The following is a 112,495-nucleotide window of genomic DNA, read 5'->3' as shown; positions in this document are numbered from 1 at the left end:
TCTGTCATTTTTTTTTTTTTAGACTAAACAACTTGTAATTTTGGCTCTGAAGTATCTGTTAGGGGAACATTTCTCAAATCTAGTAGTGTTTACATAAGACGGATGGACATTTCTCACTTTTATGTGGTCGGCAAGGTTAAAATATTTATACGTGAACCTGTCTGGGGGCCTGTGGCGTGATAAAACAGAGGAAAGAAAAATAAACCCCATGTCTTTGTGGTGTGAATCTGCAGCACTGGCCTGTTTATCACCTCTCTGTTGGCTCGTCTCACGGCCCAGCATGGCTAATTATATCGCTGCTGCCTAATCCTCTTATCCCAAGAAAATCTCAGCCATCACTGCCAGCACCCCATTATTTTATTAATATGCACTTTCTTATCAATACATCATTATCACTATTTGCACTTTGTACATTGAAGTCAAGGCTTTTGGCTAAAAAAAAAAAAAAAAACATACAGTTGGGGGAAAAATAGGGAAGAATGTATTCTTTCTTCTTAAAAAGCTGTGGTCATTTAAATAACATCCTGTACATTAGATAAAGAGGGAAAGTAACCACAACAGTGACATCCAACCAGACACTTCCAGGGAATCTGGCTGACTGAGTCACTTCATCAGTGGGCCTTCAAACCAGTGTAACCCCTTCATAAGCACTGATGTCAAACCTAGATCCTGTTCACAGACTCATAAGCTCAAGTCTCTCTGTAGCATTAAATGTGTGAGGTTTACACTTTCTCCACAATTCAGCCTGCCCGCCAACCACACTGTTTCATTCAAAACATCTTGTTACATTACTTATCAACATTGGTACAGCTTGTGCATGAATTATCTAGCGAAGCTCCCTTCTCGTGCCTTCAGGAGACAGAAATGCTGGACCACAGCCGAGTGTCTCTGTATTATGTCACAGTTCAATAAGAGTACCCATTTGGCAAATAGACTTTGAAAGAAAAAAAGAAATAAAGGGTGTATATGGATTAAAAAAAATGTCACAACATAACTGAACAATGGTAAGTGAATAGTTGCTGATAAATGAGACAAGTCTTTCTCTTCAAGAAAAAAAGAAAAAAGCAGGTAAGCTAAGAAGCAAAAATAATCCGAGCATCAACTCCAGTTCTGTTGTTTGGCTTTGAAATAATTACAATGTGGCAAAGGGGGTAAACATGAAGAAAAAAATCTAAATTAAAAAGACAGTTTGCAGAATCAAACCATTAAATTAGCCATTTTCGATTAAATGTTTATGAATAGTTGGTCAAAGTACAATAAAGAGCAGCTTTCTGCTCTCTCTCTCTCTCTCTCTATACAAAGTAGGGATTTTAGATAATTTATATTTTTCATTTGGATAGAGTTCTGCATCTTCGTTCTTCACTGAATTGTCAAATTATGACGTACAGTCCGTGGTTTAAATTGGGATTAACCGACAAGTCTTTAATTTTCTGAGTGGATCCCAAGTCTCCATCAAACCGTTGTGTTAAGTTTGTCCTTCAAATACGACGTCTGGACATGTGGTCTCAGTTAAGCTTCAGCTTGAGCTCCAGCGTCTCCTCGTCGAGCGCGCGTTCTCTCTCCCCTCAGCCGCTCCTCCTTTCTTTAGGCGAAGAAGACGACAAAGATGATGAAGAAGACGATGAGGACGAGAAAGATCTTGATCATCAGCCAGCGGTTGGAGGAGACCGACTGGAAGTATTTGAGGATCTCTGTGTGGGCCGCCTCCACGTTCAGCTGCGTGTCCTCCACGTTTGCATCGATCCTGTTAGAAAGAAAGGATCAGATCAGTGACGCTGGGTTTTTAAAACATGAAAATTACACCACAGAACGAATCGCCTTGTTGTTTACAACTACGTCCGGGTAAAAAAACCAGCACGTAATTTAAATAAGAACAGTAGTAACGAACGAGAGTTTAGCTGTATACACTTCTCACAAAAAGTTAGGGACATTTGACAAGAATATCCCTATAAAAAGTTCATGCTACAGTGATATTCTATTATGAAAGCCTTTTAAGGAGAAGGATGCAATGGTAATAAAAAAAAAAACAAAAAAAACAACAGTGGTGGCTATAGCACAAAAAAAATCTCAATGTCTCAATAACTTGATCAATTTGATCAAAGTGTTGTCTTGGTCTCATGACGTCAACATTCGAACATGGTGGAGAAGAGAGGGAGAGAGAAGAGGACTGTATACAAATTGTCACTGAACCAGAACATTTCGTGGTTCAATGACAACTGAAGCATTAAATCAGACGGTGCTTGTGATTTTTGTGGTTAATCACCTTGTTGGAGAACAGCATGTTATTCAGTACTGAAACATTGAACAATTGGACATGTGGATTCAAAAGTTTAGAGAAGGTTAAATTAAGTTCACCTGTAAAGATTATAGTGCATTTTAGGTGCATTATGAAATTTAATCCAAAAGCCAAACACCCCTAACTTTTTGTGAGTAGTGTATATATCATGTTTTTCACGCCACTATCACCGTTTAGACAAATCTGAAATGACTGAAGAAACATTACTATTTCTGTGTGCACCAGCAAAGCAGTTGTGTTATTATGTGTGGTATTTATTCAGTTTTGGGGAATCACGTTGCCTAGAGCATCAGTGGCTGCAGCTGACAGGGACAGCTAACAGTAGCTAAGCTAACGGCAGTAGCAGAGCTAATATCAGGACGACAACTGTTAAAACCCTCCTGTTGTCAGACACAACATGGAACTACTCCAGTTAGCTCAGTCATGTTGAAACTAACTAAGATATCCGCTGGAAAAAATATTTTTTCATCGACCGTTTATTGAGTCACTGGGTTATTAAAGTTAAACAGGTAGCTAACGGTTAGCCCTGCCAATTTACGATAACCATGACTAATTACAAAAACCTGCACACAGAAATAGTAATGTTTGTCCAATTGTTGATTTTATAGACGTTACAAAGTCAGATTAGTCTAAACGTTGATATAGTGACGTGAAAAATTAGATATATATAGCAAAACTCTTGTCCGTCACTATTGTTCTCATGCTGGTTTTCTACCCGAAAGTAGGCGATTTGTTCTATACCTCGACAATTTTCTTTCAAATCATGTTCAAGACTGTCACCTCTCTCCAGTTTTCTCTACATGTGCCTCTCATTTACAGTTTCTTTCTTATAAAACTGTCTTTAATTTATTTCCTTGCATTCTCAAAGTCCTCCGTCCTTGATCCCCCACCTGTCTCCATCTTACCTCTGGATCGTCTCCTCTTGCTCTTTGACCATGTGCGCCAGCTGCTGGAATATAGAGCCCAGTTCCACGATGGTGCTCTCGATGTTCTGCATGGTGTCTGCGCGGCTCTGGATGTATGAGTCCTGTGGACGACACAAGCGGTCGGGTTTGAAAAGAGGGCCACGTTAGGACACGTAAATGGGCCGATCAGACATTTGGCCACAGTTTCCACCAAGGATCTCGGTCTACCTGCTCATCAATAAGTTGGAGCTGCAAGGGATTGGTCTGAGAGTCCATATCGATGGCAACATCCCCGAGACTCCGGGACTCATCCTGCATCAGGACTGAGCTCTCTGAAGGAAGACAAGAAGCAAAACAAAAATGCATGTTCAACAGGATTAGAGAGAAATCCTGAATGGTAGAAGAGGGAAAGCAGTGAGAACAGCGGGCACATACTGAAGCTAGTTATACCCGCTGAGAGAGTCAAACGTTCCAGGGAAATACCTTTTAAATTTGAGGTGGTATAGCCCTGGTAGTCATTGCGTGGCTCGCGAGCTGCATGCGGCTCCTGGGCCCCTTTTTTGCGGCTCCCTAAAATATTTTTTAATTTTTGCATTATAGACGACCAAATACAGTAATATTCATTCACAAGGACTTAGAGCAGTTCCCTATCACAACAGCTGTTGTTTTAAGACGTACACTGGCAGTTTAAGCCTCTGTTCAACCCATGCCATTTCTGAATACATTTCAAGCAATGTGCCCATTGTAAATACCATAAAATTATAAAATACAAATAAAGGTGTCTCCTCAAAATACGTAAAACTTGTTTTGGTTTCAAATATCTCAATATCTTCATTCAAGTACCTTATTTTTAGTCATAATGGGACAATAATACAAAAAAGTCACTGGATGTACGTACTGGATGTTAGTGTGACTCTACAGTTAAGTAGGCCTCGATATTGAAATAGAATCAAATTTTATTTCCATTTAATATATGTTTATGTGTTTGGAAGTGAATATAATCTTAAGGTATTTAAAAATATGGCGCTTTGCTTGAAATTGTCACAAATACTGAAATACCACAGGCTGTTTACGTACACTTTACTGGCAGTGTGAATATGAGCCCTGGAAGCGTCAGAGCTCCACGTGTTAATTAGACGGTCTGACGCCTGTTTAGCGATTTGTTTAGCAAAATTGTGAACTGAGCAGGAGCCACACATGTCGAATACAGCCACAAGCCGAGACACAATAAAGGTGTGTTCACTCTATCACCCTTAATGAACAGATGAAGAGCAGGAAACGCTTTAGATAAAAGAACGATTTCTAAAATTAGAAACGATTTAATTTTTTAAAGAAGAATGCACACGAGCAGTGACGTGATTTATGAGGTTGGACTTGCTACAAATACGTTTACATCAGTCCATATGAAACCTGATTGAGACCTTTGTCTGTGCAGGAGATGATTTTTAGTTTGTAAGTTGAATGCAGGAGAGCTGTTTGTTAGTCCAGACAAAGTGGAAACCTTGTGAACGTTTTTAATCAGCACAACTTCCCCCACCAAAAATATCAGTGTAGAGTGAACACTCCCTTAAGAAGCTACAACAGCGTGCTTTATTTACCTGTTGCTGCCATTACTTTAATGCAAGAGCACTTCATTTAAGAGCATTGTGGAAAAAAAATAATAAAAAAATCACTGAGCGACTAAAAGCGCGAAACTACGGTGTGGATGGACTTACTGAAGTTGTTGGCCATCAGAGGAGAAGATGCGACAGGAGGCTGGGAGAACTGCTCTCTCCTGCTGCGCTGCTGCTTCAGGTTCTGGAGGACGACAGACAAACGACGGAGAGGAAAACTTTAGTTCACTTAGCTCTTAATGTTTTCTGACACTGAATGATGAAGTAAACCAGCTGTTATGTAAACCTCACCTCTGTTCTGACTTCTAGGACTGATTTGAAGTCGTTCGACATTGAAGCCAGTTTGGACTGTGAACAACAAAAGACAAGAGCGCCGTTACACATTGTGTATAGTGAAGCTTTAATTCAGCATTTTCTGATGGCTTTGTATTTCTTACGAGATATAAAACTGCAAAAAAGTATCTTTAAAATGTCACAGTTAATTTTATTTGTAAGTTACCAAAGGCATAATATGATTTCCATGATTTTTTTAAAAATTAAACACAGGAGCCATGGAAAGTTCACATTATATATACAATAGAAATGTACCTGTAATGACACCACTATAGTGTTGGAGTGGGTTTGGATGTGTCGGCCGCCTGGAGCTCCACGGGACCTCACCAAGTCCTGCAGCTGTGCTATCTGTTTGTTTAGACTGTTGATGTCCTAAAATCACAAACACAGGACGGGAAGAAACAGTTAAATATATAGTTACAGGGTCGTAGAGAGCTGCTTGATTCTTTAATAACAAGTTTAAAAAGCCACATCTACTGGGATGTTACTCCTCCAACTCACTTGTTTAATGATGTACGTTAGCTCCTCAATCTCCACTGCTTTGTCGTCAAACAGGGATTTTCTTTTTGCCACTGAGGGGACAAAACAAAAGCACAACAAATCAGAGCTCTGGACGTTCCGACATACAAACTTTTAACATTTTAATTGAGTTGAATGTCACGATTAGGGAACACTTACAAATAGTGAGCTTTTCCAGTTTGGCAAATGTATTGCTCAAGTCTTTTCCAATTCTCCTACAGGGAAGAAAACAAAATATTTAGCTTTCTTTATCACTATAGAAAATATGTTTGTTTAGATTCTGACAAGGAGTTACATAAAAGTATCAGCCATCAATTTTATCTGTGTCCTATTGCTCGCAATCTTCAAGATAAAGATAAGCATGTCCTAGACAAAATGTCTCCACTACAAACACTACTGCAGTCCTCTCGTTTCAACTGCAGTCATACAATTACAGTGGTATTTCATATACAATAAAGGTGGAGAGGACGATCATGTGTAAATACAAATAATGCAACACCCAAAAATCAACATAAAAGACAAACTTCACTCAGCAAACATTAGACAACAGACTATTAGTGACTTACTTGGCCATAACTGTGAAGTCGCTGCGCTGCCTGAGAGCGCTGAGAGCCGGTTTACTGGGCTGGACTCCATTCTGCCAGAGGCCAAAAAAGCACAAAGCATGAGATGGGACTGAGGAGCAGCTGTGGAAATGTGACGGGTCTGCTCAACACTGTGGAAATGTGACAGGTCTGCTCAACACTGACTTTGGACTAGTGAACACGCAGTAAAGGGTGATGCATTGCTTCTTGTTCTATTGACTTTCTACATGTAATCAATTCTTTAAAATTCCAGTAATTTCCTCCGACATACTTCCTTTGATTACTTCATTATTAGAACAAAGTTTTTGCGGGGCGGTGCGTGGCGCAGTGGTTAAAGCGGCCGCCCCATGTAGAGGCTATAGTCCTCAACGCAGGCGTCCCCGGTTCGAGTCCCGCGTCGGGCAGACCTTTCCTGCATGTCATTCCCCCTCTCTCTGCCTCCCCCTTTCCTGTCTATCTCACTTTGCTATCAAATAAAGGCAAGAAAAGCCAAAAAATATACTTAAAAAAAGAATAAAGTTTTTGTTCCAGGGTTTTAGACTGCTGGTCAAATTAAAGTAATAATTTGTTATGATGTCACTATGGACACCAGCAAACTGCAAATATTATCTATCTGATGCATGATTGAGACCAATTCACCAAAGTTAAAGGTTCAGTGTGTAAAATTGAGGGGAAAACTGTGACATCCAGTGTTCAGATTCTAAATTACAGAGCTCGCTCGCACTCACCCCTCCTGTCAGCAAAGTGACGGTGGCCTCCGAGGACAAAAACACTTGTTTATCACAACTGGGAGTATTTCAGGAGCATGGAGCGATGAGGTGAAGATCTAAACCATTTTACGATATGTCTGCTGTTTCCTCCTCCTTCTTTCCTTCCGCCTACTTGAGAAACGTGCTCTCTGGCTGGCTGGATCTACCGTTGTGGCTGCCGTACAAACATGGCGGCGCAAGATGGTGACTCTCTCTAAAGCAAGACCCTTGCTATAGTTATACGGCTACGAAAACCAAACAAATTTTATTTTATAGCGATTACACACTTATACAAATATATTCTTGGGTAGTATATGGATATTTTGCCAATAAACCTTGCCAATTATTACACACTGGACCTTTAATGGGTCTCAAAAATAACTTATTTACATTGGTGATGCCATGAATTCACTGTGTACTACATGGGTTGATTTAGTAGCTTTGTTGTCCTCCAGTATCTCTGATTCTTCTGTGTTTACGGTTCCCATCACTACCAAAGAAGATTTACATTTAAATCGTGTACATCACTAAAGCTCCAAACAGTTAAATCGGTGTGGTTAGTAAATTTATGTAGATTTTATTACTTTCTGTCCTCCCCGACATCAGTGAGACAATAAATGTTGGATTTAAAATGGTAGAAAAATGTTTAAATTCCCATTGGTGAACACTGGAGAAACCAAAGACAGTTTTTAATTTAACAAATGAACCTAATAAGTCTGATATCAAATATATTAGTTCAGATTGGCCACTCAAAGTCAAACCAAACAACCTACGCAGATTGGGGAATAAACACGGAACCAAAACCAAAACCAAAATTCATCAACGTCACAGAAAGCCGAAGTGAAATCAGATCAGTTTACTGTCGAGCATAATTTACTAAGAAATCAGACATAATTAATTTTATAAAAAGGTGGTCTGTTGTTGTTATTATTGTGCTGTGATATGCTGTGTCCCAAACACACCTGTCTGCCCTGGAGAGACTTGCAGGCTGACTGAAACTCGAGGGTCCTGTCACGGCACGTCATCCTGCCGGCGGGAGAGGGTCACCAACCCGCTGTAGACCAGAGAGACCACCCGGGGGGAGCGCCTGGTTCCGCCTGGTGCTGCTCCTCGGGTCCTGTGTGTGTGGTGGTGGGTCAACACGACGGAGAGCTCCCGGTGTGCGGACGGACTCACACCCGAGGCGCGGTATCCTTCATGCACATATGTACACACATGTCTGGATAATAAAAGGGGGACATAAGGTTTAGACTACCACAGGCTGACAGCTTTAACACCACCTAATAATACATAAGTAATAAAAAAAAACACACACACACAATTGAATCCAACAGTTTGAGTGGTGGGTGAAGCGAAGCAGCCAGCTGGTACCGTTAGCTTACCGCTAGTAAACAGGACAGCGACGAAGCTAAACCACAACAACCACACGACAAGTAACAAACAAAACAACCGCCACAAAAACAGGCTCAGTCGCGCTAAATATACACATTATTAGGTAATAATGATTACCTAAATGGTGAACCCGGCGGTGTGGAAGCGGAGGCCGCCCATCAGGACCCAGCTGACTGTGGCCTGACCGGCGGCTCGTCGCCAGGCTAACGTTGTTAGCTCCTCGAAGCTAACCGGGCTTTTCGCTACGTACCCACCGTTTGTCCTGTTTTTACCTCGGTGAAACTCGACCTAAAACACCACCGTGAGGATTCAGAGCGTTTTAAGAAGACGGGGGGAAAAAATCAATTAGCTGCCAACTTACTTGGATCGATAATATTAGATCATACTGCGAGAGCTCTCGATGTTTCTGGTGAAAAACTAATCAACCCAGGAGTTAAAGTTCCGATCCGGGTCATTTCCGGCATTGACGTCACTGCCACGTCTACTTTACCGAGGTGGAAAATGACGCAGCGTCACGTTCTGACCGCCAGGGGTCCTCTGCCTGCTGTCCGCACCACACAGCAAGTAGCCACTACTTCACTCACTCACTCCTGAGCATGACGTTATTTCAGTGTGGTAAAAGTAAAAACGTAAAGTGGGGATGTGTCCAAAAACATTGGCCTGCAGTGAAATAATAATGATGATAATGATAATAAACTTTATAGCACATTTCATAGAGTTATTGTAGCTCAAAGTGCTTCACAATAAAATAAGGAGCATTAAAAGAACATAAGAACATTTAAAAAGAAGAAACATGACAAGAAAAGAAAAGAGATAAAGCAACAATAAATAAAAGAAAGAAACATTATCTTGCCCTAGCATTAGTAGGCTACATGATGATAATAATAATAATAATAGCCTTTATTCTGAAAGTGGTCCATATAAAAAAAAGTGAGAGTACAGACATGATAGGAATCCATAATTTGTCCACAATAGATAAAATAATCACCAATAATATAACAAAATGTTATTGAGTCTGTGTTGATTCCAAAGACTCCCAGTCCAGACGACGACGCCTACAGACTCTGATGATCCCCTGACCTTTACAGCAGCCATGGCATCACCATGGATATAGTGTTTAATGAGACGAGATGTGTGTAACAAACAATGTCCAGTCCAGTTCAGTCCAGTCCAGACCAGACATTCATGTGGAATAACTTTAACATTTACACCACCACTAATCACATTTTTAATTTGTTCAATACTTTATGACCATGAATTAATAAATTCTGCAGCCACCCACACTCATCTTCATAGCAGCTTCACTACCATTGAGTCAGACAGCCTACACATAGACAGCATGACAGGTGGATACTCCAACCCGGACAAACATTCAGTAGCACTGCTCCAACGTGGCACTTTCAGCAACAGACTTGCACCATCATTATGTGCCACATTAAGTTTCTGCATACTACGTTTTATGTAGCGCCACCACATACATACATTTAAAGTAACTGCACTAAAGTAAAGTGCAGCAAACATTAAAACACTGAAATTTTATGCACTTTAACCATATACACAGCATTAATCTTCCCCTCGCAAAGTTTTTCAAGTCAGGCAGGTTTACTTCACTCATCTCGTCATCGTGGTGAATTTACCACAGTTCCCCTGTGTCTTCTTACTTCATGTGATCTCTGACTGACTCCATTATGTTGGATCAAGTCTCTGTTGGGGCCAGACCATCTGCTGCTGGACTGCCTCTTCCTCTTGTCTCTTGAAGATCGGTCTTTTATGTCTCCGGCTGTCTGCTTGGACTAATTGTCACGCTGCAGAATGAACTTTGGGCTGACCAGATGCCTCCCTAATGGTCCTGCATGATGATGATGATGATGATGATGATGATGATGGATAAGACTCTAAACATCTAAATACCTAAGACATTACTGTATTTCCACTGTGATCTTTGATTAAAAGAAAGTTCAGCTGCAGGAGTCCATGTGAATTAAGGAGTGGTATTTAATTATTTTAATGTGAAAAGGTACATTCTGTCCTCTATATGGTTGGATTAACCTACTACGTGACCCTGGGGCCCAACTAGGCTGGTGGGCCCCTTTAACCCCCTATTCATTTTACCCTGTGTGCACATGTGCATGTTATCTGGAGCCAGTTTTGCTGCATGGATATTTGATTAAGTATCTTAATCCAAGGAGAAGCAACACATGCAACAAAGTTGATAAAAAAAATCCCTCATCCTCTTTAACATAGGACCCTTAACCCTTAAGACTCTTATCCTTTTAGCTATTTTGTGTTTTAATGGTACAAAAAGTGGGTTAAAATGTCCTCCATGGGAACATTTGGAAAATATAATTAAAGCAGAAGTAAGCGATGCAGACGTTTTGGCTAACTTCTTGTCAGCCGATGGAGTTAGCAGTCCCCGCCCTCGTCCCTACGTCACCACATGCACGCGCATCCCTTGGCTGCACACACAGAGAGGAGCGCCCCTTTATGCCGTTCTCTCTCATTGGATAAAGGTTGTAGGATACAAGGAAAGTTTTCTCCTCGGCTTACAGCAGAGCAGAGTGACTGACAGACCCGTGTTTCAGACCAAACACTCTATATAAGTGTTTGCCGTCAGAAGATATAACTATTTAAGACTTATATTAACACAAATATTCCGCTTACTTTAAGCACACAAGGTGTCTGACACACAGAGAAAAACATCCAAACATTCATATTTATGGGAAATTATGAACGTATAATCTGCATGTTTTTGGATTATGTGAGGAAACTAGAGTGTCATGGTCTCGTAGCTATGGATCGAACCCAGAACTCTCTTGTCCTGAGAAAACAGCATCACCCTGATACACTAAATGATAGATGCAGATGAGTCTGCATGAAAATTTTATCAAAGAATGTAATAGTGGTTATGTGTTTTGAAATGATACTTTAAAAAAAAAAAATGTATTAATTAAATTATTCCATATTGGCTGTTCATATAATTCATTTTCAGGAGCCTGTTGAAAACTTATGGTGGCACAAATATCAGCATTTGGGTTGCAAAAATGGAGGAAGAATGAATACTGACTTAAATTATCATTATCGTCAAAGGAACATAGTGTAGTTATCATCATAAAAAGACAGTTATAAAATCCTTGGGTCACTTCAGACCGATGCAGCTGCAACAAAAACGTGATGTGTCAGTGCCGATGACATGCATGAACCTCAACGTTGGTGGAAGCAGAGGAATGAGCTGCAGGGGAGAGAGAGAGTGTGATTGGCTGTCGCCTCAGGTGAGTCGACCTGCAGGTACAGTATGGTATGGGAAGAGAGATAACATTCAGCTCGCTCTCTGATCTCCTCTCTCTCCTACTGGTACCCGCATCCTCTGAGCCGACAGGACTGAGCACGCCAGACCACAACTATGCCCTCACCTATTTACCTGTTGGACCCCGAGCCCCATGTCCTCCACCACCCCTCACCCTTCATTTATCCTCTCCTTCACCTTCTATATCCCACTTTAATCCACCAAACATATCTCCTCATCTAAAACACTCCTCTTTATGCTTTCACACATTTTTCAATGTTTCAATCTGATTAACTAAATGACCCACATCAGGACAGAAAAGAACAGTCTCACTAAATCTCCCCACTGCTTTTGGTTTTCTTTTGTAGGTCTTTTCATTCAGCTCGGCCTGTATCTCATTTTATATAGCCTACTTATTGTTAAATTAGTTTTTTATTACTATAGCAGCAAAGCTCTGTAAATGCAAAGGCCTGATTGGTTGTTTGGTTGGTTCATCACTTTGGTCCACACTAAATATTTCAACAACATGAAAGTTTTTACTTTCGTTCTTAGTCCGCAGAGGATGAATCCTGTCGACTTTGATGATGCTTTGACTTTTCCTCTTTTGCCACTATGAGTTAGTTTTGTTTAATGAAACAAAAACTGTCTCAAAAACAGAGACTGTCATCCAGAAAACAACAACAACAACAACAAAACACCATCGTCGTTTGTTCAGCAGCTTATTATGACTTCCTACTTATTTTTATGACTAGTGGTTGTAGTAATTAAGACAAAAGCAGAGGCGTAGCTAAGTAAGGTGATGTAGTTGACATGAGTGGAACCAAACTATCACATGAAATGTATTAGTGTAGGACTGTAAAATGAAATATTGTCCGTCTTCTTTAACCCTAAACAAGTCATTTTTATTGTGTAGACCTAAGCGAGGACCACCGTCCATTACTCATAGCGCTGTAACGACCTATGTGGTGACCTCTTTGGTTGTTCAGGCTGGAGGACTAGTTGAAGAAACATTTGGGTGGAAATTGAAAGTTTGGTTGGAAATTGGCGCTTCCCAATCAATTAGAATTGAAAAAAATTGAAGATTGAAATTTTGGTACACTCGTCTCGTCTGTATATTTTTGTCTATTGACTAAACTAAGCATGAGGGTAACACTTTATAATAAGTACACACTATTAAGCATTAGTTTAGCATTAATAAATACTGAATTCTTCACGTATAACATATGAACACTCATTAGTATGTAGTTTATAAATACAGTTAGTGCTTATCAATGATGAGTAAAACATTTTTAACTGTGTTTATAAACTTCATACTAATGAGTATTCATGTGTTATAAATGATGAATTCACAATTTAATGCTTTACTAACGCTTAATAGTGTGCACTTATAATATAGTGTTACCAGCATGAGTTTCGGTCTTAGTGGTGACACGTTTTAAACCATGTGGTGGTGTATGTTTGTGTATGTGGGCTGTCTGGTTCACGTAATTCTCAACCTGCTGACTTTACAGATACTGTTTTCCTGCGTAGTAAAAAACAGCCGTAGCATCTTTCATCAAGGTTGACGTCCTTCAGTGAACTGAGACAGACGAGGCCTGTGGATCCACGTTTCTGTCGGAGATAACGCTGTTTGTTTGTTCTGTGAAATGAAATGAAAAAGTTCTGTGTGTTCACAAGAGACGTTCAAAAACACTCACTTTCCTGTCCGCCAGACACACATGGCTCTTCTTTACACTGCACATAATGGACCCAATCTTTCTGTCCTGGGCTTTTACCCCATCTCTCTCTCTCTCTCTCTCACACACACACACACACACACACACACACACACACACACACACACACTGGTGCTGATAGCATCTAACAACACACACTCACAGGCCAGATAGCGCACCGTATACCTGCTTCAACACAGCTGCTGCTACAAAAGCTGGGAGGAAACCATGGCTGACATTATTAGGAAAACACAACTGTGAATGCAGAGAAAGCAAGGTGGAAAAATACAGGAAGTCCTGATACAAGTGCAAAGACTGAGTGAGACGGAGGGAGATGGACGATGGAGCGAGGAGAGCAGTGGGATGGAGGGAGGGAGGCAGGCGAAGAGTCCAAGTCAAATAAATGCACAAAAGCCAGAGAGAAACAGTCAAAATAGCCCCATGAATGAAGTCTTTTTGTCTCTCCGTCAGTTTTCATCAGTGTGAGGACACTGTTACTAGCTGGTTTCTGTTGGGCACAGAGCTTTAAAAAAAGAAGAAGATTTTGGAGTAAAGACATCTTTTCTGTAACGAGATAGATGAGTCACTATGTCCTTTTCTCTCTCTTTCTCTCTCTCTCTCCCTCCGTCTCCCTAATCTTGCAGCTATATTTAGTACTGGCATAATGCCCTTCCAGACAGATAGCTTGGCAGCAGCGTTAGCTCCTGATCTCTCTTTTCCTCATCCTCTCTTCCCTTTCTTTTCATGTCCTTTTCTTTTCTTCACTTTCTTTTTTCTTTGTCTCCTCTCCCTTTGCCTTCCTCCAAATAGACACTGTAAAGTCTTCATACAGTTTCAGCAGTAGAGTTTTTATGGTCACGATGTCCAAATAAAACCACTGTCAATATACAAATAAATCAAATCAATAATCAGTGATAATACTGTTACGTATGCCATTTATAAACAGTGACTGTGGTTGAAATTGGTTCCTATTACACAATATCCTTGACTGTGGTCTAAAGTCGACTCTGTCATGTGACGACACTAATGTGGGAACAGAACAGTGCACTGTTATTGAGCAGTGGACAATGAACCAAGTCAGCTAACTATCCTCATTCAGCAAACTAGCCTAAAGTTTGATTGGAAATGGTTTAGTGATGTTGGTTGTAGAACCTTTAAATCACATTTTGATTACTGTTTCATTCATCAAAGAAGTTCCTAGTGGATAACAAAAATGTTTATGGATATTGTGTTTTCATAGCTGCAGTATCTCTGGGCCTAAATGATTTTTTAAGTGGCTGTAAAGAGTAGTCTGCACTAAAAGCATCAATTCTCATCTTGATTATTTCTGTAATTTGGGTGCCATATCTATTCTACCTTTGTGAGGTACTAAAATAAAAACAAATGTAGCAGTCGAGTGATATAAAATTAAAATCACTCGAGTAAAGTGCCAGTACCTTATTACTGTACTTGGGCAAATGAGTAATTTTCCACACACGCATATGCAGCGTGGGGCTGCACACCTTTGTACTTGACGAGCTTCTGACTCAGCAACACAGATGAGAGGAGGAGAGGGAACAATATTATGTCTCATAACAACACGTCACAACAGGGTGGCACTGTAATCAAAAATGCCTGTTTGCCTTTCATTACCGTCAAATGAGAGATTAAAACAAAAAGAAACAGGGGGGTGGAGGAGCTGAGGTCAAACCACAGGGACATTACAGACGCAGGGACAGCAGCAGTGTGGATAAACAGCGACAGGGAGAAAATTAGAGATTTATATGAAAAATAAGACATTTCCTTTAATAACATCTGTAACATCAAGGTTGTATCCTGGTATCATTTTCAATATATTGGACGATGCAGTATACATTTTCATGTGGACATTGACTCGATTAATTGGCATTTATATACTAATACAACATAAAACTGCATTGATCTCTACAAAGACATCATAATAGGGCACAAATGGTGTAGCAGCAAAAAAAGAGTGTAGGTTTTTCTTTATACATAGGCTACAGTAGTACATTGTATTTGCAGAGAAGAGATTCATTGCAAAGTACAGCTAAAATGAAGTTACAAATACATTTCTAATGTATGTTGTACATCATACACAAGGTCATGGCTGGATATTAGAGATTATAAAATGTTATATAGTTAGTAAGGGGTCTCTATAGGCTACTAAGACACTGGAGGCTAGAACAGGGCTACCTTTACAGTACAACATAGACTGTGTGGATACAAAGCACACTGATGTTCGATACTGACACAAGTTTAGGACATTTAGGATATTAATATGTCCAAGTATAGCTGTATAGCTTTAAGAGTTGGGATGCAAAATGAGTATTTTAAAATAAGAAAAACTGGTCACAAGAAGTAACAGCTGAAGTCCCAGAGGCCATCAAGAAGTCATCTTAGCGCCACAACTCTTAAGGTGGAATGTCTTTGATGTCACGCATGTCTGCATGAGAGGAGCTTTTCAGTTCATGTCCATTTGCTCCTGCAGTTCTGCCATCAACTGAGTTTGTTTTTTTGTTTTTTGTTTTTGTTTTTACCCAGTGAACAATTGTTCAGTATGTGCTTTGCAATCTCAAACACGAGTGCAATCTGTACTGAGGTTCACGGTTTCCCAAAACATTTGCTTCCTTGTGCACAAAATGCAATATTACTAAGAGGGGGAGGAATTTGGAAAGTCTAGTTGATCAAAAAATTATAAAACGCATAGAAATAGCTGCAAAAGAGTAAGTCAAATCTAAACGAACGGCTTAAAACCTTTGGAAATACACTTACTGTACTCACACTGTTGCATGTAGAAAACAGTTGATAAAGCCTGACTCTCACCATTTATCTTAGCCTAGACTGGAAACAAGACAAAACAGCTCATCTAAATGGAACAAGATTTGCCTCTAAGACTCATTAATTAATTTAATAAATCCATTTAAAGGCTAAAGTGTAAATACGTCAGTGTGCCGTTGTACAGATGGCAACGGGCTGGAATATTTCCTGGCTGGGTGCAGTTATTTCCTGAAGTCTGTGCTGACAGATCATTTGGCACATAATCACTGCAAAACCCACAACTTGTCATTTTCTCACTATGGCTTTTAATGTGAATTAAAGAAAAGAGATTCAGTTTAACACACTAACCAGGGATTTTTAGCCATGCTGCTATACATAGTATATTTTGTTACCACTGGACCCACTGGACCCAAGCTTCACATTTTACCACGCAGTCATGACAGTTGCATCAATCGTCTCATCTAACTCTCAGCAAGAGAACGAGTAAGTATATTCCCTGAACCGCCGCCGTTAATTTGGGGACTACAAACATTTTGGGAAACCGTCTCCTGTTCCACAGTATCACACAGTGTCTGGTCTGTAGTCAGAAGACCAGGTCAGCTCTCCTCCTGTGAACAACCCTGCTCTTCAGATTGCTAAGACGCGCTCAGGAATCTCCTATAGGTTCCTCCGAGACCGGTGCTTATTACTACATATCTGCTGCAGCTCAGAGTCTCTACACTGGAGACTGTGCTTATTGCTAAATGTAAATAAAAAATATCATTATCTTAAAAGAGGTCTGCAATAACACAGGGAAGTAACAACGACGCACTAATACTTGGTCATTAATATGTTATGACATAGAGGTAGTGATTGAAGCATTGATTGACAGTAATAATAAACACTGAACAATGAACTTGAGCGCGGAAAAAAAAAACTCATCTAAAGAGAGTATAAATACAGAGCTTATCACACCAGCCAGTGAAACAAAGTTCTTTTGCCTCAAGGCTGACACACAATTAATTCAGACTGTGGACTGCACGCTGCTCCTGGGTGACTATTCTTCTCTCAGCAGGATGGCATGAATCCGGGGAAGAGAGAGGGGCAGAGAGAGAGAGTACGAACATGAATCATGGAGTTTCAAAGCTTCTGGTTCTCACGGAGCAAAGACGTCACTGGTGAAATTTAACACGGGACACAGGCTCTGAATGGTTGTCAAAAGTGGGTTTCAACTCCCTGACCTGCCATTATGGTTCCTCCTCATGACAGTGGAGCTGCGGCTTCAGCTCGTCACGCTGACTGACAAGTTGCTCAAGACCTCGTCTCCTTTCTCAACCAGTCACAGTTCAAATCCCAGTTCCCACCCGGCAGCTGGGCGGCCGTGAACTAACATGGAGTTAAAGCGTGAGATCAGTCAGAATATAAACAAGTTATGTTCCAAATGAATAATACTCTTTCCATCCCAGCTCGCACATGCAGCAACAACAACAGCCGTGTTTTCCTTTCACTGCACTGGGAACGGCTATTTGCTTGGTTTCTGAGTGCTGCAGACAACACTGACCCACTGATTGTTTGAGTTACACATTATGATGTATATAGTCTCCCGTTTGTGGCCCGTGTGAGCCGTCTCTGTTTAAATTCAATACATTTGCGTATCGGTTTAGTTGCTGACTGTGTACGCAGCCGGCCACCCAGTGTGACTCTTTATGCGGATGGATTAAGGATGAACAAAAACAAAACAAAGACACATTCTGCAATATAGAATATCTTTTCAATCAACTTGACAGAATTATAATAAAATATAAAACACAGGAATATAACACATTACTTTGCATTAAATTGCAAATATAAACAACTGACATTTATTTGCACACTTAGTGTGGCACCAACAAAAGCTTATGGCTACCTGCATTCATTTCACATTGCATGTGTGTGTGTGATTTCGGTATGCATATGCGTGTGTGTGTGTGTGTGTGTGTGTGTGTGTGTGTGTGTCTGCTATAGCACAGAGTGAGCGAGGTTGTATGTGTCTGCATTTGCAGTGTTGTCTGTGTTCCTGGTGTTATAAGTGTGAATGTCTGTGTGTGAAGTGGTGGACAGCCGCCAGGCCTCATTATTGTCATTCTCCTCACTACCCAAAAGAGAGGCAAAGAGAGGCAAAGAGAGGCAAAGCGGCTGCTTTCAATCGAGGTGCCGAGAAAAGATGGAGACAAAAGGCTCAAATTAAACAAATGCCGGAAAGCGGCTTGGAGAGCCAGCCTGTGGTCATATGCTTTGAATGTGAGAAAACGGCTGCAGGGATAACCCATCTGGGTCTTTCAGTGGGGAGACCACACAGATACACCCCGTCCCAGCATTCAGCTCAACTATAGGTCCACGCACACTGGGGTGCCCGTTCATGTGCACGTCCTGTGTCCCTGTGGTATGTCTGAGTGTGCATACATCCACCAATAATCTCTTTCACCAATGTTTTTCAAGCCCTCTGCACAAACACTGGCCTTGACTTAACATCTCCATGTGCAGTTTCCTTGTGAGCAGCGAGTCACAAATTCCACCGAAGCATCGACACGTAGGACACCTGTGTAAGACCGGTCCACTTCATCCCAGTTGTCTTTGTATAGTATGATCGCCCCTGTCTCCACTGTTTCCTTGTATTTATAGGATTTCTTGGGTCCAACGTCCAAACCACAGCAGAAAGACGAGCATGTCCAACCGTGGGCGTGTGTCCGTCCACCAGGGAAGAGTTTCTCTGGGTCTTTCTTTGTCTCTTTGTCAAAGTCACGCCCTTTTTCCTGCTTCTTTCATCCCTTCGCTCACTGGATGAGTTTTGTGATTCTACACATCTGTATACAGTGATGCACGTGTGGACTGACTGAAGCTTTTACACAGAAACGAGGAGGTGGTAAGATGTTTGGTTGCACACGACGTAGATCTACAGTATACTGAGGCTGTGATGCTGCATGTGTTGCTTTACTAGAGCGCTACTACAGGTTCTTGTGTGTGTGTGTGTGTGTGTGTGTGTGCTTCTGCTAATATTTCCTTCGGTCTGAGGAACTGGATGCCCAAGCGTCTGTATGCTCCATGGCAGTGATGCTGAGAGTGGACGATGAATTAGCAGGGGTCGTTGGAGAGAAGGAGGCGAAAGTAAAGCGGGTGGACACATTAAGTCCTTACGGCATCACACCTGGAACAGGAAACAGTGACCAACCGAACAATTAGATCTTTTCACATCTGCACATACAATTAATTTTGCCTACAACAGAGAAAACATGGGAAGATGCTCTGGAGTAAGAACAAACAGATCCAGTTATAACAAAACTGCATGTTCAGAAACCAATAAAGACAAGTTCAAATGGCAGATTATGTTGTTTTTGTCGTGTGCGGACTGACCTGCACCTCTGGGGGTTGAGCCTCCGACCTTTCTGGCTGCAGCTCTCGGCTCCGATGGTGCAGCGACACTCGCACGTCGCTGGATCCAACGCCCACTTCCTCCCTCTGCAGGGGCGGCAGCAAGGCCTCGGGGAAGGAGACGGAGAGAGAGAGGCGATGGTGGGAGGAGGTGATGGAGGAGTAGGAGGAGAGGACGGGGGAGGGAGAGTTGGGGGAGCAGGGGTCCTGGATGGGAGAGAGATGGAAGATGAGTGTGGGTGGCTGCAGAATTTATCAATTCATGGCCATGAAGTATTGAACAATTAAAAATGTGATGGTCTAAATGTCTGGACTGAACTTCATTCTCCACCCACTGATTGTTAATACATCTCATCTCATTTATAAAACAGTAATAGCCATGGCTGCTGCTGTCAAGGTCAGGGGATCATCAGAATCCGTAGGCGTCATCGTCTGGGAGCGTCTGGAATCAACACAGACCCTTTAATATTTTGTTATTTTGCCGTTGGTCTCGTAGCGCGTCTCTAGCGTGGCTACGAATGAAATGCAGGGCTTGTTTAAACACGCACGCTGCCAGACTGAATCAAACCCACACAAAGCGAGTGAGTGGGAGAAGTGTGACTAATGTGGGATACTGGTCCTTTAGCTGCTGATAAACTCTCCGCTCTCTCTGTCCTTCTACTCTCTCTGTCCGTTACCATGGCTTCATTGCCCGCGAGGCCTTTCGGTTACTTCTTCCAGACTCTCTGTACTTTTTTTTTTCTCCGGGTCTGAGAAAGTTGCCTGCATCAGTTGGTCCATTAACTTGAGCTGGTTCTGCCTGCGTCCTCTCAGGGAGGCTGGCGGTACTTAATGAAGTTACTTAATGAGGCAGAGAGGGGCCATCTTTGTTCAGGTCCTGATGACCACGCCTGCCACTGGCACGGACAGAGGAGGTGGCATTTGGGAGCAAATTACACAGATTTCACCCCTGCCAGAGCCTGAATAAAGCCTGTTCTGAGTGATGGATGGCTGCCGAGGTTCATCACACCCAAACCGAGGCCACCGCTGGCCCCCGGGGGACGGAGATGATTGACAAGCAAAGTGAAGGGGAAGCTGACAAGAAAAAAAAAGTTGTAGGGAAAAGAGCGGCAGCGCCACTTCATTACTCTGAGGTGAAACCCGAGAATCATGGTACAAGTTCATAGTTTTGATACTGATTATACGATAAATATGTATGAATAGTTGATATGTGTGTCAATGACATGATGTAACCCAGTGTCGAGTGTAACCAGTATTTTTCCATAAAAATCTGATTATATAAAGGGAAAATAAATCTGGACTTGGATGTGAAATACATTCACTTTTACAATGCAATGCTATGTTTCTTAACAAATTTTACATCATTTGTCACATTATTTAGAAAAAAAGTGGTGTTCTTTGGATAAGTCCTGCCCAATATTACCAAATTAATTCAAATTTGAATATAGAAATACAGCAAAAAATGGAAAAAAAAATGTTCAAATTTGGTTCAAAAACAGTTCAATTTTCATTTCAAATGACATAAAACCAACAAGAATACAAAATGTACATTTTAACACATCTGATGCATATTTTTAAGACAATTTTTTAGATATTTCTGAATTGCGCCTCTTGCCAACCCGTATTTGTCACTGACCCATGTACTGTTTTGCTGTTATTAAAAAGCTTGGCAATCTAATGGGCTTGTAACACACAGAGGTGACCCCTACAAGTGTGTGTGTGTGTGTGTGTGTGTGTGTGTGTGTGTGTGTGTGTGTGTGTGTGTGTGTGTGTGTGTGTGTGTGTGTGTGTGTGTGTGTGTGTGTGTGTTAGACCTTGACTGGTGTGGCTGTAAAACAAATTGTCCTTCAGTAATAATATAGACCAGATAACCTAGTTTGTTTTTCTAATCCAAACATTCACACCGAGGCTGGAAAACACTGACTGACGTAAGTGAAAACTTTTCACAGTTCATGACAAAGTAAAAAAAAAAAAAAAAAAAGGAGAGGAAGAATAAATAAATCAATCAAAAGTATGTTTTTTTTTACATACGTAGCAGCTCTGATGTCTCCACTCTTCTGCTTGGACTTTCCCCGCTCTTTTTTCTTGTCTTTTCTCCGTGGCTTCAGATGAGGCCTGGAGAAAATCAGACACAGACAATGTCAGGAGTTAAATTTTAATTTGTATGCAACCAGTAAGCACCAAATTAAAACGAGTCCCCCGTGTATCTACTGAGTGAATATTCTGACAGTATCCTTACATGAACCCACTGCACAACCTCTTTGACAGTTTGTTCAGATTTGTATCTTATACTTATTACGTCTACTCAGACTGATCAGACAGACAGCATCTAATAATAAAACATAATTTTGCCAGTTTAGTCAGTACTGTATCATCATAACATTCAATATTTGATATGGTGAACAAAGAGAACCATTCTGCTCCATAATTTAAGTTCATTTTTCACTTTTCATGACAATCCTCATTCTTTTATTCAGGTATAAGTCCCTTGTCCCTGTTGCTCTCTGTACTCCAGTCTGCTGATTCACATCCTCCTTATCACAGCCGTGTCCAGCACAATCAGTTTTACTTTAATGTCAGAGCAAAGTGCATCTGCCTTCAGCTCTGGTTTTCCAGCTTTAACGACCGGACCACTTACTTCTGCTTTAACTTTCTCTGCTTCTCGCTGCTCTGTTTCCTTCTGCTATAAACTCTGTTAAACGATATATAAAATTATTATGGGAGCAGTTTTTGCCAGCTGAGCCCTGACATCACTAACTGTTGCTGCTGCTGCTGCTGCTGCTGTTGTCTTTGGAGCTTTAATTTACTATCGTGGATCCGTGACTCTGCTCCGTCAGTCTGTGAGAGCGCACATGGTAGCGGAGATAAAAATCATCACTATGGTGACAACAGGATGAGGGCCGTCCCAGGGGACGCTGGGAGAGAGTCACACAGATGCTAACTCACTGAGGGACAAACACACATCCACATGTACCACACAGAAACAAATATTAAAAGTTTAACATACATTTAATACAATACTAATACACAGAGCCCATACATGTCTATATGTGGATAAATTCAGCAAAACCACACACACACACACACATCCTTACTGAGTTTTAAAACGTACACACACATACGTTGGAATCCTTTATTTATGTCTGCATCCTAACAGGAAGCACGGGGACATAAACATTAAAGATGCAATCGTGTGATTCCCTGGTTGGACCTGCCAGTATGAGGCACACAAACAAACATCAGCAGAGCGTGTTTCACAGTGTACGGCTGCTGATCAACAGCACAGCATCCACCTCCCGCACAGTTCCCTGACTTTCACTGTGGATTTATTAAACTTTAAGACAGAGATTGACAATTTCGTCTTTGTTTCAGTTCACTGACTGCAACTCTGAAACCCCTAAAATTCAGCCATTACAGTGGAATATTTATATCATTTATCATCTATCTCTATTTCCAATATTAGCCTATTATTAAGACTTGTGCTTTGTAGCCACATTGTGTCTGGTTTGACTCCACCTTCACCACATCAATATAGTTCCCGCTGTTGTCACCCATCTAATAAAGACAAAAAAAAACTATAGCAAACAAAATGTTCAGCACCAGAAAAGTTTTTTTTATCATCAGCCTAAACCGTCAGCAGTGTCCTTTTTATTACACATTACTGCATTTCTGTTCAAACAAGCACAAACACACTGATTCTTTACTGTGTGTAACTGTTGAATATTAACCTCTTTTCACTACAAATACAATACTTATGTTAATTTGCTTTGAGATGAAACACTCTTCTGTAAACCTCCTCCTCATTAGCAGCATCATTATAACAGCAGCATTAGTGCAGAGCTTGGACAGTTTCCAGACAAGGACTGATAACACAATCTGAACAGGTCACTAAATTACCATTAAAGACAACTGAAAACAAAACCAGAAAGATAAAAATGTGCATGTAAAATATGTTACCTTGTCGTAGGTGTTGGCTGGAACTGTTCCTTTAATCTGCACAGAGATAAAAAAAAAAAAAGACAGTGTCAGTTTGAAGGTGCAGTGAGGTCAGTGTTAGCAGGTGCACCGTGAACAGCAGGTGGACGACCACACGCCTCCACCTTCGTGCACAGACACTGAGTGTGTTTTTATTACCTGCACTCACACTGGCTGTGCTCGACGAAGGGCAACTCGATGAGCTCATGTTTCATGAAGGAGGTTCTCATCAGCTGCAACCAGAGAGGAGGAGATCACTGTTAAACCACAGACATCCTCTCACTGTTTCACTTCTAGGGATTCAGTGCGTGTGTAAATGAATTTTGAATTTATAGTAGGCTATTTATTTGTCATACACCAATTAAGGCGCCCAGCCTATAAGGGCTTGCAAGACACATTTCATATTTACTGTAGACAACAACCAAAATCATCACAGTATTGACAAAACAAAAACCACATGGAATTCACATAAATAATTCACTTTTTCTTAGTGTCCAGGTACTTTTTATGAAAGTAGCTATATAATAAAGACTTCTTTTCTGAAGAACCATTCCAACTTTAAAGCAGAAGTAAGCGATCCAGTCGTTTTGGCTAACTTCTTGTCAGCCGATGGAGTTAGCAGTCCCCGCCCTCGTCCCTACGTCACCACATTCACACGCATCCCTCGGCTGCACACACAGAGAGGACCGCCCCTTTATGCCGTTCTCTCTCCTCATTGGATAAAGGTTGTAGGATACAAGGAAAGTTTTCTCCTCGGCTTACAGCAGAGCAGAGTGACTGACAGACCCGTGTTTCAGACCAAACACTCTTGATTGCCATCGGAAGATATAACTATTTAAGACTTATATTAACACAAATATTCCGCTTACTTTAACTCATCATCAGCCCAAAACAACTCAGGTTTCACATTTTGCATTTTCTGAGACAAAAACTGCCTGGCTTCGTCATATAACGGACAATGAAACACAAAATGCAGTTCATCCTGGATTACATTTAGATTGCATAATGTGCATAGTCTACCCTCCTCGGGTACTGAATTAAACCTATTGCCAGAGGGAGAATCCCAGCCCTCAACTGGGCACATAAAGATCTCTTGGATCTGTCCAGTGGCAAAGTCACATCAGGTTCTGAACAATACACATGTTTCAGCTGGCAGTAAGTTCTGAGCTGTGAGCTGTGTGTGTGTTGGCGTGGGTACCTCCATGGTGAGTGTGTGTGTGAGCGAAGGCACACACTCTAGGGCCTCGTCCGCACAGCAGCCGCCACATCGCCTCACCGACACGCAGGACGGGACAAAGAGGTGGTGGGTCTCCCCCGGCAGCTCCTGCCAGACCTCCACCAAGGTGTCGCGAGGCTCGCACCCGCTCCTGGAGTAAACCTCCAGCCACCGCCGCACTGGAGCAGCCACAGAGACAAACAACGTGTTTCAACTCAACTCTCTCAGCTCCATGAAGGAGGAACCGGTGAAGGAACAGGGGACGTACCTTCTCGACCCTCTCTGGACTTGGGGGAGTCTGCTGGGCGCCAGTGGGCGAGCTGGAGGGAGGAACAGAAAGGACGAAAAAGTTATTAGTCACTATTAACTTGACCTGTTTGATAGCATTCAGCTTTGCAGAGGTTTCATATCAGTCGAGCAAAAACCTGATTCAGAAGTGTGACATAAATAAATATGCATCATGGTCAGTTAACTGAGGGCAGACTGACGCAGCAGCAGCTCGTGAACACCGTTGGTAGAAGAAAATAAGTGATAGAAACAAAACATGAGTTTCAAGTGGTGTTGTGCTTCATTACTGAAACAGCGTCCAACAAATAACAAAATTAACATTGAACTTCCAACGTGTCATCTGGACCGGAAACGAAACGGCTGTTAATGCTAACATGAAGCTGTAGCTAAAACGTACATGGAGGCCCTTTAACTTCCACCGAATGATTTAGAGTTTAAGAAAAATATAACAGACTTTTCCCAAATAAGAGCACGAAAAACATTTTTATAACATGAAATTAAAGTATTTAATTAAAGTAAAATGAGCTAATATCATAACAAACCCATGTCAATCTGTTTTTCTCAGATCACGTTCAGATTAGTATGAGTTTCAATGTTTACGCTTTGTTTTAAGTTCCTGCAAATGTGTTTTGTGAGTATATCTTCTTTTATTGATCAATATTCAATGTTTTTTTTTTTAATGAATTAAACCTATAGTATCAGTAAATCTAACTTCTGCCTGCCACCGCCACTGTGACAGTGGTGGTTATCAACAAGCCAGTTGTACCTGTGAATATTTCACACCTGACATCCGAACATGTAGCCTAAAGCTTAATACTGCGTGGTGACAGGAAGAAAATGACGACTCTGAACGTTGATACACAGGTAAGAGGGCAAGAGCAGGCACAGCTAAATGAAAGCAGACTGAATTTCAGGCTCCAATATGAAATATTTCCTGCACAGACGGGGCAAATTGGACCTTTTGAATATGTTTTTTTTTATGTTCTGACCTTGCCATCAGGTCTATCACCTTATTATAACATCTGAAACACTTTCAGTAGCCCCACAGAGGTAGATAAAGAGAGAAACTGCCACTGGATTTATCTGCAGTAAACTGTCACAGTCTGTAGCTGGGAGTTGACAAAGGGGACAAATATTACTATTTCATAAAATGAGCTAATGGAAGACGATATAGACTGCAGCTTGTTATGCAAGTTTTGTTCTGACAATCAATACAACATATTTAATCTCATGTAATGTTGCCCAGATGACTTTTATCTCATTTACTCTAATGTATTGTACTCAAAATATGACTTTAGTGCTCAATTAACGAAGCACAACTTTGACATATTTGTACTTAACTTGAATATTTCAATGTTCTGCAACTTTTAACTGTACTTTACTTATGTTACATCTAGTAACTTGTTACTTTTCAGATTCAGATTTTACATCATACAGCCTTATTAAACAGCATGCATCTGGCCTGTTTGGCTTGTGACAGCTACAGGGAACATAAACATAGTACATTTCAGTGTTTGATAATGTAAGAAGGCCTACATTTACGTACGTAGCTGCAGCTATGACACTTGTGTATTTTTTAGTTAAGTAGGATTATGTGGGGCTTTTACATGAAGTGGAGTTCTTCTCCCACCACTGAAAACACAAAAAAGAAAGACTGAATTTTACAGCCCTCACACACACACACTGCTGTTATTTGACTTATGTGTGTGTGTGAAGACCAAGGCCACTTGTTGTAAGGGAATGTAGACTTTGTCCAGTTGCCCCCCCTGTAACTACTCCACCCCCGTCTACACACACGCTAACACACACACAGGTTTGGCCCACATTGATTGTGTGTTAAGCTGGGACTGAGGCCATTTTGTGTCTGGTGGGATGTCAGCTGATGTGAGTGTGTCTTTTCTGTATGCTTATCAGTCTTTGAGACAAGACAGCCGCAACTGTGAGGAGCTGGCACATGCGCGCGCGCGCACACACACACACACACACACACACACACCCTCCTGTTGTGTGCCCGCCCCCCGTGTGCCATCTGCACTGGCATTGCCGACTGTCTACTGTCTAACTAACACGTTGAGCTCCCTTGCAGCCACTCCCAGAGCCACTCTGTACAGATGTGCCAAGTGTGTGTGTCTGTGTGTGTGTGATTGTATGTGTGAGTGAAAGGGATCCTAGACCTACTACACTCTTAGAAATAAGGGTCCTAAAAGGGTTCTTCTAGAAGGGCCGGGGTTCTACCTGAAACCTAGCCTGACAACCCAGACTATATCACTAAAATGTATAGTCTGGCAACGACCGGTAGACCTCGGCTCAATCCAGGGGGCGGGATGAAGGCTGTCTTTCAAACTGCCTCTGCACGCAATAGGGTAGCACTACGACTAATCAGAGCAAAGAGCAGGATGACGTAGATCAAACTTTTCCTATATCCCGTCAGCAAAACACCAAATACATCCTTCTTCGAAATGAATGACTTCAGTGCAGTTTCTTGCTCAACTTTTAAAGAAAATGACGAGTTTAATTCTTTCAAAGTTGATGCCAACGCCGATTCAAACGATTCCTTTGCCAAAGCCATCTATCTTGTCATGTTTTTCACCGTTGCAAGTATGTCGTCATGGCGTTAAGCCCGCCCAACGACTCTCTAAACAGATAGAGCGCTGTGATTGGTGAACACAAACGGTCTTCGAGACTCAAAAAGTTCCTATGGCTCGTTTCTAGACCCACCTGCTGAGCAAATATATTTGCTGCCGCTAGGGTGCAGCTAGATTTCTAGGCTACCTGAAACCATTTGCTTCTGAAAAACCCTTTCCCGAAGAAAGGGTTTTTCAAGGGTTCTTGGTAACACTAAGGGTTCCAGTAAGAACCATTTTGATCCAGAGAACCTTTATAAAAGGTTCTACCAGGAGCCAAAAAGGGTTCTCCTATGAGGGCAAGCTGAAGAACCTTATATGGTTCTACTTAGGACTTTTATTTCTAAGAGTGTACAGCCGTACAGTACGTCACCTCTGCCACACCCACACGGAGCTTCAACACTACAAGAGGACAAGGATGATGACCCCCTTTCTTCAAATAAGCAGTCAGACAGAACCAGGCGGCAAGAGAGCAGAGAGAGTCTCGAACAGGCAACAAGGCTTTTCTGTGCACGTAGCAGCAGCGTGGCCTGTAGCGTCTAGGATGACAGATCACTGAAACATACAGTGGCACAAAGTCAGGTCTGGATCCCACAGCCCCTCTGAGCACTGCCTGTTCCTGATAGAAGTCTCCAGACGTAAATAAAAAAGCAGCAGCATGCAGGTCTGTGTGTGCGTGTGTGTGTTTGTCTGCTACTGTGTGTGTGTGTGTGTGTGTGTGTGTGTGTGTGTGTGTGTGTGTGTGTGTGTGTGTGTGTGTGTGTAGAAAAATGAGCCCATATATCACACCAAGGACCATGACAGCAGAATCGATGAACACTTCTTGTGAATTATAACTCTGAGAACCATGAGTTTAAATTACACAAAGCCAAAACCTCAACCACATAAAGAATTACGGGCACCACTTTCCAATAAGACACCCTTTATAAATCATTTTAAATAGTAAATGATTCGACCTCAAATGATTTGACTGTTAATCTGTTAACCAGCTGATGGATAATTAATCACCCACAAGTTTGATACTTGAATGGTTGTCCTTCATCTTCTTCTCCACTGTGAGAATTAACTGTTTTACCGAAACTGAGGGTATAACAGCGTTGGTCTGACATAATTAAAAATGATCCCCAGAGAAATGAGTTCGTTTAAATTACTTTACTTTCAGCCATTTCAGACTAATGTAGCTACTTAAAAATATAATAATCCACACATTAATTCATAATGAAAATAATGTAAAGCCACTGCTCTCTAGATAATTTACTAAAGCTTCATAAATGAGCTACAACTTTTGGGTTGCCAGGTTGCAGAAAAACCTACTTCAGAAACACTTTGCTCTGCCTTGTTCACTTTCTTGCCAAGAATGTGAAAAATGTGATAGCTACTACTATTGATCTGTATTAGTAAATGTGAAGCTACTGCTCGCAGCTGTTTAGTCTAGCTCAGCCCGAAGAGTCAAAACTCAAAGGGGAAATTTGGTTTGGCCTATTGGCTCAAAATGTTCCTATTAGCACCTATAGCAAACATATTAACATACTGTGTTAATGTGTAAACACAATATTTCATTGTTTCATGGAGAGTTATGTGCTGGATTACTTTAATTTGAAAACAGCTACACTACCAGTCAAGCTATTGGTCCCAGACAGAAGACATCGTTTAACCAGAGTCGGCACAAGGCAGCACCTGCTCAGGGCCCTGTGACCACTGGGGGTCCCAAAGAGCAATTCACTTTTTAAAGCTGTAGTGCATAACTTCTGACGACCCCTAAAGAAATTCAGCGTAATTGCAAAAATCTCTAATTGTTGTTGTTGGACTTTACATTGTTGTTGCAGTTTATTTAAAACCAAAAATAAAAAAGCAGATGATTATTACTTTGAATAGGCCTCGATGGGATTCAGTATCTCACTCTGAACTATAGGCTATCACTTTGAATATTAGGTGTAAATCAACCCCAGGCTGCACCTTTAGCTGAATTTGGTATCATTTCAGATTAAAAACCATTGATGGGTAAAAAACATGCCAGGCTAAGATGGTGATTCGTAATAACGGAATAGTACAATGAAATTAGTTTGTAGTAGGTGTGTAAATGACCAGTAATTAGTATTATTGGCAGTAATAGAGGCCCCCAAAATAATAATTTGCTTATAGGGCCCTGTGGAGGCTTCGGTCAGTCCTGCGTTGAACACTACTTTTTGTATAAATTTAACAAATGATACACAATAAGCTTTAGAGGCGCAGATGGGCAGATACTTTGTCACATGTGGATCCAGGCTGTTCCATGTTTACAGTCTTTAGCCTATGCTAAGCTAAGCTAAACTAACTGGGATGTTAGCTATCTCTACATCAATTCCTGCAAAAGTTATGTCAGAGTGATTTCCGGTCCAAGAGCCCCACAGCTTCAGTTTCTGAAACAGAAAGGGATCGAACAGACCCTTCGAGGCATCTCAATGAGTTAGCTAAAAGAGAAAAAAATCAAATCCATGCAGCAGGAGGAGGGTTCCCCCCCCCCCCCACAACCTGGCAACTTAAAAGCTGGGCTTGTAACTGATCTACAAAAGCTTGAGTAAATTATTTATTGCAGCTTATAAACTCTTTATAAAAGGTGTCTGGGTGGAATTGAATTAGTCTGTGATGGGGGACAATAAACAGCAACATGTGACTATAAAGTAATTATCAATGGACACAGACAAACATTAACATCCACTAAGACTATTACAGTGGTTTCTTTTTCCTTCCTGTGACAGGGCCTGAAGTGACAGGTGTCATTGACCTCGGGGATAACTCCCACAAAGCCCCACATGAGCTCCAACACCACCGAATTCATGTTGTTCAGTCTAATGCAAATCAACATGAACTACAAAATAAATCCCACATAGGCTCATGTCTGGTGGCAGGCTGATCACTGCAGACTGGCAGCCTGAGGTCAAATGGTCTATACATTCATACCTTGGCATGAGACGTCGGTATTCTGGTCAGCAGCAGGAACTGAAACATTCCTAGAATAACTTGAAGCATAATCCCCATTGTGCAGGAGTCCAAGGGGCACGCCAAAAAAAAAGAGAGAAAAAAAAATCTAAAATTTGGACCAATATATATATAAAAAATGAAAATAAAGCAGAAAAAGAAATGAGGAAAAGAAAAAAAAAGAGGAAAAAGGTGGCTGATCCGGCTCCTTCCTCTGCCTCAGTGTCCGGTCAAAGACGCAGAAATTCCGCTTTCAATCTCCTGTCTCCTTTTCCTGAAAGGACTCGCGTGTGGCATCATCAGTGCTGGAATAATAACTTTATTTGATTGATGATTGATTGATTTCAACCACACAAGGAGGGCGAACTCTGAAGACACTTTATTACATGCCCTTAATTAGCGGCACACAGGAGGATGTCGTCAGAAAGAACCAAGATCCATCCAGTAATTTAACAATCAGGCTTCGCCGACAACACGCGCCTCTCTGAAGTCATGATCCAGTGTCTGGCCGTGGCGCCATAAGCTCCAATTCCTGGTATTTTGGTGACACTTGTTTAAACTTTGTGATGCCTCCCTGTATTTATTTTAGGGCTCCGTCAGTCTATTGGTCCTGATCCCATGAAACTGGTCTGGAGGGACCGGGGTGGCGTGACTGCAGGATCATCCAGGTTCCCACTGAAACGTGGTGCGGTCATAAATCCTCTGTGCAAGGCTGAAGAGAGAGAGAATAAAAAAAAGAAAAAGAAAAATCACATTATCCAGCTATCGGACGTTCATCCGGTAATGATCCGACGCTCTGGGCCGACGTGCGGAGTGACAGTGCCGCATATTCCTCTGCCCGGCTCGGTCACAGTCTCTCCACACTGTCGCTCCCTCTGAAAATGTGACGTTTCCTCTCCAGGCGCATCTTCTCTCGTCCTTTTTTTTTTTATTCTCTTATAAATAAACCTAGAATAACATCCTCCACTGACATGGCAGCGCCGCTACAGCAGAGCAGGGCAGCCCGCAGACAGACAGACAGAGAGAGAGGGAGAGAGAGGGAGACAGAGAGAGAGAGGTCTGAAAAGGTGGGAGTCTTCATTTGTTGTTGTGATCGGTTTGCTCATTTCCTTTGCCCTTGAGACGCGGGCGGCGTAACCATTGCGCTGCCAACTTTTTCCAAACGGGACAGGCGCACTGCATACAGGTGCAACGTCTCCTCTGGCCCCGGAGTGAGGGTCGCTGGGGCCCCAGGGACCCGGGGCAAGTGGGGCACCGGGCTGTAGCTGCCCCCGAGGACACTGAGGTCATGCTGCCGGCGTTTCTCTGTAGATTTACTCTGCATTTTTCGACCTAAAACATGTGTGCTTGGTTATTTTAGAAGATTACCTTCTATTCAAATAGGAATTGATAAGTGAAATTATATTTTGCTTCCTTTGGCCCTAATATATTAACTCTTTAAGACACTGACTTTATGACATTGATTGATTTTAATTAATTAATCTCTAATATTAAACAGAATATATTGGTTTTCAGACTGTAAATCCAACATAAAAATAAATGTGAAAGTGTGACCTTGTAGACTGGGATGAGAACTTGTCCATATGTCTTATATTTTACATATCAGTTGCTTATTTGAGTCCAAAGTTAATAAATAATAACATTTTGTGGGACAAAATAATAAAGGGCTGTGTCCGGGCAGTGCCAGGAAGGCTGTTTCAAAGTAATGAAATCTGGTGAGATATTTTATTATGTAATTATGTAGCCTACTAATTTAATCATAGTAGTAATTTCATTTTCCTGACATTACAGTATTTCCTCAGAAGTTTTCTGGCGAGCATCAAGCCACTGGAAACAACTTATCAACTGAACACAAGTATAAAGCAGCGTGTCCCTGAAGCTGCTGCTGCTGCTCTGTTTCCATTCACAGCAGTGAAAACACAGGTGGAACTAATTACATTAACGATGGCTCTGTTCTTTTCTAGATGAGGTGAGTCAGCTCACACAGCGCTGAGGCTCTGGACCTGATTCAGCCGTCATTCATTTTATTATTTGCACCTGTGTTTCTCCTGCTGTTAAAAAACCTGTTTGGCTCTACAACTGACCCACTAACCCATGAAACTAAGTTTTATCTAGAATGAACAAGTCAAAATATAAGTGAAACCCAATGAATCAACAACTGGTAACCTTTTGATGTCAGAAAGTGGGCCGTCATAATAGTGGGACCTTCAGTACAGACACACACAGTAACTATGGCCCTGGTGGATGACTAATATTAAATGTGCATTATAGATTATTTAACTAGGTATAATACAATATTTAGACGTAATTCAGTTGAAAACCATCTCGTAGGTTTGTCTGAGACAGTGTCACATTCAGTACTGTGGTGCGGTGTTACAGTCTGAGGGTCAATTTGTTGTCGACCCAGTCAATCATTTATTTTTCCGCTCCGTATCACTGTCTGTTGTTTCTCAAATAATAAATCAGAGGGCAGTAGAGAGTATTATGTCAGTGCGTCTGACACAGTTTTCCTTTTGCAGCTCATTAAACTAGATACAAATCTACTGAAATCGTTTTCATAGCTGGTTTTCCTGTGTAGTAGCTTCCTCTCCCATGAGCCTCGTGTGTGTGTCTCTCTCTCTGTGTGTCTCTGTGTGTGTGTGTGTTGGCAAGGCTGACACCAGAATCTCAGTCATTATGGTGTGTTTGGGTTATGACAGGGCACTCACACGCCACATGAGGGTGAGGGTGTCTGTGTGCTATGCGGGGATAAGTTATCTCCTGCTGACGTCTCAGACACAAGACTCACTGTGAGAAGGGAAAAGGCAATATCACAACCTCCAAAACAGTTCACACACACACACATGTAGGATTGTGTAAGTTCAGTGCAAATATTCTCAAAAATACGCAAGATAAATCTATGAACCAAATCTTAATTTTTCCATGATGTCATTTGCTAACAAAGTACACAGGGGAAAATTTGTGAATTGTTTCATGACCGACATGAAACACATACGTAAATAAACAGGTTATGCACTGCATCCGCAGAGGCAGTTTACAGAGAATCACATCTGCAGCTCCAGATGTGGGTTTAGAGGTTTAAAAGAAACTCTCACCACTGAAATAATGGAAAATAAAACGTCTGAAATCTAAAGCAAAGCAGATAAATAATTACCCACTCTGTATGGTTGCTCATTAAAAGATCTGTCTACAGCTGGACGTTGAAGCCTCATGCCAACCAGTTCATAAATTTCACCATACAAAAATGTTACTTTCATGTTTTTTTCCCCAGAATAACTTAAGTTTCTTGGATGAAAATAAGCAGAAATGTGTGTAAGGAATACCACGTAAAGGACCTAAGATTGCTTCGTGTCGTAAAACCAAAGTATGTGAGAATGAGGGATGGAAAAAACAGTAACAGGAAGTAATGAATGATGAGAAGAAGTTGATCTTTTAATCATTTCTCAATGACATCCCCCCAAGGAACAGATAAGGCAGTCGAAAACAGAAAAATAACAAACTCTAGTCTCTCAAAACTAAAAAGGCAAAATGGTCAGTGTTGGCTTTCACGCTTAGTTATTAACCGTCTTTCCACTCAATTTGTATATTTTCATAATCTCAGTATCATTGTCATCAATGTTATTTGGATACAATTAAATGACACAGTGTCACTCTTCAAGTCGTAACATTGATCACTTTACGTTTCCCATTTATAACGTCCAAAAATGCGAAAAGAGTTTCCATCAGACCCAGTAGCAAATCCTGTTTCCATCACATGACCTGGAATTGGATAAATGCTGGAAATACTTTGCAACTGTCCCCCAACAGAGCGAGGCTCATAAAACCCCAGGAGGACGTTAACCAGTGTCCTCTTGTGTCCAACCCCAAGACATGATTTAGATCAGTATCAGTCTCTTTTAGCACCAAGAGGCCGCCTGGTGTTACAACCAATAAACCTCGTTCGCTGTCATGTGCCGTTAGTTCAGTGTTGTCTGTGAGCCCAGCGCCGCCACACACACACACACGCGCACACACACACACACACACAAGGAGGCAGAGGACAATAAATAACGTGCTCCTGTGAGTTCATTAGAGGTAATGTGATCCTGTTCATTGTGGATCATTTGGACAAACAGAGGACAAGGTCTGAGAACGTTCTTCCGTGAGTCCGATCGATGCTACTAACTGCAAATGGCTCAGTCCGAGCTTGTCCGTGCGCTTGTGCGTCCTCAGCGTCATCTGAAGACAAACCCAAGTTCTTGTTGTGTTTAAAAAAACCTTTAAAATCCTAAAAAAACTCATACCACATTCAGTCTGCCACCTTCCACCTGCAGACTCTTCAATCTCCCCCTCGTCACAGAGCGATGACAGTCGGACTGAGACTCTCCTACTTGTCCTCTCCGCCGCTCTGGCTCCTGTACTTCTCCATGAACTCGGCGTGTTTGTGCCGAAGGATTTCTGTCTGTTTCTTAAAACCGTTGATCCTGGGAAAAACAGCACAGACGACGACACTTTCAAACTCACCTGCATATTCAAGCGTCACATCGCTAAAACAAATTCATTGATAAGTCAAATGTGCCATGAAAGAGAAGATGAAGGACTCACCTGGCCCTCTCTTTGGAGTCGTTATAAATCTCTGTGATGACTCTGTCTTTCTCATCCATAAAGTTAGTGTGAATGTCTTCTAATTTACTAAAAGAGTCCAGAGAGAGAGAGAGAGACGTTTGAGTCACAATCTGAACAGAATCAATTTGCTTAACCTACAAACTCTGAGCTCAGCAGGCGCTCTGTATGCTCAGTTGTATTTATGAGTTTGTGCAGCTGTTATAACAACACTTCGCACCATAAAGATGTGATTCTCCGCAAACAGAACTGGCACAGAGTCAGTGTGTGAAAACAAATACGACGACACAAGCCCTGAGGTTACGTCAAAGACACATGGCACGGGGGGACGACGTGTCCACAAACAGTCTCATTCATCTGGGTGTGAATATGCAGCAAAGAAAACTCAGGAGAGCAGTGAAGGGAGAACAGACATGAAGGAAGCTAGATGAAAAGGAGAGGCAGTGGAAACAGTAGAGCAGTGTTTCCTTAACATGCATCCACAGTGAAAAGTCACTTAAAAGTCACAATGAAATGAAACCACTGCATCAAACACACATGTACAAACATATAGACACAGACTTCACAGGAGAGTTGGCATAAGGCAAAGAGACAGACTGAACTACATCTTTGTTACATCCTGCTTCTGACCGTCCAGTATCTTATTCTGTAATGCTGCTTTGCATATCAACATCTATTCTGTATTTTCATACATGCACATTTTACATAAAACAGGAAGGTTGGGCATGTCTGATTAAATAGATTTTATAATGATGTGTCGCCTGCAGGAGAGACATCCAAACCTTGTGCAAACATTGAACTTCCTCAACACTGGCAGCTCATCTCTATGTGGCTCATCTCAAATTGTGCTCACGCCAAAAAGAAAATTAAATAATCAGATTTTAAGCATAGGCCTATTTTGTCAGTCCACATCCTGATTGTGCAACTTAATTTCATTGTTTTTTTTTGTTTTTTCTTTGCACCAAGGAGCCAAAATGTTAAACACCTTAGAAGCAACACGACCCACAGGCCAGCGGGTGTTCAGGGGTTAACAGATATTAATACTAACATCATATGGGTTACCAACTTCAAAGAGGTACAAATTTAGACAAACCCACTTCAACTTTGCCCACTTATGATTGAATTTTCAGATGAGTCTGAACAACTGGCTCACTAAGTTTTCTTTAAAAAAAAAAAAGTATTTCTATTTTTGTCGTTGCAGTAAGTTCCCATCTATCCATCCATGAGCTGCACCACCACTCATCCATACAGGGTCACAGGGAGGCTCGAGCCTGTCCTGTCCCAGCTGACACTGGGCGAGGGGGGCGGGTTACACCGTGGACAGGTCGACAACATATAGAGCCTCAGAACAACCTCACGCTATATCCAGGTAAGCTTCTGTTTTCAAAACATTTCCTGTTTCAACACGTACTACTGCAGCAGTCTGGGCCCCCACAGGCTTTCAAGTGTCAAAAGCTCCTCGTATATTAACACACATGTCAAGGTGAACATGAATAACATGACCTGCTGTGATTCTCAGGTCATTTTCCTCCATTCTTCCACCAGGACATTAAAAGCTTGGTCTAGAATGACTATTGCGTGCTTTAATTTTGTATTATTTCATGCTAATCTAGTACTTTCTGACCTGAATAGTTTTGTTTATAAAACGATGGGATATGTGGTGAGTGGTCCTGTAGCTTTTACCTGAAGAAAACTAAGTGAGCTCCTATGCTGAGCCCCATGATCAACACGCAGTAGCCCACCAGTCTGAAGTTCCTCCTCCTCTTGCTCTGCCTCTGCTCCGACGCCGTCTGACCAGAACGAGACTGATGAAACTGCTCCCAGTAATAACTGTTGTTGTGGGCGTCCGCACTGAGGAAGAAACAGTCGCAGGGGGATAAAGAAAGGAGACATCGTACACAGAGGAGGGATGTTACCGTCATGATAGAAACAGCAGCATCAGTCTATGTGTGTACTGGATTTTACACATGATCTTACACGGTGTGCAGCCGTGCAGTTTACATACATATCTGTACCAATCTGTGTGTTTTTTTCTCGGTTCTTTATGTGTTTACCATAACAGTTTTTTCCTCAATATGAGACATATCAAGCAGTTTATCCTGAAATACAGTTATTGTAAAGGGATAGTTCAACATTTTGGCAAATTGACCCATTGCCATAATCCCTATAGTTTTAGGAGTAGGTTTGTTACCTTGAAATGTCAGTGCAAGCTATTTTAAGAACCGCGGAGCAGAGCCGCGAGCTGCTTAGAGCTACACTACGGAGGCTCAAGGAATTTCTTGGTTTTCCTCATCAAACTCATCAAATACACAACCCAACAACTCCAAAACGCTCTGGTGGACAAGTTGTGACCTGCACATTCACCACGCTATGAGATAATAACGGAACGTTACGAGACAGAGTTGTTTTAGAGGTAAATTCATGCAAAAGCGCTGGTGCGCGTTCCCTTCAGGGGTAGTTTTCCGGCAAGCAGTCTCTGCATTTGCCTTGAATGTGTATTTGATGAGTTTGCTGAGGGAAACCAAGAAATCCCATGAGCCTCCGTTGCGTAGCTCTGAGCAGCTCATGGCTCTGCTCCGCCGCTCTAAAAATAGCTTGCACTGACAATTAAAGGTAACAAACTATAGGGATTATGGCAATGGGCCAATTTGCCAAAATGTTGAACTATCCCTTTAAAAAAAACCTACAAAAAACCCAGACAGTCTGCTATAGCATAATACATGGTCTAGGTTTCTGATGTGCGGTCCTCACAAGAATATCATGAGTGTGTTACATCGTAGAAACAACCCACACACCGTACCGTACTTATAACTCTTCTGTTGGATTTATTGCTGCAGAACAACGAGAGCCCACTCTAACAGTGATGAAGTGTGGAGGAAGGTGAGGAAAATGAGCAAACACAGAGTGACAGACTGTGTGTGTGTGTGTGTGTGTGTGTGTGTTCACCTGGCGGCTCTGTAGGCGGTGTTATTGGAGGCAGATCTGAACGTCTGTCCTCCGCTGTATCTGTGACTGATTTTGAAGTCGTACTCCTTCCTGCTGGGCTCTTTGCTCAGCACTCTGTAGGCCTCGTTCAGCTCCACAAACTGGCTGTGCAGCGCCGGGTTGGACGGATCTCTGTCCGGGTGCAGCTACAGTAACAGGGGAGGAGTGGGTCAGTGATGATCAGGTATAAAAAACAAACCATCCCACCCACCCAGAGATGCCCCGAGGCTGTGAAGCTTATCTGGACAGGAACACTTGCAGTAACACACAGAGATCCTCTAACTTCCTCTGTTAAACAAATGCATGCTCTTATATGGGGCTGTGCTCACAACCAAGCTTTTTTTTTCTCTGAATAAGTTTCCTCAAGGCAAATACACATGTCCATCCATATTTACCCTGGAAGCCACAACATGAAAACAAACAGTGAGGAAGCCCACTGTGGGAACAGCTCACCAGCAGAAACCAGGCTGATAAAGGCTGCCCTCAAGTGGTCACACAGGTTTTTTAAATTACATGCACAGCTTGAAAATAAACAAGAATCACCATTACCTTTTTAGATTTGTCAAAAAATGCTTTTTTAATTTCATCCAAGGTGGCATTAGATTTGACTCCCAAGAGATCGTAGTGGTTCACAGCTTTTCTGCAATGAGAAGACAAACGACTCAAAATCACACTTGTATTCAGACCTGTTCAAAGCAGAGGTCGTCGCCACCGTCACTCAGGTGTTCTGATTAAAATCAACACAAACACACACAGACACACACAGACACACACACACACGTGCCTGTGTGCAGAGCTCTGAGAGAGCAGACGCAGTCCGCACTTGCTGTACCACAAACAGCTCTGACACAGTCGCAGCTGAGCCTCCAACTGCATGATGGGTAATTTCTGAGTTTCCACACAGACCTGTGAACAGATTTTAAAAGATAGAAAAAGCAGAAACACACTGAAACCAAAATATCAGTTACTCCAGACCAAGGCATCAAAATGTTTCATTAATATTTAATATACTTAAATAGTTATTTCATACTATTTAAGTACATTAATCTTTCATATGTACTGTGATAGACGAGTATAATCTGCTGTTTCATTGGAGGCAGAGATCTTAAAATGATAGTCACATTTTTGTTGCTGTTTATTTGATCATATTAGAAAGAAGTCACCATTGAGATTTCTTTTGTCATATTACAGTTGGGCAAATCTCAGGTTTATGGACCAATGTGAAAATATGTTGTAAATAATTTTGTTTGCCTAAACAAAGACATGGATACAAACAGTGTAGAGACTATTGGACCTTCATTTTAGTCTTACCTATGTACAATATATATCAACACTTGATAAATTAGACTTCTTAGTGACATTGTCATCTAATCCGCCCACCCTGTTATTATAATACCTTAATTGTTTAGTCTGTATGTATCGCAGCAAAGATGTTACTGTGAACTGTATATGACATCTCTAAATCAATTAATTAAATACTCTTTACAACCATGTATGACAAAGAAAAGCAGCAATTCTTGTCTACAATGATGTTTCTGTTGAATGACTGACCCACTTCACTTCAGCTCTCACTTGACTATGAACTTACATTTACAATATAACCTATTGCAGATATCATTTAAAATGGTAGTGATGTATAATAACTGTGTTGTGCCATTTTGTTTGAACACATACTGATTGTCTTTACCTTTCAGGGTGTTTCCATTGAGAGTGTAGGACTCAGCAGTTCATGTGCTGACATGTGACCTGTCTGTTGACCATAACAGAGCAGAGGGTGAGTGACATTTTTTTGGAAAGAACAATTTAACACCAATGCACAGAAAAACACACCACTGTCGGTCACTCTCTGCTAAAGGAGACACAACCTTTCATTCACTCCAGCATCTGTGCACTTTTTGGTTGTCTTCTTGGGGGCGTGTTCACCTTGTAAACATCTTAAATTAGTTTTAACCATACAGTCTGTGGTTTTAACACTATAAATCAGAATTTACTTTCATTAGCTACACAGTCTGCCGCAGACCGACTGCTGACATGTGTCGTTGTATAATGGGTCAAGTTAAAAGTAGCCAGACCTCCTGGTTTCCAGCAGGAACACTTTGTTCAGGCTAGTGTTAGCCGCGGTTAGCTCCAAGTCTCTGCTACTGTTAATGCTACATGCTACATGGTTTATATGATGAACCTGCAGCTGGTGGCTCTGGTAAACACATTAACGACAGCGTAAGACCTTAATGCAAAACTGGACCAAGTTATAAAACCAGTATTTTAGAGGAAGAAGAGTGACATACCACCAGAGCTCAGTTTCATAACAGTTTAATTGTGCTGCTGCTGCTGCTGCTGCTGTGAGACCGTTGCATAAACTCAACAACGTCAAGCTAATTAACGTAAAGCTACACCGGAAACGGGGGAGGCGTTCCTTCAAAATAAAATGAAACATAACGTCAATGATGTAGGCTAACTTAATACCTTATTTTTACAGTCTATGAGGCTAACTTAATACTGAACACCGGTGAATTTTAACCATGTCCTTACTGTAACAATAGGATTGTTACGAGTAGCGTTGTCAGGCAACATTGTAAATGGAACACTACGGTTGCCAGGTTACAGTATCACCGGTTACAACTGATCCGTGTACATTCTATGTGTCGGTTATGATGGCCAGTTGATAATAAAACAATAACAGTAAAAGTTTGTGCGTTAACCGTACATCCTGTAGTTGATTATTGAAGACAACAGGACAGGATGAACCACTTACAGCACTTTTTGCTTATTTGGTACCTGGGTCGAACTCACCGTGCACTTCTACTTACTAGAGGAAGCATTGAGTAGATTTTAGGTAGCTTGATGAAATAGGAACACGCCCCTACACGTGTTTGTTGTGTCGGGTGTTTAACCCTGTGTTTGCCGTGTATTGAACATGGCACCTGTACAGTTTGTAAATGCAGTGCCAGTTGTAATGCAGTTTCTCATTAAAGGAAGACATGTCCACACTTAGATGCTGTAAGTGTAGTAACCCTTATTTATGTAGGCCTATTGGCACGTGGGAAACAATCATGGTCCACACCAAAGGACATGGACCATGTCAATAAAATAAAAATAAATAAAGATTCAAATACAAAACAATTCACTTCCACCAACAGTAAAATACAGCATTTACCTGAATCCATGAGTGACTGCTCAGTGCTCAGAGTACTTCTGCTGCAGAGGTTGGACTCCACTGGTGCGGACCACATGGAGGGAACTGCTGAAATTCCACATCAGATTTTTTTCTGAGTGTCATCCTTAGGTCTAGTAGGCTACTATCAGTCTGAAGTGGACTGGTTGAGTAATAACGGGCAGTTAAAACAAACAAACAAACAAAAAAACAATTAGCCTAATCCTACTATAGAGTAGCATTTGCTGCCCCAGGGACTGCAGAAAAGTTGAGTCCTGACATAGAAATAAGTATTGAAGCATTTGTCTGTCAGCTGTATGAGCATGGTACCACACTGGTAAATGTCTGTGATCTCAGTTAGAAACTGAGAGACTGCCATCAACACAAGGAGCCTTACATCAAGCCATTGCCCGTGCACATTTCCAGACAATGGTATGGAATCAGGACCTCACACCTTACCCATAGTTACCACCGGCCACAGAATATGGATGGAGCAAGATCAATAGCTATTGTGTTCTTTATTAAAATGTTTGTTTGTAATGGCATCTGTCAATATAATCACAACTAAAAAGAGGACTTTGTGTTCATTTTAGTTCATGAAAATAGTATAGTGATTTTAACCATTGTAGTCATATTTAATGGTGCAAATAAGGTTCAAAATATCAAATTTGAGAGAAAAGTAAAAAAAAAAAAAATTGTCAGAAAAAATGGAGACATATTTTTTCTCAAAGTTTAATCACCCAAGAAGACAACCACTCTCCAAAAATTAGCATTCCAAAATTACGGAAATACATTGGCCCCCCTACTATAGAGGGAGTAACCATGGATGTTTATATTATATATATTATTATATAGGAGTAACTTATTTGACTGCGGTACCTGGCTGTAGTTTCTACTCTCTCTCAGTAGGTGGAGATAATTACCACACTGTGCACTGTGTCTGAAAAGAGGAAGAAACCGCTGCGCTGTTGTGCGGACGCTGCCACCCGGGAAGGTAAGTTTACATTTATTTTTCAGACTTTATGTCTAAATGTGTCACATTATAATCGTCGTCTGAGCTATTATTACCGATGCACAACGACAAAGACTAAAGGCGCAGTTCATGTTTTTACACAGTGACAGTCAGCGCTCAGCTCAGGATGAATTAACTGAAGTTCAGATGAGCAGGTAACAACAGTTCAACACTTTTCAACATTTTGACTAGTTATGTTTAACAAACAAACAGAAGCAGCTGTGTCACCGTCACCTGAACACGGACTGTTTCTGCTTTCACTTTCTCATCCCACCTCTCTCAAATAGTTGTTTGATTGCATTCTTTTTAAAACTAAAATGAACATCTGCTGTAATACATGTAGCCTACTGCATCATGTCTGACGACACTAAACCGCAAGTGATTGACAAATAGGCTAAGTGTGTCTGGCACATGTTTTTCTTCTCTTACTAACACAACTGTGCAGCCAGACAGTCAGAGCTAATGTGAAGTGAACAGCAGGAAAGTGCGTTAGAAAATATCCTGTATTCAATTCATATTTAGTTATAAAAAATAATAGCAGCTCAAAAGCAAGAAAATAAATAAATGCATTAGGTCTAAATCAATAATCCATGTATTCATGTAGTTTCCTGAATCATCCTCCCTGGTCTAATCTGGTCCCATTGCCCATTCCCCTACTGTGTATTTCACTTTCTGTTTGTGCTTCAGTTTGTTATATCAAGTATATTGGCAAAAACTTGTGTACAGTAAAGCACCAGATATATGGACATTAAAAACTGACATAATTTCATATAATTAAAAAGTGACCAGGGTTTGGAATCATGTAAATGAACTCAACTTTTACTTTCTCTTGTGCTCTTTCTTTTCTTGTTGAGGCTTGTGTGGCTTGTTGATGTATTGTTTGACGAATTTCAGCTTATATTTGTTTTGTATGTGAGGTTTGTTTGTGCCGCAGAATATAAATGTTCAGCTTTTTTACTGGTTATTCTGGTTTGTTGGGAATGAATCAGCAGAATAGTTCTGTTTGTGTTTGAGGAGGAGGAGGAGAAGAGGGAGAGGTCAGAACAAGTGTAGACGTCCTCCTGTGTACAACATACTGATGGATTGAGATCCTTATCTGGAGTCTTATACTTTCTGATAATAGATTCTATGTTCACTGATAAAATAGCTGACTTTTTTTTTGTTGTTGTTGCACGTAACATATAAGTGGACTTCAGGGAGTTACATCACTCACACTGCAATGCTGTGACTGAGGAGCTAAACGACTAAAGGCCTGACGATGGACCTGGACCCTGAGGTGTCGATGCTGCTGGACTGTGCAGCCTGGAGGGGGCTGCTGGAGACTCAAGTACAAGTGGAGCTTTCTGAAAGGTAGGAGCGCAACCAACTCGTTCAAACAAAGCCCTTATTCATCATAAGTGACGCTTGATGTATAAGACAGTAAAAAATCAGAGCCCTAACACTTGCTATAATATCCCTTTTTAAAAATGTTTTGTCCAGTGAAAAAGGCCGGCTCTCATTTGTAGGCAAAATACTTTGAAGAGGTGCTGGAACTAAACTTAGAAACTTAGAAAACAACAAAATAGCAACCGCACACTCTTGATATATGCAAACACATGCAAGCTTTCGGTCGTTGTGACCTTCTTCAAATGTTTTGTCCAAAACCTAAACATATTCAGTTTATTATCTGTTGTACAGCAAAGAAAACTATCAAATGTTCAAAATTGAGAGGGAGATTTTAGAAATAGATGCAGACAAATTTTTCTCTTGATGTGCAGGGGCGGGTCTTCCATGGTGGCACAGGGGGCACCCGCCCCCCCTGCAATCTGATTGGCCACCCTGTGGTAATTGCTGTTCACTGTGAGAATGTGTTGCTAATTCTGCTAAGACTTCTTATTTACAAGATAAGAGTTCATTTTTGATCGATTATAATTTTGATATTGACAAGTGGAAAATGAAAATGTCATAGGCATCTTCCTTATAAGGTGAACGATTCAATGTGGCCAATAAAAGCAAGATGAGGACATCCTGTAAACAGTGTGTAACTGTACAATATAAATATTCAAGAGAGCGATCAATGGCAGCCTTCGTTTTTGTTACTTTTGGGCAACCCCCCCAGACTCACTGTTGTAACCTCCTGTGCCCCCCACAGGAAAATACTCTGGACCCGCCCCTGTTGATGTGACCTAATTGCAGGGGCCTGATGAGTTTTGTATTTTCTCCCCTCAGATTCAACAGGCAGACGGACGCGGCTCTAGAGCGCCACATAGAGGAGGTGTGGACGGAGCGGCTGTCCAAAGAGCCGTGGCTTTTCAACGGGGCCAAATTCAGACTGCACTCTTTCCGCCTGGCTTCCTCCGATCAGTGTCCCTCATCATCCGGTGCTGCTGCTTCTAAAAGACAAAAACTGCCCAAAGAGCCTCAGCGTTGTGCTCAGAACGGTTTGGACTGTAGAAACACGTCTGTGGATCAGACAGAAGATGTGGAGGGCGTCATCATCCAACAGGCAGCAGCTTCACCTCAACAACACCCCTCCTCGCCCTCGCCTCTCCTCACTCTGAGACTGGGCCTCACCTGCTACAGGGATTACCTGGGAACCAACTGGTCGTGCAGAGTGGCGGCGCTCCGTCAGCGTGGAGAGGCGGAGTTCGAGGATCCCCTGGCGCTGCTGGCCCAGCCGCTGGGCGTGGGCGGCATCCTGTGCACGGACGACGGACAGGTGGTGTTGATCCGGAGGAGCCGGAGGGTGGCGGAGGCGGGGGGGCTCCTGGACATCCCCGGGGGTCACCCTGAGCCCAAGGTGGGGCGAAATAAAAAGAAGAGAGAGTGAATGTTTACAGTCAGATGTGATTATACTGGTACTGGTGGTGATGTGTTAACTGACAGGCATCGCTGGTGTGTGTTCAGGCCGTGTGTGAGGACGTCAGCATGGCCGGGATGCAGCAGAGGAGGGAGGCCGTGGTGTCGGAGCTGTTCAGGTCCGTGTGCGCTGAGATCAGAGATGAGGTGAGTTCCTCTGGAGTGAACGGTGAGCGTGAGATTAGGGTGATGTGTGTGACTGCTGCAAGGTGCTTGGAAATAAAAGCATAAACCTGTAGCTGTCTGTAGATGTCAAATCAACACCATGGGATAACGCACTGACTGTCCTATACATGCACCTGCACTTTCTCCAACTAACTGCAACCAACCCTATTTTTTTTTATTTTTTTTATATAATCTTATCTATTCCTATTTTTTATTTTTATTTTACTTAACAAAACTGCTGCTGTTTCTTCTTTAGAATTATTGTCTTGCTTTAAATGTGTCTCCTTTTTATTTTGCAAACAACATAATGAGGAGAACGGCTTCTTGAGGTTTTTCATTAAAGTGATAATAAATTGAATTGAAAACCAAGTGAGAGTCTGCTGGGAGAGACGGAGTAAATCTGAGATGGCCAAAGCCTTTTTAGGTTGGTAACATCTGGGTCTGACTCACCTGGAAGATGAAACAGTGAGGCAGACTTGTAAAACTTACAGTCACACTGGATTCACTCCTTTTTATATGATCCAGACTTAATTTCTTTGAAGTGGCGCCAAGAGCAGATTTTGCCAAAAGGACTCGTAGAATAAAATTAAGAATCTAAATTGACGGTTTTATAGTGTTAAAGTTAGAATAAAAACTCTGAACATGAAAGAAAAGATTAAATGTTTCAATAAGAGATAAATAAGGGCAGAGTAACTACACTGCTCTTTAAATATATACGTATGTGTGTAACATTAACTTTGTAAATAAAAAGGAAACTGGTGCAGAAAATCAAAGGTTTTCCAAAGTTGGACATTTCCAGATTCATACTGGTTTTATTGATCTTACTGTATGTGTTAATGCTTTACTTCACTGATTGTTGAACACTGCATCTGTCCTCCTCCAGGTGAACCTCCCGCTGCGCTGCCTCGGAGAGCCGGTCCTGATGGGCGTCGCACTGAATCACACCAGCGCTGGGAGAGCAAGTGCTGAGTTTTATGTCAGGTACTCTCTCCTCTCTCCACTTTAAACCAGATTTCCTCCCAGCAGAGCAGTGAAAGGTACGATCTGTATCGTACTGTGGTGCACAAAAACAATAAATTCAGAAGGTAGATCAACCACACCTATTAGAAAACAGTAAACAACATACTTTCAGAGAACACATTGTCAAAAATGCACTTGTACCTGCTCTCAAATTACAACTCAAGGGAGTGTCAGAAATCTTAACTTATTATCTTTATTGCTGCTTAGTAATGATAAAGTCTGTTGTGTCTGTGACGTCAGTTGCTCGTTGACATCCGATGAGGTGAGAGAGTTGTACTGGAAAGGAGGAGCGGAGGCCCACGAGTCCACGGACATCGTCTTCCTCAGCAGAGCGGTCAGTCAACTACAGACACGCGTGTATAAATGTCTCCAGACTGAGATCAGAAAGAACAGTTTCAGTTTCACCCCAGACTGGTAGTGGACTTCTTTTCATTCTCTTCTTTTGCAGGAGATGCTGCAGCTGGACCGGAGCAGCGCTCTGTGGCCGGAGCTCTGCCCCTCGGCTAAAGGAGCAGTGCTGCTTTATCAGACGGTGAAACCTGACGCTCGGCCGATCACATTAAAGAACTGATCAAAGAGACTTTCTCATCAGAGTTGAGGGATTTATTAAACACTTCACACATTCTGATCAATGCTAGTGTTAAAACTGTACAAAATACTGTATATTTTTCATCATTTTTCCATCACTGTACAATAAAAACTGATTGTGGTTTAATGTTTTGAGTTAAAATCCTAAAAAAGTGACCAGGTTTTTAGTGTTAAAAGTATTAAATACTGCAGCATGATTGTCATTGACTGGTCAATGCACCACACATTCTGTCTTGATGATTTAACCTGTTCTGTCTTTTTAAATAAAATGATGATCAGCAGACGTGTAGTCCTTGTAAACACAGGTGATGCAGCAGCATCCATCTCTTCACCAGGGGCCGTTTCAGAAAGCAGGCTTAGTGAAAACTGAGTCTGTTAACCATGAAATGAGGCACACTGTGGGTTTTCCGTTTCAGAAAGGGAGGCAACTCAGACCAGGGAGAGAGGAGTAACTCCAGCCCATTTCAAAAGACAGGTGACTGAAGCTCGGAGTCAGTTACTATGGCAACTTTTCTTCACCTAACCCTGAGTTTCTCCTCTTTATCTGAAGCCTGCAAACTTTATTTTTATATTTCATCTTTAGTTGCTGCCAAGTTAGTTTGTGCCTGTCGAGTTGTACCTGCTCAAACTAATATAGAATAAATGTTGATTTAGTGAAACACTCAAGGTTTCTTTTTTCTTCTTTTTTGTGGGCCAATTCTCATATTCAGTGTCAGCATCATAAACATGCCTAACTCCACCGGGCGAGGCTTTTTTCCGCTTGTTGCCATGGTGAATCATGTTGTCTTTGTTCCATTGATGAGGTCTTTTCATCTCCTCGTAACTCAGGGTCAAATTAACCCAGGGTTGATTGAACTAACCGTTATCACCTGTTCTGAAACCAGAAGCTCTGAGTTGGACAGCTCAGGGTTGGTCAACCCAGAGTTTAGATTTTAACTCAGAGTTTGTTGACCCTGCTTTCTGAAACGGACCCCAGTAGCTCCCGTAGCCGCTGGAAACAAAGTCTCTGTTGTAGCTGTAGCTCTGGTCCTGATGAGCCACACTCTGAAATGTAAATAGCACAAAGATAAATTTGTTGTTTACTATGTGAAATCAGCTGGAGCTGGTCACTGCTGCGGTTGTGAATGAGAAGCTGAGCTTTACATCGTTAAAAAAGCAGCAAATTACACATTGAAACTAGACGGATGTAACTAAGTACATAGTCTACTACTGTAGTAGTAATCGTAGTGTGGTTTGTACACAAACTGTCTCTCTGTCAATCATATCAACGGCCTAGTTCTTGTAAACAACATTTTATAATCTATGATCCATTCAAAATGTGAACATCAATGTTAATCATGGGTAGGTAAAACTGGGTAGGTATCCCTGTAACAAATAAAATAATAATAATATAATAATAAGTAGTCTTTGCACGGCAGATCTGATTCTACATAAATATCTAATCTATCATTCATTTTTAATGCAATTATTCACATCAAATAAGTTTTCTGTTCCCAATAGTCCAACACTTTACAAGGCTAATATTTGGAATAACAAAATTTAACCAAACATATTTAACAACTACTAACTTACTCATTTTATCATTGATCAAACTCTTGGTCTTTTGCTCATTACAAACATGGCTGATAATTTTAACCATGTAAAATATTCTTTCTCACAGCAGTAGGATCGTCTCTTTACAATCTACTGCAGTAATAATATTCAACGCTCAGTTGCATCACTTGAAATAGCCGTGGGAGTTAGTGTCTTACATTTATCTTTTTTTCCTACTGACTAATTTACAGTGTCTAAGGAGTAAACACAAACAGTATATGGACGTCACTTCACTTACAAAATGACCTAATTTCCTCCAAACTTGTGAACTAATTAAACAACAGTTTCTATAAATGGATTCACTTTTCTGATAAATATTAACTTTTGTTTCTTAAGTAAAGGAATTACAGTAACTCATTTGGCTGGTTTGATACATCGTGTTAGATTTCGCAGCTGTATTTACTCACATATCTTGGGTGCTGGTTCCATGACTGCACGTTACATCTTGAGGCTTTCCACCCTACGGAGACATAGACACACATAAACTATCATCTCAGAATATCACGTTTTCCTAAAAACAGTCCATCATTCTTCCAGGTGACCTTGAGTCCACTGCGTCCTATGGGATGGAGGGCCGTAGGGGAAGGGTCGTCTCTTGTGAAGTCTGGGTTTCTTCTTCTCCTGCTTGGGGACGGGGGGGAGGAGTCTGCGAGCAGCGTCTTTGTACTCCTGCAGCAGCGTCTGAGCCTGATCCTGAGGCAGCTCCACATACTGCAGCTCCTCCAGCAGCTCGCTCTGCTGCTCCGGCAGACTGCAGCTCACTGGAGTCAGAACGGACAGATTACACACAAGACTATGGGTGTGTAACTCTCATTTGTGTTGACTTCATACACTACAAGTCTTTCTCAAGAGACTAAGACATGACAGAAGGATCAAGTGAAAGGAAACCAAGGTTTCTTCAGGTTTCACCAGGTAAAAGCAAAGATTTTAATCTGTGGATTTTAATACCAAACGAAATCTAATTTAATGGCCTTTTCACAATGATATTGTTAAAGGAATAGTTCAACATTTTGGCAATTTAGCCCATTGCCATAATCCCTATGGTTTTAGGAGTAGGTTCATTACCTTTAATTGTCGGTGCAAGCTATTTTTAGAACGGCGGAGCAGAGCCGCGAGCTGCTCAGAGCTATGCTACGGAGGCTAATGGGATTTTTTGGTTTCTCTCATCAAACTCATCAAATACACAATCTAACAACTCCAAAATGCTCTGGTGGACAAGTTGTGACCTGCACATTCACCAAGCTATGAGATAATAGCGAAACGTTACGAGACAGAGTTGTTTTAGAGGCAAATTCATCTAAAACCGCTGATGCACGTTCCCGTTGGTGGCAGTTTTTGGCAAGCAGTCTCTGCATTTGCCTCGAAAACAACTCCGTCAAAAGACATTTTGATACTTTCATGGGATTTTTAAGGAAACTGAATTCAAAGCTTTTAAAGGCTTTTTGAGACTCAGGCCAATACACACGTGTTGAATAACTAAATTACAAAAAATAACCCAGTAAAGGGAAGAGACAGTTCTGGGTATGTCATCATTAAACATGATTTTCTCTTTGGGCGTCATTTACAGTAACCTAGAGACAACAGAGAAACATGGGACCAGTTTCCATTCCCATCACAAAAAAACTTTCAGATCAACTGCCAACAGTGAATTATCTCACCTCACTATACCGGTCCAAACTGGCAATAAGCCAACCTTATTAATTAATAATTTAGATGCTATACACCCAGTAAATCTTGCACAAGTCAGACCTTGAAGTTTAAGCAGCGCTGTCTCTGGGATCTGCTCCTCGTCTCTCGTCTGGTGCTGCAACAGTCGTCTTTTCCACTCGTCTGCAGGTGGAAAAACCACCACCACTCTCCGCCTGAAGCCTGAGAACAGCTGCAACTTGTGGCGGCGCGCAGAGAGGAGGATGTTGCACTGAAAACAGAGAGTTTACAAAGAGAAGAGGGTAAAACAACTGAGGAGTACAATGTAATAAACCGGATTGAAGTGAACTACTGCTGTTATGTCCAAGCAGTAGATCCTACATGCTTGTGAGGACATTCACAGTAGGGATGCCAATAACAGTTTTTTCCACCAATAACCGATAGCATTTTATAAGCACACCTGAAGTTAAGAAAGGCTAAGATGTAGTGAGTAAGGATCGATTTATCAGACACGAGTCTGATGAAGAGCTATGAGCTCGAAACGTTACTATTAATGTGCTAATAAAATCTGCACATAAGGGAGCTGATGTGTGCCGTCTCCTCTTTTTGCTTTTCCTATGCAAGTCTGTCAGGGACATTTTGTCTCACATTCAGGTGCTTTGAGGTAAGAATTTTGGGAAATTACTCTTGTGGATAAACACAGGTCAGTTTCACAAGTCAACAAAGAGCGTTCTTAGAGTTAAACTAACACGAGTATAGAAGTGAAGCGTTACCTGGTCCAGGATGTAGTTACCAGGCATCTGAGCAGCCGTCTTGATTAATTCAGTTAGACAACGGGAGGCCTGCTGCAGCCTGCTGTCCCTCTGTCCACCACTCTACACACACACACAGGTTAAACTTATTTGTAGCATTTTGTGAAAACTCAGAACATGATCTGTGAATGTGGATATAAAACATGAGTAAAGACGGAGGAGGTTTGACTGACAATCATACATGCGAGCAGCTCCTCTGTGCCCAGAAGCTGGTACTGTTTCTCTGGATGCTGCTTCATGTGAGTTTTGGCCCAGCGACTCTTCCCAGAACCAGGAAGACCCACGATCAACAACACCTGGGGGGAGGAAGAGGAAAAGAGATGTTTACAGGCGTTCACTCCCAGCTAAGTGAATAATCTTGGCTCTCTCTTTTACTCTTTTTTATTATCTCTTATATTCTAAATTTGTTTTAAATTGAGTTCTTATTATTCCTTGTTTTGTTTTTACTTGTTATAGTGTTTATAATTAACTATATTGTATTTTTACAACTGTACAGCACTTTGGTTGACTGAGGTTGTATTAAATGTGCTATATAAATAAACTGTGACTTGACTTGACTTGACTTATTTTGTTTATGTTGTTTTGTTGTCGTTTCATCTTCAAAATGTTGAACTGTGTGAATGGGTTTATATATAAGTTTTTTGTAAGTATTGTATTTTAATCTAATCATTAGGATAAATATACTTTGCATTGAAACCCAGATACGGACTCCATCTCTCACCTCACAATGTGCTCGTGAGGAAGGTGCCACTGTTGAGCGAACCCTCTGCTCAGCAGGTAGAGCTGCCAGTGGTGTGAAACCTGGAGGGCCGGGGTACCAGGGGGGAGCGACGGGGTCCAGGAGGAGTCTGACTGAACAGCTCTTACAGAGGACATGAGGGAACAGAGGACGGCCCTGCAGCACAGAGGCGCTCAGGCAAAAGGCCACACCCATGAAGCGACCGTTCTTAGAGAAGGAGAGCTGAACAGCACCGTCTGTGGAGAAAGACTGTAGGTGTGCAGGTGTAAGCAGATAAGATAGAAAACTTACTCTGTATTACAGGGAGAGGAAAACCTGTAACTCACAGCGTAACAGCCAATGATGTCCCCCTCTGAGAAAGGCTCCCCAAACTCCACTTCTTTTCCAGCTGATACTTTTTTACTGTGCCCATCATAAGCAAAGGAGAGTTCATCCTGACCTAGTGTAAGACAGATTGAAAACCAGAGGGAAATAAAGGCATGGTACCATTAAAGGCATTTTGACAAGAATAAAAACATCAGATGCCTCAGTTCAACGATTATACCAAGCAGAAAGACAGCGCTCCTTACCCAGCAGCAGAGAGGTGTTGGCCACCGACCAGCCGACTCTCACACCAGACGGCTCCACAGCCTCTGGTTCCTCCGGCTGTGTGGTCAACAACTTTCTCTCCAGCCTCACCTCGAAGCTCACCCCGCCCCGCAGCACCCCGTGGGTGAGCCTGCAGCCCGACCACAGCGAGGGGAACTGAGCCCAGAACCGTGGCTGCCCGCAGGATCCATCAGGACCCACCTCGAAGTGGAGGTGACTGTCATCTGTAGAAACAACAAAGATAGACTCACAGCTCTTTTGACTTATATTTCAAGAAATAATACATCTTCTGGGGTTACTTTGATTATTGTACATTAAATGTCTGTGACTACATCAGGTTAGTTTTGGGTTTTCTTCCCCCAAAGACTCACATGCGTCCAGTCTGACTCTGTCTTCATCCTTCTCCTCTGCCTCCTCTCTGTCCACTGGAGGTTGTGGTGATTTGGCTCTGGTTGTGAAACAATAAAGGATGATGCTTTATAATACACATTCACAGGGGGAAAAAATGTAAAAAGGTATTTACAGCCCAAGTTTAGGACAGTTCGACTATTTTTTCTGTAACATTTCTGCACATAATACTTTAACTGAACACTATAAGCCCTGTGTTTTCATTTTAACAGTACACACTACTGCACTTCGTTACCTTTTGTACCGTATCTCCTCTTTGAACTCGTAGAAAGCTCTTCCCCTGCCCGTGTCCTCCGACAACAGAGCTCTGCCCTCCTCTCCGGGATGATCATCCGCCTCTCCCGCCTCATCAGCCCGGGGCTCCCTCACCGACTCCTGCACAAACACGGAGCCGCGTTGAGGCGCATCACCGCGGGCATCAGGCTCGGTCTGTGTCCCGGTGTCTGCGAACTCCCTGCTGGTGGTTCTGTTGTCTGGGCAACACTCACTGCTAGTGGTTCTGTTGTCTGGGCAACACTCCCTGCTAGTGGTTCTGTTGTCTGGGCAACAGGGCGCAGTGACACGCGCTTCACTCGGTGGGGACGGAGCGCGTGCCTCCTCCGCCTTCGGTGAGTAACTAGTCGGTGTGTTTACCTGTGTTTCACCGTGTGTTTCACCGTGTGTTTCACCGTGTGTCCCGCTCGGTGCCGTGTCTACAGCCGACCACAGCCTTCCCACCAGCTCAGCCTTCAGCCCTTTACTGTCCAACCCAAATTCTTTAAGTCTGGACCGCAGCTCCGCCACTTTTAACTTTTTGATTTCCGATAGCTTCATTGTTACCCCGCGGAAATGCAGTCAGTTGTTATGTCATTCAAGTTTTTGTCTCTTTAAATTAAATCAACCTCTCAAAAACTGTAGTAAAAAAAAAGCAAATGTTCAAGTCAGGCGAGTCAAATGTAAACAACGATTCAATATGGAGCCCTAGTTTGTGATTGGCTGCTTGGATTGAGAAAGTTTTACTTCGGCGGTAATTACTGGCTCTCACCTACTCTTAGTGCTCTTTACTGCCACCAACGACACGGACTGGTACCACCCCTATGGTACCACCGCTTATTTAATTTCCATGGAGCTGTAGAATTTGATCTACAAGGAGTTTGTTGTCTTCTGTGACCTGCGCGATACACTATAACACCATTTATGACAAACATTTCCTGTTTGTCATAATCAGTAATAATAGAGGTTTGATTTCAAAGTCACTGTACTGAATCCTGATGAAAGTAACTTGTGTGAAATAGATATCATGAGGAAAACTATTGTTTAATTCAATTTAACAAATGAAATCAATAAAGTATCCCAACTAGCTGTGTGTAAAGGTAATGGTAACTTTGTAGACCTACTTGCATCACATTAAAGTATGATGATGATTGATTAAACTATCAATACCAACCCCAAAATACTTCTTCACAAATAACAGCCTTCAATTCAACATTTTACCAAAGTAAAGCAATACTTGGGTACTTACTCAAAGTATTTGTAGTTGTTATTTACAATTTTTTTTTTTTTTTTTACAATTTTAAACCCAACAATTCATTGAGGAAATAGTATTCACATTAACCAATAATGGAAAGAATCTTTAGCTGCAGGCACATTTTAAAGGAGGAAATTATATTTGGTGTATTTGAATATAGTTCTGTACAAATGACTGAAGACAACATTCTTTTATAATGAGAATCTCTTTATTCAATTAAACAAGACAAATGCAAACACATGAAAATAAGTGAGCACAAACAATAAGATGTAAAAAAAAAAAAAAAAAAAGCAAGACCAGTCAGTTATTAAGCAAAAAACATTTCTTATGTTACAATTCAATTCTAGTGACAATGCTGGCTCATCTCTACTTCAGATTTCTTGCTCCACTGTTTGCGTGTCATTACAGCCACTTGGATCGACGAGCTACCTTCAAAACAACTTTGAAACATTTGTTTAAAAAGACAAGTGACCCTCTCATGCTCCACACAAATCTCTCTCAATAGGAAACTATCACAGATCCTTGATAGTTTACCTCCTAATTATCCTCTGCAGACTCTAAACAGAGAAGATTTGACTGCTTCATTAACGCCCTGAGAGCGGCTGCATCCACACAAAGAGCATCATTATTAAAAAATCGTCAAACGAAGAGAACAGCTCAGCATCAAGGTTTCTGTTACGCAACACAGCGTCCAGGTCATTGCTCACACAGTGAGCCTGTTTCACATACACGGTGGCTCAGTCAAACTCTCACCACATGCTTCACAATAAAAGCGCTTCAGTACTACATCTGAATATAACACTCAGAACAATTCAACAAATATGTATTGTCCCTGAAGAGGCCACAACTGTGCAAAATGTCAAGACCCCAGCAGAACTGTAAACAACCATGCATATTTAAATACACTGTAAAACAAAATGTAGGATAAACACGGTTGAGTGTGGTGTCACATCTGTAATGCATTAATTCACAAAGTCCGGATCAAATGACAAACATAAGCAATAGCTTCAAAATAACACTGTGGTTTGTTTGCATCATTTCTTCTGTAAAATCCCTTTTGAGAATAGTCCTAGTTTATGCCTCATATTACAAGAATTCTTTAAGACTCCTATAATAGAGTAAAAAATAATAATTATGTAGGAAACAATTAGGAAATTCAGGAGTCACAACTGAAGATTGACTTATTTCTTTTTTATCATGCAGGGGGCTTAATATTTTCCATTCATATAGATAAAGAATCTTTAAGAATTATAGAAACTGATTTTTGAGTTTTTATTAAAGATTGGTTAATATTCAACAGAATAATAGATGCTTATTCTGTGACACAAACGTAATAAATATAAGAGGTACAAACTGTTGCTTAGTTATGGTGTCACTATGAGGTGATTTGCTGCTTGAGTGAGGTTGTTATGTTATGTAACGTAAACGATGTTGGCCCTGCTCAAACATCATAGTATTATATAATATTTCCTGTTCTGATACTGGATTTTTCAGGCAGATACTGATATCAGTATTCCAGATTTTCTAAAAAATAAGCCAACGGGAGGTTTTTAATTTGCCAAAAACACACAAATTAAGAAAAAAGAATCTTATATGGGTTCCTTAATATATATGGTTATGTATTTTTACCTGTTTTAAAGTTGATACATCAATTTGCCAGTGCTCTCTGGAGGACAGAGTACCTCAAAATGTCTGTCTGTTTGGCAATTTATCGTTTCTCAATTACTGGCTGATTCTAACTCCAGTATGATTGATCAGTCAAGCTATTACGGTATTTAAGATGCAAGATTATATCAAAATATGACCATATCTTTAATATTATGTCTTAAACCATACGCTTATATTCAAACATTCATATTCTACATGCGGGAGTAAGAACTGTAGATTGGACATTATCAGTATTGATAAGGGAGGAGGGGGGGGGGCTTACTTGATATAGTGTGGCATGTGTTATTAATACCTCATCCATTCTCAGATTAGACTAAGATGGTGGGTGTTGCTGGAGGATGTGGGGGTGTAGGGGAGCTGCTCAGAGATGTGCTGTGTCCCAGCAGCAGCTCCTTCTCTCTGGGAAGACAAGGCCCACTGATGTTCTGGCTGTGGGAGTGGTAGAGCCGGAGGAAGGCCAGGATGGACTGAGCCAGCCACAGAGCCGTCACACACCACAGAGACGCCTGAGGACACAAGGTGTCACGGAGTCAGTCCCACAGTCAACTCACACAAAGAAAACTTCAAAATGAGCAGAGGAGCTGTGTGTGTGTGTGTGTCTGAAGAACTGCTGGTTTTTCACAAATTCAATTAGTCTGGCGTTGTTCTTACAGTGGTGGGTTGTTATGTGCAATCGTAAGCACTCCTACCTGTGCCAGATTGAGCTCTGTGTAGAAAGATGACGTGTCCACATCCAGGTAAAGTGGAACAGACTGCGACTCTGCACAGCTAAACAAAAACAAACACGAGGAAAATGATTAATTCCCTCTTACAGTATATGGGCCCAGTTTTTAAAGGGCATCAAAGAGGCTTAGTACCAGACTATTCACCTGTATGTCCGCGTGTTGTCATCAGTCACTGTGTCGCACCATGAGACCAAACCCAGAGACAAGATGACGCTGGCGCCTCCAGACAGGAAGAGCACACACACACTCAGCAGCACAGTCAGGAAGGACGAGAACAGGGTGCTGAGCAGAAACACACATCACAGACATTAGACATGCTGTGCAAACTTTTCAACTAAAGGACACTGATTGCCATTTTAATTATTGATTAATCTAATTTTAAGTTTCTCGATTTAATGGACTGGCTGATTGGTCAATAACATTGTAGAAAACTGTGGAGAAATGCTCATCCTAAAAAATCCAAAGCCCAAGGCACCTATGACGCATCATTTTGACAATAAAATGCAAATCAATCTTTATTATTATGTCTTCAGACTCCTTGTTTTATCTGATTATGGCTATTACTTGTCAAAATGTGTAAAAAGAATATTTAATCAAAGCAGTAACAGTAAATAAATACATTTTCTGTCTATTGGTATCAAAGACCATTCAATGAGTGCACCCAGAATGTTTACGAGTGTCTGGGGCAGTTCATTTTTCAAGAAAAAAATGCTACAAAGTTCTCAATGCTGATTTTCAGATGTGTGAGGATTTTACTTTTTTGGTATCATAGTTAACAGGGTGTCAGGTTGTTAATAAGGTACAACAAGGTATCTGAAGACATCATTTATTAACCTGAAAAATTGATTATTATGCAGTTAATCATTATTGTCATTAAAGCTGCAAGGCTATAAAGTTTACATATTCTTTATACTTCTACGGAGGCATTGTATTATATTTCTACATGCATTAAGACACTTTCAGGTGGGACATACTGTAGCTATGGACTTGCAGACTATATGTAAATAATAAATTATATCCAGTTTGTAGAATATTTTTATACCTCTATAACTATTGCTGCAGCAGCTAGTCTTTTACTACTATTATCTGAACATTTGCAGTACATGCCACTGCCACAAGTTATTATATCAGTTGCCATGGCTGCAGCCAACGTCATTAGTGTTGCCTCTATAATAAATGCGTAGTTGTGAAGGAATAATCAGATAGTAGCCTATAACATTTAATGCAGTAAAGTGTTATATAACATAACGTGCAAATACCCAAGTAAAGTATGTACCTCACTCTACACTGAATCAAAGTGCAGCACATGAGTGTATGCATGAAGTTGTTTGTTTTCCACGTTTGTGTTGTGTTGCACTCACTCGTCATGCCGTCCGTGCAGATAGAAGAGGCACCTCCAGCCCTGCGCAGCCCCGTACAGCACCGTGAAGATACCGACAAATGTGGCGAACTGGCAGGCGGCCGGCGGGCCCCACTGCTGCACCACCAGGCGGGACACGTCTCCGGGCTGCCCTGCCAGTCCAGCCAGCTCGGCCCGGTCCTCGGTCCTCCAGTAGCCGGTGGAGAAGAGGGCGCAGCGGCCTTTGAACGCGGAGCCATTGAGAGCCATGGGGACGACCACCAGCAAGCCCGCCACCACCGACAGGGCGTGGGCGGCACAGTGGGCCAGCAACAACCGCCGGTCCAGCTCCATGTCGGAACAAGTCAAGCGAAAACTACAAAGTGAAAGTATTTTAGGTATAAAAAATGTAAAAAATATATGTATATGCAGCTGTTTCAGCACATCCCCACTTTATGTCCCAGATAACGGTGCACGGTGCTGGTGGGTATTTAAAGAAGTGAGGGCGGGGACCGACTCGTCTGTTACACAACCGCAGATGAGCAGAGAGGTTTCACTCCGCACACATCTCCAGGACTTTAGTAAGAAAGAGCATAAATTGTTTCACTTGTATCAATCATATGTGCATGCTGATTAAAAATGGTTGCAATTGCACCATAACATATAAGATAAAATATTCAGGGTATTGAGTTTTGTATTTTCCGAGAAGAAAACCTGTAGAGGACAGCTACATTTTCACTTACCAGCCGACTCGACGGAGTGATACATCTGTTTGGACTACAAACTCCGAAATCAGTGACGTGATCGCGAGGCTCTGACGTTTGTTTTCACCAGCTGACCTCTTTCTTTTTTTCTCATCAGCTCAGGCAGAAGGGGATTTAATCAATCAACCTAGAGAGGATGATCACGATGACGAAGATTGATCAATGACACCAATCAGCCTGAGCAGTCAAAACTCAACAACATACTCAATGAACATTAAAAAGGTCACATCTCAAATTAAAGTTTATTAAATTATGCACTAAGTTTGGATGCAACAGACAGGAATGTGGGCTGGGGAGAAATTCTTCTGTGTTGGAGAGAAGCCCCCGCCCCCCTTGGATCTGTGTTATTTCAGCCTCTAAAAAGGCTTCCCACTTTTGTCTGGCCATCCCTGGTGTGCCCTCCACCAGAGTCAGAGGTTTGAGGACACAAAAACACCATAGACAGATGAAAATTGCAACAAATGAAACATTTCATAAAGTGAGGAGGCCTTTTCTATGTTCAGGACCTTGTTACCTCATAGTTAATCCGAATCCAAGGCTGTAGGCTACTTGAAGAAACAGATAGGCTATCAGATACTCAAAGCAACTGGACTTAGTTATTTGTCTGGGAAGTCCAGTTGCTTTCGATTTAACCTCCTTTGAGATACTATGACCTGGACAAATGAAAATATGCACAGGCAGAAATCCGATACTATGATATACGATTATTTCTTCAGAATATATTGAATTGTTGATCTGATCTACTTTATTACAATGAATTAAACAATGTAACCACTGATAATCTAGAGTTTATTACGGCCAGGAACCACTGTCTGATCTTACCAACAAAAATCACATTGAGTGGGACAGTTATGAAAATCCTGACCATATCTGTCATGAAAAAGTGGGCAAACTGATGAAGCAAGTAACCAAGTTAATGGTCACACTCTTGTTGACCTTAATTGGAAACTGCAAGCCTAGTTTTTTGAATTCCCCCAAAACTGACGTCTATTTAACAAAAGGGAGTCTCATAAGGTTATTACCACAGATTGCTATATAGGACAAGCTGCTATTTTTGCATAAGGTCAGTATTAGCTCTAGTAGTATTAGATGCATTGGATTGAGTTGAATTATTAATAAACTGATAATTGTTTGGATTTTTACCAAATCACATTACTGTATTTTAGGTTAATATGATTTGTATGTATTGGTCAAATCAGACATTACTAGGCTGTTGATAAAGATATTAAAGCAGAAGTAAGCAATCCGGTCGTTTTGGCTAACTTTTGTCAGCCGATGGAGTTAGCAGCCCCCGCCCTCGTTATGGATCTACTGTATTGGTTCTGTATTGGTTCACATTAAGCAATATCGAATTAAAATGCCTTATGAAAACAGTAAAATTCGGGTAAATATCACGGCTATCAATAAAAAGTTAATACAGTCGATCTCATCGGATTTTCTCTTGATCGATACAAAGTTTATCCGACAAATGCTGATGGAAACAGTCCTTTGCTGGATAAATGTGAGTTGCGATTATGTTTTATAAATAATACAAAATATCATGTTTTGTTATACATCTATTCCAAAAACAACACCGTGCTTATCCGCCCACATTGACAAGAAGTATCTGCTTTGAAGAAGGAAAATGCCGAAACCCGGGATCGAACCAGGGACCTTTAGATCTTCAGTCTAACGCTCTCCCAACTGAGCTATTTCGGCGATAAAACGGGCTCTGCCGTAGATCTGTGATTTACGTAAAAAATGTGAAGTTACATCGATTGATTATTTGTCGATGATCAATGGATAGGTAGACTACACAAATAGTGACAACTAACTTTCGGTAGCTTTGTGTCGTGTTTCTACAGTTCGGGGGTTGTCATGACGCCCCCCCACACGATGACGTAACTCCACGCCCACAGTCAGCGCAGCGAGCGCAGAGGCTGCTGGGAAGAAAAGGTCAAGAATCACCACAGGCTGTTGAAGACACGGACCGACTAGTAGCGCCACAGCGACACAGATTAGTTAAATACTCCAGGTAAAAGTCGTCTGTTATTTTTACATGGGAGTGTCACACTTTGTTAATAACAATACAAAAACGTTACAACCCGTTATCTCCGTTTATACGGTGTCCGCCGCCGCCGATGCAGCACTCCGCCGGATCGATAGCTAACGTTAGCTACTAGCAGTTGCATTGTTATTGTTTTGGGGGGGCGATCTCAGCACACACCTCCCCGGGGCTGCTCGGCCGGGGCAGGGGCCCGGACTCTGCCTGAGTGATGGTTTTCTGTCCGACCCGGGACAATGGATGAGAAATCCAGCAGCAGCGGCGGCGGCAGCCACCACCACCACCACCACCACCGGCTCCTCATCGTCCTGCTCATGGCGCTGCTCTTCGGAGTCATCATGGTCCAGTACGTGTGTCCGGGCAGGTCCGAGTGCCAGCTGGGGTCCTGGTTCAAGTTTGGCCGAGCAACTGGTTCCCGGACCAGTGGGAATGAAGTCACAGATGGGGCAAAGGATCCGTACATCGCAGAGGACGGGGCTTTGGTCCGCTTCGTCCCTCGCTTCAACTTCACCAAAGCTGATTTGAACCGTGTTGTCGACTTCAACATCAAGGGGGACGATGTGATAGTTTTCCTGCACATTCAGAAAACAGGTGGCACCACGTTTGGCCGACACCTGGTGCGAAACATCCAGTTGGAGAGGCCGTGCGAGTGCCACGCCGGCCAGAAGAAATGTACCTGTTTGCGGCCAGGTAAGAAGGAGACCTGGCTCTTCTCCCGGTTCTCCACCGGCTGGAGCTGCGGGCTGCATGCGGACTGGACCGAGCTGACCCGCTGCGTCCCCTCTCGGATGGACTCACAGGAGGCTCCCAAGAACCTGCCCAGGTCGGTGACTGCACATTTATCATGTTGAGTAAATTGTAAATCCAGTCAATACGTTTGACCTGGTTTTTAACACGAGCTTAGCGTATGTACAGTGTGTGTTTATTAATGCCAAAACAGTTTTTAAACTTACTATACATGTGCTCCCGCTTTTCAACAGGCAAATAAAACAATGCAGGATTTCTTTTTGATCAGAACCAGTTAGTTATGTTATTATATAACTGAATATGATTGAGTTTCACACACTGCCCATTGAATAAGTGAACAGTCAACATCTTCATATAATAGATAACAGATATATAATAATACATAGATAATAACAGAAAAAAGAGAGGTATCCAATCAGGGTATATTGAACCTCTAAGCAGAAAATCTTTGGTTGGACTACCAACCATGGCTAGCATTTACTGTGTATCAGCCCCTCCATACTCTGTTAATCTTCACTGCATCTATTGATAAAGGCATAAATTGACCAAAAAATAAATAGAAAAATGAATACCAATTGCCTCTAGATTTACCATCTTGCATAACTAATATCCTTTTTTTTTCTCTTCAGAAGGAACTATTATTATATAACCATCTTAAGAGACCCAGTGTCACGCTACCTGAGCGAGTGGCGTCATGTGCAGCGTGGTGCCACGTGGAAAGCCTCCTTACATGTGTGTGATGGTCGTTCACCAACACTGTCCGAGCTACCAAGCTGCTACTCCGGCGACGACTGGTCGGGCTGCTCCCTGCAGGAGTTCATGGACTGCCCCTACAACCTGGCCAACAACCGGCAGACCCGCATGCTGGCCGACCTCAGCCTGGTCGGCTGCTACAACGTCTCTGCTATGAGTGAAGAAGAGCGCTGGGCGGTGCTGCTGGAGAGTGCAAAACGTAACCTGCGAGGAATGGCCTTCTTCGGTCTGACCGAGTACCAGCGGAAGACCCAGTACCTGTTTGAGCGAACCTTCAACTTGGAGTTCATAGCACCCTTCACACAGCTCAACGGCACACGCGCCTCCAGTGTCGACGTACCCACAGAGACACAACACAGAATCCGCCAGCTGAACCAGTGGGACGTAGAGCTGTACGAGTACGCCCGCGACCTTTTCCTGCAGCGTTTCCAGGTGGCAAGGCAGCAGGAGCGCAGGCAGGCCAGGGAGAGGCGGCAGCAGGAGAGAAGGAGGCTACGTGGACGGCTCACAACAAAGCAAGGGAGGCCGTCGAAGCCCACAGAAACACCCCATCAGCGTGACAGCCACTCCGTAGACACTGAGGAGCAGCAGAGGGAGGAGGCTGCCGGAGACAGCATGGAGTCGGAAATGCTCCTCCCAGAGTGGTGGGATATGGACGAGAACGGTACTATGGAGGACTACATGGACAATGTGGAGCAGTGGTAGAGAGGGAAATAAACACTAGGGTCTTAAAACTATGTGTGCCAAGTTCTGCCTTGTCTGTTGTTAATGAACCCAAGTAATTTTTATTATTTGCCTTCCACTATGTTTTTTTTTTTCTCACCAAACTGTTTATTTATTGATACGGATTGTATTTCTTTGCCACAACTGACATTGATAAAGGAAACATTTTCTTGACAAGAAGAAAGGCTGCTCTAGTTACCTGCAATCCCATCCCTTTTAGTGTTCACACAAGCCTTTTAGACTCTTCTTCTGGCTTTTCAACACTTAAAATCTCCTGTGATGTAGCTTGAAATGAGCATAATCATTTTCTTTGTCAAAATGAACAATGTGATACTGTTTCTATTTAAAGATATGCTACTGTTTGTGATTAACAATCTATATGTTTGCCAGATTGTTGTCTTGTATGGAATTTGTACATTTTAAAATGTACCTGTGTTTTTTGTCTCTTAACTGACAGAGAAGGGGAATGGACATTTTCATATATACCTCAATGTGTTGCATTAATTGCTAATGTTGTAAAATAACTGAATGTGCCCTAAGTTTCAGTTTTTACTTAAATCCTTTTACATTTACTGAACTGCTCTCTATTCTTGCTACACAGAGATCATCTCTCTCTGCCTGTCCTTCTGTCTGATGATGTGCAGAACAGCAAGTTTTTTGTTTTTCACTTGCAAACCTCTTGATCACCAGCAGGGAGTGTCGAAGTACTACTGAAATCAAAAGTTCCTGAGTCAGATACTGAGGTGAGAGTTGACATCACAGCTTTGGATGGATAGGATTTGAACCATTGATCAGTCTCTCAGCTTTGACAGCTGTTACTAAATTTTCAAGATTTAGGCCTATCCAGTTATAAAGTGAAATTTTTTTTTAGGCAAATGCTGCACTGCTTACTTAATTTCTCATTTTGGACTCCATGCATTGGCTATGTTATCAGCTCTTAATTAATGGTTTTTCATTCATTGATAATATCACTTAACAATTGCTTTGCAGATGAGTTATAAGCCATTCATAACAACACTTGGGTTGCCAGGTTGTACAAACACCTCAAGTGTGCAGTTATGTAAGCCATTACAAAAATCCACCAAGCCTGTAGTCATAAATGTGAAATAATATTTATGAATAGGTTATAGAGCAGATGGCCAGGGTCTCCTGGTTGAGCTAATCATATAAAATCACATTTCTTACATTTTGACAACCCATAGTTGTTTTTCTTAATGTTTAAATTTTATTTTTAATGATTGATTCAGAAGGCATCTCTGATGATTTATTGACCAGGTATCGCACCCCTGATGAAATATCGACAAAACTAACATCTGAAGAACGTGATCGCTGTTTTATTGTGGAAAACCACAGGACGAGCGGAAACAGAAATCTGTAAAACCAACTTCCAAGGAGGATCAGGTGAATCCACTGAAGTGCGCCCCTCCCTCCCTCCCTCTTCACCGCCACCGACAGGTTGTGATTATATTATATTAGTATATGTAAGACGTTTTAACAGGCAATATATTGATTTTATGTGGCGGTGTCTTGAGCTTTTAACTTGTTAAAACACCGAGGAAACACGAAGTCACTGTTGTCTTCGTTTACGGCTGTTGGAATTCTCACGTAGGCGTCCGTTAAATTTTAAATTTGACCGTTGACCGTTTTAGCTATCACAAAAAACGGCTGGGTTATTTTATGATTTATATTTTATTTTTTATATCCTTAAAAACCATGGCAAATTGTTTCTTTGTTTAATTTTTTTTCTTTTGTTATTTATCTTACTAGCCTAACACACCACACACAACGGTACTTACCTGCGACGTTTTCACACGGCAGCCCACTTTTTGGTCGTGACTCTGGTGTCCACCAATGCTAATAATGTTATCGTCTGGACGTAAACACACACGCCCTCTCCGTCAAGTCAACTCCTCCCTCACCATTTTGCCCTGCCTCTGATTTTTTTCTTTCTTTTTCTTTTTTTTTTTTTTTAAATCTGTCATTCTGTTGTGTTTGTTGCAGCCGAGCACATTTAGTTGCAGCTAACATTTCAGGCTCTAGCCCACCAGACCCCTCGCTTCTTCTTTCTTTTCTTTCTTTCACTACGCGGCGGCGGTGACACGTTTTCTCACTTGCTTTGGTTTTATTCTGTCTTAATACCGAGCGATAACGCGCTATTTTTTTTTGTTTTTTTCCCCCTCCTTATTCCACTTTCATTTCTAGGTAATGCCGACCACACGGACGCGTCTCTGTGGAAAATAACCAACATTTCAACCGACGTTAGTTTAATTTAGGGGGGAAACATTTGGAGACTCAATCCGACAGGACTACAAACAGGTAAGAGGCTGAGCACGTCTGGCGCAGTTGACTTTGCAGCAATATCTACCCATGCTACCTGACGCATTTGAATAACGTAAGGTTAGCGGTGAATTATAGCATTTAATCCATGTTGCAGTCAGTTTAAATGCCGCCTGTTGAGTGGAAGCGCAAAGCTGCCTTTGTTTTTCTTAATACGGGCGTAATTGTGGTGGCAAACCTGTAATAACATTTACATTCATCATGCACTGGGCTGGTCTGCTGCTGCTGCTGGGAGCTGGCGGCTGTGCTCTGGATGGATGGATATAATGCTGTGTGAGCAGCTGTCATCTTTTCTGGTATCTGCACATAAGGTTTTGATTTTGGATTTATTTATTTATTTATTCTTATTTTGGGTGTGTTTGCAGTGCCAGACAGTGTTTCAAATGCAAGTTGGCGTTTGCTAACATGCCAGAGTGCAAAGCAAAAAAGAAATGTAAAATTACTTTTTAGGTGAGATTAGTGAATTAAAAAAAAAAACCATTAAGTGAGGAGGGACGTGCAGCTTTGCCCCGTTATCTAGATCTACGTGTGCAGCATTCATGCACGTGTGCAATCAGTGCAGGCGGTTGCGTTTTGTCCTTGGTTTACCTTTAAGGGGTCAGACACTCAAGCCACCATGCCATGTTGTCACTACTTGGGTGCATTTACAGTGGGTGTATTGCCAACATCTTGTCTTAGTTAACAATACAGCCAGTCAAGACAAGGTCACACTCCCTTCAGGCTCAGTACCTGTGTAGCAAGTTGTTCCTTACTTTATATAAACACAGATAAACTGACTGATTGACACTGTAGTTGTGAGGACATTTGGTGCCATACGGCCTACCTCTAACCATTACTCTAACCCTTACCTTAGTATTTTTAAGTTTGAACTGTAAAACTTGTGCTTTTAAGTTTTTAAGTGGCCAAAATTTCTTAACAATTTTTGGTTTGAATTCAAATTTGTCCACACAACCATAGAAAGATGTTTATATAAACACCGTCACACTCACAAGCATACAGTCATATTTCTTGCACAACCAGTTTTCATTTCTCCTCTTAACACAGACGCACATTAACTGCCCGGGCCTCTCCATCTTTTATGGAACAAATAAAACCATCCACTAACAATATAACCGCAATAACAAATCAGAAATATTGTGCTGACGTTGCATTATTGGCTTGGCTGTAATATCTGCCTAGTATTTTTTTTCTCCACATAGTTAACTTTCATGATTTCTTTATAGGGATGTAAATCCCAAAACTGAAATCAGTGATGCAGTAAAGTAAATTAAAAATTACACTTAACTCAGTTTTCTTTTTCTTTTTTTTGAGTAAAGTTTTTAAGCTGTGCTGTATCATTTCAAGTTTTCATGACTTGTGTAGGTTAGATTGTCCTGTATGATGGAAAAGGCTTTGTTGTGCGCTTGCTTGAATGGGAGCTGTGGTGCTTTAATGAGCTGAAAGGATTATTGATACTTAACCTAATTACTTTGCTCCCTCCCTCCAGAGCTGCTGGCTTTCACTCTCACTGTGATTTATGGTTCGTTCACCTTGTGCTTTTTAATCAATCACCTGGTCATTGATGTTATCCTGTTTCACACTTGACCTTGTCACAGCACTCAAAAGAGTCGTCTGTTTGGTGAACTGTAGCACGAATCGTTCAGATGGCGGTCAGGGTTGGGTTAACAACTTCAGTATTCGTTATAAAACAACCAACACTTTCTAAAAGTGGAATTTACCAGGCTTTTGGGAATGGGGGAAACTCCAGATTAAGAAAAAAAAAATCCCACTGGAAACACCCCGGATTCTCATTTGAAACCAAAAGAGCACACAGGTCTGAGCTTAAAGGGATAGTTTGGGTTATTTTGACGTGGGATTGTGTGAGGTAGTCAGACATACACGGTGTGTTACCTGCAGTAGATTTGGATCAGCGTGCTGCCAGGTAGGAGAGGCAGCAGGGTACATTAGCAGAGAGAGGTGCTACTGTTCACGGAGCCAGCAGAAAATGGTGTTTTAGACACTTTTAAAAGAGGCCCAGGACTCACAATTACATGAACACTTCATTTTGTTCCTTTCATTTTAACCCTTTTAAAAAACACAGTAATTTTATTTCAGTTATGGTACCAAGTTTTTCTGGCACTTCAATTTTTTTTATTGCAAATACACTTCCTGTATAACCCTATAACACTACTGCATTTGTCCTTTGGTGTTATTTCAGAGGAATTCAAAACAAATACAACAGCACAGGGCAAGCTAAAACCACTAGACCTCTGTTAAAATACTCTTCTGCCTAGAAGCAGTGTGTAGAAGAAGGATGCAAAGGAGAAACCAAAGAGTAAGAATAAAAGATACATTTTCTCCCCAAGTGTTGTTTGGTAACCTTGCCTTCCCCTGAATGCATGTCATGTCAGACACTTTATAGTTTTATTGGTATGAAGCTGTCTATTAGCATGAGCAGATAAGGTGCAGGGCAGCCTGTCTAGGTGGCACTCAGCCTGCCCACCAGCCGTAATGCAGACGTCAGAGCTCTGGTGAAGGTTACACGGTCGGTAGCCCTTTGGTGCACTGTGTTTGATGAGGGACGCAGTGCGCCGGAGTCAACAGCAGCCAGCCAGCCCCATCTGTCCTCCTATATACTTTCCCACATCCTGTTCCACCCACGTGTTGACCCCCACCTACCGACTCCTGACTGCTGGAGCCCCCTCTTCTCCCTGCAGACACCTGGAAGACAGGCAGCAGCATCAGGCCTATTATAACCGGGGCAGTCTATATTCATTCACCTTTCTGCATCCCTGTGTACAACTGGTTATTGTAAAGGTCATACAAGTTCAAGTGGGCCACACTTATGTACAAAATGTACGTCTTAAACACAGCTTTGTAATTAAGTGGCAATACAATTTGGTGCCATGTGTGGATCAGAGCTGAAAGGATTTGTTGATTGATTTACCATTTGAAAAATTACAGTTTTTGTGAGGATCTGCACCATTGACTTTAACCATTTATCATTTGATTTTGGATTGAATAAATTTTGATTATGTAATGTTAGTCAGACGAAACTTGGAGTCATGACAAGGCGCTCTGACTGGCATTTTCTCAATTTTGACATTTCATAGATATGTAATCAGTAATTAATTCCTTAAAAAAAGAAGAAGATCAGATTAATCATTACAGGAAAAAAAATGTGACAGTTGCAGCCCAGAAAATGAATCTGCCTCCAGTATGAAGCATCAAAACCAGTATTAAACTGAGTACTTCTCCCTTTATGTTTCTTTCACACTTACTGTCTCTTCACCTTCCCAGCCCCAGGCTGTTTGTTAGGTGTGGCAACAATTTTAGCTCACTGGTATCCAATCACTAACTACACACACTTAGCAAGACAGCATCCAATGTTGTGTTTAAATTATTTCGAATCATCTTGCTGGTAAAGGCTAATATCAACAGGCTTCTGTGAAATGTTGGCTATGTCCATAGGAAGTCCAATTTTATCAGCTTCTGCAAGAAAATCTAGGGGAAACACTTAGTATGTTTTATTGTTGCTGTGGTAGGCAATGTGTGTTTGAGAAATTATAGCTATGGCAGTGGCTCAGGTGATAGAGCGGGTCGTCCAATGATCAGAGGGTTGCATGCATAGACTGTAAAAAGAATGGACGTAGCATCCGTGACGTCAGCCATTGGTTTTGGGGAGTCGTTTTTGTGACTCAAATATGGCGGCCTGAACAGCGCCATGTTGGATTGGCCGGCCGAGAACCCGCCCACTGGCCTCGAAGCAGCTGTCCACGGAGCTGCTCGGACCTGTCGCTCAACGTTTCCGCGCCCTAATTGGCCAGAATTTTAACCTAATAACAGTAAAATGGTAGAGTTAAAAAAAAAAATTCACCCCCCTCAGAGTGTGTGCAGGGGTAGAAACTATCGATTGAGACCAAAAAACGTTCTGACACCAGGCTTTTAACATGTTTATTGAGGATGTAAAGTCGGCAATTTTAACATGGGGGTCTATGGGGAATGCTGCTTTCTGACACCAGCCCCCAGAGGAAGCCGAGGGGATTGCAGTTTTTTGAACGCGGAAGTGAGCTTCACTTCTCAGACCGACAACTGCCCCCTTGGTTGCACGGCAGCTTCCGCCATCAGTGTGTGTGTGTGTGTGAATGGGTGAATGCGATGTATGATATAAAAGCGCTTTGGGTATCATTGCAGGTATAGTAATATACAGACCATTTACGTTTGTCGGGTTTTAAAGGTCCAGTGTGTAAAATGGGAAGGGAACCGCGACATCTAGCTTTCAGAATCTAGATTGCAGCGATCGCTCGCGCACCCCTACCGTTGCGAAAGTGACTGAGACGACCTGGATCATCAGGATCATCAAGACAAGTGATGAGGTAAAGATGTAAACCATATTACGATATGTTATAGGTTATCAGTGAGAGGTTAGGAGTGTTTCATTCCTAATTGTAGAGTTGTTCCGTTACGATCGGAAATGACTCCGATACTGCAGAAAATTCCGGCATCGGTATCGGCGAGTACCTCTTAGCTCCGTTAAGATTTTGCAAGCTGCTTGACTTGTAATGGAAGAAATCTCAGGAGAGAGTCCTAGAAGCATTTATTGAAGCATGATCGAGGCGAATACAGACGAGCAATACAAGTTAATTACGCCAGCCAATTCTGAGGGTTGTTTTCATGTGTGAAGATCCTGTTGAGTACTAAAACCTAAACACTGAATCATCCCCTAAGACACAGCGTGTATTTCATGCAATGCTCTACCAAGGGAGCCTCTCCTGAAGCTAAAGAGGCCCCCTGTGTTATGACTGTTCACTCCCTCGCCCAGAGGCTCAGTCCATCATATCTTTACGACCTTGGTTGCTCATGGCAACTGCTTCTGGGGACTGGGCCAGCTTGACTCTATCAGTGTTTTCATGGCTATCCTTGAGACAGAACACAAACTATTGCTTTCGGGGCTTACTTGGGTGTGACCTGTGGAAATGTTGCCTAACACCACCCTAAGACCTGGAGAAGGAAAAAATGGTGCACAGCCATAAAATTGGGTGCACACACATTCACAACTCCACCAAAGATGAACTGTAATAAGTTTGGTGATCCCCTAGCTTTTCCTCAAGAGTTCACCCTCAGGTCAAAACTATAAAACACCCAGTATTTTGGTTTTGTGGCCACCTAAAAACACATGACTTTACCCATCAGCTCCAACTCTACTTTTATGTCCTAATCAACAAATATTTGTACAAGTCAATGTTACAAAATGAACGACTTACCAAGACAACTCCATCATGATATTGGAATTAAGCAGGTCCTTCTTCTTCTCATTTGTTATTCATTCAATCTGTTGTCCAGCTCAGGCTTGCACTTGGTTTGCTACAGTACCCAAATTGTGTAGAAAATTGTTATCTCTAATCTATTTTTATGTTCAATGTTGCCGCCGTGTTAAACTTTTTACTTAATGAGACCCCGAGGAGTTTGCTTTTGGTTATAAAAGAGTCTCATATTAATGTGGATGAATCTACGTTACCCACTTGTTAATGGCTCCAATTTCGATAAATATATCATTTTGTTTTTATAGTTATTTTTATATTATTATTTAGTGGTCAACTGGCCCAACATGTCCTAGTTTCAGTTTCCCGGACACTGCCCGGCGGGTCATGGGAATAACGCCGCCGGATCACTAGTTGGCATCATTTATGGTCAGAACTACGACGGTATCTGATCGTCTTCGAACCTCCGACTTTCATTCTTGATCAATGAAAACATTCTTCTCAAATGCTTTCACTTTCGTCCGTCTTGCGCCGGTCCAAGAATTTCATCATACGCGTGGAGGCTCATGGGAAATGTAGTGTGAAAACACTTCGCTTTCCGAAACTCCTCGTAGTCACTTTAATCTTTGTCTATTACACAAAACTAAAACAATGATTGGAGCGGTGTTTAGCTCACTTGGTAGAGCTGCCGCCCCATGTTGAGGCTATAGTCCTCATTGCAGGCGGCCCCGGTTCGAATCCCGCATCAGGCAGCCCTTTCCTGCATGTCATTCCCCCTCTCTGCCTCCCCATTTCCTGTCTCTCTCTTTGATAGTAACACATGTTCTATCCAATGTGCTCTTGGCAATAAAAAGAATATTATATAGAATACAAATTAAGCATCAGCATGTCGACAAGCTGACATTAAAATTTAAAGTGCTAATGTATAGTTGACTCTGATTACCGACTTTGTCCCAGTATTTCTTCATTTGGGAATAAAGTGGTTGTAACCAGTTGTGAGAAAGTTATTAATAAAAAAAAATAGTTGCTCTGTTTTCTGATTAGCTTGCGTACACAAAGCTCTCACAGGTTGCTCTGTGTGTTCATAAACATGTTGTAACAAACACAACCTCAAAGTAGGCTTGTCACATTTACCCTACTTAGTCATTATGCCATGGCATGATTTCTCTATTTTTAACTGTCCCCATTGTCTTCCAGTAGCCGTAAAGGCCCTGCTAGAGGCCAGAGGCAAAAGCTAACAAGGAAAGGCTTCGTTAAACAGTTGGTGAGTTTTTTTTTTCCCAGGAGGTCGGTGAAACCCTCGGAAAGCGCGTGTGTCAGTAATATTTCATTGTGGTGCATATTCAAAGGTGCAGGGTGCAGTATAGACTTCAATGGCTCTGGAGGGGAGCCAGCAGTGCTGCGTAGCTTTCCAAGAACGGTTGTAATGGCAACTGTGCGCCATTTGGTGTCTGGTGTGGCAAGAAACGAAACGAGGAGGAGAGGAAGCGAGCAGCAGCGTTGCCGAGGAGCGTTTTGATGATGCAGGTTGCATATTGCTGAGCTGCCGCGTCGTCAGGGCGTGTGCGTAAGCAAAGACAGCAAAGAGAGTCTGACACTGATGTGGCTGTGGATGCAGGACACAGGCAAAGCTGCAGGAGTAGTGCTTGTCTTGTCCCCCTGAGAAAAGTTTCTATCGATCTGTAGAGAGGAGGAGGAGGAGGAGGAAGAGGAGGAGGAGGAGGAGGCACAGACAGCATAATGGTTAAGCAAGCACCTGTACCTGCTCATCTCTCATTCCTGCCTCTCTTCTTCTTCTTCTTCTTTTTTGGGGGGGGGGGGGTTGGGATGTGTCTTTGTTCTTGTGTTTGAAGCTGGGTGTATCAATTCACTTCCTCCTACCTCCCCCTTATCCCTCCTTCTCCCACTCCACTGCAGTGTGTGCTCCTACTGGGCTGCATGCTCTCTCACACACACACGCACGCACGCACACGTATGCACACACTCATTCCCTCACACTCCTTCCCTCCCCCCCCCCCCCCCCGTCGCTTCCTCCGTCTGTGTCTGCCGCCATCAGACACAGGGACTGATAATATCTGCTACAACCCCCTCTCCTCCTCCTCCTCCTCCTCCTTTTCCTCCTCCTATTTTTTGTACTCCTCCTCTCCTGCATCTCGCCCATTGTTTATTCACTCTGTGCCTTCATGTACCACCACCACCATGGCTCATAAAAGATAGTTTCTTTGTCTTTAATTCCTCTCATGTCCAAAATGCAGTTTGGACTTTGCCCCCCCCAACCTTGGGAAGCTAAATAGTAGTTTCCTCTTTGTGTGTATCTTTATTGAGCCACCTCACTGATTGTTATCTGTATTCAGTTAGTGTCTGGACACGTCACCCTGCTCCCTCTCTCTTCTCTTCTCAGCATGCGTTCCTCCTCCCCTGCATCACACTGCAGCAGCACGGCGCAGTGATTGAAAAAACACGTAACTTAACTCCTGCTTGTGTGTGAAAGGGAGAAAGAAGAAAAAAATCAGTTTGGAGTCAGCTGAGAGTTGTTGTTGTACAGTTTGAATATTTACCATGTGGCTCAGCCATGACTGTGCTGTACCAAGTGAAAAAAAAAAAAAAGAAAAAGCCTGGGAGGAGGAACAAGGACGGGCTCTGTGTGAGGGAGGAGCCGCTGTGGAAACTACACCGTCATTGGTCGGTGATGTGTACAGCCTGCCTGCAAAAGTTTTCCCGATTGGCTGTCGCCCTGCATCGAGCACAGCAGCTGCAGTTGTGAAGAACTACCTCTCCTCCTCTCCACCCTCTCTCTCTCTCTCTCTCTCTCTCTTTCCTGCTTCTTCCCTACACATTAATAACTGTCTGGGAATCACTGGTGTCGACCACACGTGCCACTTCAAGGACATCGCTTTTCACTGTATATTGCAGCATTATTCATATCAAGTTAGTCAATTACTTTCTGCTCCGTGGAGCTCAGGGGAGTTGAAGTGACGTCTCTGTCCTGCCTGCAATCTCCTTCCATCCCCTCTCTATCCCTCTCTCTCTCTCTCTCTATCTCTCCCCCTCTCCCTCTCTCTCTCTCTCTTGTATCACTTAATCAAGACATAGCTTGCCCTTTGCCGTTCATTGCTGCCTCCCTCCCTCCCGTATACTCTGCTCTCGTATTTGTTTGTCCTCGCCTTATTCTCTTTGGCGCTGTCACTTCCACCCTCCCGCCTCGTGGTCCCCATCACCCTCTCGTTTTTAAATAAGCTCCACACGAGGTTGCAGCCGCTGCGTTACGTTAACAACATTTTCTCCTCGCCAGGCTGGTGGTTCTGTCAATGCTTCTGGTTAAATGTTTGCCCTTCTGTTTTCCTTCTTTTACAGTCCACAGCGAGACAACAAGCACGGACATGCAGAAGAGAGGAGGTCAGTAAGGAGGATGACAACAGAAGAATAAAGGATGGCAAAGGAGGGATGAGAAAGAGACTGAAGAGGAAGAAGAAGTAGAACTCTGAAGTGCCTACTGCGAGGGGTCGTCTGCTGCTGCTGCTGCTGCTGCTGCTGCTGCTGTCGTCTGACTTTGCTGGATGAGAGCAGGACGGGGCTCAGTGTGTGGTTGGCCTTGAATGGAGGCTGTATTTTATCCAGACAGCCACACAGTCATCCATCCTATATTGCTGAGCTGCAGTCCCCACATTCCCTGAGCTGAGCTGAGCTGCCACCTCGTCTCATCAGTGCAAAGGAAAAACCATCCCAAAAAGGTTCTGCTTCTTTTGTTTGTTCGTTGTAGAAATCGTCCTTTTTCTGGGCCGTTTAAAGCAGAATTAGCTGTACAGAGACTACCACAGCCCTGGCCATGTTGACTTGAATGTATTAGTGACCTAGGGTGGGTGTCAGTTGTTGAAGGCACAGATGCTCAACGACGTATCCAAGCACTCTAGAGTGATGTCCTCAGAGTAGTTTCTGTTTTTTTTCTCCTTCTTTTTTATCTTTTTCGAGACAGAGCTGGCCTCTGCTCACAACCAAGCCCCTCTATCTCACCCCAGTGAAACCTCAGCTGCCACATTTCCCAGGAAGAACTAATAAACATCCCCCAAAATACATCAACCAAAAAGACTCGCTTGCCTGTATACGCTGAAGGAAAACTGAAAATATTTTTGCTTCTGGTTTTCCCCCTCTGTGTTTTGCTGGGGACTCTTTTTCTTGCATCACCATTAGTCACCCCTTGCACTCATCACACAGTTTTCCGTCCGTCTGTCCCCCCACCCCCCACCACCACCGCTGTTCAGTGTTGGTGAGCGTCTCCGATGGCCGTCAGCATGACCATGGGACGGGACACCAAATGGCTGACCCTGGAAGTGTGTCGTGAGTTTCAGAGAGGTACCTGCTCACGGTCTGATGCAGAGTGCAAGTTCGCCCACCCTTCCCGGAGCTGCCATGTGGAGAACGGCCGAGTCATCGCCTGCTTTGACTCACTGAAGGTAACAATGCAACAGACGTCTCACTCGTCAATCTTTTGTCATGTTGTATCATGTTTGCTTAGACCTATGCCTCGTGGTTAATGTCAGGGTAGATGGTTTGCTTCTGCTATGCGTTGTGTTGTATAAATACTGAAGTTAAGGTGGCGTCTGTTTACGTGACACTTTAACGCAAACACACCTACACACAGACCTACAGTAGGTACATACACACCAGAGTTTCCTGTGGTATTATATAGTAGTAGTAGTAGTTATATAGTAGTAGTAGTCATGTGAAGTGGTCCACCTTAAAGTATTCAACAGAGGTGCTACCCCACACATCACATGCTATATACTTAATGAGTATAACCAAAACTGTTCAAGAGAGAAGAAGGATGCATCATAAAAAGCTTGAAAATTTCCTGGGGAAAAGCTTGTTGGTCAGCTGATCCACCCTTTTTGAATACTATTATTGTTAGAGCCTTTATAAAAACAAATGATTGTTGGACTGGGCACCGCAGGGATGTTGATCATTACTTTATGTTCTCGGGATTATGTTGTGACTTTTTAATCATGTGAATTATGTTGAACATGTTTGTTATTTAAAAAGTCACAATTAACTCCAGAATGAAAAATTACATTTTTCATCTGTAATAATTCAGTCTAAAGCGATTCATTTAGGCCAAGTATAAGTTACATGGTTACAAATTCACAGTTTAGGGTTTCTATTTCATGATAGCAATATATTTTACTGTGATGATAGTACAGTTACATCTTATATCTAATGTGAATGTGTTTTTCTTTGAGCGTGGTTTTTGTCTTTATCAGATAGAGTACTGTTTAGAGATGGGCAGGAAATGTGAGAGACAGGGGGATGACACACACAAAGGCCAGATGACCACCAGTAATATTGCAGCTACACAGTACGTGTCCTGCACTACAGGGTTACCATGGTGTCCAATCAAGGTACCTCATTGCACCGATTGAGAATCCTGTGAATTCAGTTTTGCCAACAGGAAGTCCCGTTCACTGATTCACAGTCGTGTCTGCAATGATGATGACAACAGCTGCACAACAATTGAAATAATAGTTACCATTGTCTGATTAGAAGTCGAGTCTCTCATGTTGGTAGTGTTGGTAAATGTAAGGAATAGATAGATGGATGGATGGATGGATGGATGGATGGATGGATATATCGAGTTGTGATTATGATTACAATCGATCCAACCGCCTTGGAATAGTTAACAATATTTGCGACTCTCCTTCTTCCTTTAGTCTGCTTAGATGTCTTGACTCCCAGTGGTTAGCAAATTGACTCGTAGCAGAAGGATACTGGGTTCGAACTCCACACAGAAGGGCCACGTTCTCCCCGTGCATGTGTGGGTTCTCCGGCTTCCTGCAGGTTTAGATTAATTGGCGACTCTAAATTGCCCGTAGGTGTGAACGGTTGTCTATCTGTATACGTCAGCCCTGTGATTGTGACACCTGTCCAGGGTTGTACCCCGCCTCTCGCCCTCGGTCAGCTGAGCTCGGCTCCAGCGCCCCCACGACCCCTAGTGATTATAAGCGGTGCAGAAGATGAATGAATATAATGAACCAGAAGTGTTGTTTTTCTACAAAGATGCCATGGCCAGCAAATCATTCTCTACCAAACCCAACTGTCATCCAGTCTTATTAATTAGCTATTTAGTATTCAAACACACACTATAGGTGACTCATACTCACCAGAGGTTAATTCGCACCTTTCAGCCATTGACGATGGAAGATTCTCAGTGGCAATAGTATAAACCAGGGGTGTCAAACTCATTTTAGTTCAGAGCCACAAACGGCGCAATTAGATCTCAAGTGGGCCGGACCAGTAAAATAATAGCATGAAAACCCATAAATAATCATTTATTTTAGTACATGAAGATGTTTACAGTTAATGAACTATCCTTTTACAAAACATATTATGAACAACCTGAAATTTCTTGAAAAAAATATGTGCAATTTTCAAATTTTGGCAAATTCATCCTGGGGGCGGATTGGACCCGCTGCCGGGCCGGTTTTGGCCCGCGGGCCACACGTTTGACACCCCTGGTATAAATTGCTATATTGATCAACTGTACTGTAAACCCAGGATACACTGGATTTCCTATACTTAAACACGTATAGGTACATATTACAGTATTACAAAAAAGGCCTCTGTTATGAAGATATTTATTGATTGTATTCTGCCGAGACATAATCTGCTGCCGTGGCGATCGTCTGTTCCTCCACCTCTGATGTGGGCTAGTCAGTCGTGCTGCTTCAATGTTGCTGCAGCTGCTCTCCTGACTCCCATCCCCTCTCCTCCACAACACTAGCGCCTCTCATACACCGCAGAAACACTAACACTCCGACAAGTGATGATGATGATTTACCGTATTTTAGAAGAGAAGCCGACCGACTATCAGTGGCCAATTGTGCCAAAAAAAATTTGAGAGGAGACTGTCGCTGTGTTGGCGAGTGCATATGCGTCTGGATGCACGTGTGTTTACGAGAGGCTTTGCTCGAGCAGCTTTCGTGCCGCAAAAAAGTGAGACCCAGACAAGGGGCTTTCTGTCTGAGTGCAGCTGCTGTCTCCTCGTTTATTGAGTTAGAATTTATTATTCAGCCATTTTTCTGTGTTATGTCCTCCAGAGCAGGAGGGAGACGGAGAGAGAGAGGGAGAGAGAGAGGAAAAGAGAGGGGGCCTAGCAACAGCACAGGAGTGCGTACCCATTGGATAGTTTGATCTTCCTGAGTGGCACGGCTGTTTTTAGCACAGAGCAACAGCCTGGCTCTGTACTGGTTGCATTGATGGGAGAAAGAGGGCGAGCTGCTTTGTACCAAAGGCAGTGAACAAGCATTAAAGGCCACGTTTGGCTGTTTGAAGCCCGCCGGGTCACGGTGTTAGTTTGAGAAAGAACTGAAGTTGGTGGCAGTTGAAGGTCAAAGCGGCTTTTTATTCATCAGGAGCTGCAGCAGGGCTTTGGTGCCAGTGCAATGTGTCAGCAACCACCTCTTTACAACAGTGTTTCTGTCCTCATCGTTGTTCAGGATTATGCTCAGCTGACTGTCGTCGTTTTTGGTCAACTAACAAAACAAAAAAAAATGAGAGAAAAAGACGCGCCACCAACACAATTTCCCAGACAGAGGCGCTACATCATCACTCCTTCCTCCTGCTCCTCCGCGCCCAAAGAAGGGTGTGTGTTAATTTCATGGATTTATCTGCTAATGGCCTCCCCTCTTCCTACTGTCCCTCCCATATCTGGCATCTCCAGCCTGGTCCGAGCCGACCGCCGTCACTCCCTCTTTCTCCTCCATTAGCTCAGTCTGGTTGGTCTGAACCTGCTGCAGGGGAGGGAGAGGGAGGAAGGGGAGGGGGGGCTCACCGCCTTGTTCTTTTTACCTTGTTAACGGGAGTGCTGCTGTCATCTCACATGATTAGTGTGAACATCACATCGAACCAACATACAGTAGATTTAAGAGCAGTGTCACTTTTGTATGGCGTCATGGTAAGAGCTGCGTCTAATGATGATGTCCTCATTTTCAGTTAATCCTCAGGTATTTTTGATGTGTAACATGACTTAAAGGGATAGTTCAACATTTTGGCAAATTGGCCCATTGCCTATAGTCATAGCAGTAGGTTCGTTACCTTTAATTGTCGGTGCAAGCTATTTTTAGAACGGCGGAGCAGAGCCGTGAGCTGCTCACAGCTACGCTACAGAGGCTCACAATCCAACAACTCAAGTTGTGACCTGCACATTCACCACAACTTGTCCACGAGAGCGTTCTGGAGTTGTTGGATTGTGTATTTGATGAGTTTGATGAGGGAAACCAAGAAATCCCATTAGCCTCCGTAGCGTAGCTCTGAGCAGCTCACGGCTCTGCTCCGCCGTTCTAAAAATAGCTTGCACCGACAATTAAACCAACTGCTATGACTATAGGGATTATGGCAATGGGCCAATTTGCCAAAATGTTGAACTATCCCTTTTTTTTTTTTTTAAATGGCCACTCCTCAGAGTCCTCAGACCCATTTTTAAATATAACTTTTTTTGTTCCAACAACAAATTTAAACCAAAAGATATTCAGCTCATATCATGGAAGAAAGATGGAAATTGGTATCTAAGAAGCTGAGACCACACATTATGGGGGCTTTTAACACAAACAACACAGCGAAGCATTAACAGCAGTGCGAGCAGCTCTGTCGGTGCTTTGATCCAAGTTTAGCATTTTAGCATGTTAGCATTAATTAGCATCGCTTTAGTTCGCAACACAAAGTAGCTGCGGCTGAGGACGACGAGAGCTCGGGTCATTTTGCAGAGAGGCTGTGTAGTGATGAACCAAAGTGCTGACCAAATTTTACCTGATGTTGGTGTTTGATGAAAGGTCAACAAGAAAAACAAAATGTCAGTCTTTATGGTTGCACAAGGTGAAAGTAGGATTCATCGCCACCTCATAACTTCATTTTAATCCATCCAGTAGTTGTTAAAAATGAGATAATAATACAATAATAATAATAATAATACACCTGCAGTGCAGAAAAGCACATCAGGTTTGTTCTATGTTAATAAAGGAAATAGTACAGCTCCTCTTTTCGGAGTGCACCAGCAACACTCGACTGTATTTACGGGGACTTTCTCTGTCCCTGTTGTGTGTGTAGTGTGTAGTTAGTGTGTCGCTATGGTTACGGAAAAGGAGATTCCTGACCCAATACTCTCCTCAACGCCACGTTTCACTGGCCTCCTTCTCTAACACCAGATTTTATACAGCTGCTGTATCTGTATCAATGTTTGTGCAATCGAAGCACATGCTCTGACAGTAACGTGGGTCCGTCAGTAGAATTTCAAATTTTCATAATATATTTTAACATATATAGAAAAATATACATAATATTATTGAATGGCCCCATCACTAAACTTATGTATCGTGTCATCGGTAGGCTGTACATTGTGGGAATAAAGGTTGAATTTAACAAACTGTTACACTATTTATCGTACTGACTGACGGTCCAACGCAATGCATAAAGTTCATCTCTGAGGCCTCGCTCCTCCTCACAGATGCATCGCTAAGACACACAGGTCACTGACACCAAGGTTGTTGGTGCGAGTGTTTGTGTTTTAAACGGCCTCATGCTTGTCGTCTGTCTGTCTGTCTGTCTGTCTGTCTGTCTGGTGTGTGAGGTCGTGTGAACCCTCTTGAGTGCTGGTGTGCGAGACAGTCCTCTCTGCCTCGTATACGTAGCTCTGCTGCTGCTGCTAAACGCTTTTTTGTGTGTGTGTGTGTGTGTCCTCTCATCTCAGCATGACATCATCCATCACCGTCAGAGTATCTGCACCATGACGTCAGTTTGCCCTCTGTGTGTGTTTTGTTTTTTTTAAATTTTCCATTGCTTTAGTGCTCTGTCAGATGTGCAGCCTGCTTGTGATCGGCAAATGCGAGCTGCTGTCTTGTGTGGGTGTGGTGGTGATTACGAAGCATGTGGCTGACTCTCCGCGGAGGTAGTTTAGCAGGTTAACAGCTCATCTGCAGGGGGAGACAGCTGCCGTCAGCCCAGGGGTTTAATGAAGACTGCAGTTCCTCCGCCGCCGAGTGTGTGTGTTGACCTGCAGTGTTCCTGCAGCACTATCTTCACCTTCCACACAGACTCTGGCGGGGATGAAGGACACTGCTTCAACGACATTCTGGGGCAAAATGAATTGCTTTTAGATACATGGCTCAAAATCTGATTTAGGATTTGTCAAGCAGCCAAAAGTGACAAGTTAAAAGGAGTATGAGGGATTACTACTGATCTAAATGGTTTGTGGCAGTGACCGCTGATGCAGGAAAAGCTTCAGCTGCCTAAAACACAATCGTGTCAGCCCAAGTTAGTATTCATTCATTGAAACAATTTTTTCAATGAGCTCAAACAATACTTTAAAAAATATATATATATTAATCAAACTTGGCAAATGAATCAGCAACTATTGTGATCATTGTTTAAGTCAATGCCAAACTTTCTATGGCTCAGTGCTTCTCCTCGTCTCTAATGATAGTAAATAGATTTCTGAGGATCTGAGGTTTGGCTGTTTGCTTTAGGAAAATTGTAATTTTGGTTTTTGAGGTTTTAAAGATACCCAGTGAACGTTGCTCTTGGTTATAAAAGAATCTCATATTAATGTGGGTGAATCTACATTACCCATACTTGTTTATGTGTCCATTTTCGCTAAATATATCGTTTTATCTTTGTGGTTATTTTGATGTTATTATTTAGTGGTCAACTCGCCCAGCACTTCCTCAGAAAGACAGAGCGATTTACTGCAACCGATTACGTGCATGCGCCGACAGAGACTAGCAGAGCAATTTGATGGAGAGATGGAGAGAAAAAGAAAACGGCGGAGCAGCTCGGTGTCACTAACCTCAGCCGTCCAGGTGCTCCACGTCTGTCTCACACTCTGCTGCAGGCTGAACGAGACTCGGTTCTCCTCCTCTGTCCAGACCCTCTCCTCTCTCCTCTCACCCACACTCGAGCACCCAGCCTGCTCCGGGACTCTGCTGTCCTGCTAGAGGCTGTTCTTAAGGATTTTAAATACATTTCCAAAGTAATTTGCCTGAAACTGCTCACAAAAAAGTTAGTCTGGAGCCCTGATGCCAGATAAGTGTCTTTACGACAATACGTGTTGGAGCTCATGGGAAATGCTGTCTTCACTCTGGCAAAACATGAAACTTCCTCGGAGGGGCTTTAAATTAATCAAGACAATATGCTCATCATTGGATAATGTGGTGTTAATACCTTAATGTCATGGTCTCCATTCAGTAAACAGTTTAATTCATAAACCCAATTATTTGTTATCTACAGTATGTGACCTCTGGAAGAGTTTTTATAACAGTTTCCTGTTGCTCGCTGGGCATCTGGTTTGTTCAGATACATGTATTACTTGTGGTATAATCATGCTATATATTAATCAAGCCTGTATGCTGAATGAAGTTTATTGAAATAAAACAGATCGGGAGACATACTGTATTCATCAGTAGTTCTTCAAACAGCGCGTTTCATTATGTATGTGTGCGTATGAATGGTGCTCTGTGTTCGTAAGATTAGCACGCTGGGCAAAGTCATGTCAGAGCAGGTATTTTTATGCCCCCGCGCCACCAGAGCTGGAGGTATATTATTTCCGGGCTGTTCGTCCGTCCATACCTCCATCTTGGTCAGAATTTGGCACAAACACTCACATGGACTCGAGGATGAACTGATCGGATTCCCAGATTCTTTTTTTCTGAAATAATAACTGCGTGTGCTGCAGTCATGCACAAATACTCAGAAGTATCTGCCTTTTCTCTTTCTAGAAAGCAGGTTATTTATTGGACTGATAGCTACAAGGCAGAGATACAGAACCGGTCATCGAGGACGGTGAGAGTCGAGCATATGTTTTCACTCTCCAGCTTTATCTCTTGTCAGTGCGGTTTATTTGATTTCAGTCATGCCACTGTGGAAAATCCAAAGCTGGCTCAAATACTACACCTGTCATTTCACAGTGCTTTAAAAAGGACTTATTTGTTCATAAAAATGAAACATCCAGTTTGATTGAAACCAAATGTTGAAACACTTATAAATTAAAAGGACTGACGTTTCTAATTTAGTGTTAATCACTGTGTCTATTTATCCGTAGAAACATCAAACCACGTCAAATGAGTGCTGGTTAAAAGTGTTGTTGATTTCCAGTATAACATGCTGTTAATGTGGTGAACTCTCTCAGAAAGCGATGCATTAATTATGCAGCATAAGATCTTGTGGGACTTCATTAGTGCTTTACTCCAACGTGATTTAAAGACATAGTTGTTACACTGTTTGAAATCACTCTTGACTTTTTTATTTTTTTATTTTTAGCTTAACAAATTGCACTTGATCGTTGTGATACGCCAAGGGGAAAAACTCATGTCTGGTTGAGAGAGTGGTTATTGTCATCTGTGTGAACTGATTTAGGTTATCAAACACATTATTCTGCGGTCCTTGTTCCTCACTAAAAGTCACTATTAAGTGTCACTCTGTCCGTCTGCTCTCACACTCATCCGTCCTCCGTCCTCTCTCCTCGTCAGGGCCGCTGCACACGTGAGAACTGCAAATACCTGCACCCACCGCCTCACCTGAAAACCCAGCTGGAGATTAACGGGAGGAACAACCTGATCCAGCAGAAAGCAGCGGCAGCCATGTTGGCTCAACAGATGCAGTTCATGCTGCCTGGGACACAGCTGCAGCCCATAGTGAGCAGCCCACACTAAGACTACCAGTTTTTAATTAATGCTAGTGCCACCAGTCATGCCTGCGGGCGGAGCTCAACCAGCAGAAGCTGAATCTTTCTCCTGCAACAAAAGGAAAAAGAGGATTCTTCTGACTGTTTAAAGCTGAAATCCAAACTTTCTTGCTTTGGCTTTCTGTTCATTTACAGTGAGAATTATATTTAGAAATCCTTGCCAAATACAATCAAGTTGACAAATGTTCACGTTGGACTTCACACGATAAACTGATTATAATTTGATTGTCCAAGGTCAAGCTTACTGTGACCTCACAAAACATGTTTTGGTATGTAATGGTAATAATGTGGTTCATCTAGTTTGTCACCTTTTGTTACTAATTTGGGTAACACTTTATAATAAGTACACACTATTAGTTAAGCATTAATAAATACTGAATTCTTCATTTACAACGCATGAATACTCATAAGTATGCAGCTCATAAAACTGCATACTAAAGAGTATTCATGTGTTATAAATGATAAATTCAGTATTTAATGCTTAACTAATGCTTAATAGTGTGTACTTATTATAAAGTGTTACCGTAATTTGTCACTTAAGATGGATATGATTTTGCTCAGCCAATAAGAAAGGAAGGATTGAAGGCCCATCTAAGTCTTTGAAACCAAATGGTTGCCTAAATATAAAAAGTGACAGTGAAACTTCATTAATTATACATTACAAGTTTTTCAAATGTTAATTTGTTTTAAAAACTAATTGTGTGGCCGGAGGAACCTGGGTTGTTCTCCTTACTGTGTAAAATCCCGAGTACCGGCTGTGGTATCACTAAATCTTCTCTAGCTATCATTAGCTTCATTGAAAGCTCTGCTGCTATAACTCGTTTTAATGTGTCTCTTGTCTCTGCCGTCCTCTCCCTCCCTCAGACAACGTTCCCGGTGACACCCTCCCTGGCAGCGAGCCCCAGTATGGCATTCAGTCCATATCTCAGCCACATGGGCCCAGGCATGGGCTTGATGCCTGAGCTGCTGCCCAGCACTCCCCTTCTGGTCCCTGGGAGTCCCACCAGCCTGGCAGCCATGGGCAACGGCACCTCCGCACAAAAACATGTGCGCACAGACAAGCTGGAGGTATGCGTGCAGCACTGCGTGCAGTTGTTGTGTTTCTATGTTTGGCCAAAGTATGATGAAAGGTAAATGTTGATCTGTGCTCCCGCCGGCCTCGCCGCCAGGTCTGTCGAGAGTTCCAGCGCGGTAACTGCACGCGGGGCGAGAGCGACTGCCGCTACGCTCACCCCCTGGAGGCCGGCATGGTGGACTGCAGCGAGAACTCTGTCATCGTCTGCATGGACTACATCAAGGGCCGCTGCAGCCGAGACAAGTGCAAGTACTTCCATCCTCCTGCTCACCTGCAGGCCAGGATCAAGGCCGCGCAGCACCAAGCCAGTCAAAACACAATCAACAACACAGGCTTGGTGAGTGTTTGGCAGCTCTGCAACAGGAGCAAACACAGAGAACTCTTACAAAGTAAACATTGAACAGGGGTTGGATGTTTTTTTTTAACTGCAGTGAGACAGTAGTCGTCCTTCTTGTTTTTCACTTGGATATTGTACCGATGCAGCGGAGCATCAGGCTGTCACAGTATACGCCTTAGCCAGCTTGAAATCTGAGATAGTAGTCTGGGGATTATGTTTTTTTATGAACGTCTGCTACTGTGCATGTGTCTGGGCCTGTATTAGTGAGGCAAGCTACAGGGGGCTAAAGTTAGCATTGTAAGCAGCTGTGACAAAATCAGGTCGATCTGCAGTGCTGATGCAAAAGAAAGAAAAAGAAAGAAAACAAAGTGGAACGTGTTACTGGAAAAACATTATACAAATACACAATTGTAAAAAGAAACTAAATGGGTACGAGGTTTATAGATTTGGGCTTTTATTCAGTTGTTGTTGCAGCTAATGCTGTTTGCTACCGAAGTGCCGAACGACTGCTACTGCTCCAAAGACACCAGCTGTTCACATTTAAAAACATATTCCCGCATCAGCCCTGGCATCAAATCCTACAATGGCAAACTGTGTGTTTCCGCCGTGTCTCATATTATGTTACTGATATAAGTCAAAAGTTGTCTCTCTCACCTTCCGCTACAGTTTGATGTTTCAGCTCTGGGCCCATTAGAGAATGAAATCATAGCAATCCCATTTTGCTCTTGGCCTGACCTCTGGATTGTCCTACATCGTCTCAGCCAGTCTTAGATGCTGCAGTGTCCTCTTGTGGCAGTAAACAGAAACATTCACGCCAACAACAGGATGTTCAGTCTGAGAAATACCTCTGTACATTTACTCTCAGATATTACTCTAGGCGTAAACTGCAAGGGCAAATTTTGTGGCCTGTAGGCGCCAGTTGTTGAACGCATATTTCTTTTCTTTTTTTCTCTTCCTCCCGTTCAGCCTCTGCCTCCAGGCGTCGTGCAGCCGCTACCAAAGAGGTCGATCTTAGAGAAGAGCAACGGAGCTGCCGCCGCCGTCTTCAACCCCAGCATGTTCCACTATCAACAAGCCCTGGCGAACATGCAGCTTCAGCAACCAGCCTTCATCCCCACTGGTGAGTCCCTGAACACACCAGATACACCGAGACACAGTCTGTCCATTGTTAACACACACACACACACACACACACACACATGGGGGGGCTACAGAGGCACTACAAGGCTTATCTCTTCAACGTGCTCCACTTTACCTCTGCTATCAGAGCATGCTTCTCTTCCTACTCTGCTCTCTTGTGTCGCCTGCATTTGATTTCAGTCTTGCTTGATGTGTGATAAGAATTGTCGAAACCATAAACAAGGTCAGAGAGCAACACGTTGCAGTATCAGTACAAACATGGCTGGTGCATGGATCGGTGGGTGCATGCTTTGCAGGTACTACGAGAGCTTTGCAGTCAGTCTGTTTAAAAAAAGAGTTGCATGTCTTTTGGTTTTGATTTTGTAAGTAGGATTTGAAACACTGACGTTATGGCTGGACATGTGTAATCACATTTCATTTGATGAAACCATTAGTCTAGTTCAATGAATAGCTCACTGACAGAGAAGTAATTGCCTCGACTACATCATTTATGACGTCAAAATGCCAAATATTTGCTGGTTCCAGCTTCTCAGGGTGAGGGTATATTGATGTGTAGAGAGCAATAACTGTAACTTGCGTATCTAGATGGTGTTGGTCAGGAATTAAAATTTACTGTCACTGTCTTTTGACTTTTCATTGGTTAAACAATTAATCGCTTAGTTTGAAAGGCAATGAAAAGTAGTAGTTGTAGCCTCTGATGACTTACATACTCTGAAGAGATAACAATACAAAATACTCCTGCACATTTTTTATACACAGCTTTTATGCTGATTTCTTGTTTGGATATAAAGGGCCATTTCTACACTGCAGTAAAACTGTTAGAAGCTTCAGGGTTTAGTCTCTGTGTCGGCTGAAAGCAGTTGTCATTTGTGCTCCTATCTCTTACTGATCAACAACTTGTTTTTGTCTTTTTGCTTATCAGCACATGTGCAATAACTATGACAGAACGTGAAGTGGTTTGTGTTGTCTACACTTACCTGAAGCTTTTGACTTTTACCTTTTGACAATTATTCTTGTGGTTGTCCATTTTGTTTTCCTGCTGCATCTGTTTCTTGTTTTAAGTGGCTGTGCATAACGTGGCAGGCTCTGTTGTGTGCATGTTGCCCTCTGGTGCCTCTGGTAGACCAGCTGTTACACTGCATGTACACAGAGGCCTTTACTGAGTGATTGATTTACTGGAGGACAACATGGCTGCTCTGCAAAGTATGTTTGAGCCAGTTAACTAATAATCATGTATTGTTTGCAGTGCTGTCAACACAACACAGACACAACACAGAGAGTGCTCCGACCTCTCTAATGCTTTAGCCTTATTCCAAAATGAAAGAAAATGTAGTTTCTCTGTTGTCCATCCAGTTTCAGTGCCTCATAATGACAAAGCAAAAACTGAATTTTAGAAATGTCACTTTGACACTTTAAATTCAGCTCAGTTGCCTCTTGTTTCTCCTGACACAACCAGGACTCTTCCTGACGCAAGCTCCCTGGCCAGACTGGCAATCATCAGGCCAAGACCAAGACCAGACCATGAAGCAGTGACATTGCAGTGACATTGTCAGTACCTTAAACACTTAGACCACCAGGGTGCCCTAAAGAATAGACAATGTTTTAAAACTCACTCCTGTGTGCAAGGATGCTCTGACCGTAAAAAATGTAAATTTTGCCATCTAACAGAATCAGATACTCAGGAAACCACATGATATTCAGGTGCAGATGTAAATGCAGTGGTAAGTTATTTCCTGAGAAAGGTTTATGTTTAGTTTCATATCACACAAGCCTGAAATGGGGAGTTTTAGGCAGTCACAACTCCATTATGTGACAATAATAATGTCACTGTGATGGAGGGTAAAGGTGTGATGGTTTACTGTCCCTCTCTCTGACAAGCTCCAGGATCCTGTAAGTTGAGTTTTACACCATGAACCTGAAGTAAAGAGAAACCAATGGCTGGTCTTCTTCAGCAATGTGAATATATGACATCGCATTTCAGATAATAAGTTCAAACTGCTGAGGTTTATCAACGTTACTGATGTAGGAGTTCATTCAAAGAGTCCTACAACAGGTTGTAATGTTGTATTGATATTTCAAGACAATAACATGATAATAACCACTTATTTTGGAGCATTCAGACTGTTTCATTGCATCTTGTCTATGTCTGTCTGTCTACTGTCACTTGAATTGTGTATGCAGTTCATTAATTCATTTCAACTCTGTGAGCATGTGTGTTTGCATGGTGTGTGTGTGTGTGTGTGCAGGTGTAGCCAGCTCAGGTAGCTCAGGGAAACAGGACGAGGGCCAGCAGTCGATGCTCTAGCTGTAAGCCTTCCTCCCGTAGCCTTCCTCCCGTCTCTTGTAGGGCTTATGAAGCCCCCGGCCCCGCTGGCAGCGGAGGGCCGCTGGGAGGGCCGCTGGGAAAGGAGGGAGTGGAGCAGCTGCAGGCAAACCCCCAGTCGCTTCCTGTCAGTACCTGGACTCAGTGGTGAGGGGACTCCCTGTAGGTTATCCCTGTCTAGACAACACCTGTACCAGCCCCATGAAACCTCCCAAAAAACAAGATAAACAGGTTTAAACACAGCTGAGTGCAGAGTAGTGTTTCCCAGTTCTTATCATAGCTGTGTGATGGAAATATCATAAAATTAATGCAAAAATCATCTGAATTTTACAGTTTTTTAGGCTGATTACAAAATGAACATACTGAAATATTCAAGAATCAGCTCCACCCTTCAAACAGGAAGGCACGGTGTCATTTGTAGAGATGCTGATCTTAGCTGTAGTCACGAATATTACGGATGAAGGATGTTCAGTATTTCCTGAAGACGTTAGTATCTATCTGCCTGTGTGTGACCACTTCTCTTTATGCATTTCATGACTTTGTGTTCTGCACCATGCTGCCTCTGCTGCACATGGAAATAATAATAGTGCTGTGCAACATTTAAAAAAATAATTTCACTGTCAATAAAAGTAGAAATTCTGGAGATAGAATAAAGAAACCATGTTTTAATGTGTCTGTTGCTGTTATAAAGAGTGAAATTTGTAGGCCGCGTTTGCCACTGGTGGGAAAATGTAGTGTTGCAATTGTTGTTGTGTTGATGTTCACGAGATTAAAAATGATAAGGTTGAAAAATCCTTTCTTTTAGTCTTTTAAACTGCTAGATCCTACGTTTCCCATCATGCAACCAAAAGCAGTTTTTCATTAGATCGCCCACACACGTCACACGCCGCTGCACAACCTGACAGGTGGTTTCAGTCACTCAGCCCGGTTAGACGTCTCGTCAGGTGGGAACCGGGTGAAGTGTTTGGATCGGTAATAATGTGGTGTCACCAAACTCTGTGTGCGATACGATAATGTTTATGTACCAACAGGTCCAACAAAACCAGCAGAGGTGTGTGTGAGATGAGATCCATGAAGCACAACTCACACCTGTGTCGGTGAACGAAGGGTATATTTAAAAATATGAATGGTGTCCAGCCACGCTATATTTAACCCCCACTTAATGTGTAATATTTCTACAATCCAGAAAGGTCTACTACTTTTACGTAACTCCTGGAGTTAATGCAAATATAAACATTCGGCATACAATAAGGAGTTTAAATTTCTGACATGCTGGATTGAGTGAGACTATAAACGTTATAAATCTCTAATTCAAACTCTAACTAAAAACATGACAGAACCTCTACAGAAGGTAATCTTGTAATATTATTAACGATCTGTTCTTCTTGATGGAAATTATTAGAATAATTGCTGATAAAATACAGATTAAATATCACATCTTTTTTTTAATCAAAGGTTTCGAGGAATATCTCCCTAATTAAACATTTTGTTGGACAGAAACCATTTAAAATGTATTAATGTAAATCTATTTTATACTGTAGATTATATATGTGCTTCTTTACAACAGAGTATTGAATTGCTTTATTGAGTGATTACTGAGTCTAATGTCTCACAGGATATTCAGAAGTCAAAAAGTGAGCGGGAAATGTTCAAAGCCAAGCACTGAATCACAAATAATCAATGAAAATATGTTATATGTACATTTTATTGGCAGATTCCAATCAATATTGTAATTACTGAGGTTTTTTAAAGAAGCGATAAACTGCTGTCACATAAAAGCTGTGACGTTACTGAAAATCCTTTTGTCTCTGATGGATCATTTGCTCCCTCCATACACATGCTCTGTCCATTGAATACAATTATCAGATACTCCAGTCTGATTAGATTGTATGACTGTGTATTGCCTTGTTTGACGACCATTTGTTAGTGGACAATTTTTTTTTTTCATTTTGTAACTGGTTGGCTAATTAAATATGTAATTTTCTTTATCTCTTATTTTGTTTGCATGTGTCTTGATACTTGTTCAAATTCATCCTGCCGATATCACTTGACTTGTGCCATGACTTTTTGATCCTACGCATTTTGCCATGGTAACCATATCATTCCTGTCCCCCCTCCTCCTCCTCCTCCTCCTCCTCCTCCTCCTCCTCCTCCTCCTCCTCCTCCTCCTTCCCGCCCACATCCTCGTCCTCTGTCTTTCGTCTGACTCGCCTGAATAAAAGTTCCCATGATGCACGGTGCCACCACCTCCACTGTTTCGTCGGCCTCGACCCCAGTCACCAATGTTCCTTTCGCTGAATCTGCCGCCGCGAATCAGGTTTGCTCTTTCATTTCAGTTCTCTTTTATTTCAGCTCTGTAGGGTCTGAGTCCTTTCCATCAGGTTAGAGAAACACCTGCTCGTAGTGTCACATGTATTATGTTCACATGTCATCTGTCTTCTTCACTGATGTGAGCAAATGAAAACAGAATTTATTTTGAGTGCAATCTTAAAATAGGTCACTGTTTTCATCTAAATGTCTTAGTTTGAACCATGTCATTGCTCGCTGTCTGTCTTCATTGTTGCTTTACATAATCTCTGGACGTACAGTGTGTGGTCTGGCAATGCTGCTGTTGCTGTATTATAAAATAATATATAACTTTCCTTAACGTTTCAGTGAATCTCCCTTCACACGTGGAACCGAATTAAGCATCCGAGTTACTTTCTAATATTGTGTCCTGTGCCGTATTTATTGGAGCATTTGTTTCGTCTTTTTCATTTGTGGAGCATAAAGAAACTGTGCATCACCATCACTCTAAATCTAATTAACGCAGGTTGAATTATGTCATTTATTACCTGAACCACACTTTTGATATTAGTCAATAAAGAACAAAGCTTGTGAGTTTTTCTTTTCTATCGAGCAGCAGTTTCCTTACATAATGTTGTATACAATGATAGGCCACTTTGACCTTATTATTGACCTTATTAAATTCTTTAATTTGCTGTGTGAATATTATCCACAAGTCCATTGTGATGCTGAAAGAACCAGAAAAGACTGCATAAACATTTCAAAAATAGAATATGTAAAATATTGTTTATAAAACTAGATATCACTGATATCAGTGGTTTAATTAGTTTCTACTTGTCTCTCGTCGTTGTCTTGGTTTTTGAACACAAACCTTTTTGCTCCATCTTGGAGACAACATTTTCTGCCGTCTATTTTTGTTCATTAGGGAAACTTCCACATAACTCAAATATCAACCCTCATTATATATCACAACAAATATGAAGCCTCAGTTTTGTTTTTTGTTAATATTTCTGCTCACAGGTTTTATTTTATAATGCCTACTTAGCTCTCACTTCATGCAAATGATCAGACAATCACAGGAAACAAAATCTGATTTTAATGTGTACTGTCACCACTAATCTAGTTTCAGTGAAAATGTATTTTCTGCCCAATTTAGGTCTCTGTTTTATTTATTCATTCATCCAGAAAATAAATAGATAATGTGTCTGAATTCTTATTATCTGACTTTTTTTTTGGTATAAAATAGCTCAAAATATTCATTGCTGGCTGCTTCAGTTTAGCAATGATGAAAACACTTACTCAGTACTCATATTCCACTTGATCTCTTAATAATTTTAAAATGAATATTGTTCAAATCTGAAAAATAAAAACGTACTAACTGTAGTTTATAGATTCATCTGCTGAAGGTTATTTAGAGATGTTTGTGTCTGTGTGAATTAATTGCTCCTCCTCCTCTCTCCCTGCCCCCTCTCTGCTCCAGTAGATCCCTCGGAGCTTCTGACTTCTGATCCGGTGGAGCTTCAGTGCGTTCCCATGGAAACCCATTTCTGTCCCATCCCTAAAGTGCTGGTGGCGGCTCCAGTGGCACTAAACTCAGTAAGCCTTTCCCGAAACCCCAGTTAAAGTCTCTGAAACGTGCGCAGTACCAGGGTGGTCGTCCCCTCTGAATGCAGCAAACATGTGCCTCACCCACGGTGCACACACACACACACACACACACACACACACACACACTGACCGAGTGGCAATGTCAAACTTCTTATACAACATTATGAAAAGTAGGAAAAGCTGCGATGGTTCACGCAATACAAGCCTGGACGTATTACTGTTGCTTTAAAGCAGCCACCTTGATGCATACTGACTTGATCAGGCTGAGCAATCGAGCTCCCTCGTTCTTACAGCCATACATGCCCACACCTTAAAAGTGCAGCATACAGTACATATGCATACAAACACACACACATACATACATGCACATACACAAATGCACACATACGTACATATTAAGACTAAAAGCCCTTTATGGGTTGGAGCCATTATATACGGCGACCCAACACATTTGACTGTTCCAAAGTCAGAAACTCTGAAAAATCAATTCTGGAAATTCAGACCGTTCAAGCGGCACCTGTGGACCGGCCGCTGGTCTACAACCATTACGTGTTGTCAAAATGGAAGAGTGTTTCATATCATATGTTATGTTTACGTTTGAGGATGGCTACAAATATAACATTCGTCCTGTACCATGTATACCATTCAGTTTGTTCTCAGTCTCAACTTGGCTGACGAAATGCCTGTGAGTTGTTGTTAATTTGTTTGTGCCTTTGTTTTATCAGCTCGGCTGCAGAGGAGACTTAGTTTCCCCCCAAAATATTTCAAAAACACTCAACAACATACATAGATAATGTTATTTACAATTATAGGCAATATCTGTTGTTACAAAAATACTGTGTATTAGTCTATAGTTCCTATAGTAAGAATATCTAGTAATAACAGTGATCACAACTTTATATTGCCTCTTATGTTCAGTATGGTTTCAATCGGTTTTTAGGCCACAGGTTTCATAGTCAGTGTCTTGGACTTACTGGATAAAACTTTTACCTTCTTTTCTTATCATTTACTTTTAATGCAACCACCTTAACAAACAAAATACGAATTGAAAGAGTGACATAATATTCAAATACAATCACTTCTGAACTGAAGGGGCTTCAAGAGTTGAGAGATTTTTCTGAATGTGGCACTTAATTTCTGGATTTAAGACACAAACTGCCTTAAAGCAGATGAGCTCTGTACATTCGAAGGCTCAGCTCTAATAATTCAAACCGTTGAATCTGAGTGAAGTATCTTGACCCGTGATGTCAGATCAGCGATTCTTGCCTGTTATTGTCTTGTGACTGCAAAGGGAAGTTTGTCATTTTCACTGTGATTTTGTGTCCAGAAATGACAATCTACCAGCTGAGTCATGTTGACGCCATAATACAACATTGAGTCCTGGCCTCAGCCACAAACCCAGATTTCCAACTTAGCTGAAGTAAAGAGAAAAAGATATATGTTACGGTCAGAGCTAAGATTACAGACTTTTATCATTGGCACCTCTTAAACTTTTACACCTGATGTCAGAGATGGAAGCTGGATTTGTTTCCTGATGTTGTGCCTAAAGTCTGTGTGTGCCAAGCGATGGTATATGCAAGGAGCTTCCCCATTTGATGCAATACCTGGATATCTCCTCCTAATAATTGTCTCCCTCTTAAATGCAGATATGTATTTTAAAAAAAAAAAGGCAGTTTGTTTGTGTAAGTGTCTCCGTTCATGGAGAGTCCTGGATTGAATGAGTGGCACAAGATTTTTTATGTTTCATGGCTCTTCAGGGAGAAAGCTTAGAACTTGAAAATGTCCTGTCTGAATCTAAAATGTGTTGTCTTTTCTACTGATGTGTCCTCTCCGTCAAAAGTCGTCAGACTCTAAATATTCCAGCGAAAGTTGTTAAAACCAGAACTGAGTTGTGGCAAAGTCAGGAGATTGAGGAATACATCAACCGTTTGATGTCTGATGGTAAAAAAAAAAAAAGAAAAAGAAAAAAAAATGACAAACCAGTTGGATCCTGGTTTTCAAATGTCTGTAAGGAATTGCTCTGTAGGCGTCAAATTGAAAGTAACAGCTTTGGAAACTGGGCTGAAATAACTTTATCCAAATTCAAATGTGCCTCTTTCAAGTCTCCTCAAACCACAGCTGTCAATACACTGTAAGAACAGACCAGTGCTCAAAGATAGATGTGTTATTTGGAACATTATTATAACAGTAAATCATCTGTGCAAGTTTCTTCTCTGAGACAGCTGTGCTGTCTTATTGTTCATGTAAAGTAAATAAATCAGTGAGTTGTGTGCATAGTTAAGTGTGTTGACAGAGACAATGAATCACATATTTGGTTAGTTGTAAATGCTGCAGATATAACAACATTTCCCACTGAACATTATTCATTTTAAATAATGTCATTGTGTCGTGAATGTATCTAATGCAAAAACTCAATACATGCCCATCTAAAAGACAGGCATGTTGAAATGTAATGATTCACTATATATAGACTAATTCCGAGGTCACACAGGTACCACGCTGATACTGTGTTAAGACATATTAAAGTATGTGTATTGTTATATAGATTTATATTTAATGTCAGTGGGTGGTGTGACTACTTTTAGAGATATCTTTCATTCTCAGAAAAGGTATAGCTGAATTGTACTTTTTGAAGTACAAATGTACACCCTACAGGTACATTACAGTACCATTTCTTGCTAGTCAGTTTTTGTACCCCAACCTTTGAAAGTACCCAAAGTGCCCAAAATGCACCTATAAACAATGATATAATCATTGGGCAAAATTGAGAAAATCAGTATGGTCCTCTTTTTTGTAGATTGGCCAGCTCTCCCCTGTGTTACAGTACGTGTACCTGCTAACTCCCACTCTCGTCTCAGAGACAAAAGTGTAAACTGGCCATAAAGTAGGAGTTAGTGCTGCAACAAGGATGTAATCCCTCACTGACTTCCCACCCGTTAGCCCCTCTACTGTGTTTAAGGGAAGGGCAAGTTGGAAACATGACTTCAGCTGAATTGGTATAAATGTGTCCCTTAAAAAAACACTACGATTATTCACTGTCTTTCTAAGTCACATTAGAAGATGAATACTGCTCTCATGTCTCATGTAAAGCCAATCAGCTTCACATAAGATCTCAAAAGGATGAAGCTAGCAAGGAATTGAAATGAATTACATAATTAACATGTCACATCTTGTTATTTTTAAATGAGTAGATAAATCAATGTAAAAAACAAAACAAAACAATGTGCAGTTTTAGGTGGGGTTGTGAATACAGAGACACAGCCAGGTACAGTGACATTCTGGAATCCTGCTGTCACAGTGAGGTTACCAAGCAACCAACACAACAGCCAGGTACAGTGACATTCTGGAATCTTGTTGTCACAGTGAGGTTGCCAAGCAACCAGCACTAAAGCTAGACACATGCTGGGTTTAAGTCCAGTTTAGTTGGATAATGGGCTAATTAGGCTGTTGGTCATTTCTTAAAACCTAAACACAAGAACTGGAAGAAGCATTCATACCATGTGAGACATCTACAGGAAAAAAACAAAAAACAATCAACTCATCAGCTCCCTCTGGTGGACAAACGGTGTCATTTTGACATTGTCTTTCAATGACCTGAAATCCACTTCGGCATTTCTGTAATTCAGTTTATCTGATTACTGGCCAACATATAAACTCAGATTTGATATTTTCCCCTTGACTCTAGTCTCCATAGTTTGAGCGTCATAATACATAGACATGAGAGTGATTTCAATCTTCTCATCTAACCCTGAAAAGAAATTGAATTATGTGTTTTCAAAAAAAAAAAAATTAAAAAGGCTGAAGTATTTATTTCCACTATCATTTACTTTTTATCCACATGTGTATCAAACAGTATGTAGCCTGTTATATGCTTAGTGTCGTACAGCAATGTACTCTTTGTTACAGAGATACACTTGAACACGTCCTTTACCTCTGTTTTTGAGTGTGTTTAGCAGCTACGTTTCCTTAAGACTCGAAAGAATTTGAACGGCCATGTTCCTCCCCTGTTTATTAAATTGATGATTATATTATCCAGACAATTTGATTTTACAGTTTTGAAAGACTAGGTTTGTCCAGCCAAGAAAACCCCTCTAGCCTTCATCTCCTTCCCTCATCACATCATCATGCCTTTACTAACTGCTGTCCAGCTGAAAAAAAAACAAAAACAAACGGTATACTTGATACTTAAATGGTGCCTCTTGAGGCCAATGAATTTTAATGTACATTTAGACGTATGTATTGATGCACCAGAGTGTGTTAGTTATGGCATCTACAGTGTGGCCTGGGAAAAACTACGTTTCACCTCTTTTTCCCTTTCTCATTCTTTTAAACCTTATTTCCTTATGTGCAAAATGCTCTGATCATTGCGTCTAGTGACCAGATCCTTTAGCATGTGGACATTTGATTAAGTCCTGAGTGTACTTTTCCCGGGGCGCAAACAAAGGGCCTTATCTCACGATCACTGTATAAAGATGTGATAACTGTGTATGAAAATGACATGTATTAAGTAATTAAGTTAAGCTTTTTTTTAAATCTGACTTTAAGAAAACGCAGCATGAAAATAAAATAACTCATTTATATATATAGTTAATAGTTTGTGTAGACCAGGAAGAAAAAAAGATATATGAAAAATCATTTGTATACAATGATGGAGTCATTGGTAATAGTTGCTGTTGCTATGGCAACAAAATGACAACATGGCTACCTTTCTATTATCCTAATTGTGAATTTTTTTCACATTAATTGAAATAACGTACAACACTAACTTATTCAAGAAGGGAATGTCTAATTAGTTTGTCTTGTTATTGCAACATGATTAAATATTTTGTATGGAAAACATAAATCCTTGTAATATCCAAAGGTCCTTAGGGGAGATCAGGTGTTTATTTTGTTTTGTTTATTTGACCTTAATTGTTCTTTTGTTCTTGTACATGGTGTTTTTGAGAAATAAGAATGGACTTTGGCTTTTAAAGCAAACACCTACTTGTCAGGGAGGTAAAGAGGCTTTTGGACTAATTGAAAGATCTTCATCTTTTTTTTATTCCAAGTCAAACAAATCAGCGATCCTCATGGTGATGATGAGGAGGCGTGTTCCTCCTGCCTGCAGACTGAAGCCGTCACTCAGTTGTCTCTGTGCGGAGGTTTGAGGTTTCATTAGGAAGTTCTCTTCTTCAGTTTTGGTCAAGAACGTGGTCCAGAAGTCTCTTCCTGCCCAGCTGTGCTGGGTGATGTCGATCCTTACTGAGGTGTATATGAATGTGTGACGTTCACCTTGTTTGCACTTATGTACATAACTATGTCAAGATACTCAAAATTTATTTTGAATAAATATAGATAAGAGTTGATTAAAAATCAAATCAATGTATTGTTAATGATATGTCTATCATTTTATTACAGTATAAAAAGATCGCTTTGAGGGATCTGTTCTTTTGTTTGTTTGTTTTGCTGAAGCCCTGTTCCTCCCCAAGCATGACATTGCCTCGCTGTAAACCCCCAATAGTTTGCTTTAAAAAAGCTTTTCTCAGTTTATTTACAGCGACATTTTTGGTTAAGTGATATCTGACCCTGTTATCCAGTAACTGAGGTGGATTTGAGGAAATTGTCAGTCTGGAATATATATATAATAAACCAGTACTATCCTTGTTATTATATGCTCATGATTACAGAAAGGCAGGTGTATTCCTGTACCTCCATTGATACACCAAAATAAAGCACAGGGTCGCTCCACCTGAAGGCTGCAAAACAGTCAAAAAAAGAGGAGCAGATTAAAAAAATAAAATCAGACTTTAGAGGGACATACATGTAAGATAAGTTCTCAAAGTTTTAAATTCACTTTGATTTCTGTTATTTTGTGAAATGGATTCTTCTTTGCTCCCTTGTTGTCATTATCCAAAACAACAATAAATCTGAATTCTCCTCAGGATTTTAGTCAAAATTGCAAACAACCTGGTTTTCCAATGTTATTCTTGCAGCAGCAGCAGCAGCAACATCCTTACGCAACTGTGTTCCTGCAGATTTGGACATTTGATGCTCTTCGATTGCTCTCAGAGCCTGCAATTTTGTTGCCATGGCATTTGTCCTAGTGGTGGACTGACTGAGTCATCCTGGTGAATTGGTTCACAGCCCTCCGACTGTTGAATATTGACTTTAAAGTGTCTGTTTGCAGAGACGGATCTCTGTATGACATGTACCCAAACTCACCAAAGCTTCTCTACTGTGACTCACCAGCTCCCATAATCACTGCACGCTCAATGTACCGTATGGGAAAAGGTACCTGTGAAGTTGTATGAACATACTGTAGGTTTTCAGTTACCAACGAGGGAATAAGATTTTCAGTTTTATTTTAAAATGGATGTATTGTTACCATTATTTTAAAAAGTTAAGTTGTAATTGTGCCTTTATCATACTAAATGTAGTTTACCTTATTCATTCTACATGTGAATTGACTTAAAACAGCACAGGTGTTAAGTGTGTGTGAAAAAACGTATCCCTTTATTTAAAAATCCTCTGTTGGTGAGTCGTTATTACGTTGGGTACAGTCGCAGACTCAGTGACAGCCTACGGAAGGTGATGAGGGCCAAAGACTGTTCAGGACAAAGCCATATGAAAAAAACTCTCTCTGACACTCTAGGACAGACTTGAAAGTGACAGCTGTTTCTTAGTCACCTATCGCTTCACTCTGTTTTCTGCTTGTGGTGCTTGTATGTGCTGCTGTGCTACATGCCAATTTATTTTGCAGTGTATCGCTATTAAGAGTAAGTTACTGTGCCTATGATGAGTTCTGCGATTTCTGTTTTACCTTTAATAAAACACATAATTGTGATCCTCCTGTTGTGGGTTTTGTTGTTAATTATCTTTTTGTGTCACCCTTAATAAGAGATCTACCTTCTACCTTTTGTTTGTGTGTTTTGATTATCATCTGTCAAATACTGTATGCAGGCCAACATCTACATCCTCCAGTTAGCTTAGATTGTGGCCTTTGTATATCAGACCAAATAAACCAAATTGTTCTTTGTATCAAAATGATTGCATTAGCAGTATTAGCATTCAAGTATTAGAAACCCAGAAGATACAAAAACAGCTTTGAAGTTTCAAGTTTGTTGCACACACTTAACTGTGATGATACTGATGATGATCTTTAATCACAGTGGCTACAGATATGCATCCTAAGTTCATAATTGTTCATGAAATAAAAAAGTTTAAGTGACGTAATGATGATCAGTAAAGCTTTTTATGCCTGTTTCCTACAAGGTTTGACTTTTCTTTTCAACCAAATGTGTAATTTGTAAACAATTACATCCAACTTAAATCACACACACAGGGAAATGATTCATAGCCATATTATGCAGTTAATTAGTATGTTATTTGTGTTTGCCTGCACTTCAAGCTGCTAATCAGAGCCCAGCACCGCCCACATTTAACCTCACTACTCATGAACAAAAAAATACAGTTAGTCAAAATAACACATTGAATCAAGTGGCTAAATAGTGGCTGCTCTTTATTAGGCCCAGAACCGACAATTATCTTCTTAATAACTGACCTGTCATGTAATCTATAACATGTCACAAAGTAGTCGAAAAGACTCACCCACTCAGTTGTCCAGAGCAGAATGAGCAAATGTCAACCAGTAATAGAAGTTTTCTTTAATCATCATACCTGGCTAGTTCATGAAATTGTTAATGAAATTTAAAAAAAATGTTTGAGTGATGTAATGATCAGTAAAGCTTTTTATGTCTGTTTCTTACAAGGTTTGTCTATACTTTTCAACCAAATGTGTAATTTGTAAACAACTACCTCTGCATTTGAAGCAAGCCATCCCAGTAGTAGGCCTCAAGACAGTATCATCATTAAGTATCATGCTCCAACTAGAGCCTTGAGGTCAAGCAACCAGTTACGGCTGGTTTGCCCCAGATCTAAACTAAAGAGCAAGGGCGACAGAGCATTTGCAGTTGTGGCCCCAAAATTGTGGAACACCTTACCCCTCCACATCAGAACAGCTGAAACTCTTTTTAAAGCTTTTTAAATCACTTTTAAAGACTCACCTCTTTTCTCTGGCCTTCAACTCACCTTGACACCCTGACACCCTGACTTTTTATGTTTATCTCTTAGTATAATTATAGTTTTATCTTATCTTAGTAACTGTTTTTACTGCCCTATTTTACTGTTAATCTATGTTTGATGATTTTGTTGGTTTATTTATATTGCTAGCACTTGTACGTTGTGCAGCACTTTGGGCAACTAAGGTTGTTTTTAAATGTGCTATAGACCTTTTCAGAGAGTATAAACAAATACAGGTGGAGGATACAAATTAAGGCTCCATTCTATTTAGTGTAGCAGAGCGTTTTCTAATGAGCCACACCTGTCTTTGTTTATACTCTCTGAAAAGGTCTATAGAAATAAACTTTGAGTTGAGTTGAGGAGGAAGAGGCTTTTATTCTGAAAAGCAGCCACACCGGAAGTCTCGCTCTCGTTAGCGGAAGTCCGACCGTTAGCTTCAGGAAACTCGCCGCTGGAGAAAAAAAAAAAAAAGCAGCTTTTCTTTCTCTTTCACGGACTCGAACACGCACCGGAGCTGCGACAACAAACAAACTCCAGCCAATGGACCCTCCGACCGAGATACAGAAGCTGAGTTTGGTCTGTCGGTAGCTCCGCCCGGTGCAGCGAGCCGTCGGGCCGGGGAACCAGGACCAGGACGAGGCCCGGACGGACGGACAGACGGCGGCGGCGGCGGCGGCGGCGGCGGCTCGGTGTGTGTGTGTGTGTGTGTGTGAGTCGGGATTTGCATGCAGTGTGTCGGGGAAGTGTAATGTGTATGTTGCTGCCTGTAGCTCGGCAGCGGGTCCCCGGTAGTGGAGGTGGATGTGGCGGCGCTAGCAGCAGCAGCAGCGGCAGCAGCAGCGGCTCCTCCAGCGGAGCTAACACCGGAGCTAACGGCCGTTACCAGCCGCTTCCCGCAGGAAAACCGCCGCGAGTCCGAGTATGAGCGACAGACGTGGGTTTTAGCGACCGAGGAGGAGGAGGAGGGTTTGTTTTACACCGTGTGGCATCTGTCAGTCCGCTCGTCTGCTCTCATCACAGGCCTGATCCATGTTCGAGCGCGGAGCGAGTCCAGCAGCGGAGCTAAGTCTTAGTTAGCCGCTCGCCCGCCCGGTTGCCCGGTTACCCGGTCGGTCGGTTGCCCGGTTACCCGGTCGGTCGGTTGGTTAGCCCGCCGCCTCCACCGCCCCGATGAAAGAGTACAAAGTTGTCGTGTTGGGCAGCGGCGGCGTCGGCAAGTCCGCGCTCACCGTGCAGTTCGTCACCGGCACCTTCATCGAGAAATACGACCCGACCATCGAGGACTTCTACCGCAAGGAGATCGAGGTGGACTCGTCGCCGTCCGTGCTGGAGATCCTGGACACGGCGGGCACCGAGCAGTTCGCCTCCATGCGGGACCTGTACATCAAGAACGGGCAGGGCTTCATCCTGGTCTACAGCCTGGTCAACCAGCAGTCGTTTCAGGTAGATGGATGGACACCTCTCACTCACACATACACACACACAGGGAAATGATCCATAGCCATGAGCAGTTCATGTGGTCGAGGCTCCAGACTCAACAGGAGCGCAGTGGCCCCCTAAATCTGAAATATTATGAGCACATGCAGAACATTTAGGGCCACACACTGTAAATCGACTTGCAAAGCAAATATTCACATCTCCTTTTCATATATGATTCTCACACACATTGGTCTGACACCTGTAATGACAGATACCAGATCCTTTGAGTCGCCACTTCCACGTTTCACCCAGAAAAACAAAACAAAAAAACCCTACAAATTATTACTGGTTGCACATGCACAAGTAGATGAAAAAGTTACTTGCACTGACGCAAATTTTAGGTTCAAAATGCTCCCATTTAGGGGCAGTGTGGAGGCCTGGTGGTTATTTATGATTGCTTGCATCTCATGTAGACCAAGCAGACCAGCAGGCATTTCAGGTAGACACACCTGAGGCTATGGCTGTGCAAGTCTCCTCCTTATAAAAAAAAAAACACATACACGTACATGGAAATGATTCACAGCCATATTATGCAGTTAATGTAGTTATTTCTGTTTGCTTGCACATTATGTGGAGTAAGAGCTGCTAATCAGAGCCCACATTTAACCTCACTGCTCATGAACAAACTAATACATTTAGTCAGAAGTAACACGTTGAATCAATTGGCTGCTCTTTATTAGGCCACGGACCAGCGGTCGTCTTCTTAATCAATGATCTGTCATGTAATCTGTAACATGTCACAGAGTAGTTGAAAAGACTCGTCCAGTCAGTTGCCCAGAGCAGAACGAGCAAATGTTTTGTTGTTTGTGACCGACCAGTAATAGAAGTTATTTCTTTCCACTTCCACTGACGCTGGAACTGATTTATCATTGCAACCCTCACTTGTTGCATTGTAAATTAGCACTTCTTGATATAGTTACACAGTTAGTTTGTTGTGATTGTGGATATTTAAACAACAACTGAATATATGGTGCAGTCAGTGTATTTACAAATGTTGTAAAGAAAATGATCTTAATAACTGCTACATTATAGAGTTAATCTGCATTTTCTGTTCGCGTTGTATTCTGGGTATAATAAGTCACCTGTTTCGTTTATAGTAACTTAGTTTTTCGGTTTTTAAGTTATATGAAACTAGGACAGAAGCTCGGTGCTTTTCAGCAGCAACTACACTCATGCTCCTCTCTCTCTCTCTCTTCGTTTCTCAGGACATCAGACCGATGAGAGACCAAATAGTGAGAGTGAAACGCTTTGAGAAGGTGCCATTGATCCTGGTCGGGAACAAAGTCGACCTGGAGTCCGAGCGTGAGGTCGCCGGGTCGGACGGACGAGCTCTGGCTCAAGAGTGGGGCTGCCCGTTCATCGAAACGTCCGCCAAGAGCAAGACGATGGTGGACGAGCTGTTTGCGGAGATCGTGCGTCAGATGAATTACTCCACGCTGCCCGAGAAGCAGGAGCAGTGCTGCACAGCCTGCGTGGTGCAGTGAGGAAGAGGTACGAGCTCAGATGGTCCCTTCTTCTTTCCATACTTAAGTACAACACAGTGGACCACATACTTTCTTTTCTTTTTAAAAAACGTGATATGATAAAACGTCGCTGCAGTGCTTGTGTAAAAACGCTTCACAAGCTGAGGAGAAATGTGACACATGGATGACTGTGTGGTGTTTCAGTGCAGCGTGAGGGAGAGGAGTTATTCGGCTGCGAGTGCGAAAGACGAGTGGGTGGTGCTGCTCGGTGCAAACCGTTGGTTTTAGTTTGTTATCATAAGATCGCAGCAAGTATGCGGCATGAAGAACACAACTGTCTGAACAGCTCAGGGCCCGGGGAGAGGAAAAAGACCCCAAAGAGCAGAGACTAATGAAGCAGGCAGTGCTGCGAGCCGAGCCGTAGAAAGAGGAAAATGTAACATCCTGAAAAAGAAATTATGTTCCAAAACAGGAAGTTCACTTTAGATTCAGTGAGAGATGCTGTCTGGTGACTTCTGCCAACACATATGTGCCAGTTTTAACGCCATTTCAACCTGTTGTATTAATCATGTTTGTATATTTTTCTGTCTTTTTTTTTTTTTTTAAACAGATGTACAAAACGTCTGGATCACCACAAGCATTTTTGATGAACCGCAAAACAAGCTGACTTTGACCCCACTGACAAAAAAAAACTCACCACAGCGGGTAAAGTTTCCGTTTGCGGTAGTTTCTGTCGATCACAGAGCATCTGACAGGAAAGACGTCAGTCCTATTTTTGATATCACAACTGATGAAAGACGTTTCTGCTGCAACCTTAACGGCCTTTGTGATGACCCGGGATGGAGTCAGACAGGACGGACTTGGCCATCTGTGAAAACTTGTCTTTTTATTTTTTATTTTTTTTCTCCTTTTAGTCAGAAGTATCCCAGAAATAATAAACAGGAGTGTTTGTGAGGTTGCGGCTTCTTTTTAAAGCTGCTTTAATCACTATTATATACTTTATTATTACTTGTATTATGTCTCAAGTTTGAAATTTACAAAGTATTTCATAATATTGAAACATTTTGACTTTTAAGCATACATATTTCAAACAGTTGGCTGCCCAGGTAAGCTGGTGGTTTTACTTTGAAAATCTTGTCTAAATTAATCCAGACACAAACAACAGCAACAACACTACGTATTAGGAATTTTTTAACTTGATGACTGTGGATTAAACTTCATCCACTCGTCCACTCTGCTGCTGTGTGGTCTAAAATTTACCATTTTTATTCTCATAGTAGCCTGAGGCAGCTAAACTCATTTGAAAAGGTGCATGCTGAAAATTTAAAATGTTCTCCTAAATCAACTTGAAGTGATGAGGATGAGCCATTTTACTGTTTTTAGCTTGAATTCTGTCGGTCTCTCTACAAGGCATGAGTCGCGTGCACGCCGCCGGTCTTCCATCTGCAGTTTTCTCGAGGAGTCTCTTGCAGGAGAACGATTGTGGAACGACCAAAGGAAGCTCACATTGCATATTTGTGATTAACTTACATGATGTGTGTTGCTTTAAACGCAGGAGACGCTGATTTCATGTCATTAAATAACTTCTGCCGCAATGTGGTTTGATAAAAGTTCTGGCACAGTTAATCAGATTTAACTTTGTATTTTTCTTTCTTATAGTGACCTATTTATTAAAAACTAATGACATGGGTAGCCAGTTTTAAACTTTTAATTTTATACTAGTTTTTGCTTTTTGTGACTTTTCATGATTCGTGGTATATTTGTTTTGTTTTTGGGGTTTTTTTTTTTTTCAAAGCTGAGAATTTAACAGAGCCTTAAATAATTTCTGTTGCATCCTGGTCTCATGTTTCCTTTTTTTGTTTTTTCTCAAAAACAAACCGCTGTGATCATTTGGTAATAAACATGCTGGCCTTTCTGCTTTTGTCATGGGACCAAGTTACAGTTTTATCTTTGACAATTACATCTCATTTTAGCTTCAGGAACCAGTACGAATCAGCCAAATTCAATTTTTGCCTCAGTTTTCCCACTGGTCAAGCCTCCATTGTTCTGAATTATTGGTGGTGTCTGATGCAGGAGCTTTAAAACACAGTCATTTAAATTAAATGTAGAAGTGTAAAAGAGCTATTTTGACAATTGATAAAGTAAAAAAGCTCCTCAAACTTATGGACTTTCACTGTGAACTCAATGAGTTTGTGTTTTGACTGACATGTACTTATTGCTTTTAGACATTATCACACATCATTAAATGAGGAAATAATTATCAGATGAAGAGGTAATGAAAGTAACCGTCGGCTGCAGCTGTATCTATATTTATGGCCGTGATCAAACCTATGTAATTAAAGGTTGAGGTCACATTTTGATTCAGCTTTCTCGAAACAAAACTTTCCTGTGTCTGTGCCAGGAAAAAAAAAAGCACCGAGCAAAACAGTCGCCTCGCCATATGTTTGATCTTTTAGGTGAATTACACTTGCATATTAATGACATGGGGGGGGGGGTTGGAAAACTCCCCAAATTATCAGCACGAGGCTAGTGACATTTTTAGAGGCAGCGCACCTGTTTCCTCTGAAGAACGCAACACACACACACACACCCCGACATGTTCACTGAAAAACCTTCGGTTGGTTTGGTTGTGTGGAAGTGAATTATCATGGTATGAAGTGATGAATCCACAGGAGGATGGGCAGCAGAAAATAGTACTGTGATCAATAACTATCAATCTACAGAGATGGGAAAAAATGTGAATTCTGAACTGTTGTGGCTAATTTTTTATTTATTTGTTGTTTGCGGCCACACAGTGAATCCCCCTCGTGGTTTTCTATAGAAGGACGAGCCCACATAGACGCATATAATGTTTCATATCTTGGTTATAGAAACCAAAGCCATAAACCATTTTCTCAAGCTTCATCATCTAAAAATACCAACACACTTTTCACTTCCTCGTAGCTGCGTGTGTGTGTGTGTTTTATGCAACGACCTGGCTGATTGCACTTTGCAAGTTTGTTTTTTTTTTCTTGCATTTTTGTCACACATGGTGCCGCTGTAGTTTTCACATCCCACGGAGCACAAATCTGGCTCTTCTTCCTCCTCTCGCTCTGCAGTTGTCAGGTGGAGCTGCTGGCTGCTCGCTGAGCCTTTGCATCCTGCACCGAGCTTCGCAGCAGCAGCTGCTGTGTGGGTGTATATGTGTAATATGTTAAATTACAAAGCAGTTTTAGGACTTGTATGTTTGTGAACCGGTGTCTGCAGTCGTGCAGAGGCAAACACACAAGACTGAAAGATGTTAGCAGAGAAGAGAAGAGAATATCCAACCTGTTCCTTCACACTGATTGAACTACGGTTATTCATAAACGGACTTAAGCATCTACTTACTTTTCTTACTTACTCACTTTCCTCTTCCATTTATCATCTCACAATCCCAAAGGTTTATCTTTGGACCTTTTAAAGGGCTCTCACCTCCAGACTAAATCACCAAACTATCTCTTTCTCTAAATATGTATTATTTAAACCTCCACCCATCTAAACATGAGCAACCGTAAAATACTGCAAAATATTGAAAAATCTAATAATGTCACATATTAATTTATTCCTCTGTTGAGCTCCACAGCCTGTTCCAGCTACAGGATGTCTTCATATCAAATACTGTGCAGATTGAATTTGCAGGCTTGGGCATAAATCAAAGGCAATTCTTTGAAATAGACAAAGCTCCTATTCACTGTTTCTTCTAAATGAGGAGCAGATGCTCAAGTTCATCTGTTTGTCTCATTCACAGCAGGGTCATGTCGTGTCCTCGATTTCCTCACAATGAAGACGGACCTCTGTATGAATCAGTCTATTAATCAAACTATTTGTGTAGCATTTCTAATACAGATGATTGATGTACTAAGAAGAGAAGGATATGTCAAGAAAAGCTGACACAGACACAATCAATAGATTCTAAAAGCTTAGCAAATAAGAGCTTTGGAAAGTAACTAGATGAAGTGGAGTAATAGTTTTCATCTATCTATCTATCTATCTATCTATCTATCTATCTATCTATCTATCTATCTATCTATCTATCTATCTATCTATCTATCTATCTATCTATCTATCTATCTATCTATCTATCTATCTATCTATCTATCTATCTATCTATCTGATGTTAAATCTTTTTTATTACTATTACTATTGTGAAGGAGTCTGTAATGTTGTCGTTGATAGATGACGTCAGTGTGTATTGATGACGTTTCGCCTCCAGTCCTGCAGGTGGCGCACTGAGCTGTCGTCACTCCGGGACCGTGACGTTGCGACGTGAGGCGGAAGTGTCCGTCAGCTCTGTCCTGTGGCTGCAGGCTGCAGCAGGACGTGATGGAGAGGAGACTGTTGTGATGTGAAGTCGTTGAACTGAACCAACCGGCCTGAAACAGTCGGTTTCCACAGCGCGGACATGAAGACGGTGTTCGTGACCGTGGGCACCACGAGTTTCGACGAGCTCATCACGAGCGTCACGTCGTCGGAGGCCGCTCAGGTGAGAGAGAGAGAAGCAGAGTGACTGTCACTGCTCAACACTGTCACTGCTGTTACTGTTGTTTGGCCTTTGCTTCATTTCTCTTTATATAATACACCCATACGATTATGTTGTTGAGTTATACGATTCATAATATCTGTTATAAAGTAATAGAAGTGCATTTAGTCAACTTCTGTACAAATATGAGGTAGGCTACTTACACTTTACCCCGGTATTTCTTCTACTTTATATTTTTATATCAGCACATTCAGATAAAAGGGGAAATGCTGAACTTTTTCTGCACAATGTGGCCAAAGTCAAGTCATTTCAAGTCACACTCCGACCAAAATGCTTCACAGTTGGTGATGATGACGTTTTCTTTTTCTTAACTCAAGAATTTATTTTTGTTTTGTTTCTGTTTGTTTAATTTTCTTCATTTTCTACTTATTTGAATGAGATCCTTGCTGTATTTATTTATTTTATCCATTGTCTTTCTGAATATGAAACAGCTCTCGTGTTGTGTTATGTGTCAGTGTTTGACACTTTTTGTACACTTTGAACACTTAAATAAAGAAGGAAAAAAAAAATACTATTTTTGAACAACTTGGGGCTTAGGACAGTTGTTTGGATATTTCCTTGACCCTGAGAAACTGTAACAGGACACTTTTTTTCAGTACTTTCTGATACTTAATCAATAAAAAAACAGTTTACTACTCACTACATAAAGCTCTTTCCTCCCTCTACAGGTGTAGCTAATCAAATGAATGGCGTTTGAGTTGCTACACAGGTGTTGTTAATAAGACCAGTGATGGCTCCACCACATGCAGTTTTGTGACGTCAAAATGTGACGTCTGCTGTGAAAATGATCAATTTTTCTTTAGAATATCAGTTTTCAATTCCACTTTCTTCATTGGAGACTGTCCCACATTAAAACTGAGCGACTCATGAAGATTTAAAAATAAAGACAACGACTTGAACAAATTCTGCACAGATGGCAGTGTCTGATTCTCAGGAGGTGTTTTAAATCGGCAGAAAGTCACAGCACTTCTCAAACATACCAAATGTTCCTCAGCTGACTTTGGAGAAATATGTATAACAAGGATTTACGAGCCGATTACAGATCAAAAGAATTTAAGTCTGTGTGACCCTTTAAGCCACTTTAATTTAAAATACCAAATGGCAACAAATAGCTTTATTATCCAAACAATGCTCCTCTATCAAAGGAAACTTTCAGCTTGTGACCACTTTTTTGTTATGTGTCTTTCCCCTAAAGGCTTTAAAGGCTCGTGGATATGAGCGTTTGGTTCTTCAGGTTGGAAGAGGATCTGTCCTTCCAGCTGCCGACAGCTGTGCTCACATCAGCTTGGAGGCATTTCGATTCAAAGACTCTATAGCCGAGGACATCAAGCAGGCGGACCTCGTCATCAGCCATGCAGGTGAGTAAAAACAACAAAAACAGCGCCTCCCAACAGGACACTCCCTCTTACCACAACACACTCAGGGCATAAAAGGAGAATACACATGAGTCAAACATATTTCCTCTCTGTCACACTCAGCTGGGGCTGTTCGATGAGTTTAACTACTGTCTGCAGTAGAGTTTCTAATAAAAAAACGTCCATTTTAATAATTTGTGTCGTGCCAAAACAAGTGCTTTCTGTATTCGTTGCTTCTCCTGAAGGTGAACATGACTATGTAGAATTCAGAGGGAAAGTAAATACAGGTATGTGTGCAGTGTGCAAACATTAAACATTAGAAGTGATAAAAGTACAGCTGAGAATCAGCAGCAGACGGCGACAACACACGGGCGCCACACAGGATATACGAGTAGCAGCGGTGACAAAACAAGACGATAAGCAAGCTGTTAATGACATACACATACTCCTGTGTAACAAAAACATGTACAGGGTTGTTCTTGCATGAGTCCTCCTAACCCGTAAGAAGAGGATCCGATACGCTAACATTACAAAATGATCCATGAAATTCAAATGACAAAAAAACATAAATCACATGACGAGAGTGATGAGGAAAAAACAATCACATGGTTTCTGTTGGATAAATGCACCTGTGTAACAAATGTAACAAATTACAAATGCAACATAATCAGCGAATTCACTTAATACCCAAGACTGACAAACATGGCCTCAGATGGTTATCGGTAACACGGTTAACGGATTTATGCATGGAAATGAAGAAAACTGATGATGTAAGAATGTGAAAATGTCAATATATTGACGTCTCGCCTGTTTAAAGGTCCAGTGTGTAAAATGGGGGGAAAACCGTGTCATCTAGCGTTCAGATTCTAGTTTGCAGCGCTCGCTCGCTCGCTCGCACTCACCCCTCCGGCAAAGTGACGGTGGCCTCAGAGCAGAGGACAGAAAAACTTGTTTACCACGACTGGGAGAATTTCAGGAGCATGGAGCGATGAGGTGAAGATCTAAACCATTTTACCGTACGTCTGCTGTTTCCTCCTCCTCCTTTCCTTCCGCCTACTCGAGAAACGCGCTCTCTGGCTGGTTGGATCTACCGTTTGGGCTGCCGTAAAAACATGGCGGTGCAAAATGGCGACTCTCTCTAGAGCAAGACCCTTGCTATATAAAGAAGAATTAAAAGGTTACGAAAAACCAAACACATTTTATTTTATAGCATTTAAACACTAACACAAATATATTCATGGGTAGTATATTCAGATTTTGCCAATAAACCTTCACAATTATAACACACTGGACCTTTAAAGCAGAAGTAAGTGGTCCGGTCGTTTTGGCTAATGCTGCGTTCCAGGCAGGCTTTTGAAACCGTAAATTACAGTTTCAAGTCACGACTTACGACTTTGTAGCGTTCCGGACAACCCACTCGTGTTTTTCCGACCTGTTTTACCGGTGAAAGTCACTATAACGGCCACTCGTAACTTCCGACCGGTGAAGTCGTACCAGATCGAACTGGTACGACTTCACAGGTCGGAAAAACACGAGTTACGGGTTTCCTTGAACGCACCATAACAGTCCTCGTCGCTACATCACCACATTCACGGCATTGGCTGCACACACAGCCCTGCATGCCGTTCTCTCTCCTCATTGGATAAAAACTGTAGGATACGATAAAAGTTTTCTCCTCGGCTCAGAGCAGAGCAGAGTGACTGACAGACCCGTGTTTCAGACCAAACACTCTATGTAAGTGATTGCTGTCGGAAGATATAACTATTTAAGACTTATATTAACACAAAAATATCGCTTACTTCTGCTTTAAATAACATCATATACAGTACTGTATAGCACAGAAGAAAATATTCACATTTAAAACATGTTAATAGTATAATTAGAAAGATAGGGGAAAAAATTGAACCATAAAACCAGATTTACCAAAATACCTTTATTACATTTTATTAACGGAAACAACATTAAAAAGTAGATAATGAGTTCCGTTTTAGGCTTGTTTCAAATCTGTGTTTTGTATTTCAGTAAATTAATATCAGCAGCTCCAGAGGCTGAGAATGACCTCAGCTCTAGAGCAGAACAAAGATCGTGGTCTTGTTTTCCTCCTCAGGGGCAGGAAGCTGTTTGGAGACGCTCGGCGCAGGAAAACCTCTGCTGGTCGTCATCAACGACAAGCTGATGAACAACCACCAACTGGAGCTGGCCAGACAGCTGCACGCAGACGCACACCTGCTGTACTGCACATGCGAGTAAGTTCCTCACCGAGCTGCTACAGGTCGTACGCGATGTGAGTTTATGTGTGCGCAACAATACTAACACATTATTTTCCCTCTGATAATGTTTTCAGGACTCTGACAGAAACTCTGCGGACCATGGACCTCTCCGTTCTTCAGCCCTTCTCACCTGGACAGCCAAAACATTTTGCAAACTTTCTAGACAAAGCCGTCGGCCTTCGGTGACACTTTGGTTTTTGTAGCACTTGATCATTTTCACAGTATCATGTTGTAGCAGATGGTGACGCTGCCGAACTTCGAGTCTTTTCTATTTCTGTAATAATACATGTAATATATTACGCCTAATAACAGGGTTTGATTTCAACCTCCTGTGGTTGTTTTGAGTCATTTGTTTTTTTCCACTCTACATTACACAAGTGAAAGGAAACAACATGTTCCAGCCCGAGGACTTAAAGAGTTCAATAATACAAACGGTTCAGAGGGGCCGAGGGCATCGCTGCTCTGTAAGACGAACAAAGACCGCTTTGGTTGGAAAACTCCCGACCTCCGTAACCAACAAGCCTCAGGTTTTTCCTGTGATTTTTATCCTCATCTGAGTTCAAGGTGAGTGGCTCTGCTTGTTGGCCGGACCACAACAAAGGCCAGTCATGACATCATAAATGTCACTGACTGACTGAACCGCAGTCGAGCCGAGCTTGGATGCTGCAGGGAAGCAGAAGAGTACAATACACAACACCGGAGCCTCCCCTCTATTACAGCAAATAAACAACCTTCATTACTATACATAACATTGTTACTAGAGGAGGCTGAGGAAAAACTGAACACTGATGTAAGTGTAATAACTGATATAAGTGTAATAAAAGAAAAGGACTGAAAAATAATAAATGAAAAAGAAAGATAGTTTGCCTCCTGATTGGTCATTTTATAATTTAGTACAGCTGAAATGACGAATCAGTCTTTGTCTTTCAATTTCGTGTTTGGTAATTTTGTTAGATGATGTTGCAGCAATAAGATATACTAGTTTTTTACCTTGTCTTGCCATTTGTTACGTCACTTCTTATACATATTATTTTTTATTTCTGGCCTTCCTCAAGACAGCTGCTTTGTAAATCTAGAGATGGGAAATACCTAATGCCAACTTTAATTTTAGACAAAAGAACTCACGGCATCTGTTTTATAAGCATCGCTGTTCACTAATACATGCGGCCACACAGCTCTTTAAAGGTTAAACTTATGGTGAACTTATAT

The 112,495-nt window shown here is 41.8% G+C and overlaps 10 protein-coding genes, 1 long non-coding RNA gene and 1 other non-coding gene across 28 annotated transcripts; 5 read left to right on the top strand and 7 right to left on the bottom strand.

Annotated features, from left to right (window-relative positions):
* Positions 1–339: 339 nt before the first annotated feature.
* stx5a (syntaxin 5A) lies at positions 340–8,844 on the bottom strand. 2 transcript variants are annotated; one of them, XM_085789604.1, is made up of 12 exons: positions 8,753–8,844; positions 7,962–8,218; positions 6,233–6,303; positions 5,826–5,881; positions 5,649–5,719; positions 5,403–5,519; positions 5,106–5,162; positions 4,917–4,998; positions 3,685–3,771; positions 3,430–3,533; positions 3,202–3,323; positions 340–1,744 (listed from the first exon to the last, which is right to left on the bottom strand). In XM_085789604.1, the coding sequence occupies exons 2-12, from the start codon at positions 8,022–8,024 to the stop codon at positions 1,585–1,587; spliced, it is 990 nt and encodes a 329-aa protein (XP_085645730.1). In that variant the 5' UTR covers positions 8,025–8,218; positions 8,753–8,844; the 3' UTR covers positions 340–1,584. The 2 variants fall into 2 exon arrangements, with proteins under 2 accessions (XP_085645730.1, XP_085645731.1); XM_085789605.1 differs by lacking the exon at positions 3,685–3,771.
* A 7,722-nt stretch (positions 8,845–16,566) lies between these two features.
* On the bottom strand, positions 16,567–31,853 carry vegfba (vascular endothelial growth factor Ba). Its single transcript, XM_085789603.1, has 8 exons — positions 30,598–31,853; positions 25,014–25,065; positions 24,728–24,924; positions 23,689–23,762; positions 23,512–23,547; positions 21,586–21,669; positions 19,537–19,761; positions 16,567–19,330 (listed from the first exon to the last, which is right to left on the bottom strand). The coding sequence occupies exons 1-8, from the start codon at positions 30,673–30,675 to the stop codon at positions 19,309–19,311; spliced, it is 768 nt and encodes a 255-aa protein (XP_085645729.1). The 5' UTR covers positions 30,676–31,853; the 3' UTR covers positions 16,567–19,308.
* A 2,173-nt stretch (positions 31,854–34,026) lies between these two features.
* On the bottom strand, positions 34,027–40,514 carry dnajc4 (DnaJ (Hsp40) homolog, subfamily C, member 4). The gene is made up of 8 exons (XM_085789602.1): positions 40,488–40,514; positions 39,890–39,952; positions 38,987–39,108; positions 38,752–38,842; positions 38,164–38,348; positions 36,901–37,068; positions 35,200–35,286; positions 34,027–35,078 (listed from the first exon to the last, which is right to left on the bottom strand). Exons 3-8 carry the CDS (start codon positions 39,076–39,078, stop codon positions 34,982–34,984), a joined length of 720 nt encoding a protein of 239 aa, XP_085645728.1. The 5' UTR covers positions 39,079–39,108; positions 39,890–39,952; positions 40,488–40,514; the 3' UTR covers positions 34,027–34,981.
* Positions 40,515–42,207: 1,693 nt separating this feature from the next.
* nudt22 (nudix (nucleoside diphosphate linked moiety X)-type motif 22) lies at positions 42,208–47,103 on the top strand. Of its 2 annotated transcripts, XM_085789638.1 has the most exons (8): positions 42,208–42,347; positions 42,470–42,520; positions 43,552–43,715; positions 44,574–45,144; positions 45,252–45,350; positions 46,252–46,349; positions 46,629–46,722; positions 46,837–47,103. In XM_085789638.1, the coding sequence occupies exons 3-8, from the start codon at positions 43,624–43,626 to the stop codon at positions 46,957–46,959; spliced, it is 1,077 nt and encodes a 358-aa protein (XP_085645764.1). In that variant the 5' UTR covers positions 42,208–42,347; positions 42,470–42,520; positions 43,552–43,623; the 3' UTR covers positions 46,960–47,103. The 2 variants fall into 2 exon arrangements, with proteins under 2 accessions (XP_085645764.1, XP_085645765.1); XM_085789639.1 differs by lacking the exon at positions 42,470–42,520 and having other exon boundaries at positions 42,276–42,347.
* Positions 47,083–53,671, bottom strand: LOC146979630 (heterogeneous nuclear ribonucleoprotein U-like protein 2). 2 transcript variants are annotated; one of them, XM_085789631.1, is made up of 12 exons: positions 52,999–53,671; positions 52,727–52,803; positions 52,337–52,579; positions 52,094–52,206; positions 51,750–52,016; positions 51,202–51,324; positions 50,990–51,091; positions 50,319–50,487; positions 49,112–49,330; positions 48,977–49,029; positions 47,944–48,020; positions 47,083–47,302 (listed from the first exon to the last, which is right to left on the bottom strand). In XM_085789631.1, exons 1-12 carry the CDS (start codon positions 53,574–53,576, stop codon positions 47,236–47,238), a joined length of 2,088 nt encoding a protein of 695 aa, XP_085645757.1. In that variant the 5' UTR covers positions 53,577–53,671; the 3' UTR covers positions 47,083–47,235. The 2 variants fall into 2 exon arrangements, with proteins under 2 accessions (XP_085645757.1, XP_085645758.1); XM_085789632.1 differs by lacking the exon at positions 47,083–47,302 and having other exon boundaries at positions 47,672–48,020.
* A 791-nt stretch (positions 53,672–54,462) lies between these two features.
* On the bottom strand, positions 54,463–64,937 carry LOC146979626 (transmembrane protein 179). 2 transcript variants are annotated; one of them, XM_085789601.1, is made up of 5 exons: positions 64,830–64,937; positions 58,025–58,378; positions 56,808–56,945; positions 56,628–56,706; positions 54,463–56,444 (listed from the first exon to the last, which is right to left on the bottom strand). In XM_085789601.1, exons 2-5 carry the CDS (start codon positions 58,354–58,356, stop codon positions 56,247–56,249), a joined length of 747 nt encoding a protein of 248 aa, XP_085645727.1. In that variant the 5' UTR covers positions 58,357–58,378; positions 64,830–64,937; the 3' UTR covers positions 54,463–56,246. The 2 variants fall into 2 exon arrangements, with proteins under 2 accessions (XP_085645727.1, XP_085645726.1); XM_085789600.1 differs by lacking the exon at positions 64,830–64,937 and having other exon boundaries at positions 58,025–58,464.
* On the bottom strand, positions 60,392–60,464 carry trnaf-gaa (transfer RNA phenylalanine (anticodon GAA)). The gene has a single exon. It is a non-coding gene; the product is annotated as a tRNA-Phe (tRNA).
* On the top strand, positions 60,675–63,679 carry hs6st2 (heparan sulfate 6-O-sulfotransferase 2). Its single transcript, XM_085789585.1, has 2 exons — positions 60,675–61,633; positions 62,187–63,679. The coding sequence occupies exons 1-2, from the start codon at positions 61,047–61,049 to the stop codon at positions 63,013–63,015; spliced, it is 1,416 nt and encodes a 471-aa protein (XP_085645711.1). The 5' UTR covers positions 60,675–61,046; the 3' UTR covers positions 63,016–63,679.
* LOC146979627 (uncharacterized) lies at positions 63,936–64,174 on the bottom strand. The gene is made up of 2 exons (XR_015036904.1): positions 64,052–64,174; positions 63,936–64,015 (listed from the first exon to the last, which is right to left on the bottom strand). It is a non-coding gene; the product is annotated as an uncharacterized LOC146979627 (long non-coding RNA).
* A 67-nt stretch (positions 64,938–65,004) lies between the features above and the next one.
* On the top strand, positions 65,005–95,896 carry mbnl3 (muscleblind-like splicing regulator 3). Of its 13 annotated transcripts, none has more exons than XM_085789586.1 (9): positions 65,005–65,349; positions 73,965–75,061; positions 83,117–83,281; positions 84,196–84,399; positions 84,501–84,743; positions 85,710–85,863; positions 88,231–88,353; positions 90,429–90,523; positions 91,976–94,640. In XM_085789586.1, the coding sequence occupies exons 2-9, from the start codon at positions 74,888–74,890 to the stop codon at positions 91,991–91,993; spliced, it is 1,176 nt and encodes a 391-aa protein (XP_085645712.1). In that variant the 5' UTR covers positions 65,005–65,349; positions 73,965–74,887; the 3' UTR covers positions 91,994–94,640. The 13 variants fall into 13 exon arrangements, with proteins under 13 accessions (XP_085645712.1, XP_085645715.1, XP_085645718.1 ...); XM_085789589.1 differs by having other exon boundaries at positions 91,973–94,640; XM_085789587.1 differs by lacking the exon at positions 65,005–65,349 and adding an exon at positions 73,352–73,858.
* Positions 95,897–101,295: 5,399 nt separating this feature from the next.
* On the top strand, positions 101,296–104,792 carry rap2c (RAP2C, member of RAS oncogene family). Its single transcript, XM_085789583.1, has 3 exons — positions 101,296–101,601; positions 102,843–103,128; positions 103,711–104,792. The coding sequence occupies exons 1-2, from the start codon at positions 101,329–101,331 to the stop codon at positions 103,119–103,121; spliced, it is 552 nt and encodes a 183-aa protein (XP_085645709.1). The 5' UTR covers positions 101,296–101,328; the 3' UTR covers positions 103,122–103,128; positions 103,711–104,792.
* Positions 104,793–107,392: 2,600 nt separating this feature from the next.
* Positions 107,393–111,616, top strand: LOC146979623 (UDP-N-acetylglucosamine transferase subunit ALG13). The gene is made up of 4 exons (XM_085789584.1): positions 107,393–107,604; positions 108,857–109,019; positions 111,124–111,262; positions 111,361–111,616. Exons 1-4 carry the CDS (start codon positions 107,524–107,526, stop codon positions 111,470–111,472), a joined length of 495 nt encoding a protein of 164 aa, XP_085645710.1. The 5' UTR covers positions 107,393–107,523; the 3' UTR covers positions 111,473–111,616.
* Positions 111,617–112,495: the final 879 nt, after the last annotated feature.

This window comes from Trachurus japonicus, chromosome 10, assembly GCF_045865225.1.
Source record: "Trachurus japonicus isolate A0001 chromosome 10, Traja_1.0".
Classification (NCBI taxonomy): domain Eukaryota; kingdom Metazoa; phylum Chordata; class Actinopteri; order Carangiformes; family Carangidae; genus Trachurus; species Trachurus japonicus.
The sequence above is the reverse complement of the archived record's forward strand: the minus strand, read 5'-3'. Positions and strand labels throughout refer to the sequence as shown.

What these genes read in the sequence shown, in the direction of transcription:
- nudt22 (XM_085789638.1), top strand. Translation starts at nt 43,624, where the DNA reads ATGGACCTGGACCCTGAGGTGTCGATGCTGCTGGACTGTGCAGCCTGG. An exon ending in CAAGTGGAGCTTTCTGAAAG is followed by an intron (nt 43,716 to 44,573) that starts GTAGGAGCGCAA and finishes TTCTCCCCTCAG; the next exon opens with ATTCAACAGGCAGACGGACG. An exon ending in AGTGCTGAGTTTTATGTCAG is followed by an intron (nt 46,350 to 46,628) that starts GTACTCTCTCCT and finishes CTGTGACGTCAG; the next exon opens with TTGCTCGTTGACATCCGATG.
- LOC146979626 (XM_085789601.1), bottom strand. Translation starts at nt 58,356, where the DNA reads ATGGAGCTGGACCGGCGGTTGTTGCTGGCCCACTGTGCCGCCCACGCC. An exon ending in CTGCACGGACGGCATGACGA is followed by an intron (nt 56,946 to 58,024) that starts GTGAGTGCAACA and finishes GTTTCTGCTCAG; the next exon opens with CACCCTGTTCTCGTCCTTCC. An exon ending in CAGAGCTCAATCTGGCACAG is followed by an intron (nt 56,445 to 56,627) that starts GTAGGAGTGCTT and finishes TTGTGTCCTCAG; the next exon opens with GCGTCTCTGTGGTGTGTGAC.
- dnajc4 (XM_085789602.1), bottom strand. Translation starts at nt 39,078, where the DNA reads ATGCAGTTGGAGGCTCAGCTGCGACTGTGTCAGAGCTGTTTGTGGTAC. An exon ending in TCTCAGAGCTCTGCACACAG is followed by an intron (nt 38,843 to 38,986) that starts GCACGTGTGTGT and finishes TTCTCATTGCAG; the next exon opens with AAAAGCTGTGAACCACTACG. An exon ending in ACCGCCTACAGAGCCGCCAG is followed by an intron (nt 37,069 to 38,163) that starts GTGAACACACAC and finishes TTTCTTCCTCAG; the next exon opens with TGCGGACGCCCACAACAACA.
- stx5a (XM_085789604.1), bottom strand. Translation starts at nt 8,024, where the DNA reads ATGACGTGCCGTGACAGGACCCTCGAGTTTCAGTCAGCCTGCAAGTCT. An exon ending in TCCAACTTATTGATGAGCAG is followed by an intron (nt 3,324 to 3,429) that starts GTAGACCGAGAT and finishes TGTCGTCCACAG; the next exon opens with GACTCATACATCCAGAGCCG. An exon ending in CAAGAGGAGACGATCCAGAG is followed by an intron (nt 1,745 to 3,201) that starts GTAAGATGGAGA and finishes TCTTTCTAACAG; the next exon opens with GATCGATGCAAACGTGGAGG.
- rap2c (XM_085789583.1), top strand. Translation starts at nt 101,329, where the DNA reads ATGAAAGAGTACAAAGTTGTCGTGTTGGGCAGCGGCGGCGTCGGCAAG. An exon ending in TCAACCAGCAGTCGTTTCAG is followed by an intron (nt 101,602 to 102,842) that starts GTAGATGGATGG and finishes TTCGTTTCTCAG; the next exon opens with GACATCAGACCGATGAGAGA.
- hs6st2 (XM_085789585.1), top strand. Translation starts at nt 61,047, where the DNA reads ATGGATGAGAAATCCAGCAGCAGCGGCGGCGGCAGCCACCACCACCAC. An exon ending in GCTCCCAAGAACCTGCCCAG is followed by an intron (nt 61,634 to 62,186) that starts GTCGGTGACTGC and finishes TTTTCTCTTCAG; the next exon opens with AAGGAACTATTATTATATAA.
- mbnl3 (XM_085789586.1), top strand. Translation starts at nt 74,888, where the DNA reads ATGGCCGTCAGCATGACCATGGGACGGGACACCAAATGGCTGACCCTG. An exon ending in CCTGCTTTGACTCACTGAAG is followed by an intron (nt 75,062 to 83,116) that starts GTAACAATGCAA and finishes TCTCCTCGTCAG; the next exon opens with GGCCGCTGCACACGTGAGAA. An exon ending in GGACACAGCTGCAGCCCATA is followed by an intron (nt 83,282 to 84,195) that starts GTGAGCAGCCCA and finishes TCCCTCCCTCAG; the next exon opens with ACAACGTTCCCGGTGACACC.
- LOC146979623 (XM_085789584.1), top strand. Translation starts at nt 107,524, where the DNA reads ATGAAGACGGTGTTCGTGACCGTGGGCACCACGAGTTTCGACGAGCTC. An exon ending in CCTCGTCATCAGCCATGCAG is followed by an intron (nt 109,020 to 111,123) that starts GTGAGTAAAAAC and finishes TTTCCTCCTCAG; the next exon opens with GGGCAGGAAGCTGTTTGGAG. An exon ending in CTGCTGTACTGCACATGCGA is followed by an intron (nt 111,263 to 111,360) that starts GTAAGTTCCTCA and finishes TAATGTTTTCAG; the next exon opens with GACTCTGACAGAAACTCTGC.
- LOC146979630 (XM_085789631.1), bottom strand. Translation starts at nt 53,576, where the DNA reads ATGAAGCTATCGGAAATCAAAAAGTTAAAAGTGGCGGAGCTGCGGTCC. An exon ending in CAACACCTCTCTGCTGCTGG is followed by an intron (nt 52,207 to 52,336) that starts GTAAGGAGCGCT and finishes GTCTTACACTAG; the next exon opens with GTCAGGATGAACTCTCCTTT. An exon ending in AGCGCTGCTTAAACTTCAAG is followed by an intron (nt 49,331 to 50,318) that starts GTCTGACTTGTG and finishes TTCTGACTCCAG; the next exon opens with TGAGCTGCAGTCTGCCGGAG.
- vegfba (XM_085789603.1), bottom strand. Translation starts at nt 30,675, where the DNA reads ATGGGGATTATGCTTCAAGTTATTCTAGGAATGTTTCAGTTCCTGCTG. An exon ending in CACACACACTCACCATGGAG is followed by an intron (nt 23,763 to 24,727) that starts GTACCCACGCCA and finishes CTCTGGTTGCAG; the next exon opens with CTGATGAGAACCTCCTTCAT. An exon ending in GGAGACATCAGAGCTGCTAC is followed by an intron (nt 19,762 to 21,585) that starts GTATGTAAAAAA and finishes TCTCCCATCCAG; the next exon opens with GACCCCTGCTCCCCCAACTC.